The sequence below is a fragment of the Artibeus jamaicensis genome, unplaced genomic scaffold (assembly GCF_021234435.1).
Source record: "Artibeus jamaicensis isolate MK-2021 breed Jamaican fruit bat unplaced genomic scaffold, CSHL_Jam_final contig_729, whole genome shotgun sequence".
Lineage (NCBI taxonomy): Eukaryota > Metazoa > Chordata > Mammalia > Chiroptera > Phyllostomidae > Artibeus > Artibeus jamaicensis.
The window spans coordinates 1,183,102-1,327,280 of NW_026521939.1; the positions used below are offsets into that span (position 1 = coordinate 1,183,102).

The 144,179-nt window shown below is 40.4% G+C and overlaps 2 pseudogenes; both read right to left on the bottom strand.

Annotated features, from left to right (window-relative positions):
* Positions 1–16,338: 16,338 nt before the first annotated feature.
* LOC119055041 (40S ribosomal protein S8-like) lies at positions 16,339–16,954 on the bottom strand (annotated as a pseudogene).
* A 3,798-nt stretch (positions 16,955–20,752) lies between these two features.
* Positions 20,753–102,368, bottom strand: LOC128628413 (60S ribosomal protein L17-like; annotated as a pseudogene).
* Positions 102,369–144,179: the final 41,811 nt, after the last annotated feature.

Consider the following 144,179-nt stretch of genomic DNA (forward strand, 5'->3'; position numbering starts at 1 on the left):
GACTGGCTTCTCTCACTTAGCTTAATACTTTCAAAGTTCACTCATGCTGGAGCATGCATCAGCACTTTATTTCTTTTCATTGCCAAAGAACACTTCACTTTATGGACAGAACACATTTTATTCGTATATTCATATGTTGATGGACTTTCGGATTGCTTTCACTTTTTGGCTATTATAAACATTTGTGTACAAAGTTTTGTATAGACGTATGTTTTCATTTTTCTTGGGATATGCTTGTATCTAGGAGAGAAATTGCTGAGTCATATGGTATCTCTATGTTTTACCTTTGGAGGAACTACCTGACTTTTTCAAAGCAGCTGCACCGTTTTACATTCCTACCAGCACTGTGTTTCTCTACTTTCTCACCAACAATTCCTCTCTATTACTATAGCCGCCCTAGTGGCTGTGAAGTGCTGTCTTACTGTGGTTTTGACTTGCATTTCCCTAATGGGTATTGATGTTGAGCACTTTTTCATGTGCGTATTGGCCACTGTATATCTTCATTGGAAAAATGTCTATTTCTATTCTTAGCTCATTTTTGTAATTGGATTATTTGTCTTTATTATTGCATTGTAAAGGTTCTTTATATATTCTGGATGCAAGACTCTTGTAAGATGTATGGTTTGCGAATCTTTTCCCATTCTATAGGTTGTCTTTTTACTTTATTGATGGTATCATTAGTAGCACAAAAGTTTTCAATTTTAATAAAATCTAATCTATCTATCTTTTCTTTTGTCGTGTGTGCATTTGGGGTTGTATCTAATAAGACTTTGGGAATGAACATTTACTCTTACATTTTCTTCTGAGAGTTTTAATAGTTTAGCTCATTTAGGTCAATGACTCTTTTTCAGTTAATTTTTGTATGTAGTCAAAAGTTTATCATTCTGCATGTAGAGTCTCACTTGTTACAGTGGTGTTTCTGTCTTTTGTGGCCAGTTCAGTTAATGGCAACTCCATCATCCAATTGTTCAGGCCAAAATCCATTCTTGATATTTTTATCTCTCATCCTGAGATCTTGTAGAATCTACCTTCAAAATAGCTGTAGAATCTGACTGCTTCCTATCACCTTCACTGCTGCCACCCTGGTTCTAGTAACTATCAACTTTGTCTGGATAATTGCAGAGGTCTCCTGATTGGTCTTCCTGCTTCTGCTCTTGATGTCCCTACAGCCTATTCATCACACCCATCAGCTAGAGAGAGATGCTTACAACTTTAAAGCAGGTTATATCCTTGCTGTGGTGTTCAAACCCTTCAGTGGTTTCCCCCTTACTCAGAGTAAGTCTAAAGTTCTTTCTGTGACCTATAGACCCTATAGAGAATGCCCTCTGCCTCCACCAATTTCCCTCTTTGATCTCATCTTCTGCTCTGCCTCCCTAAAACACAGTGCATTAGCCACACTGGACTCCTTGCTGTTCCTCAAACGTATCGAGCATGCTCCCACCCTGGGTCCTTTGCATTAGCTATTTCCTCTGCCTTGGAATCGCATCTTTCCCCAGATATCTTCACTTCCTTCTGGTCTTTATCCCAGAGTCATCTTATCCATGTGGGAATCTTGGTACATCTTATCTAAAATTTCACCTCACCAACTCCTCCTCTACTCTTTCTTTGCTCTGTCTTATCTCCTAAACACTTTTTGTTTTCCAACACAATATGTATTTTCCTTACTTATCTTGTTTTTTGCCTTCCAAACTCAAATACCTTTCATGGGGGCAGAAGTTATGTTTACTTCACTATTGTATCTCCAGAATCTAAAACAGTGCCTGGCACATAGCATATACTCAATGAACAAATGTTAAACGAAATAAGCATACTGATTCTGGTCTTCCCAGAATATCATTTTGTCATACTCCTAATGACCATTCCATCAACATAGTACCTAAAGGGACCACTTTTGGAAAATGTGCTCAGGGATACAACTGTTACTCGGTCTCTCCCAACTACATTACATGTCCAGATTTGCAGGCCTTCACCTACTATTTGCAAGGTCTGGGTTATGAGCACAAATGGAAACTCACATACTGTATGTTTACATATTTAAATGTAAACCTATATACATGTTCTCTCCTATCTTTGAAATGATAAAATTAAAAAAATTTAAATAAAGGCAAGGTTTTAAAAAATATATATATTTTATTGATTATGCCATTGCAGTTGTCCCATCACCCCCTCATTCCTCTACACCCTGCACACCCCTCCCCCACCATTCCCCCTCCTTTAGTTTATGTCTATGTGTCACAAGTTTAGATTCTATATTTCCCATACTATTCTTGCCCCCACCGTCTATTTTCTTCCTACCGTCTATGCTACTGATTCTCTGTAACTTCTCCCCCCTTCTCCTCCTCCCACTCCCCTGTTGCTAACCCTCCATGTGATCTCCATTTCTGTGGCTTCACTCCTGATGTAGCTGTCCTCTTAATTTACTTTTGTTTTAGGTGTGGTTGTTGATAACTGTGAGTTTGCTGTCCTTTCACTGTTCATCTTTTTTATCTTCTTTTTCTTAGGTAAGTCCCTTTAACATTTCATATAATAAGGGCTTGGTGGTGATGAACTCCTTGAATTTGATCTTATCTGAGAAGCACTTTATCTGCCCTTCCATTCTAAATGAAAGCTTTGCTGGATAGAGCAATCTTGGATGTAGGTCTTTGGATTTCATGACTTGGAATACTGTTTTCCAGCTCCTGCTTGCCTGCAAGGTCTCTTTTGAAAAGTCAACTGACAGTCTGATGGGAACTCCTTTGTAGGGAACTGTCCCCTTATTTCTTGCTGCTTCTAGGATTCTCTCCTTCATTTTAATGTTGGCTAATATAATGATGATGTGCCTTGGTGTGTTCCTTCTTGGGTCCAACTTCCTGGGGACTCTCTGAGCTTCCTGGATTTCCTAGAAATCTATTTCCTTTGCAAGATTGAGGAAGTTCTCCTTCATTATTTGTTCAAATGCTTGCCACTTGTTCTTTTTTTCCTCCTTCTGGTACCCCTATAATTCGGATGTTGAAACGTTTAAAAATGTCCTTGAGGTTCCTAAGCCTCTCCTCATTTTTTTGAATTTTTGTTTCTTCATTCTTTTCTGTTTGGTCATTTTTTTCTGCCTTCTGGGCCACTCCATTGATTTGAGTCCCAGTTTCCTTTCCATCACTATTGGTTTCCTGTGCATTCCCCTTCATTTCAATTAGTTTAGCCTTCATGTTGTTCCTCTAATTTGTGACTAAAATCAACCAGTTCTGTGAGCATCCTGATCACCAGTGTTTTGAACTGTGCATCTGATAGGTTGGCTATCTCTTGGTCACTTAGAAGTATTAACTCTGGAGCTTTGAGCTGTTCTTCTTGAGCCATAATGTTTTTGTCTGTTTGCACCTGTTACATATGAGAGGTGGAGCCTTAGATGTTCACCAGGGTGGGGCAACCCCGTCACTGCTTTGTGACGCTGTATGTGGGGGTGGGGTCAGAGAGGGGCAATGCCGCTTTCTTCTGCTCTCTCTTGGATTTCGGTCCCCTTTGCTGCTTCCCACAAGCAAACCTGGCCCCCCTGGTGCCGGCTCCTGGGTGTGTGGGCCTGTGCACCCTCTAGGACCCTGTGGGTCTCTCCAATGAACTCTCTGTGAGCCTGGGAGCTTCTCCCAGCACCTTGACCCTGAAAGTTTTTCCAATTGGTGCTTTTAGGCTTTAATTCCCATCACTGGTGCCCTGGTTTGCGTGGTCTGTCTCACCGCTCGCTTTTTGGCCTGGTTTATCTGCATGTGAATGTGTAGTCAGCTGCCCTGTGCCTTCACTGGGTCCGTCTGTTGCCACCTCACACCTGGAATCTGCCAACCATCTCCTGCCCACCTGGGTCCATCTGGCTGCTTTTTCCTTCATGACCCTGCCCTGCCAGTCACTGACTCTGCCTCTCTTACCAGGTTGGCTGAATGGTTCATTGTCAGACTTCTGTACAGTTCAATTTTCTGTGTTTTGGTTGTGTTTTTGTTACTAAAACTTTGTTGTCTTTAAACTTGGTTGTGCAAGGAGGTACAGTGTTTCCAGCTATGCCTCCATCTTGGCCGGGAATCTAAGGCAGTGTTTATATGACTGAACGTTGGCACAATATCAAAACTACTCCATTAAGTTATTGGTTACTTTCTATATTCTGTTGGTGGACTGGCTGGCAATGTTTGAATGAGTAAGAAGAAGATACATATAGTTTATATATTATATATTTCACAAAATTTCTTTTTTTGGCCTAACTTGAGAGAAATCACTGTTTTTTTTTATTTTTAAGATTTTATTTATTTATCTTTAGAGGGAAAGGGAAGGAGAGAGGGAGAGAAACATCAATGTATGGTTGCCTTTCGTGCGTCCCCTGCTGGGAACTGGCCTGCAGGGAACCTGCCTGCAACCCTGGCATGTGCCCTGACTGGGAATTGAACCGCGATTGTCTGGTTCGCAGGCCCGTGCTCAATCCACTGAGCTACACCAGCCAGGGCGAAATCACTGTTTTTTTATAATTAAGATTTTTACTAGCTTGTATTTATTTATATTAATCATTTACTGATTAAAAATAAAGTATAATTGCATTCAAAATAGTCAACATTTGGATATGGTTTCACCAAAAAAAAATTATAGTAAAGGTAAAAATTGAAAGACTAAAAAATTTTCTTTGATATGTTTTTAAAAAAGTCATTTTTCCAAGGTATTCAAAATTATGTATTAAAATAATAGGTAAAATACAAGTTATGAGTATATGTGAATAATGTAAATATTAAAAATGTTAATAATGTTGAATTTAATTTCTGAAATTTAAATTAAATCTTTAAAAAATTTTAAAATGATAGCTCATTGATTATGCTATTACAATTGTCCTCATTTTACCTGCATTGTCCCTCTCTGATGTTGACACCAGCCCACAGTGTCCACGGCGTTATGGATGGGACATAAGACAAATTCAATGGACTACCAAGTCCTGTGGAGAAAAAGGGATGGCACAGCTACTCCTTCAAGGAGGGAGCACCTCGGAGTGGCCTGGCCACCCTCTCAAGGGGAGAGTGTGTCAACTGTTGCCTGGACAGGCTTTCACTGGGTTTCAATTTGTATAGGAATACAGGTAAAGTTTATTAATTATTATCAGGCAGTAAGGATTAAACAATAGATAGTATACAAAGAACTACAAAGGCTTTTTCTGAGTCAGGGTCTATTAGCTAAAGGGCTACAAAACTTTGGGAAACAAACTCATTTCCTGCTCGGACCCTTATCATTTAATGGAGAGCATTCTTAGCAAAGCAGGTTTCATAGGAGTTTATGCATTCTTTCTTAGGCCCAGGGAGCCCGCCCTTTCCAGCACAGGGCTACATCGCCCTCTGTCATTGTTTCAGGGTTAAGTAAGGCAGAGGAGGCAAGAGAGCCAAGGAATTTAGGAGACTTTTTGCAAACAGAATGAGAACTCAGGCTTCTTCAAAGCTGAGGGGTGAGGGTCCATCACCCCCTTTCTTCATAGCCCCCCAAGTCCTTCCCTCGGGCCTCCACATGATCATGTCTGTTTTAGGTCATTCCCCCCTTGGGAAATCTTACCTGTCATTGGCTAACTAATCAAGCACTGGGGGACAGTTATGAAAAAAGGAGCAGAAGTGGTGCTCCTGCCAGGGAGATAAGCTTTGTTTCCTTAGTGGCTTATGGTCTGAAGGTCGCTCACTCAGCCTTAGCCATGGGGGGTTTCAGCTCTTGAAACCAGGCAGAGTGGTTCCCAACACCCCTGCACCCAGCAACCCCCACTCCCTCAGGCAATCTTCCCACATTGTTCATGTCCATGGATCATGCATATATGTTCTTTGGCTACTACATTTCTTCTACTGTACTTTACATCCTCATAGCTATTCCATGACTACCTATTTGTACTTCTTAATTCCCCTCTCCTCTTCACCCATTCCCCCACATGTCCCTCCTATCTGACAACCATCTAAACACTCTCCACATCCATGATTCTGTTTCTGTTCTTCTTGTTAGCTTCATTTGTTTTTTAGATTCAATTGTTCATAGATATGTATTTATTGCCATTTTATTGTTCATATTTTGATCTTCTTTTTCTTAAATAAGTCCTTTTAACATTTTATATAATAATGGTTTGGTGATGATAAATTTCTTTAATTTTTTTCTTGACTGGGAAGCTCTTTACCTGCCTTTCAATTCTAAATGACAGCTTTGTTGACGGAGTAATCTTGACTGTAGGTCACTGATTTTCATGACTGAATGTTTCTTGCCAATACCTTCTTGTCTGCAAAGTTTTTTTTGAGAAATCAGCTGACAGCCTTATGGGAACTCCCCTGTAGGTAGCTAACTTCTATTCTCTGGCTGCTTTTAAGATTCTCCCTTTATCTGTAAACTTTGGCATTTTAATTATGATGCATCTTGGAGTGAACCTCTTTACATCCATCTTGTTTGGGACTCTGCTTCCTGGGCTTGCCTGTCTGTTTACTTCACCAAATTAGAGAAGTTTTCTTTCATTATTTTTTCAATGAAATAAATAAATTTCCAATTTCTTGTTCTTTTTCTTTTCCTTTTGGCATCTTTATGATGCAAATGTTGGACCTCTTGAAGTTGTCACAGAGACAGCTTATACTATCCTCGTTTTTTAATAGATTCTTTTTCTTCTGGTTGTTCTGATTGGTTGTTTTTTGCTTCTTTTGTTCCAAATCGTTGATCTGATTCTTGTCTTCATCTGCTCTGCTGTTGTTTCCCTGTAAATTGTTCTTTATTTCGATTAGTTTATCCTTAATTTCTGACTGGATCTTTTTTACACTGCTGAGGTTTCTGAGCATCCTTATAACCAGATGCTTAACTTCCTTCAGCATCCTTATAACCAGTGTTTTTTGAAATCTGCATCTGATAAATTGCTTATCTCAGTTTTATTTAGTTATTTTTCCAGAGTTTTGATCCATTCTTTCATTCAGGCCATGTTTCTTTGTCTCCTCATTTTGGCAGTCTCCTTGTGTTTGTTTCTATGTTATTACGTAGAGCTGTTTTGACTCCCTGTCTTGGTATGTGGCCTAATGTAGTAGGTGTCCTGTAGGGTCCAGTGGTACAGTCTCCCCTATCACCCAAGCTGGGTACTCAAGGTGCACTCTTCATGTGGGCTGAGTACTCCCTCCTCTTGTAGTTGAGCCTTGATTGCTGTCAGATAATTGAGAGGGATTTACCCAGGCCAGTCAGCTGCAAGGACTGGCACTGACCACTTAACACCACCCTCTCTCCCTGTGGAGGATCAGCTGTGTCGGGGCAGGGTGGTTGTGTTTTGATGTCATCTATAGCTGTCCACTGGGCATGCTGGCCTTGGAGTTTCCTAGGTGGTGCAGGCCAAGGTCAGTTCCCACTTGTGGTTTGCTCAGGGCCACCCTTCCTGAGCTATAAAGCAATTCGAGATGGCTGCTAGTTGTGCTGGGTTGGAAGATTCCCAGGTGAAACCAAGCTGTAAATCTAGCTGGGCTGCTGCTAGTGCCAGCCCTGGGGTTCACTGAGGCCAGCTGTTGCTTGTTTGAGAGAATTTAGAAAGTTGTGTAGCATGAGACAAGACCAGCCATACATATGGAAAAGCAGCTTGAGTGGGCCTGTAAATCGAGTAGGGCAGAGTTTCTGGGGATCTCCAAGGTGGTTTAAACAGTATTAGCCAGGTTGATGGAAACTCATTTATGGCACCCACTTGCCAGCTCTGTGGCTCTGTGTGGTGGGAGGATTTAGAAAAGGAACAGTGGCCTCTGCTTGCATTGATGCCAGACATTTCACTTTGTCCCAGTATGTTGGTGCCTTTCAAACTGCTACCCCAGTGCTGGAGCTCAGAGGGAGTGAGTCTGAGTAGGTGAATTCATGTTTGGGTTCTTTAATAGGAATTGCTTGGGGCTCCAGAAGTTTCTTCCACTGACTCAATCTCCACTGGTTTTTACAGCCAGAAGTTGTGGGGACTTATTTTCCTGGCACTGGAACCCTGGGCTGGGTGGCGTGATGTGTGGCTGGGACTCTTGGATCCCAAGATATCCCTCCCCAAATTTATCCACCACACATGGGTGTGGGACCAGATCATTCCACATCTATCTTCATCCTACCAGTCTGGTTGGATGTGGTTTCAATTCCATAGTTGTCAGACTTTTATTCAACCGATTTCTGATGATTCTGAGTGATGGTTGTTCTCTATTTCCGTTGAAATTTTGATGTGGTTGTGCAAAGAGGCAAGCCGTGTCTACCTATGCCACTATATTGACTGGAAATCCTTTTCATTAGAACTTACTGCATATTTCTATTTAAAAATTATCCAGAATTCTAATTTTCTATGTCCATTCAGTTGAAAAGATAAAAAATTAGTATTATGGATCCTATGTTATGCCCAGACTTCTGCATATACAAAATTAAGAGTAATATGAATTAGTTAATACTACAGCATTTTCTTCAGTCAAAACTTGCACCTATTGCCAATGCCATCCTGATTTCTGCAAAAGTCCAGAGCCACAAAACAGAACACAAAGCGAAGCAGGAAATAGGCCATTAGCACTGTGGGGAAATTATTCCATACTATGCAAGTATCTATTGCATTCACTTTATCCAAGAGGGAGTATTTGACAAATTAATTAATTTGTCTTTTATCTAAGTGCTCGTGCTGCTAAGATCATTTTAACATTTGACAACAGTGACAATTCTGCCTTTGGCCCTGGTGCCCCACACAAACCTTCAAGCTGTTTGGACACAGTTCACTTCTGTTCTGAGGACAGCGATCAAGATCTGGGGGAAGTATTTCTGTGGGGCATGAATAATAGGAGGTATTACTGAGGGTGGATGTTTTGGGTAATGGGTTGTGCTTTGACAGTGATACATGTCAGATCCTAAGTGACAGAAGTGCCCAGGAAAGGGTCCTTGCTGCCCAGGTCTGAGTTGGTCCTACTGATGTGCATGGATGAGAAGGGGGTTGAGGAAGAATTTCAGGGCCTAAACACCTGTGCAGCATCTTGGGCTGTATAAGACATCTTCTTTTGACACTTGTGGAAACTTCATTCCATATTTCTTATCTGGGTGATATATTCTCACTTCTGATTTCAGACCATTCTGTGAATAATCCTAAGAGTTGAGACACTTTTGGATCAAAGAGTGGTAGACTTCCATTTATTTTAAGGATGCAGATATTACTTTCTTAATAATAATTGGTTTTGGTTTTGTGGACCAAAAGCTTTGCCACAGGTAGATGTTCTCAAATATTCTTATTCCCAGATTAAAGAACTAGGCAAATGCTGTGGTTTGAATAAAAAAGTCAACAACAAACAGTTCAACCTCACATGATCAATTTTATTTGAGCAGAGAATATTTTGCAGTAGAGACTTCTTACATCAAGTAATAGCCAAATGTTAAGCAAATAAATAATTAATTATTAAAATGTAGGTGCTATTAATGTAATCCTTTACATTTCTGTAACACCAGCATTTGAAGGGGGATGTAAAACTAGTTAAAGGCATCTGATGTGCAAAACAAGAATACGACCATGTTCCATTTGTTAAAAATTTTCCAGAGGATCTATTTCTAAAATTTATAATTTGAAGTGGGTGTTATAATTCTGAAAGGTGTAAAATCCAATGTGATGTAGAAATAGCTGGTTAAGATGTGAGCAAAGCAGTGTTTCCAGGGTTTAGTGCCCTTGTAAAACCAAAATTTACCTTTAATCTAGAATCTAGATACTTTTCTTATTTATTTATGTATATTTTTATATATGTATGTATGTATTTATATTTCTAATTGTTCTATTACAGTTGTCCCAATTTTCCCCTGTTGCTCTCCCCTGCCCAGTCCACCACCCACTTTTCTTTTTGGCCAAACTGAGGACAACTTTTTTTGGTGAACACATTTTCTTTTACTTATATTTTGGAGTATAGAGAATACCTTCACTGGGTTAGAAAACTAAAGAGTAAAAAAAAATTGCAGTGAAAACTCATTCTCCCATGTCTGTCTCTACCTGCACTGTCCCTCATCCCCTATGCTATCGCAAACATCATTTTTATGTATGTCAGAGTATCTTTGCATATATCCACAAATACTAATTTTGGCTCTTATTTTACACATTTGTGAACCTTAGGGTTTTTTTTTGTTTGTTTCTCATTTACTAATATACCCTGGAGATATTACTATATCATTACATAGAGAATTTCCTCATTCTTTATTTTCAACTGCAGAGAACTCTGTTATGGATTGTGCCATTCTTAATTTAACCCATTTACCCTGGATAAACTTTGGGTCATCTCCAACTCTGTTAGGTGAAACACGCTGCAATGAATAACCTTCTGCACACATGATTTCACATATATTTTGGGTAAATGTCAAGAAGTGGAATTGCTGGGTCAGATTGTGTATGCATTTGTGATTCTGATTGATAGATATTGCCAAACTGTCCTTCGTGGGGGGTGGGTAGTCATGTGGACTCCCACTAGCAATGAATGAGAGTGTCTGTTTCCCTAAAGCTGGCTCATGTTTTGAAGAATGCTCAAGTGCAGACTATATCATTCAGCATCAACTTTGTAGGAGAGAATAGCACTACTTTAGCCCTTATTTCTCTAGCACTCTGCAACCTTTTATTCCTTGCCTCTTGCTTGCTGCAGAACTGTAGCCAAGTTATCTAAGCACTTGTCCTTCATTTCCTCAGCTATCAAATGGGACTATAAAGGTACCTACAGTCTGTGGTATGTGGGAGGGTCCCATGAGCTAATGCACACACAGCACTAAGCACAGTTCAGCATAGTAAGAGTTTAAAAAACTATCTGTGCTCTGGTTGGGTGGTTCAGTTAGTTGAAGTGTTGTCTTGTACACCAAAAGTTTGCAGTTAACACCAGTTGGGGTGCATACAGGAAGTACCAATCTGGACTTCTGGCCAAGATGGAGGCATAGGTAGATACACTGTGCCTCCCTGCACAACCAAAATAAGAACTACAATGATTTAAAAGCAAAAAAAACCAACCAGAACTGACAGAAAATTGACTGTATGGAAGTCCAACAGCAAAGAAGTTAGAGAAGAAATGTTCATCCACATTGGTAGCAGGGGCGGAGACCAGTAGGAGGGGCAGAGACAAGTAGGAGGGGCAGCCAGATGGAGAGGAGACACAGCAAAGTGGTGGCTGGAGGACCCAATGAGGCAGCAGATTGTGGAGTAGGGTGCGCAGGCTGCAGCTGGCTGACAAAGTAGTGGCTGACAGACCTGTTGAGGTGGCAGATTGTGGACTGGGTTGTCCCACATTCACATGCAGATAAACTGGGAGGAACATCTGGTAAGCAGGACTGACTGCACAACCCAAGGCCCCTAGCTCAGGAAAATAAAGCCTCAAACCACTGACTGAAAACACCTATGAGGGTTGTGGTGGTAGCATAAGAAATGCCCAGCCTCACAGGAGAGTTCTTTGGAGAGACCCACAGTGTCCTAGAATGTACACAAACCTACTCACAGGAAAATCAGTACCAGAAGGGACCAATTTTTTTGTGGGAAGTGGGGGAAGTGACTGAAATCTGGCAGAGAGCAGAGCAAGCACCATTGTTCCCTCTCAGACCCCTTCCCCACATACAGCATCACAGCACAGGGATGTGGGTTGCCCTGCCCTAGTGAACACCTAATGCTCCACCCCTCACTACATAACAGGTGGGTCAAGACAAAAAATATGGCCAAATGAAAGAACAGATCAAAGCTCCAGAAAAAATACAACTAAGTGACAAAGAGATATCCACCCTATTGGATGCACAGTTCAAAACACTGGTAATCAGGATGCTCACAGAATTGGTTGAATTTGGTCGCAAATTAGATGAAAAAATGAAGGCTATGCTAAGTGAAATAAAGGAAAAGGCACAGAGAACCAATAGTGATGGGAAGGAAACTGGGACTCAAATCAATGATTTGGAGCAGAAGGAAGAAAGAAACGTTCACCCAGAAAAGAATGAAGAAACAAGAATTCAAAAAAAATGAGGAGAGACTTAGAAACCTCCAGGACATCTTTAAATGTTCCAACATCTGAATTATATGGGTACCAGAAGGGGAAGAGGAACAGCAACAAGTTGGAAAAGCTATTTGAACAAATAATGAAGGAGAACGTCCCCAATCTGGCAAAGGAAATAGACTTTCAGGAAGTCCAGGAAGCTCAGAGAGTCCCCAAGAAGTTGGACCCATAGAGGAACACACCAAGGCACACCATAATTACATTACCCAAGATTAAAATGAAGGAGAGAATCCTAGAAGCAGCAAGAGATAAGGAGACAGTTCCCTGCAAAGGAGTTCCCATCAGACTGTCAACTGATTTCTCAAAATAGACCTTGCAGGCAAGAAGGGGCTGGAAAGAAGTATTCCAAGTCATGAAAGGCCAGGACCCACATCCAAGATTGCTCTAACCAGCAAAGCTTTTATTTAGAGTGGAAGGGCAGATAAAGTGCTTCTCAGATAAGGTCAAGTTAAAGGAGTTCGTCATCAGCAAGCCCTTAGGCTATGAAATGTTACAGGGACTTATTTAAGAAAAAGAAGATAAAAAACATGTATAGTTAAATGACATCAAACTCACAATTATTAATAACCACACCTAAAACAAAAACTAAGCAAACAACCAGCACAGGAACAGAATCACAAAAGTGGAGATCACATGGAGGGTTATCAATAGGGGAGTGGGAGGAGGAGAGAGGGGGAGAAGGTACAGAGAATAAGTAGCATAGATGGTAGGTAGAAAATAGAGGGAGGGTAAGAATAGTATAGGAAATGAAGAAGCTAAAGAACTTGTACGTATGAACCAGGACATGAACTAAAGGGGGGAAAGTGGGTGAAAGAGGGTATGCAGGGTGGAGGGGAATGAAGGGAGAAAATGGGACAACTGTAATGGCATAATCAATAAAATATATATATTTTAAAATCTCTAGGCCAGACAGTTTCCCGGGACCCTTGGCATCTGGTACACAGAGTTCAGAATTCCCCCTGGAGCAAAGGTTTTGGTGCCAAAGCACCAGGTTTCCCTTCCCTTTGTAAGGCTCACTGCAGTTTCTGTTCCTGTTCTGCCATCTTCATCACTTCCCTTTCACTCACCACCTACTGTTTCCTCTTCCCCAGCTACACTCAACAGAAGGGGCTCACTTTCATGTACCTACAACCAAGATTCCTCTCCTTCCAAGAACATGTTCAGTAATGTCATACTTTTCTGACATAGATATTAATGCACTGTGGCCTAATAGAGACAGAGATGGAACATTCTCTAAGTGGCATTACTGATGTGACCCATCAGAGAATCCTTGCTTCTAGCATTCTCTCCTTCATTTTAATCTTGGGTAATGTAATTATGGTGTGCCTTGGTGTGTTCCTCTATGGGTCCAACTTCTTGGGGACTCTCTGAGCTTCCTGGACTTCCTGAAAGTCTATTTCCTTTGCCAGATTGGGGACGTTCTCCTTCATTATTTGTTCAAATAACTTTTCCAACTTGTTGCTGTTCCTCTTCCCCTTCTGGTACCCATATAATTCAGATGTTGGAACATTTAAAGATGTCCTGGAGGTTTCTAAGTCTCTCCTCATTTTTTTTGAATTCTTGTTTCTTCATTCTTTTCTGGGTGAACGTTTCTTTCTTCCTTCTGCTCCAAATCATTGATTTGAGTCCCAGTTTCCTTCCCATCACTATTGGTTCTCTGTGCCTTTTCCTTTATTTCACTTAGCATAGCCTTCATTTTTTCATCTAATTTGCGACCAAATTCAACCAATTCTGTGAGCATCCTGATTACCAGTGTTTTGAACTGTGCATCCAATAGGGTGGATATCTCTTTGTCACTTAGTTGTATTTTTTTCTGGAGCTTTGATCTGTTCTTTCATTTGGCCATATTTTTTGTCTTGACCCACCTGTTATGTAGTGAGGGGTGGAGCATTAGGTGTTCACTTGGGCAGGGCAACCCACATCCCTGTGCTGTGATGCTGTATGTGGGGAAGGGGTCTGAGAGGGAACAATGGTGCTTGCTCTGCTCTCTGCCAGATTTCAGTCACTTCCCCCACTTCCCACAAAAAAATTGGTCCCTTCTGGTACTGATTTTCCTGTGAGTAGGTTTGTGTACATTCTAGGACACTGTGGGCCTCTCCAAAGAAATCTCCTGTGAGGCTGGGCATTTCTTATGCTACCACCACAACCCTCATAGGTGTTTTCAATCAGTGGTTTGAGGCTTTATTTTCCTGAGCTGGGGGCCCTGGGTTGTATCGTTTGTCTCACTCCTCAGTTCACTTGGTTTATCTGTGTGCGAATGTGGGATTGCCCTGTCTGCTGGCTACCTTGTGTGCTGCACCCCTCCACAATCCACCACCTTGCTGTTTTTACCTGTTGCCACCCTGTGCCCGGGGTCCACCAGCCATCACTTTTTTTCCACAACTCCTCTCTGCTCAGCAACCGGATTCTACCGCTTCTATCATCTGGATGAATGTGTCTACTTTAACTCCTTCATTGTCGGACTTCCATACAGTTCAGTTTTCTGTAAGTACTGATTGTTTTTTTGTTTCTAAGTTTTTGTTGTCCTTATTTTGGTTGTGTGAGGAGGCACCGTGTGTCTACCTACACCTCCATCTTGGCCGGAAGTCCTGGCCTGGAGTTTTTACCAGAACAGCCAAGTTTCCAGAATCCTGAGTATACCAGAGGGGTTTGGGCTACTCCCCTGGGCTAAGCAGAGTTGGCAGCACAGCTGTATGGTTGAAAGCTCTTTCTCTGGAGTCAGACAGCCCTGGGTTCGAACCCTGCCTCTGCCACTTGATAGCAGGGTGTCTTAGGGTGCATTCATATTTCTGATCCTCACTTTCCTCATCTATCATCTGAGGATAAATGCCACAGTAGAGACATTCCTTCTCTGTATGTTCACAGGATGTGAGGATTGTATGATGTGATAGTTCTAAGGCACTTAGCATCATGCCTGGCACATATTGAGCACTTGGTAAGTGTCACAAGAGGATCAAAAAGGACATCTGTTGAATAGGGATTTTACAAACTCTGCATCTCTGGGACACAGGAGGGACCCCCAGAGGGTATACATTAACAAATTTAAGTCATAACATCAGAAAAGATCCATTTGAATGAATGTACAGTTACGGAGAGAAAAATATGCCTCTTAGCAGAAATATTATTTGCAACAAAGTAAAATGAATTCATAAACATCTTTTTGCAAAAGCAGGGGAGGGAAGTTCTGAAAATATTTCCTGCAGTCTCAAGGCAGCAAATGGAAAATGAATTGTATAGTACTGATTGCTGCTAATTTAAGATGTAAAAAGCCCTGATAATTCTTTGGTATTCTCTGCTTTTTTATGTTATTCCCCAAAGGCAAAATAGACATACTTTTCAATACATTATCTTTATCCCTTTATCTCATTTTCATATTATGGATATATGTTCTTTAAACACTCCTATTGCTTCTACTTATTTTTTTCATCCCACCACTCTGTGTTAGAACTTAATTCTTGTGCTTGGGAATCAGCAACTGGGCTACTCTCCTTGCTTGACATGTCCTAATCTGTCTGTTTTGCTTGGTGAGTTTCTTTTTAGCCAGGCTTCATGTTTCTGAAGTATTTCTCAGGATCACCAGCCACTGATGGCCCTTTTTTTTTTTTTTGATTCCATAACATTTCACTTATAGTATTTTCCATATTGGGCTCTAGTTCTTTGCATATACATCCGTTTCTCCCTTTACACTGGGAAATCTTTGAGCCAAGGGTTGTAGCTTTCCTTCCCTTTCTTCATCAAACTTTGTCAAACATGTGTTAAGTGTCAGGTCCTATGACAGCGTCTGTGGATTCAGAAATGAATTAGACACATTTCTTGGTCTGCCGGGGAAATCTCAACACAGTGTGAGATTAGACAAATAACCGGGCATTGAGCTAAACTCCTTTACACACATACTCTCATTTCATTCTCTAATTGACCTAGGTGCCCTCATCATTATTCCCATTTTACATTGGAAAAGCCTGAGCCAGACAGAAAATACAATTTGCCAAAGAACCTAGGGCTAGCAAGTGGCCTGAAATTGTTGTCAAGGTGAAGGTCAGGAGACACCTCTCTCCCCAACCTGGGAGGAGGCAATGTCCAGCAATGTCAAGACTGTGAGAAGGATCTGGCCAGATAAAGGAGTGTGGGAAAGGAATTCCAGGTAGAGGGATTGGGTTGAGCAAAGAGTTGGGGGTTAGAAAGTATTACTGTTTAGGGAACTACAAGGGTCTTAGTCATCTCTGCCTCCCCAATATTTGTACAGAGCATGGCACTTATAGGTTTTAATAAATATTTGTTACAAGGATGCAGTTCTTTTTATTTTAAACACAGATTACCTTTATTAGAGGAATCTGTTTTTTTTTTTTTTTAAATGTCAATGGAGCAGGATTTATTTGCCTTCCCAGGCCTTCATTTTCCTCAGGTAGAACTCCAGCTCCTTGCCATCTGCTTGGCCACACTGGCCAGATCTTGAAGTGATGCATGCAAGAAGCTTGCCCTGCTGGAACTGCTCCTCCAGAAGACTGCTGATTTTGGCGTTCTTTTTCCTTTCATCATATTTCTTCTGAATTTTCTTCGATTGTTTTTTGTTTAAAATCTCTTCCTCTTCAGGAGTCAGCTTGGCCCCCTTCTTGCGGCCCAGGGGCAGTGCACAGTGGGACTCATACCATTGTCGGTACGGTGCGCTGTCAAATGAGCACGATGCAGTTCTTTACTAGGGTCTTGGTTCAGACCAGTTTGTTTTGGGTACATTGTAGATGACATCAATATTCCTTGTTTTGCGTGTACAATACTCTGAGCCCCAAGAAAAGTTGCCCACGTCCATCCAGCCTCAAGGCTTGGTACTTCTTGTTGCCTCCTGATCCCCAAACTGTGTGTATGTGCTGGTGGCCAATGTTAGCATTGGCTGCAGGGCGCCCCAGCTCATATTTTCGCTTCTTGTGGTGGGGCTTCCTCTTGCCCTCCGTCTTGTGGCGCTTGTGCCAGTTGTCCTGAGAAATACCCATGGCTTGGCGTCGCCAGAGATAGTGAACGTAAGGAGTCCTGGGCTGGTTTGTAAAACACAGTCCCTAAGGTTGCAGTTCTACTGCTGAAGTCCCTAGGACTGGTGGTTCTATTCTGGGTTTGGGTTCATGACATTCCTCAGGGTCACCAAGTTGTCACTTTTGCTGAGGTCCTGAGGCTTCATGGGCCACTGTCCCATCTTTGGAGAGTGTGTGCCCAAATTGTTTCCATTCACCCCCCCCCCCCCCCCCCCCCAAATACAGTGCAGAGGCTTATTCCCCTACTTCTACCCTGTAGATGTGCAGGGAGCGTGTCCACATTTGGGTCAATCAGATTGAGCAAAGCTTTAAGTATAACAATTGCTGGGTGGACAGTTGGTGGGGTCCCCTGATGAGTCCATCAATGGGCCACACAGCCTTGGGGTACTTGAAAACTACCCTTTACAGATGACAGACCATACTCAGGGAGCATGAATCTGAGGGAGGCCTCTAATGATCTGCCCACACTTCTCTTTTCTCCATATCTTTTCATTATCTCTCCTCATGGTTGTGAGGAGTATCTGTCTAGTCTAAATGGAGGTGATGTAGATAGAGAATCTCTTTTCTTCCCCTTGTTTTGCTCAAGACACTCTTTCAAGGACAGGAATTTTCTTTTTTATATAACAAGACAATAGTAAGGACTCTAGAGCCAGATTACTTGGGGTTTGGGTCCTGGCTCTGCTACTTACCAGCTTTGTGACTTTGAGCAAGACATTAGTCTATGTACCTCAATCTCTCGACCTGCAAAATGAGGTTAATAACAATATCTCATAGGGTTTTTGCAAGAATTTATAGAAATTAAAACATTTAAAGCATTTAAGTGAAATAAGTCAGAGAAAGACAAATACCATATGATTTCAGTTATATGCAGAATCTTAGAACAAAATAAATGAAACAGAAATAGACTTATAGATACAAAGAACAAACTAGGAGTTGAGGGCTGGGTGAAAAATGTGAAGGGATTAAGTAGTACAAATTTGTAGTTACAAAATGGTCACAGGGATGTAAAATACAGGATAGGGAACATAGTTAATAATATATATAGTAATAACTATGTGTGATACCAGGTGGGTACTTGAAATACGGGAGGGATCACTTTGTAAATTAAGTGATTATCTAACCACTGTGCTGTATATCTGAAACTAATATAAAATAATATTGAATGTCAACTTCAATTGAAAAGTGAAATAGTCCTCACTGGTGTGGCTCAGTGAGTTGAGCATCATTCTGTAGACTAAAAGGTTGCTGACTTGATTCCCAATCAGGGCATTTGTCTGGTTTGCGGGGCCAGATCCTTAGGAGTGTGCAATAGGCAACCGATTGATATTTCTCTCACACAATAATGTTTCTCTTCCTTTCTTTCTCCCTCCCGTTCCCTCTCTCTAAAAACAAACAAACATAAATAAAATCTCTAATAAAAGAAAAATAAAATGAAAATGTGGCTTTTGTCTAAAAAATATTTTTAAGCTCTCAGGACAGTGCCAGGCATATTGTAGGTACAATGTATATGATGATGATGATGGTGATGATGATAATGAAAATAACACAAAACTCCCTCCTCTCTTATGGTTCTTTTGTACTAGATGTTAATGGCCCAAAGCCCTGCCCAATGAAAATTAGTTCTTTTCTTTTCTTTTTTTTTTTTTTTAAAAACTAAACCAAGACTTTATTGTTTGCTTTGTTTTAGCATCACCCAGTTACAGAGAAGAGATAATTAGATGAACTTAGGAGTTATTGAAGGGAATTGAAAAGTTTGGCTAAAAGACCTTGTATTTTTTGAGCTAAATATTTTTATTTCATTTTAATTGCATATTAATGAATTTCTTTTTTTTAGATGTTCCAAGTCAAATTTTATTTTTTATTTTATTTTTTTTAATTTTTTTATTGATTATGCTGTTACAGTTGTTCTATTCCCCCCTTCATTCCCCTCCACCCTACCCCCCCATCCCCACCATTACCCCCCTTTAGTTTATGACCATGTGTCTCAAGTCCTTTAGATTCTATATTTCCCATGCTATTCTTGCCCCCTCCATCTATTTTCTATCTACTGTCTATGCTACTTATTTTCTGTACCTTCTCCCCCCATCTCCTCCTCCCACTCCCCTGTTGCTAACCCTCCTTGAGATCTTCATTTCTATGTTTCCACTCCTGATCTAGCTGTCCTTTTAGTTTGCTTTCGTTTTAGGTGTGGTTGTTAATAACTGTGAGTTTGTTGTCCTTTCACTGTTCATGTTTCTTTAACTTCTTTTTCTTAGATAAGTCCCTTTAACATTTCATATAATAAGCGCTTGGTGATGATGAACTCCTTGAATTGGATCTTATCTGAGAAGCACCTTATCTGTCCTTCCATTCTAAATGAAAGTTTTGCTGGATAGAGCAATCTTGTTTGTAGGTCTTTGGTTTTCATGACTTGGAATACCTCTTTCCAGCCCCTTCTTGCCTGTAAGGTCTCTTTTGAGAAATCAGCTGACAGTCTGATGGGGACTCTTTTGTAGGTGACTATCCCCTTAGCTCTTGCTGCTTCTAGGATTCTCTCCTTCATTTTAATCTTGGTTAATATAATTATGATGTGCCTTGGTGTGTTCCTCCTTGGGTCCAACTTTTTTGGGACTCTCTGAGCTTCCTGGATTTCCTGGAAGTCTATTTCCTTTGCCAGATTGGGGAAATTCTCCTTTATTATTTGTTCAAATAAGTTTTCCACTGGTGGCTGTGCCTTTCCCCCTTCTGGTACCCCCTAGAATTCGGATGTTGGAGCGTTTCAAGATGTCCTGGAGGTTCCTAAGACTCTCCTCATTTCTTTGAATTCTTGCTTCTTGACTCTTTTCTGTTTGGCCATTATTTGCTTTCTTCTGGTCCACTCCATTGATTTGAGTCCCAGTTTCCTTTTCATTGCTATTGGTATCCTGTGCAATTCCATTCATTTCAATTAGTTTCGCCTTCATATATTTGTCTAATTTGTCGGTATAATCAACCAGTTCTGTGAGGATCCTGATGACCAGTGTTTTAAACTGTGCGTCTGAGAGTTTTGCTATTTCTTCATCACTTAGATCTATGTGCTCTGGGGCTTTGAGAACTTGCGACATTTTTGGTCTGTTCTGGCCCTTTAAGTGTGAGAAGGGGCCCCTTGGACTCCCAGGTCGCTGGGTTATGACGCTGTATGTGGGGGTGTGGTCAGAGCAGGGAAATGGCGGCGCCCTCTACTGCCGCTTGCCGCGGGGACCGCCAGGCCCCGGTCCAACCGCCCACTCCCTCGCCTGTCCGCTCGCGCACAAATTGGTGACCACAGTCAACACGCAGCACCGCTTCCCCGCTGTCTCCTCCATGGTGGCTCCCTGCGCCTGGATTCCGTGCGTCTGGATTCCGCGCCTGAGTCCGTCTGACCGAGTCCTCCTGTGCAACCCCTCACCAGCCGCTGGTTTCGCCCCTTACCGGTCAGGCTGAAGAATTTGTTGTTAACGGACTTCCGAAAAGTTCAATTTTCCGTGTTCTGGCTGTGTTTTTTGTTGCTAATATTTAGTTGTCTCTAAACTTGGTTGTGTGAGAAGGCACGGCACACCCACCTATGCCTCCATCTTGGCGGAAGTCCCTGAATTTTTTCTACAGCTTTGGGACAACCAAGACAGAGTCACTCCTCAGATGGATGTATCTTCCACCACACTTAAACACCATCCGTTCCCATTCCACAAAGCGCCTTCGCTTGGAGCTCATGCTCCTTTTGTAAAGGTGTGACTGCCTCTCTCCAGGAGTTGATGCAGTAAAAACTCACATAATTCTGGTGGCGGCTGCGCTGTGGGGCCAGACTCCAGGAGCCAGCGCGGCGGCGGTGGCGGCAGCTGCGAGAATGTCGCAGCTCTCACTGCTTCCCGCCTCGCAGAGACTCGGAAGTTCACCCGGGCACTGAGTAAGCCGGGCACAGCGGCCGAGCTGCGGCAGAGCGTGTCTGAGGTAGTACGCGGCTCGGTGGTCCTTGCATCGGAGGTCCTCGTGCCACTCGGAAATTAGTTCTTTTCTTCACAAACAAGGTGAGCTTAGATTTTAAGTTTATAATTCATGTTTAAGCTGTCTAGCATGAAAAAAGTCACTACTTTTCATATTAAAATAGTGGGATTATTCTCATAAACATTATTTCCATTTTTTAGTTGATATGTTACCCCAAACCAGAAAAAAATAATCTAGTCCATTTACTGAAATTATCATGGGTAAACTGAATCTCAGAAAAGAAATGCCTAATGCACGGTCACACAGCTATGGGGCTGGAACTAGAATACATGTCTCTCATCCCTGTTCATGTTCCTTGTAGTGTCCTAGCACCAAGTAAAGAAATACAGCCATTCTTTGAAGCTTATCTACTTTTTTTCTATGACAGTGGTCAATACACTTTGTGTGTGTGTGTGTGTGTGTGTGTGTGTGTGTGTGTGTGTAGAGCCATATAGTAAATATTTTAGGCTTTGTGGGTCAGATGCCTGTCACAATTACCCGGCTGTGTCATTATAGTGAGAAAGCAGCTTTAGACAATATGCCAACACATGTAGGTGACTGTGATGTAACAAAACTTGATTTAAGCCCTAGCTGGTGTGACTCAGCGGGTTGAGTGCTGGCCTGTGAACCAAAAGGTCACTGGTTTGATTCCCAGTCAGGGCACATGCCTGGGTTGCAGGCCAGGTTCCCCATTTGGGGGCATGTAAAAAGCAACCATATGTTGGTGTTTCTCTCCATCTCTTTCTCCCTCCCTTCCATTCTCTAAAAATAAATAAATGAAATCTTTAAAAAAACTTTATTTAAAAAATTGTTGGGTGAAATTTTACCTGTGGGCCATGGTTTTTTCCATCCTTGTTTGTGTCATCCTCAGCTGGAGTGCTAGAGCAGTGAGAAGGGGACTATGAGGGGGCAAACAACCCACTTCTGTATATGCAGCAAGGTATTAGTGAAATGCTAAATGTGAAAAAATAGGAAGAGGAAAGAGTTATGATGTGTGAAGTAATAAGGATAATTAGACAAAAATCAGTTCTACTTTTCAACCCAGCTACGGCTGTTTCTTTTTATTTATTTATTTTTTTTAAAGAGGGAAAATAGAGGGATCCAAGATGGTGGCAGTCTAGGTGGATGTTACACTCAAGACCAAACTGGAAATATAACTAGAACATGGAACAATAAACCCGAATAGCCAACTGGAGACTAGCTGGATAGATGTCTTATAACCAAGGATTTCCAGAAGAAACCACACTGAGACTGGTAGAAGGGCAGAGGTGTAAAAAGAGCTTGCCCCTCTCTCACAGGCAGTGGGTAAGATTCCAGAGAAATATCTCAGTTGAAAAGATTCCCCCTAAGAAGTGTGGGGTCCCCACCCCACACCAAACTCCCTAACCCAGAGCACCAGAGCTGGGAAAAGGCACCCACATAGTATCTGGTTGTGAAAATCAGTAGAGATTCTGTCTGCCAGGGAAAAATGGTAGTCTGCTAGAGACATGGGTGCCCTCGTAAAGGGCCAACACACAAAATCTTGTTGGCAGCTACTCTCATCCTGGGCTCCAGTAGAAGGAGGGCAGAGTGAATTGGAGTTGTGTGAGAAGAGGCTGGGCTTTGTGGCTCTGGAGAAAGAGCTGACAGGACATCCACTGGGACCCTTGTGCTGAGTAACTCTCCCGCACTGCAGGTACCATATATCTTTGGTTGAGCACTCCACTTCTTACAGCATCAGCCTGGGGGAATGCCATAACCCTACCCTGTGGAGCTCATGACTTGCTGAGGAATCAGCTGCGTGGGCCAGGATGTACAGACCTGGGCTGACTCAGGAGGAGTGAGTGACTGAGTGATGTTACTTTGGGGTGGGGGCCATTCACCACAGTTTCCAGTGAACCTGATTAGTACTACCCACTTGGAAGATCCCCTAGCTCCACCCTTCGGGCTCCAGGTGACCCCACTCTCTCAACTCCTATTTGCCCTGCACTGCTGAATCTGAACTGATTCCAGGACAGACTGAGTCCTTGTGTGGCTTTGAGGTGAAGCCACTACCTCCTTTTCCCTCAAGCCTGACTGGCACCTCCCCATCATGGTACACCCACTATCCCCACATTCCCAACTCCTGAAAGCCCCACCCTATTGAGCTTGGGCTCTTGGCAGGACCTTGAATAGACAGGGTTTTGTGTCTTTAGGATAGGAGCCATTTTTCTTTTGTGTGCTCAACTGATGCAGAGCACACTCTTCATGTGGCTAAATCTTGGTCTATTCAGGCCTGATAAACTTTTCTGGTGACTCCCTGACAATTCCCTGAGACTCAGCTTTACCACAAAGGTCTGTGGGCACCTGGCAGGATACAGCTAGGTTTAGTTTACTCTGGGACATTTGCACTGGCACTAACTGAACCCATATCAATCTGGTGAACTCAACTTGCTTATACCTTGTGATTCACTGGGAACCCACTTCATGGAACTTGAGTACTGCCAGAGGCTCTTTCAGTGACTGAGCCTATCAGGCAGTCAGCAGGTGAAAGAAAGTGGAGGAGGATCTCAGGATGCCTTGGGGCTTTTGCTAACCTGCCTCTGGGCCTGAGCCTGGTAAAATCTGGCCTTGGTGTGAAGCTTGGTCTTTTCCACACTCATCCAAACCCAGCAGAGGTGGTTATACACTGTGGATCACTTTGTATCTCCAAATAGGTTGCCCAGGGCAAGTCACAGGCAGCATCTGACATTGGCCTGCACCAGAGTCTCTCCCAAGAGGCTCAGAACCAACATACCCAGCGACCAGACTCAGACAATATCAGAGCAAGAGCCAATAAGCTTTACAAGAAGCATATTCACAGAGTGATCTTGACCTGAACCAAACCCTGCTGGGGCAAATTCTGCTTTGTGTTGTGAGCACTTGCACTGCAGACTGCATACCATGGTCAGCCAGCCTGAGGGTTAATCCCATGTACAAACAGGCCAATAACGATCAAGATTCAATTATAACAGGAGGGCCCACATTATACACACAAGGGACGTTGCTGGAGAACCCAGTTCAGGTGAGCAAGGAGACTCTGCCATTGGTTCCCACAGGACACTTACTATATAAGGCCACCCCACAAAGACTGGGAGTCATAGAAACACAGAGAAGCAACCAAAATGGGGAGGCAACAAAATAAACCCAAAATGAAAAAACAAGAAATCTCATGAAATGGATGCAAGCAATTTACCCAGTATAGAGTTCAAAAACAATTGCTGTGAGGATGCTCAAGGAACTTAATGAGAACTTCAACAAAGAGATAACAAGTATGAAAAGGCCATAAAGAACCAGTTAGAAACTAAGAATACAATATCTGAAATGAAGAATACACTAGAAGGAATAAACAGTAGGTTGGATGAAGCAGAAAATTGAATCAGTGATTTGGAAGACAAGATAGCAGAGCAACAAAATGAAATAAGAACTTTAAAAAATGAGGGTAGTTTAAGGGACCTTTGGGACAGCGTGGCATGTAACAATATCTGCGTCATAGGGGGAGCAGAAGGAAAAGAGAGAAAACAAGAGATTAAGAACCTATTTGAAGTAATAATGAGTGAGTCCTGGCTGGTGTAGTTCAGTTGATTGGAACATTGTCCCTTACACCAAAAGGCTACAGGTTTGATTCCCAGTCAAGGTGCATGCCTGGGTTGTGGGTTTGATCCCTGCTTGGGGGAGCATATGGGAGGCAACTGGTTAATTTTTCTCTCTCAAATCATGTTGCTCTCTCTATTTCTCTCAAATCAATAAATATATTTAAAAATTAAAAATAAAGAAATAGTGACCAAAAACTTCCATAACCTGTTGAAAGAAAAAGACAAACAAATTTAGGAAGCAGAGTCTCAGACAGAAAGAACCCAGAGAGGCTCACACCAAGACATGCCACATTAAAATGGCAAAAGTTAAGGACAAAGAAAGAGTCTTAAAAGTAGCAAGAGGAAGACAGTCAATAGTTATCTACAAGGTAGCTTCTGTAAGACTATCAGCTTATTTCTCAACAGAAAAATTTCAGGCCAGAAGGGATTGGCATAAAATATTAAAAATGATGAAAAGCAAGGACCTACAACTAAGACTATTTCACCCAGCAGGGCTATCATTTAAAATTGAAGGAGAAATAAAGAACTTCTCAGATAAGAAAAAGCTCAAGGAATTTATTATCACCAAACCATTATTATAAGAAATGTTAAAGGGTCCTTTTAAAATCATTTTATTGTTGTTGGAATACAGTTATCTCCAATTATCCCACTACCACTTTTCTGTGCCCCAGTCTCCCCCACCTCCCACCCTCAACCCTACCCCCTGTCTTGGCTTTGTCCATGAGTCCTTTATACATGTTCTTTGATGACCTAAAGGTCAATGTCACTAAACATAGAGAAATGCAAATTAAAACCAGACTGAAATGTTACCTCACACCTATCAGAATGGCTATCATCATTAAATCAACAAACAACAAGTGTCAGCGAGGATTTGGAGTAAAGGGAAACCTTGAGCACTATTTGTGAGAGTGAAGATTGGTGCAGCCACCTGGAAAACAGTATGAATTAAAAATGGAACTGCCTTATGACCCAGAGATTCCACTTCTAGGAATATGTCTGCAGAAACCCAAAACAATGATTTGAAAGAATATATGCACCCCTGTGTTCATTGCAGTGTTATTTACAATAGCTAAGATTTGGAAGCAGCCTAACTGTCCATCATTAGATGAGTGGATAAAAAAGCTGTGGTACATTTAAATAATGGAATACTACTTGGTCATAAAAAGGAATAAAATCTTACCTTCTATGACAGCTAAGGTAAGTGAAATAAGCCAGTCAGAGAAAGACAAATACTGTATGATCTCATTCATATGTAGACTCTAATGAAGAAAATAATTTAACAAACGAAATAGCAATGGGAGCACAGACGTATAGAGCAGACTGACAGCTGTTAGAAGGAAGTAGGGTTGGGAGAATGGGTGAAAAAGGTGATGGGATTAAACAAAAAAAAAATAGAGATGTCAATTTTTCCACATTAACAAATGAGTTGAAGGGAGAGATTCAGTAAAGTGGTATTTGTTACCATGGCATTCCCAGCATGCCTTGCTAGAAGCTCCAAATAAAAGGACATATTTTATCTATCCATATGATGACTCCAGTAATTTTAATCTAAAGCATGAGATTTATTCCCTTAGCTCCCAGATATTAGCTTGCTTTATTAGGATATCAAGAAATAAGCAGAAAGAAGAGAAAATATATTTATAGAGGCTTTGCTTTAGTTTGAGGAAATGAGTTCACAGTTAATTAGGGGAAAACAGAGGCCACAGGCGGGGTAGTAGAGTGAAGTTTAATCATTATTAGATAAGTGTATGGTTAAGAAAATGCCCTGAAGAATTTTTTCCAGAGGTTCATAGTCGCCTTTATCTTTTGAGATTGTTTGTGATGGAGAGTATATTAATTATTCATCATTGCTTAATAACTACAGCCACAGTTAGCAGTTTAAAACAACACACACCACAGTTTTCCTGATGAGGAATTCAGGTACAGCTTAGATGTCTCCTCACTTCTGGGTCTCTTACAAGCTATAATTGAAGTGTGGGCCAGGGCTGGGCTTTCCTCTGAAGGCTCAACTGGGGAGGATCCTCTTCTAAGCCCTTGTGGTTCTTGGCAGGATTCAGTTCCCTGAGAGTTGTTGGATTGAGGGCTTCATTTCTTAGTTGGCTGTTGCCATGTGGGTGTCTCCAGTGTGATGGTTTGCTTCATCAAAGCATGCAAACCAAAAAGGCACTAGAGTGTCAGCAAGATGGAAGTCACACTCTCCTGTAACCAAATTATGGAAATGATGTCCTATCACCTTTGCCATGCTCTGTGGATTAGAAGAAAGACATCCATCTTGCCCACACCAAAAGGAGTGGATTACGCAAGGACACAGAAAGCAAGAGGTGAGGAAGATTGGGGGACATTTTAGAGTTTACCTGTTACAGGGAAGGTGTAGCAGCAATGTCAGCCTGTAATGAGAGCAAGACCTGCCATGCTGGGAAGGTCTCTGGAGCCATATTTCCTGTAATGGGTGAGCGGTAGTTAATAAGTATCCTGGGCAGAGAGGGGGACTTGTGCACATACAGCACACTAACTACAAACTCCGGTTTCTGGGAAATGTGAACTATGGGCAGACCATTTAGCCTCATTAAATCTAAGTGCTGGATAAGACAGGGCCCATATAACACTTTGGACTCTTTCAGTGGCAATCAACAGAAGAACTAACCCAGATGGTTTAAGATAAGAGGCAATTATTTGGCTTATGTAACTTACAAGTCCAAGAGAAATTCTCAGTTCAGGCTTAAAGCACCATATTTTATTTGTTTGTTTATTACTATTTTTATTAGCATTATTGAAGTATAATTATATGTGGCAAAAGCCTCCCCTTTTTAGTGTACAATTCAGTGTACTATTTAGTGTTCAATTTAGTATACAAACATGTCCAGTCAAGTAACCACCACCACAGTCAGGATATAGAACATTACCAGCCCCCCGCCCACCCCCAAACAAATTCCCTCTTATTCCTTTGCAGTCAACTTGTGTTACCCTCAGCCCCTGACAGCCACAAATTGCTTTTCAGTGCCTATTATTTTGTTTTCAGAATATCTCTTCAATGAAATCATACAGTATGTTGCCCTTTGAGTCTGGCTTCTTTCACTCAGCATAATGCTTTTGAGATGTACTCAGGTTCTTGCATATATCACAGGTTATCTCTCTTTATTACTGAGTAGTAGTCCACTGGATAGATGTACAACAGTTTGTTTATCCATGAAGCAAATGAAGGAAATTTGGATTGTAGCCATTTTTTTTGGTGATTATGAATAAAACTACTATAAGCATTTGTGCATAGGCTTTTTTAAAAACAAATATAACTTCATTTTCCCCAGTAAATAGCTAGTAGTGAAATTGCTGGATCATATAATAAATCTATGTTTAACTTTATGAGACACTACCAAGTTATTTTCCATAATGGCTGCACCATTATGCACTCTCATCAGTAGTGAATGAGAGTCCCAGTTGCTCCATATACTCACCAATACCTGGAATCATCAGCTTTTAATTTTAGCCTTTCTAATAGGTATGCACTGGTACCTTAAGGTGGCTTTATTTGCATTTTCCAAATAACTAATGATGCTGATCATATTTTCATGTGTTTATTTGCTCTCCATGTAACCTCTTTGGTGAAGTGCCTGTGCATCTACTCTGCTATTTAAAAAAAATCTATTCTTGCTTGTTTTGAGGATAAACAACATTTTTGGATGAAATTCTAATAGGTCAAGTATGAGTGAATAGAACCAACAAAAATAACTATATAATAAAGCCTATTTTTCAAAAATCTAAAATATGAAAAAGAACATAGAAGTCCAGAGGCAATAAAATAACATAACATCATATAAAATTTTATTGTGGTTTTATTATTTTTAAGTTTTCAGAGTTCTATTTTATATATTCTGGATGCCAACCTTTTACAAGAAATGTGCTCTTGATATACTTTATCTCAGTCTGTGGCTTGCATTTTTATTATTTTGACAGTTTAAAGTTTTTAATCCTTTTAAGTTTAAAATGTTAATGATCCTTTTAAGTTTAAAATGTTAATGAAGTTCAAGTTATCAATTTTTTCTTTTATGAATCATACATTTGGTGTCATGTCTAAGAAATCTTTGCTTAACTCATGATTTCCAAAAACTTCTTTTCATGTCTTTTCCTAGAAGCTTTATAGTTTTCCATCGTACTTTTAGGTCCACCATCCATTTTGTTAGTTTTTGTAAAAAGTACATGAGGTTTATTTAATTGTTTTTGGCAAATTGCTACCCAATTATTTCAGAGCCATGTTTTGAAATGTTTCTACTAAATTGACTTCATGCATTTGTAAAATGCAGTTGACCATTTAAGTATGGGTCTCTCTCTTGTCCCTTTGAACAAGGTTTGCTTCCCCAGAGTCAGCTCCATTTTTAGATAGTCTCTTTTTATGGTTACAGGATGGCTGATAGTAGCTCCCGGAACCCCATTCTTCAGCTTCATGTTCAGTGAAAGACAAACATCTTTGATCTAGTAGTCTCCACAAAAATACTGAGATGGATTGACTTTGATTAGATCAGTTTATGTCATGTGATATGCACTGATTGTTCTGGACCAAGTCACCTCCTCCAGCTGCAAGACTAGGAATGAAGTCCTACTCAGACCACCCAGAGTTAGAGTTGGGAACAGTGGGTCTTCAAAAGAACAAACTAGTACTGTTAGGATGGGGATAGTGTAGGTTGGATGACCAAACAACACCCAACAATAGCAATCAAACATCCCAACAAGTATCTGGTTTTGCTCCTGACTCAAAGATTTGATAGTGTAACTGGGACACAAACATGAAAGAAAACAAATGGTAATAGACTGTGAGAATACAGCAATTGAAATGAGTCTGAGGTACAGATGACGGAGTGATGAAATCTGTCTGGATGTTTTGGGAAAGGCTTTGCAGATAAGATCTCTGAAATGGGTTTAAAAATAGTTTTAAAATGCTTAAGTGAAATAGAACATATTTAAAGGAAAGTGCACAAGCTGTAAGTGAATGGCTCAATATATTATTACAATGTGAAGATACATTTGAATAACAAGCACCCCAAAAATATCATGTGTCTCCTTTTCTCCACAAGTAATTTATTTTTTTTCCCCGCCACCCCACACAAGTAATTTATATGCTGAGTTCCAACACCATAGATTAGTTTTTGCTTCTTAAAAATATAAATGGAATGAAGCAATGTGAGGTTCATTATGCACTAGTATGTAGCTACAGTTCATTAATTTTTACTGCTGTATAGTGTTCCATTGTACATATATACCACCACTCATTTATTTTATTTTGTTGAACGTTTGTGGTCAGTTCCAGTTTTTGACACTGAAAGCAGTGTTGCTATGAACATTTTTGTACTTGATTTTTGGTTCACATGTTATGTGGGGTATATACCTAGAAGTAAATGTCCTGGGTCATAGAACACACATATGTTTAAATTTAGTATATTCTGCTAAACAACTTTCTTTTTTAAAAATATATTTTATTAATTATGCCATTACAGTTGCTCTATTCCCCCCTTCATTTCCTTCCACCCTGCACACCCCCTCCCCCACCATTCCCTCTTTTAGTGTATGATCACCTGTATCAAGTTCTTTCGATTCTATATTTCCCATACTATTCTTGCCCTTCCCCTATCTATTTTCTACATACCGTCTATGCTACTTATTATCTGTACCTTCTCCCTCCTTCTCCTCCCACTCCCGTTGCTAACTCTCCATGTGATCTTCATTTCTGTGGTTCTGCTCCTGATCTAGCTGTCCTCTTAGTTTGTTTTTGTTTTAGGTGTGGTCCTTAATAACTGAGTTTGCTGTCCTTTCACTGTTCATCTTTTTTATCTTCCTTTTCTTAGGTAAGTCCCTTTAACATTTCATATAATAAGGGTTTGGTGATGATGAGCTTCTTGAATTTGATCTTATCTGAGAAGCACTTTATCTGCCCTTCCCATACAGCGTCACAAACCAGCGACCTGAGTGGCCCCACCCTGGTAGACAACTAAGGCTCCCCTCCTCATACGTAACAGGCACAAACAGATCAAAACATGGCTCAAGAACAACTCAGAGCCCCAGAGCCGATAAATCTAAGCCATGAAGAAATAAACAACTTTCTAAAGTGCTTATATGAATTTAAACTCCCACCTGCAGTGTATGAGAGTTTGGCTGGTATTCATTGTCAACATCAGTTGATATTGTTAGTCTTCAGTATTTTTACCCATTGTAGTGGGTATGTATGCAGTGGTATCTCATAATAATTTTATTTTGCATTTACCTAATTACTAATGTTTCTGAATGTTTTTTCATCAGTCTGTTGATCAGTTAGATATCTTTTCTTTTCTGGTTGTTTAAGTCTTTTGTCCATTTTTCTACAGGCATACCTTGCTTTGTTGTGCTTTACTCTATTGTGCTTGGCGATTACTGTTTTTTCAGCAACTTCAAAGCAAGATCCTCCACCAGGGAAAAGATTATGACTTGTTGAAGGCTCAGATAATGATTAATATTTATAATTAAAACATTTTAAAATTAAGCTATATACCTTTTTAGACATAATGGTATTGTGTACATAATAGACTATAGTGAAGTATAAACATAACTTTTATATGTACTGGGAAACCTAAAATTTAATATGACTCACTGTATTGTGATAGTCACTTTATCAAGTATTGGTCTGGAATTACACCTTCAGTATTTCTGAAGTATGCCTGTATAGGGTTACTATAATTGTTATTTTGGGCATTGATTTTTAGAAATTCTTTTATATTGGGTTGGCCAAAAAATCCCCTTAGTTTTCTTCTGCGAAATAAAAGACACATCATTTTCACCAATAACTTTATTGATTTGGATATTTTGAGTGTGTTGGCTATCTCACACAGGGTATAATGTTGATTTTTCTCAATTAATGTCTCAATTTGATTGCTATTGACTTCAACTGGTCAACCCAATTGTAGAGTATCTTCCAGTGAGAAATCTCCAGCACAATACATCTTCGGTCAGTCACAGCACCTTCATACACTGCACAAATCTCTTTTTGTGTTTTAGTTGCAATTTTACCTTTCTTGAAATAATAAAGCATAATACACTAAAAATGTTGTGTATTTTCTTCCATCTTCAATATTAGAATGGCTACACAAAAATTCACCAATTTTGACTGTTTTTTTAAAATGCATGCTGATATGACAGCTGTCATAATACAATCTAAAAATTGTTTTGAGTGAAGTTAAAGACAACTAAGTGCTACTAGAGCGATCTTATGGGAAAAACCAAATGAACTTTTTGGCCAACCCAATACTTTGGATACTTGGATATTAATTTTCTGTTATCTGTGTTGTAAATTTTCTCTTCCACTGTGAGGCTTGCTTTTTCACTCTCTCAATAGTGTCTTTTTGTTCATAGATGTTCTTATTTTAATGAAGTTCAATTAATCCACTTTACAGTTAGTGCTTTCTGTGTTCTAAGATATCTTGTCCCACCTGGAAATAATGAAGATATGCTCCTATGTTATCTTCTAGAAGCATATTTTACTTTTTACATTTGGAGCTACAAACTGTTGGGGATTTATTTTTGTGTATGGTGTGAGGCAAGTCAAGATTTATTGTTGTTCATGTGGATAGCGAATTGACTTGACATCATTTGTTGAAAAGAGCTTTCTTCAGTGTCCTTCTGTTTTATAATAAACTAAGTGTCGCTGTCCTGCCATTTTATCATAAACCAGGAGCTTTTAGATGTATGAGTCTGTTTCTGGACTCAATTATGTTCCATTTGCTTGTGTGTTTATGTGCCTGCACAACTCTCTTAATTTTGGTTATTATACTATCTTAACATGTGGTACAAAATGCCCTTCTACTTTGTGATTATCTTGGCTTCTTGACTCTTTGTATCTTCTTGTAAGTTTTAGAATCAATTTCTGAATGTCCATAAAAACAACAAATGGGAATTCAATTGGAATTGGTTAAATCTATCTATTAATTTGCAGAGAATTAATATTACTATAGTTTGGAGTCCTCCAGTCCATGTCTGTGATTTATCCCTAAATTTGTGTAAGTGTTTCAAAATTTTTATCAATGACACTTTAGATAGAGGTTCCCAACCCCTGGGACTGTGGACCAGCTGGTCCCTGGTGCCCAAAAAGTTGGAGAGTGCTGACATTAGTGTTGTTTATCTTTTTTAGATTACATCTTACATCTTTTCCTAGATTTATTTCCAGGTATTTGATTTTTAAAAATACTGTAAGCAGACCTTTTTGCTGTCTAAACATTTGCTGGCTTATAAAAATACATTTAATGATTTTATATTTATCTTGATGGACTGGGTTTTGAAAGTTCATTTTTTCTCAGAAGGTAGGTTGAAATATATACCCAGCATGCTTCCTGAGCCTCCCACAGGCACTGCACGTACTGTACAAACCCACGTGGCTGCATTCACACTGCAGTGAAGAAAGGCACCATTTACACAGAGTAGCATGCGCTCGGTGCTCCATGCATTGTACAGTCTTGACTGCCGTGTTAGAAGTGCATGAAAGGTGGCAGACATGGATACCATCACCCTTCTCTGGGTTGGAAAAATACCTCTCTTTAATGACTAAGCCTATTTCTCACTAAAAGGAAATCATTTTTCCTCCTCCAGCTTTTTGAGAAACAAAAACAGCATCACCATTGGCGGGCGCTCCTTCCCCTTGTCCAAACCCTAACTCCACATAATTAAGTGATAGCCAATTCCACTTCTCTTCCCTTGGGATCCAAGCTTAACAAAGTGTTTCCTGACTTAGAAGGGAAGAATGGGAAGCCAATATTATGAAAGATGAGGAAGTGGGAAGTGATCTGGGTGGGGTTGCTGAATCTAGGTGTACAGTTTATGCACTGCACCAAAACTTTTGGCTCTAGAAAGGAGTTTGGAGAAGAGGGCTGAAATTCTGTTCTCTGACCCAGCTGTGTGCCCAAGTGTGGTGCTACATCCACCACAGGGGGTGCTGTCTCTCAACTCTCCTCTCCAGCAAGGCACCTCTTCCCGTTTTAGCAAAAGCACCTTATAGACTAGTCCGTGCCTTGGTTTAGGCCATCTCTAAGTTGACCAAGAGAAGCAGAAGCCGATACAGCTTCTCTTGGTACAGAGTAGCAGAGTTGCCAGGATGCTGACAGAATATTTCTGGAGAATTCCATGCCCTCTTCTATCCCTTCTGTTCGCCTTTTATTGATTCTTCTCTCCTGCGTTTCTACGCCTGAGCCAGGAACCCTCCCGTTATGAAAAGCAGTCCCAGTTGCCCATACCTTTCATTTCCTTTGAATTACATTAATTGCCTGACAGCTAAAAAGTGAGCTGGTATTTTCAGATTTCAGCTGCTGGTTGGCAAGAAATATTTACCAGCTCCTGCAGATTTATAAAGATGCCATGGAGATGCCTGGAGACTAACAATCAGAAAATACGGCAGCAAAACAACACTATTTTTCAAGGTTAAATGATCAGAATGCTAAAAAGAAATTGTCCATAAAGCAAAATCGGGTTTCGGAAGGAGGCAGCCTGTACCCTGGACAAAAGAAAGGAGCTGGAGGTTTAAAATAAGATTTCACAGCTTCACAGTAATTATGAATATAATAAGGGGAGCTTTATTTTTAATTTAGTTCCAGTCTGGCAGCCTGTCTTCTCCCTCCTACCTCCTCGCCACGCCACAGTATTGCTCTTTAATGTGGTCCTAGGGCTGAGGTCACAGTGAGAGCCAGGAAAAGTCCCAGGCACAAGGCTGTCTGATGAAGAAGTATTTAGATAGATAATATTCCTCCCTCTTTGCAGGCAGATGGGACTAACTCCCACTGGCTTTATTCCCTCCTGAAAGTCAGAAACATCTTTTGCTCTGTACTAAGACAGTAGATTTTGAAAATTCCAGGACAGGAAGATTTTTTTCCCCCCAGACAGGGCCCCAGTCTTTGTCTCCTGTTCTGGATGAGCTGAGTAATAAAAGGCACTGAGGCCACCAGGCATAGAACCCCACCCCCCACCAAGCCAATGTCTGATCCAATGCTTACTTACCTTCCAAATAGGGTGATTCAAATTTGGTTTGTAAAGGCTACTGATTTTTCAAAAATGGTTTTCCATAGATGATGTTTTGGTGTTTTGGGGGCCATACACATTCATTCATTTGTTGTTTATTCATTTAACAAATATTTATTGAGGCACTATTTTTTGAGGTGCTCTTTTCAGTAGAGGTTAAATTCACTTTACACAAAATGAATCATTTTCAAGTGAACAAATGAGTGGCATTTAGTTCATTCACAATATTGTGCAACCACCATATCTACTTCCAAAACAGTTCATCCCCCAAAAGAAAAACCCATACGCCTTAAACTGTTACTTCCTCAATTCCCCTTCCCCCAACTCCTGGCAATGACCGACCTGCTTTCTGTCTCTGTGGATATAGCTATTTGGGATATTTCATACAAATGGAATGATTTTGTGTGTGGCTTCTTACACATAGCATGATGTTTTTGAGGTTCATCCACATTGTAACCTATATCAACACTTGATTATTTGTTGTGGCTGAATAATATTTCATTTTATATATATACCATAGTTTGTTTGTCTACTCATTCATTGGTGGACATTTGAATCGTTTCCATCTTTTGGGCTACTGTGGATAGTGCTACTGTGAACATTCGTGTACCATTTGTTTGAGTATCTGTTTTTAATTTTGGGAGAGGTAGAATTTCTGGGTCATTCTATGCTTAGGTCATTGAGAAATGGCCACAGCGCTTAGCATGGGGCTGCACTATTTGGCAGTCCTATTTCCAGTGTTCTTTTACATGCTTGGATACATCAATGAACAAAACTGGCTCTTACAGTCTAGCAGGGAGTGGGAGACAATAAGGCATAATATACAAGCATATATATACACACACAGTGTAGAAGGTGATCTGTTCTAGGCAGGAAAAAAAGGTAAAGCAGGGTATATGGTCTGGGAACATTGCAGGGCAGTTGATAGCGGATTACAATTTTGAGTAGGATGGTCGTTACAGGCTTCAATGAGAAAAGGAGTTTGGAATAAAGACTTGAGGAAGGGGAGGGAGTGAGTCAAGTGAATATCTGGGGGGAAGAGTGTCACAGGCAGAGGAACAGTAAGTGCAAAGGTCCTGGGGTACATGGTTTATTTGGGGAACAGCAAGGGAGCCAGTGTGGCTGGAACAGAGTGAGAAGGGCCAAGGGAGAGGTGTGAGAGAAGAAGTCAGGTAATGGGTGGCAAGGTCATGTGGATATTTTAAGACCATTTTAAGGACTTTGATTTTGAACTGAAGAAAATAAGACATGGAAAGGTTTTGACCGTAGGACTAATGTTTAAAAAGGAGGTAATGATAATAATACAGGTGAGATATGATGCTGGATTCTACCACAGTGAGAGCAGTGAGGGTGGAGGGAAGTGTCAGATTCTGGATATAGTTTGAAGATAGAGTCAATGGAATTTCTTTGTGAATTGAATGAAGGTTGTATGTAAGAGAGGCAGGAATCATGAATAACTACACAGTATAAGACAGGCTGTGGATGGAATGGAGTTTTGGGGGACAAGATTAGTTTTGGACATGCTGTGTTTGGAATTTTTCATCAACACTAGATGTCTATTAAATTCTGGTCTTTGCAGTGTGTACCAGAACTGAGGGGGAGGGGGGTTGGAATGGCTGAAATTCACCATGGAAGCTTGCTCCACTCTGATTTCAGGGAAATCTCCCTATCAGGGATCACAAAGAGATTTTTACAAGAGCCAGTAATGCCTGGTGAAAATAACCAGTGACGGAGGTGGTGGCCAGATGAAGATCATAGGTCCTGTCTAAAGGGAACTCAGTTCTAGCTGATGTTTTTTATGTGAGAACCCAGGCTTAGTGTTGTCAGATCTTGAGATTTTTCAAAGTCTCGACTCTTCTGTGAGGTCTCTAAATTAAAAAAATGAACCAGCCAATGGTTTTAGAGTACATTTTTTTTCGCCAGTTGGAGAAATTTGTATGTAGAGTGTATGTTACATAATATCCTGGAATTACTGTTTTTTTAAGGTGTGACAATGGTATTAGTGTTATATTGGAGAATATAACTCTATATTGGAGAGTTATCTTTATTATTGAGAGATTCATTCTCACAGTTATTAAGAACCACACCTAAAACAAAAACAAAGAGGACAGCTAGATCAGGAGCAGAACCATAGAAATGAAGATCACATGGAAGGTTAGCAACAGGGGAATGGGAGAAGGAGAAGGGGGGAGAAGGTACAGAAAATAAGTAGCATAGATGGTAGGTAGAAAAATAGATAGGGGGAGGGCAAGATTAGTATGGGAAATATAGAATCTAAAGAACTTGAGACACGTGGTCATAAACTAAAGGGAGGGGAAAGGATTGGGGAGGGGGTGTGCAGGGTGGAGGGAAATGAAGGGGGGAAATAGAACAACTGTAATGGCATAATTAATAAAATATATTTAAAAAGAAAGAAATTCACACTGAAGTATTCCAGAGTGAAGTATTCTGTTGTTCGCAAGTTATTTTCATATTGTTCATAAAAAGTGTGTGTGTGTAAGGGATATCTGAATATTAATTATAGTATTATTTGAACTTTTCTTTAGATTGAGAATTTAAAAAATAAGAAAAGTTGAGTAGGAAAACACAGTCCCAACAAAAATGTCTACAGGCAGGAGCTGACCTGTGGGAGCTGCCAGTTTTCAACCCCTGCTCTAATAAAATATTTTTGGTCTTATTACCTCTGCTATGGAAACAAACTTAAATTTTTTATTTATTGATGAGAGAGAGAAAGACAGACATACAGACATTGATTTGTTTTTCCACTTATTTGTGCATTCATTGGTTGGTTCTTGTACGTGCCCTGACCCGAGACTGAAATTACAACCTCAGCGTAGCCAGACAATGCTCTAACCAACTGGGCTACCTGGCCAGGGTGGAGTTTACACTGCAGTGTTACTGGTGTAAGAAGTGTTACTTCTTACACACTGGCAGTTTGAGCAGGACTGTTAGTATCCCCGAGGTAGGGGAAATTTCTTCTTCCTTGAATAGCTTTGGGCTCAGCTAGGTAGGAGGAGCTCAAATGCAAAGTGGTGGCTCCTAGAGGTATACAGACAAACCGCACTGAACCAAAAGGAGAGAAATTCAGTCACTGTGGATCCCCACAAGATGGTAGGAATGAGAGTCACACACTGGCTCATAGGAATGACACCACCTGAAAGGCTATAGTGAGCAATTCATTTGATGATACATATCAGAAACACAAGACACACACCATTCTTCATCTCCTTGGCCATTCTTCTGTTTGCATAAGTGACTCCAGAAATCCCCTGTAGATCTATGACTTGATTACTCGGAGTCTGGGATCCTCCCCGTGTGTAAATCTTTAGGGAGTTGATTTTTAGAACCCAGGACCGCGCCTAGCATATAGCAGGCCCTCAGAAGTAACTATTTAAAGAATGAACAAATGTTCATCTACTTATGTCCCATTGCTGGACAAAGGAATTTACACTTTACATCGTACCTGTTAATCATTGGGAAGGGGCTTGTGTGATGTTTCCAGCGTGAGTTTGGGAAATGCTGAGAGATTTTACTTTTGGTATTCAATCTTAGGCTCTTATTCCCACATGGGTCACAGGACTGGTTCATCTTAAGGAATATAAAAAAACAATGTTCAGATTTCAGGTTGTTCATAAATCTGCTCCCTGCATTATCATTTTTTATCTGCCTACTGCTGTTTCCCCTGGGTTCGAAGGAAGGGCTTTACCTTCGAAATGATTCACTGCTCCTGGACCACCGAGGGCTTTGAAAGCCACACAGCAGAAGTTCCACCGCACTCCCCTCCCCTTCATAACCAGGGGGAAAGCTGGGTGTTGTCTGGAGGGTTATCAGTGATTTCATAAAATTCAACCTTTGTTCCCCAGGTGTCCATTTTTCAAAATCTTGCCACTAAAGTCCCTGAAAGTCGTTGCCCCTGAGGAAACATTTATCTTTGGTTTGGCATCTGTTGCACTGTATCCCTTTTCAATTCTCCTTTCTAACGTAGGATAAATGGCTCTGTGGGGTTTGGAATGAACAGCTACATTTTGCTGTATGCCTGTGAGTGTGTGGAAACTCTGTTCCCCTTCTTCACACCCCTGGGTCAGAAGATGGGGGAATAACCAGTTCAGGCACATAGGTTTGGGTGCATGGGTTGAATTTTGTTCCCACATAAGTTCACATGTAGAAATCCTAATCCCCAGTACTTGAGAATGTGATCTTATTTGGTGATGGGGCTGCTGCAGAAGTAACTGGTTGAGATGAGGTCATGAACCAAAATGTAGGTTCAGCTGCCTGCCACAACAAAAGCCAAACTTGTGAGACAGGTGCTGGAGCAAAAGGGAAGAGGTTTATTCATCCTGCCGTGACCTGGGAGGATGGTGGACTCCTGTCTCAAAGACCATCCCCACTTCCTGCTCAAGCCCGAGGTTCTTACAGGGCCAATGAGGGAGACTCCATGGTGCTCCCTATCTACAGTAACAGTTATACTAGAGTAGGGTGGGCTCCTAATGCAACATGGCTGGTGTCCCTATAAAAACAGAGTATTTGGAGCTAGACATGCACAAAGGGATAGCACCATGTGAAGATGATGGCAGAGGTCTGTAAGTCAAAAAATGCCAACGGTTGCCATCAACCCATGAGAGGCTGGGAGAGAGGACTAGAGCAGGTTTTCCCTCACAGTCCTCAGAAGGAACCAGCCCTGCCAACACCTTGATCTCAGACTTCCAGCCTCCAGAACTGTGAGGCAATACATTTCTGTTGTTTAAGCCGCTCAACTTATGGTCCTTTGTTGCAGCAGCCTTAGGGAACTAATGCAGGTCATATAGCTATGAGATGTGTCTGAGGGTCTGTATTTGCTTGGAAGGTGATATAGTATAGTGATTAAGTACTTGGGGTTTTAGAACTGGATACCCTGAGTTTGAATTTCCAATCAGATAATCTGGGAAAATTACTTATCATCTCCAGTTTCCTCAAAATAAAATGAGGAATAATAGGGATTTAGACATGATGCTGTATTTTGCCATGTATAATGAGCACTTTTTGCCCAAATTTTGGAGGAAAAAATAAAGATGCATATTATACATGGGTAGTACTAATTATGTATCTACATAAATGTTTTTAATTCTTTTATTTATGCTTATGCATTAAAAGCATAACTCTAGAAAGCAATAATGATATCTGTATGCAAAATAATACCCTGGAATACAATAATCAGTTTTATTTCTAAATATAAATAAATAAAAAATCATATTAAAAAAACAAAATGAATGATTTTTTTTTCTAAATGTTTGGGCCAAAAATATGGCTGTGGATTATACACAGGAACACATTATACATAGCGAAATACGGTAGTACCATTGTGAAGATTAAATGAGGCAATGTATTTAAAACACTAAGGCAAATATCTGACACATAATTAGCACTTGCAGAGTAGTAATTATAATTATGGTTATTAGTAATAAATGGCAACAATTTACTGAGTCCAAAAGAGACTTCTGCTACCTAGAGTTTTAAATTTTCTCCTCGGGGAGAAAATTTACACTTAGTTGATGGTAGAAACTTCCCCTCTCTCTGATCCCTGCTTTTAAAGTTAATGGTCTAGGGCTAAATGTCACGTCTGTTTCCTTTTGAGGACTTAATATTTCTATCAAACAGCTCTTGTTATACTGGACACACAAGAAGATCCACTTGTCATTTATTATTATTTTTTATTGATCGATTTTTTTTTTCTGAGAGAGAGAAAGACATATAGTGAGAAACATTTATTTTGTTGTTCCACTTATTTATGCCTGTTTTGGTTGATTCTTTTTTTTAAAAAATTTTTTTATTGATTATGCCGTTACAGTTGTTCTATTCCCCCCTTCATTCCCCTCCACCCTACCCCCCATCCCCACCATTACCCCCCCTTTAGTTTATGACCATGTGTCTCAAGTCCTTTAGATTCTATATTTCCCATACTATTCTTGCCCCCCCTTCTATTTTCTATCTACTGTCTATGCTACTTATTTTCTGTACCTTCTACCCCCTTCTCCTCCTCCCACTCCCCTGTTGCTAACCCTCCTTGAGATCTTCATTTCTATGTTTCCACCCCTGATCTAGCTGTCCTTTTTTTTTAATGTTTTAATTTTTTAAAATTATATTTTATTGATTATGCTATTACAGTTGTCCCCATCATTGTTCATGCCCATGGGTCATGCATATCAGTTCTTTGGCCACTCCATTTCCTATACTGTACTAGGCCATGGTTACTCTGTAACTACCTATTTGTACTTCTTTTTTTTTTTAAAACTTTTTTTTTATTGATTATGCCATTACATTTGCTCTATTCCCCCCTCCATTCCCCTCCACCCTGCATACCCCCCCCACCATTTCCCCCTTTAGTTCATGTACACGTGTCTCAAATTCTTTAGATTCTGTATTTCCCCTACTATTCTTACCCTCCCCCTACCTATTTTCTATCTACTGTCTATGCTACTTATTTTCTGTACCTTCTCCCCCCTTCTCCTCCTCCCACTCCCCTGTTGCTAACCCTCCATGACATCTTCATTTCTATGGTTCTGCTCCTGATCTACCTGTCCTCTTAGTTTGCTTTTGTTTTAGGTGTGGTTCTTAATAACTGTGAGTTTGCTGTCCTTTCACTGTTCATCTTTTTTATCTTCTTTTTCTTAGATAAGTCCCTTTAACATTTCATATAATAAGGGCTTGGTGATGATGAACTCCTTGAATTTTGTCTTATCTGAGAAGCACTTTAACTGCCCTTCCATTTTAAATGAAAGCTCTGCTGGATAGAGCAATCTTGGTTGTAGGTCTTTGGTTTTCATGACTTGGAATACTTCTTTCTAGCCCCTTCTTGCCTGTAAGGTCTCTTTTCAGAAATTGGCTGACAGTCTGATGGGAACTCCTTTGTAGGTGACTGTCCCCTTATCTCTTGCTGCTTCTAGGATTCTCTCCTTCATTTTAATCTTGGCTAATGTAATGATGATGTGCCTTGGTGTGTTCCTTGTTGGGTCCAACTTCTTTGGAACTCTCTGAGCTTCCTGGATTTCCTGGAAGTCTATTTCCTTTGCCAGATTGGGGAAATTCTCCTTTATTATTTGTTCAAAGAAGTTTTCCACTGGTGGCTGTGCCTTTCCCCCTTCTGGTACCCCTATAATTCGGATGTTGGAGCGTTTCAAGATGTCCTGGCGGTTCCTAAGACTCTACTCATTTCTTTGAATTCTTGCTTCCTGACTCTTTTCTGTTTGGCCATTATTTGCTTTCTTCTGGTCCACTCCATTGATTTGAGTCCCAGTTTCCTTTTCATTGCTATTGGTGTCCTGTGCAATTCCATTCATTTCAATTAGTTTCGCCTTCATATGTTTCTCTAATTTGTGGCTATAATCAACCAGTTCTGTGAGGATCCTGATGACCAGTGTTTTAAACTGTGCATCTGAGAGTTTTGCTATTTCTTCATCTCTTAGATTTATAGGCTCTGGGGCTTTGAGATCTTCTTGAGCCATTTTTGATCTGTTTGCGCCCGTTAAGTCTGAGGAGCGGAGCCTTGGACTCCCAGGTGGCTGGGTTGTGACGCTGTATGTGGGGGCATGGTCAGAGCAGGGAAATGGCGGCGCCCTCTACTGCCGATCACCACGGGGACCCGCTGGGCCCTGGTCCAACCGCCCACTCCCTTGCCCGTCAGCTCGAGCACAAATGGGCGACCACAGTCAACACGCAGCACCGTTTCCCCGCTGTCTCCTCCGCGGTGGCTCACCTGGTGGCTCGCTCTGTCACTCACTAGGTCCAACCCTGCACCTGGATTCCACACCTGAGTCCGTCTGACCGAGTCCTCCTTGCAAACCCTCACCAGCCGCTGGTTTCGCCCCTTACCGGTCAGGCTGAAGAATTTGTTGTTAACGGACTTCCGAAAAGTTCAATTTTCCGTGTTCTGGCTGTGTTTTCTGTTGCTAATATTTAGTTGTCTTTAAACTTGGTTGTGTGAGAAGGCACGGCACATCCACCTATGCCTCCATCTTGGCGGAAGTCTGGTTGATTCTTGTATGTGCCCTGACCGGGGGTCAGACCTGCAACCTTGGCATATTGGGGTGATGTTCTAACCAACTGAGCTACTTGGCCAGGGCTCCACTTGTCATTCAAATGAGTGAAAGATGGTACTAGAAACTAGGTGAGAATCTTGGAGGGACCAGGACCATGTATTCATTCATTCACATTCAGACAACACAGATTTATTGAAAGCCAGTGGGCTTGGTGCAGGATCTGAGTCAGAGTAGGCTGTTTCTTCTCTCTCCTGTGAGTAGGGTAAGGAATAAAGCATAGTAATCATTTCACAACAGCTGCCACTTGTTGAAACATAGGCTAAGTGCTAGGCATTGCCCTAGAACCATTACTCCTTAAAATTCTATAAGGTTAGATAGTTTATCAGTCCCAATTTACAGATAAGAAAACTGAGGCCCAGAATGATTAAATAACTTGCTCAAGGCCATGTGTAGTGAATTGTAGAATAAGGATTTGAATTTGTATCTCTCACACTAAAAAGATTCAAGTTCATCCACACCACTACGCTCAGCAGTACCAGGAATCCAGAGCCCTCAGGATATATTTGAAATAGATTGTGAGGAGACCCAGTATAGAATCAAATGCTGGGATTTAACAAAACAAGACAAAAACCAAAAACCTGCCATGAATTGATGTCTGGAGCAAAATAAGCATTCTCTCAAAGTTTAAATTCAGTGGCTGAACCTGAGATTTGTTTTATTTTTGTAATAGTCTTGAAGCCATTAATCTGCCAGACATTATGGTGCATGTGCATTTTGCTAAGATGTTCTTCAGAAGCATTTTGTTATGACAAGAGTGACCCCAATGCTTTTATTTGCTTATTGTCCTTTGTTTCCTGTGATAAGCAGTTATTTCTGCCATTCTCCAGTCTGCTCAGTGCTTATTTGTCTAGAGAGAGAATGTTAGGTAGTGATGCTAAGGAAGCTATGAGGTACAAATAAATTTAAAAAATTATACTATATTTATTGGGATGACATTGATTTATAAAATGATACAGGTTTTGAGTGTACAATTCTATACTACATCATCTGTTAACCTCCCAAAGTTTAGTGCCCTTCCATCACTGTGGACTTGACCACTTTTACCCTTTTCCAGCTCTCCCCACCCCCTTTTCCTCAGGGGACCACATACCGTTGTCTGTATTTATGAATTTTTCTTTGTTTTGTTTGTTTGTTTCTTGCTTTCATTTTTAGATCTCACATATGAGTGAAATCATATGGTTCTTGACTTTTTCCTTCTGACTTAGTCACTTATCCTGATCTTCTTAAGATCTATTCATGTTGCTGCAAACAGCAGTATTTCATCTTTTCTTATGGCTGAATAGTATCCCATTGTATATATGTGCCACATCTTTATCCAATCATCTGTTGAGAACAGTTTAGTTGTTTTCATGTCTTGAACACCACAGATAAGGCTGTGGTGAACATAGGGGCATTTACATATCTTTACAAATATTTTGAAAAATTCTGGGTAGATACCCAGAAGAGAGATGGCTGGGTCATGTGGTAACTCTCTTCTTAATTTTCCAAGACACTGTTTTTCACAGTGCTGCACCAATTTGTTTCCACCAGCAGTGTATGAGGGTTCCTTTTTCTCTATAGCCTCTCCAACACACTTGTTATTACTTGTTTTGTTGATAGCAGTCATTCTAACAGGTGTGAGGAATATTTCTTTGTGGTTTTAATTTGCATTTTCCTGATAGCTAGTGAACTTCAGCATCTTTTTATATATCTGTTCTGGCCATTTGTGTGGGAGAGGTGTCTGTCTGTTCAGGTCCTCTGCCCATTTTTTTAAAGATTTTATTTGTTTATTTTTAGAGAGAGGGGAAGGGAGGGAGAAAGAGAGGGAGAGAAACATCACTATGCAGGAAAACATCAATTGGCTTCCTCTTGCACGCCCCCAGCATGGAGACTTGGCCTGCAACCCAGGCATGTGTGAACTGGTGGCTGTTTGGTTCACAGGCTGCCACTCAACCCACTGAGCCACAGCAGCCAGGATCTCTGTCCATTTTTCAGTTGGAATTTGTTGTTTTTGTTGAGTTGTATGAGTTCTTTCTATACTTTGGATATTAATCTTTTATTGGAGGTGATGTTTGCAAACATCTTCTTCCGTTTGGGTGATTGCTTTCTGTTCTGTTGGTTTCTTTTGCTGTGCAGAAACTTTTTAGTTTGATATAGTCCCATTCATTTATTTTTGCTTTCCCTTCCCTTTTCTTTGAGGTCAAATTCATACAAAATCCTCTGTTAAGACCATGGTTTATAAGGTTAGTACTTATGTTTTCTTCTATGTATTTTATTGTTTCAGGCCTTGTATTTAGGTCTTTGATCCTGTAAATAAAATTTTGATAATTGAATTCCTAAGACTGTCTTTGTGCCCCCAGGCATCTTCTATTTAAATAGTCCAATAGAAAGTGATTATTAACATTAATAATAATAATAATATTACTAATACATGCTGTTTCCTGCTTAAATTGTTATTTGTGGCAAACTTCAAGCTTCTTTCCATCTATTGGCTTTACTTAAAAGTAGAAAGTAGATTCCCATTTTGCTTTGCTCAGCTCATGCTAGGCTTGGCAGCTGAACCCTGATGATAGTCCTTGTTGGACTTTTGGAAAAATAAGAAGAGTTCCTGTTTCTGTTGGAAAGAAGAGTCTGTCTTATGAGGAAAACCTCCAGCTGGCCAGCTTTTCCATGAGAAGTTGTCTTGAAGTTCTGTTTGTGTGCTGTAAACCATTCAAGTTTTTTGTGGAACCTTTCCTGGTGTTTAGTGTCCTTCTTTCCCATGCCATCATCTGGACACATTGAGAGTCACATTTCACAGAAAAACAAACTAGCTTTTCTAACATCTTTGCTGAAAAAACTTGATAGGCTTCCCACTACCGTCAGGGTCAAATCCAGTTTTTTTTTATCATACCCTGATGTTGTGACCCTTGTTTCCCATCTAGCCTTATCCCTGTTTACTCCAACTCCCTCTTTAGTTCAATCATATTGGACATCTTTTGGTTTTGCAGACTAAGCCATATCATTTCTGGCCTTAGTGTGTCTGCAAACAGAACAACACCCTTTCCTCCTTGATTCAAGACTTGATGTAGGCACCAAGTCCTCCTAGAAGCTTTTCTGCCTTCACAGGGCAGTGTGGGGCCTGATGTTAATGTTAGGGAAATGTAAGACCACACACTGGCCTCTCCCCCAGCACTGCAGGATGGCTGTGGGTGTCCTCCATATGGGCGATGGTATGCTTCTGGCCCTTCCCTTCTTGGCTGATTGGCTTAGAACAAGGATTGACAAACTATAGCCCTTTTTTCTTTTTAATTGAGGGAAAATTCAGCATATATAAAGTTAACCATTTAATTGACTTTTTTTAAAAATTGAATTTATTGGGGTAACACTGGTTAATACTATTATACAGATTTTAGGTGTACAAGTCTATAATATGTCATCTGTAAATTGTATTGTGTGTTCACCACCTCAAGTCAAGTCTCCTTCCATCATCATTTATCTCTCCTTTATCCTCTTCTCCCACCCCTCCCCCCTTTCCCTCTGGTAATCACCATACTGTTGTCTGAGTTGTTGTTTTTTCTTAATCCCTTCACCTTTTCCACCCAGCCCCCAACCCCCTCCCCTCTGAGAGCTGTCAGTCTGTTCTCTGTATCCATGAGTTGTTCCTATTTTGTTAGTTTATTTTGTTCATTAGATTCCACATGTAAGTGTACAATTCAGTGGCATTTAGTACATTTACAAAGTTGTGCAACTGCCAGTTCTATCTAGTTCCAAAACATTTCCATCAGCCCAAAAGTAGACCTCATAGTGGCTAAGCTGCCACTCCACTCTCCTCCTCAGTCCTTGTCAGCCACCACTCTACTTTGTGTCTGGATTTGCCAATTCTGGATCTTTCGCACAAGTGGAATCATACAACATAGGACTTTTTGTCACTTCTTTCACTGAGCACAATGTTTCTGAGGTTCATCCACATCGTAGCATGAATCAATACTTTGTTCCTTTTCATGGCTGAATACTAACCCATTGTATGGATACACCACATATTATTTATCCATTCTTCAGTTACCTGACATATAAGTTGTTCTACCATTTAGCCCTTGTGAATAAGGCTGCTATGAACATTCATATGTAAGTTTTTATTCTCTTGGATATAGCAGTGGAGTTACTGGGTCATATAGTAATTCTATATTTAACTTTTTGAGGAACTCCCAAACCCACCATCTGTTTTATAAACAAAATTTTATTGGAGCATAGCCACAGCTATTCATTTACATATTTTCTATGGCTGCTTCTGTGCTCCAGTGGCAGAGTGGGTAACATTGCAACAGAGACTCTGTAACTCGGAAAGCCTCAAATATTCACTCTCTGGAACTTTACGGAACATTGCTGAGCACTCGCTCAGAACAGCTGTGTTAAGCAGTGTAGCCTATGGGTATTGGAGCCTGTTATCACCCTTGTTTAAACAAGGATGAGGTAAGTACAGAAAAATACACGTGTATTTCTTAGTCTGGAGCATAAACTCCTGGTAATCTAGGGTGTTTGAGATTGAATTGTGGTTCAGAGTAGTCTATGTTGAGACTAGGTTTTGTATAAAAAGTAGTCCCAAAAGTTGGGTAACAGAGAAGTGACACCAGCAGTACAGCTGAAGAAAGTGTCCCTCATTGTATTCCTGCTTCCCAACAATCACTTTGCATCCATCCACAAATAAAAGTTCCTTTGTGGGAGCCGAGAGACCAAGCACTCATACGCTAAGACAAGCAGGTGGAGGCTTGCTCACCTGGGCATTGGGCAATAGGCACATGGACCTTAGTCCCAGCTGTAGGCCCTGCAGTGGCCCATGAACTGGCTTCAGTCCCTTCCAGCCACAGTCTGGAAGCCCCTGGAGAACCCTGACTTAGACAGTTACCCATGGATGAGAAAGACTTGGTAAAAATCCAGGTTTCCAGTGAAGAAGTTCCAGCACAATGTGGAGGCAAAAAAAAAAAAGAGTTTGGACACATTGGAGAGGGTAAAAGGAACAGTTTGGCTTTATCCACATCACCCCTCCCCTAGGGCGGGACACCTCAGTGCCCAGTGAAACCTTCTCAGTCTATGATTTCTTTTATGGGGTAAAGTTAGAGTGTGTTAGTAAGTGCTGGGCTTTCCCAGCTGTGTGGGACATTGCCAAAGAGGCTGATTCTCTTTTGCTCCATTGTGGGGGCAACTTTGCCCGCAAAGTCCCTCAGTCCATCACGGATGAAAGTGAAACTACCAAGACAGGATCTTCTCGGGGAGGAGAGGTGGCCGATCTCTCAGAGGAGAAAAGCCAAGAGCCCCTTCCTCAATGGCTTTTATTGGATTGTAATACACAGGAATACAGGCAGTAAGGATAAACAGTAGATAATATTTCAAAAAAATCTAAGGGCTTAGTCTGAGTCAGTGTCTGTCAGGAAAGGGGGTTGCAAAAACTTTGCGAGACATACTTATTTCCTGCTCGGACCCTTATCATATGAATGAAAGCACTCTTAGCAAAGCAGGCTTCACAGGACTTTAGGAACTCTTTCTTATGCCAAATCACTCAGGATCCCACTCTAGCTGGCAAGGGGCTGCACCGCCTCCCCCATCATAGGTTTTAGGCTTAAGTGGATTAGAACCAGGAAATGCTTCTTCCAGATGGAAATGGGGACTTGGGCTATGTCAGAATAGCTGGGGGGGCGAGAGTCCATCACTCCCTCTTTGTTGCAGCACCCCCAGTCCTTCCTTGATGGCCTCCCAAGTGATCCTGTCTGGCTTAGGTTGCCCCCCCCATCTGAGGGGTCGTACCTGTCATAGACTAACTGACCAAGCATTGAGGGCAGAGGATGAAGCAGAAGCAGCGCTGCTGCCAGAGACAAGCTTTGTCTCCTCAGTGGCTTGCACTCCAGAGGTTGCTCACTCAGCCCTAGCCATTGGGGGCAGTTACAACTCCTGAAACCAGGTGGAATGGTTCCAAACACTCCATGTAGAGTACTGAATTAGTAGCTGCCTGACTTGGGGTGGGAAGAGGCTGGGAGAAAAGAAGATAGGAGTTGCTGAGAGCATTAAAAGGATGGATGTCCTACTAACGGTTGTAGACTCCATCAAGAAGCCCACCCATGAGTCTCTGAAAAAGCCTGGCCTGTTGATTCCCCCCAGTTGGCATATGAATATCCCAGTGCCTTGCTTACTTCACCCACGCCCCCAAACACCCTGTGTCAGGATCTGTGTGTGCAGTCACAGAGAGTGGACTCTTGGTGGCAAGAGTAAGCTTTGGTAGAGAGCTAGTGAGCAGGCACAGAAATCCAGCCAGAATCTGTAGGCCAGGGGAAGATGACAAACTTGACCTTTGGCTTTGTCCTTGGCAAAGGGAAAGGGAGGCTGTGAATACTTGGCCTGGTGCTTTGTAAGATCAAGAGAAGGCACACAATCTTAGGAACTTCAGCAAGAGAAAGCAAGAAGGGTGGAACAGGTGTATGCATAGAAGGTCTGATAAAGACTCAGAATCTCTAGCAGGGATGAAAGAAGGTTTTTTTCTCCTGAGTCAGTCAATAAAGACTGGAGGAGGTGACTGCTACTGCAAGTGTGAAGATAGCAATGCAATACTTCAAGGAACAGGAAAAATCAGGGAAACATGACACCCCAAAGGATCACAATAATCTTCTAGTAACCAGCACCAAAGACATGGAGATCTGCACTTCACCAATAAAAAACCCAAAAAGCTGTTTTAAGGAAGCTCAGTAGGCTAGGAGAACACAAAGAAAGGTGATTCAATAAAATCAAGAAAACAATACACAAACAAATGAGTTTAGGAGCTAGAAACTATAAAAAAGAACTGAACAAAAATTCTGGAGCTGAAGAATACAATGAATAAAGTAAAAAAAATGTAATACATAGCATCAATATAAGAATGGATGAAACAGAAGAAAGAGACTTGGAAGTACAAAGCAGGAACCTGAAGTTATCCAGTCAAGGAGGGCAAAATAAAAAAGAATGATAAAGAATAAAGAAAGTTACTGACCTATGGAATACCATCAAAAGAAGCAATTTGCAAATTATTGCAGTTTCAGAAGAAGAGATGGAAGAGTGGAAAGAAAGTTTATTTTAAAAAATAATAGCTGGGATGAGATTTGGGGAGATTTTTGGGGAGAGAATTGTACATCCGAGTTTATAAAGCTCATAGGCCATTAAACAACTAACTCATTGAGGTCTTCTCCAAGATGCATTATAATAAAATTGTCAAAAATCAGACAGTCTTTTAAAAAAATTTTTATTTAGTTATTTTTCAAGTACAGATTTTTTTTAACATTTAAAAAACTTTTTTTGAAATAATTTGAATATTAACAAAAAGTTGCAAATATGGTACAAAGAACTCCCATATATCCTTTGCCCAAATTTCCCAGATGTTAACATTTAGAAACACTTGATTTATCAAAGAAGAGTTTCTTTTTTTAATTTATTTTTATTTTTTTAATTGATTATGCTGTTACAGTTGTTCTATTCCCCCCTTCATTCCCCTCCACCCTACTCCCCCATCCCCACCATTACCCCCCTTTAGTTTATGACCATGTGTCTCAAGTCCTTTAGATTCTATATTTCCCATGCTATTCTTGCCCCCCCATCTATTTTCTATCTACTGTCTATGCTACTTATTTTCTGTACCTTCTCCCCCCATCTCCTCCTCCCACTCCCCCTGTTGCTAACCCTCCTTGAGATCTTCATTTCTATGTTTCCACTCCTGATCTAGCTGTCCTTTTAGTTTGCTTTCATTTTAGGTGTGGTTGTTAATAACTGTGAGTTTGTTGTCCTTTCACTGTTCATGTTTCTTTAACTTCTTTTTCTTAGATAAGTCCCTTTAACATTTCATATAATAAGGGCTTGGTGATGATGAACTCCTTGAATTTGATCTTATCTGAGAAGCACCTTATCTGTCCTTCCATTCTAAATGAAAGTTTTGCTGGATAGAGCAATCTTGGTTGTAGGTCTTTGGATTTCATGACTAGGAATACCTCTTTCCAGCCCCTTCTTGCCTGTAAGGTCTCTTTTGAGAAATCCACTGATAGTCTGATGGGAACTCCTTTGTAGGTGACTGTCCCCTTAGCTCTTGCTGCTTCTAGGATTCTCTCCTTCATTTTAATTTTGGCTAATATAATTATGATGTGCCTTGGTGTGTTCCTTCTTGGGTCCAACTTCTTTGGGACTCTCTGAGCTTCCTGGATTTCCTGGATGTCTATTTCCTTTGCCAGATTGGGGAAATTCTCCTTTATTATTTGTGCAAATAAGTTTTCCACTGGTGGCTGTGCCTTTCCCCCTTCTGGTACCCCTATAATTCGGATGTTGGAGCGTTTCAAGATGTCCTGAAGGTTCCTAAGACTCTCCTCATTTCTTTGAATTCTTGCTTCCTGACTCTTTTCTGTTTGGCCATTATTTGCTTTCTTCTGGTCCACTCCATTGATTTGAGTCCCAGTTTCCTTTTCATCACTATTGGTTTCCTGTGCAATTCCATTCATTTCAATTCGTTTCGCCTTCATATGTTTCTCTAATTTGTGGCTATAATCAACCAGTTCTGTGAGGATCCTGATGACCAGTGTTTTAAACTGTGCATCTGAGAGTTTTGCTATTTCTTCATCGCTTAGGTCTATGGGCTCAGGGACTTTGAGAACTTGCGACATTTTTGGTCTGTTCTGGCCCTTTAAGTGTGAGAAGCGGCCTTGGACTCCCAGGTCGCTGGGTTGTGACGCTGTATGTGGGGGCGTGGTCAGAGCGGGGAAATGGCGGCGCCCTCTACAGCCGCTTGCGACGGGGACGTCGCAACCGCCCACTCCCTCGCCTGTCCGCTCGCGCACAAATAGGCGACCATCGTCAACACGCAGCACCGCTTCCCCGCTGTCTCCTCCGAGGTCACTCGCCTGGTCACTCGCTCAGTCGCTCACTAGGTCCAACCCTGCGCCTGGATTCCGCGTCTGGATTCCGCGCCTGAGCCCGTCTGACCGAGTCCTCCGGTGCAACCCCGCTCCACCAGCCACTGGTTTCGCCCCTTACCGGTCAGGCTGAAGAATTTGTTGTTAACGGACTTCCGAAAAGTTCAATTTTCCGTGTTCTGGCTGTGATTTCTGTTGCTAATATTTAGTTGTCCCTAAACTTGGTTGTGTGAGAAGGCACAGCACATCCACCTATACCTCCTTCTTGGTGGAAGTCCAGAAGAGTTTTAGATTGTACAGCTCTCTCAGTTGTTGACACGTGTCAGCCGCGCCTCAATCTCACGTGTGAATTCCCGGGTGTTAGGCTCCAGTCCCTGGAGTCTCCGGAGTTGCCCGAGCTTTTCCTAGAAAGCTACGGATCAGACTATAGAGGGTGAGGGCCAGAGTACAGCCAATCCTCTCCAGCGCCGGTGCTCTTCCTGGAAGCCCGACCCCTCCCGGGGCCCAGGTAAACCTGCGACCTGACTCCTGCTTGCCCTTCTGCTGCGAGGAACCCCCCACGATGACAGATTTTTTTTTTGTCTATTTCTCCCATCCCAGCCTCCCCTGCCCCTTGCTCCCCACCTCCCTCCCATTTCCACCCCCCTTAATTCTCGTCCCTGTGTCCTTCCTATTTGTTCCTCCAAATCCCTCCCCCTTTTTCCCCTTAACTTCTTTCCCCTCTCCCCTCTGGTCACTGTCCCCTTGTTCTCTATTTCAGTGTCTTTGTTTTTTTTTTCTGCTTGCTTGTTTGTTTTGTTGTTTAGCTTCCTGTTAAAGGTGAGATCATATGGTACTTGTCTTTCAACACCTGGCCTATTTCACTCAGCATAATGCTTTCCAGTTCCATCCATGTTGTTGCAAAGGGTAGTAGCTCTTTCTTTCTCTCTGCTGCATAGAATTCCATTGCGTATATGTACCACAATTTTTTGATCCATTCATTTACTGATGGGCACCTAGGTTGCTTCCAACTCTTCGCTATTGTGAATTGTGCTGCTATGAACATTGTGGTGCATAGGTTCTTTGATATTGATGTTTTAGGATTCTTAGGATATAATCCCAGCAGTGGAACTGTTGGGTCAAAAGGCAGGTCAATTTTTATTTTTCTGAGAAAATTCCATACTGTTTTCCATAATGGTTGTACCAGTCTGCAATCCCACCAACAGTGAACTAAGGTCCCCTTTTCCCCACACCCTCTCCAACATTTGTTGTTTGTTGCTTTGTTTATGATAGCCACCCTGACTGGTGTAAAGTGGTATCTCATTGTGGTTTTAATTTGCATCTCTCTGATAGCTAACGATATTGAGCATCTCTTCATGTGTCTCTGTATGGTCTGTATGTTCTCCTTGGAGAAGTGTCTGTTCAAGTCCTTTTTCCATTTTTTAATTGGGTTGGGTGTCTTCTTAGAGTGGAGTCGTGTAAGTTCTTTGTATATTTCAGAGATTAAACCTTTGTCTGAGGTATCATTGGCAAATATGTTTTCTCATACAGTTGGTTGTCTTGCTAATTTAATACTGTTTTCTTTAGCCACACAGAAGCTTTTTATTTTGATGAGATCCCATTTGTTTATTCTTTCCTTTATATTCCTTACTCTAGGGGACATATCGGTAAAAATGTTGCTGCGTGAAATATCTGAGATTTTCTTGCCGATGTTCTCCTCTAGGACTTTAATGGTGTCACGGCTTATATTTAAGTCTTTTATCCACCTTGAATTTATTTTGGTATAAGGTGTAAATTGGTTCTCAAGTTTCATTTTTTTGCACATAGCTGTCCAGTTCTCCCAACACCATTTGTCGAAGAGGCTATCTTTACTCCATTTTATGTTACTCCCCCCTTTGTCAAATATTAATCGACTGTAGAGAGTTGGGTTGATTTCTGGGCTCTCTGTTCTGTTCCATTGGTCTATGTGCCTGTTTTTATGCCAGTACCAGGCTGTTTTGATTACAGTGGCCTTGTAATACAGTTTGATATCAGGTATTGTGATCCCTCCTACTTTGTTCTTCTTTCTCAAAAGTGCAGCTGCTATTTGGGGTCATTTATGGTTCCATATAAATTTTCGAAGTGTTTGTTCTATGTCTGTGAAATATGCCATTGGTACTTTAATAGGTATTGCATTGAATGTGTATATTGCTTTGGGTAGTATGGACATTTTGATGATGTTAATTCTTCCAATCCATGAACAAGGTATATGTTTCCATTTGTTTGTGTCTTCCCTGATTTCTTTCTTTGGTGCTGTGTAGTTTTCTGCATACAGGTCTTTTACCTCCTTGGTTAGGTTTATTCCCAGATATTTTATTTTTCTTTTTGCTATATCGAATGGGATTTTTCCTTGATTTCTGCTTCTGCTGATTCATTGTTTGTATACAAAAATGCCTTTGATTTCTGGATATTACCTTTGTATCCTGCTGTTTTGCCAAATTCATTAATTAGATTGAGCAGTTTTTTTGTTAGAGTATATAGGATTTTCCATGTACACTATCATGTCATCTGCAAACAGTGACAGTTTTGTTTCTTTCTTTCCTATTTGGATGCTTTTTATTTCCTATTCTTGCCTAATCTTGGTGGCCAAAACTTCCAAAACTATATTGAATAGAAGTGGTGAAAGTGGACATCTTTGTCTTGTTCCTGATCTTAGTGGAAAAGCTTTTAATTTTTGCCCATTGAGTATGATATTGGCTGTAGGTCTCTCATATATGGCCTTTATTATATTGAGGAATGCTCCCTCTATTCCCACTTGGCTGACTGTTTTTATCATAAATGGGTGTTGTACCTTATCAAAAGCTTTTTCTGCATCTATTGATATGATCATGTGATTTTTGTCTTTGCTTTTGTTTATGTGATGTATTACATTTACTGATTTTCAAATGTTGAACCATCCTTGCATCTCTGGGATGAATCCCACTTGGTCATGGTGTAAAACCCCTCTTTTTCAATAGGCCAGTGCTACTTCTGACTTTTGATGGAGAGCTTGGTCCTTTGATTAATCTCTGGCATGGGCCGGTTAGATGGTCCTTGAAGGCTTCCTAGATGATTGGAGGGATTGTGGCCACAAACATCCCATGTACCATCATCTCTGATTTTCACAGAGACCTCCCTGTGACCAAGCATTGTGAGCCAAGAGCTTGAGTGTCCAATGAAGGTTGCTAGGACCTAAGCTTCTCTTTGAAAGGAATGGGCTATGCAATTCCGTTGGCTTGAAAACACATTTAGTCACCACTTCACAGCCAACCCCTCATTTGGTAAGAAAGACTACAAATGTGATGCAGTTATATGAATGTGTGTAGGCTTCTTAGCAAGCATGTGGTTGGCAGGCTCTACAGAGCTATGCATACAATGTACTTACAGCATTTGTCAATTCACTTATTCATTTATTCATCACTCATTCCTTATTTTGCACTGTGCCTGGTAATGGACAGGCAGTCAAAGTTCTCATTCTCATGGAGAATACATTCCACAGAGGAGGACGGGGCAAAGTGGTGCATAAAGAAAGACAAAAGGAGGCAAATGAGTAGAGGAATAAGCTAATCTCAGATAGTGAGAGTGCTATGAGGACTGTGACAGTGCAGTGGGATGGAGAGAGACTGAGATGTTTGCGTATATTGAGTGATGAGTTGAGGTGCCTCAGAGAATTCTGGGGAAGTTCTGTAAAAGAATGTTTCAGGTGGAGGGAACATTCCAGTAGTGGACAGAAGACAGCCTTACAGAAAGTGATAATTAGGTGGTTTCACACATGTGCTGAGACTTACAAAGATGAAACAAGGCAGAATGCAAGTATGAGAAAAAAACCATGAAATTTCAAGTCTGTGAGCTCATAAAGGTGGTCAGCTCTGTATAAGTTATAAGTTGTTAGAAGACCCTGCCCTGTCTGTCTTTTCTAGAATATTTGAAGAGGATGGTCTAAGAGAAGAGTTAGCTAAAGAGAAGATTAAAAAAAAATGCCCTAAAAATTTTATTAGGGGACATTCCAAACACATGTGAAAGTTGTGAGAACAGTGCGATGAATTCTCAGGTGCCCCTCACCCATCATTGACAATGATCAACTCATGACCAGTTTTGTTTCATTTATGTCCCTACCCATTCCCCCATCTGCATTACTTTGAAGCCAATTACAGCCACTAGTACTTCATCCATTTTTATGACAATATGCATCGCTAAAAGATAAAGGTCTTCTAAACATAACCACAATACCATCAGTACACCCAGCACATTAACAATAATTCCTCAGAGCGCCAAGTATCCAATCATGGTTCAGATTTCCTACAACCTCTACAGGCTCTGTCTAATACATGTTTCTGAGCCTCTTTGAATCAGATCCAACTAAAGTCCTACACATTGTATTTAGTTGGTATATCTCTTTTTTTTTAAATAGATCACATTTAATGGAAATGTGTCATGGCAAAATGATCCCTTACTTACAGAGAGTACAGATTTGTAAAGTTGTAAATTTGATTTCATTTTTCCAATAAAGGATGCTGTAATCTGTGTTTTTCTCTGCTGTAGACATTTTAAATACAACCTTTTCAAAACTAATTAATTTCTATAGATCTTTTTCCCCTGCTGCATTTTGTCTCTATGATAATGACTCCATCCTTCCGCCAAATTTTTCTAAGTGTGAAACTATGTAATAGTTGATGTATAGGCTTCCCTTTCAGTTCTTTCATTACTGGAGAAAATGGGTTATTTATCTTGGAGGTTTGATTCTCAAAATGTGGTTCATGGGTCAGGAGTATCAAGTATCAACTAGGAGCTCATTAGAAATTCAGAGTCCCAGGCCCCACCCTGGACCTAATGGCCTGGAATTGGCATTTTAGCAAGGTCTTTAGGTATTTAATGTGCATGTTGAAGTTTGAGAAGCATTGCTGTAGAGTTTTCCACAGCCTAGACCTTGATGATTGCATCTCTGTGGTATCATTTTACGTGTTTTTCTGATTTTATATTTTTGATAAATTGGTAGTTGGATGTGTAAGCTTCATCAGATTTCAGTCCTTTTTTTTTCGGTAAAGATTTCTTCACATGTGTCCATGTGTCTGTCAATCAGGAGGTACCTGATGTCTGGTTATCTCACATTTTAAGTAATGTTAGCTGCTGTATGATGAATGTCTGGATCCATGAATTCATTGGGTGAAGAGGTTGATTTAATTTTTTTCAATTTCTATAACACCAATAATATATAGCATCAATTATATGCTAGGCACTGTTTTAAAGGCTTTATATAAATTAACTCATTTATTAATCTTTATAAAACACTGTGAAATGGTGTATTAGTTTCCTATTGCTGCTGTAACAAATTGGCACAGACTTCATGGCTTTAAGCAACACAGATTTATTACCTTGGAGTTCTGGACACAAGAAGTCCAAATGGGTTTTGCATGGCTAACATCAAATTGTTAACAGGGCTGTATTCTTTTTGGAGCCTCTGGGGAAACATTGACTTTTCTAAATTCTAGAGACCACTTGCATTGCTCTGCTTGTGGCACCTTCTTCCATATTCAAAGCCAACAATGTTTCATCTTCAGATCTCTCTCTGACTCTCTTTTTCCTTCCTCTGCCATATGTAAGAGCTCTAGTGGTTATAGTGGGTCTACTGGATAATCCAGAATAATCTCCCTATTTTAGGGTCAGCTGACTAGCAACCTTAACTTCACCTGTCATCTTGATCCCTCTTTGCTATAGAACCTAACATATTCAAAGGATGAAGGAATTAGACTGTGGACATCTTTGAAAAGCCACTGTTCTGCCTGTCACAGTCAGGGTCTGTAGTTCCTGTTTTACAGATGAGGAAACTGAGGTACACCTAGGTGAAGTAACTTACCAAAGTTGCACAGATCCTAATGGTCGGAGCTTGGATACAAACATGGAGAGTTCGGCTCCAGAGTCCATGTTTCAAACCTCACAGACATACAGTCACTCTAATTATTTTTTTAACTCTAAATTTTCTATGAGACCTTGATCTTGCTAACCAGTTTATGTTCCAGGAACACTGAACCAGATAGTTACCAGAAAATTCCTCCTCACAGCTGTTAACTTGTGAATTCACTGGTCTCTGAAATGGTGAATTGGTATTTGATTTTCAAAAGGTGGCAAAAGTGGGGTTGTTCTTTATTTGGTTTTTCTTTTTTTCAAAATTATATTTTATTGATTATGCCATTACAGTTGTCCCAATTTTCCACCTATGACCTCCACCACCCATCACCCCCCACTCCATAAGGCAATCTCCTCACCATTGTTCATGTCTATCAGTCATGTGTATAAGTTCTTTGGCTACTCCATCTCCTACACTGTACTTTATATCCTCACGGCTATTCTGTAACTACCTATTTGTACTTCTTAATCCCCTCACTTCTTCACACATTCACCCAACCCAGGTCCCATCTGGCAACCATCAAAACACTGTATGTATCCATGATTCTATCTCTGTTCTTCTTGTTTGCTTAGTTTGACTATTAGATTCAATTGTTGATGGACAGGTATTTATTTATATTTATTGTTCATAGTTTTGATCATCTCCTTCCTTTTAAATAGATCCCTTTAACAGTTTATATAATAATGGTTTGCTGCTGATGAAATCTTTTAGGGTTTTTTCTTTTTGTCTGGAAAGCTCTTTATCTGCCTTTCCATTCTAAATATTAGCTTCACTGGGTAGAGCCATCTTGACTGTAGGTACCTGCTTTTTATGACTTTGAATATTTCTTGTCAATCCCTTATAGCCTGCAAGGCTTCTTTTGAGAAATCTGCTATCAGTATTACAGGAATTCCTCTGTAGGTAACTAACTGCTTTTCTTTTGCTGCCTTTAAGATTCTCTCATTATCTTTAACCTTTGGCATTTTAATTGTGATGTACCTTGGAGTGGTCCTGTTTATGTCTAACTTGTTTGGGATTCTCTGTGCTTCATTGACTTGCATGTCTATTTTTTTCACCAAATTAAGAAAGTTTTCTTCCACTATTTTTCAAACAGATTTCCAATTTCTTGCTCTTTCTCTTCTTTTGGCACACCCATGATGCAAATATTGGGATACTTGAAGTTGTCTCCCAGGCTGCTTACATAAACCTTGCTTTTTTAAAATTCTTTTTTCTTTTGTTGTTCTGATTAGTTGTTTTTTGCTCCCCTACATTACAATTTACTGATTTGATTCTTGGCTTCATCTACTCTCCTGCTGATTCTCCATAAATTGTTCTTTATTTTAATTAGTGTGTCCTTCATATCTGATTGGATTTGTTTTATGCCATTGAAGTCCTCACTAAGTTCCTCAAGCATCCTTATAGCCAGAGTTTTGAACTCTGCATCTGATAGATTGCTTATCTCCATTTTGTTTAGGTCTTTTTCTGGAGTTTGATCTGTTCTCTCATTTGTGCCATATTTCTTTCTCTCCTCATTTTGACAGCCACCCTATGTTTATTTCTATGTATTAAATAGAGCTGCTGTGACTCCCTGTCTTGGTACTGTGGTCCAATGTAGTAGGTGTCCTGTGGGGTCCAGTGGCACAGCCTCTGCTATCACCCAAGCTGGGTACTCGAGGTGTGCCCTTCATCTGCACTCAGTACACTTGCCTCTTGTAGTTGAGTCTTGGTTGCTGTTGGCAGATGAATAGGAGGGATTTACCCAGACCAGTTAGCTGCAAGGACAGGCTGTGTCCACTGACCATGAACCTCCACCCTCCATGGAGGATCAGCTGTGCAGGGGCAGGTGGTGGTGCTCTGATGTGGTCTGTAGCTGCCAGCTGGATGCACAGATTCTGGGGTTTCCTAGGTGGTGTATGTGGCCGATAGCCTTTGCGTCCCTGTTCCTGGGTGCCAGATATGATGGACCCTGGCCAGCAGAGTCCGCCTGTTGTGGCTGATGGTGAGAATGAATGCACAGGTGACAGCAATCCTTTGGGGAAAAAGAGAAACAGCACAACTAATCTCACAAGAGGAGAGTGCCTATGGATGCCTTGGCCACTCCCTCAAGAGGGGAGCGTGCCGACCCTTGCCTAGACAGGCTTTTATTGTTTTCCTGGGGTCTTACATCAGAGAAAGATTTATTAAGTATTATTTAGAATATTACTGTCTACATTCTAGATACAATCAAGGACATGAAAATAACATGCAGAGGGGAATGACGATGAACTGATGAGCTCTGTCCTTGGGAAAACTTGTACAGGCTTTGGATATTACCTTGAAGATAGACAATACACAAAATACAACAAAATAAACAAACAATACAACAAAATATTTGTTGTTTTAGACCAGGGTGATGGAGTTTTAGCAAGAACAAGCCATAACAATCTGTATGCATTTTCTAGGCCTGATTCCCACGGGAAAACTCAGTTTGAATGTCTGACTCCTGCCCACCACTTTGCTTCTGTAGGTTTTCCATACAGAGCTGAGTCACATTTACCACACCAAAACAAACCAGTCCCCTACAGTGTAGGCCAAGGTCAGCTCCCATATATGTTTTTCCTGGGACAACCCTGCATGAGCTGTAGGGAAATCTGAGATGACTGCTACTTGTCTGGGCTAAGAGGATCCAAGGCAAAGCCAAGCTGTGAATCTAGGCTGGCTGCTGCTAGTGTTGGGCCTGGGGCCACTTCACTAGAAGTACGAAGGCTATGGGCTCACTGAGACTGGCTGTTGTTTGTTTGAGAGGATTTATGAAGTTGTGAAGCATGAGCCAAGACCAGTCATTCATATGGAAAAGTCACTATTACCAGGTTGGGTGCCACTGTACGTTGGATGTGATAAAATCTCAGGGGATCTTCAAGGGAGGGCAAACAGTGTTAGCCAGGTTTATGGAGTCTCAGATATGGCACCTGCCTGCTGCCTCTGTAGTTCAATGGGGGTAGGGTTCAGATAAGGGACAATGGTCTCTGTTCACCTTTCTCTCTGAGAGAAAGGTACCCCCAGTACTTGCCTTGATGTTCTTGCCCAGTTCTTGCCTTCATTCCTCCTCATGTGTCACTGGTACCTTTTAAGCTGTTACCTCAGTGTGGGAGCTCAGGGAAGTGACTCTAAATAAGCCAATGTGTGGGTTCTCTAAGATGAACTGCTTGGTACTCCAGGAGTTTCTTTCACTGACTCAGTCCCCACTGGTTTTTGCAGCCAGAAGTTATGGCGATTTACCCTCCTGGCTCTGGAATCCTGGGGCTGTGGCTCCTCACTCCCAAGATATCCCTCCTAAATTTCTATTCACCACACAAGATGTGGGATTAGCCCATTCTGCATCTCCATCCCTCTTACCAGTCTCAATGGATGTAGTTTCTTTAATTCCGTAGTTGTCAGACTTCATTCAACTTGATTTCTGCCAGTTCTGAGTGATAGTTGTTCCATAGTTTAGTTGTAATTTTGATGTGGTTCTGCAAGGAGGTGAGTTGTACATACCTATGCTGCCATCTTGACCAGAAGTGGTCTGTTTCTCTTTAGACACCATTAGTTGTCAGCTACAATGGGGAAACTGAGTCAATACATCAGTGGGTCCTGACCATTTGTGTGTGTGTGTGTGTGTGTGTGTGTGTGAAGTTACCTACAGACACCTTTGGTATCTGGTAAATTTGATAGACTTCTTTCTATACAATGCAGAAACTATGCCCTGGCCAGGTGGCTCAGTTGGTTGGAGCATCTTCCCCTGTACCAACAGGTGGCAGGTTTGATCCCCAGACAGTGCACATACCTGAGTTGTGGGGAGCATGAAGGAGGCAATTGATTAATATTTCTCTCTCACATCAATGTTTTTTTTCACACACACACTTTCTCTCAAATCAGTAATTAACAAAATACCCTGTGGTAATGTTTAAAAGAATTAAAAAAATAAAAAGTACAGAAAAATATGCACAGAAAATAAAGTGCACAGAATTATAAGGAAAGCAATTATATTAATATATGGTTATCAAAACAAAAAACCACCAGATTTGTATTATAGCAATGTGTTTTTTATTAAGAAATTTAACAACAAGATTTAGTGTTGTGTCTAATAACTATGTAATTTCAATTAGTGATGCATGTAGACAATGTATTGAGATGTCTGCAATGATTGTAATGAGATATGCAAATATCTGTGACTTATATTGGTGATATAGTCATAGATCCTGCAAATACTATGGGATTTGCTGCCTCCATTTATAATGCAAGTGAATGCTAAATTTCAGAGAAAATGGGGATGAAATATTTCCCACTCAAGTTCATGGAGTCTTTGAAGTCAATCCACATTCCAGGTTAGGAACCCTGGTCTAGTACCTCATTGGTACTGTTTATTTTAATTTGATAGAGTTCAACCAATATCAGTCAAGACTCTACTGTGGGCAAGGAAGGTGGTAGGTACTTGGGATGGAGCACTGAGAAAACAGGTGTGATCTCACATTGAATGTACACATGGGTTTGGATATTATGGTCTATGATAATCAGACAGATTTCTTTAAAGCTTTGGTTCCCTCTCCCAGTGCATGTGTGTTCTAACCATTCAATGTGACTGAAAGCTCTTGGAAATCAGGAGTTATTCTTAGACGTACTTCTTGCTGGGCCTTAGATGTTAGGCAGTGAAGAAATAGGAGGTTCAAAGACCAGTATTTCTCAAAGTGTGGCATGGGCCTTGCTGGCGATACACAAAATGATATTTGGTGGTACATGGAAAAAACATTTTCTTATTCATAGACATTTATTTCAGTGCAGATAAGAAAATGTATATAACTACCCACCTCAACAGATGATTAAGATTATTATTGCTTAATGTGAGGATTTTTTTCTTTTGAAAATTGAGGGTTTTTTTGTATGTGGTTTTTAAAAATATATTTTATTGATTATGCCATTACAGTTGTTCTATTTCCCCCTTCATTCCCCTCCACGCTGCACACCCCTCCCCCACCATTCCCCCCCTTTAGTTCATGAACACATGTCTCAAGTTCTTTAGATTCTATATTTCCCTTACTATTCTTGCCCTCCCCCTATCTATTTTCTACCTACCATCTATGCTACTTATCTCCCCCCTTCTCCTTCTCCCACTCCCCTGTTGATAACCCTCCATGTGATCTTCATTTCTATGGTTCTGCTCCTGATCTAGCTGTCCTCTTAGTTTGCTTTTGTTTTAGGCGTGGTTGTTAATAACTGTGAGTTTGCTGTCCTTTCACTGTTCATCTTTTTTATCTTCTTTTTCTTAGGTAAGTCCCTTTAACATTTCATATAATAAGGGCTTGGTGATGATGAACTCCTTGAATTTGATCTTATCTGAGAAGCATTTTATCTGCCCTTCCATTCTAAATGAAAGCTTTGCTGGATATATCAATTCGGATGTGGGTCTTTGGATTTCATGACTTGAAATACTTCTTTCCAGCCCCTTCTTGTCTGTAAGGTCTCTTCTGAGAAATCAGCTGACAGTGTGATGGGAACTCCTTTGTAGGTGACTGTCCCCTTATCTCTTGCTGCTTCTAGGATTCTCTCCTTCATTTTAATGTTGGGTGATGTAATTCTGATGTGCCTTGGTGTGTTTCTTCTTGGGTCCAATTTCTTTGGGACTCTCTGTGCTTCTTGGATTTCCTGGAAGTCTATATTTCCTTTGCCAGATTGGGGAAATTTTCTTTTATTATTTGTTCAAATAAGTTTTCCACTTGTTGCTCTTTCTCTTTCCCTTCTGGGATCCCTATAATTCAAATGCTGGAACGTTTAAAGATGTCCTGGAGGTTCCTAAGCCTCTCCTCATTTTTTTTGCATTCTTGTTTCTTCATATTTTTCTGTTTGGTCATTTTTTTCTTCCTTCTGGTCCGCTCCTTTGATTTGAGTATCAGTTTCCTTTCCATTACTATTGGCTTCCTGTGCATTTCCCTTCATTTCGATTAGTTTAGCCTTCATATATTCCTCTAAGTTGTGACTAAAATCAACCAGTTCTGTGAGCATCCTGATCACCAGTGTTTCGAACTGTGCATCTGAAAGTTTGGCTATTTCTTCATCACTTAGAGTTATGGGCTCTGGGGCTTTGAGCTGTTCTTGAGCCATAATGTTTTGCTGTGTTCGCACCTGTTAGGTATGAGGAGCAGAGCCTTAGATGTTCACCAGGGTGGGGCCACCCAGGTTGCTGTTTTGTGACACTGTATGTGGGGGTGGGGTCAGAGAAGGACAATAGCAGTCCCCTCTGCTGCCTCCCGCTTCTGGGGCCTGTTCGGTCTGTCTCAGTCTCACTGCTGGCTCCTTCGCCAGTTATCTGGGCGTGAATGTGTGACTGCAGTCAGCCCTCAGTGGGTCCACCGGCTGCTACTCCATACCTGGGATCTGCCCACTTGCCTTCATGCTTGGGTCATGCACCTGGGTTTGTCCAGTGGATCTTTCCTGCCCGTCCCGCTCTGCTGCTGGCTCTGCCCCTCTTACTGGTTTGGCTGAATGGTTCGTTATTGTCAGACTTGCATATAGTTTAATTTTCTGGGGTCTGGCTGCATTTTTGTTGCTAAAACTTTGTTGTTTTTAAACTTGGTTGTGAGAGAAGGCAGAGTGTTTCCACCTACGCCTCCATCTTGGCAGAAGTCCTCTCTTGCATGTCTGAAAATTGAGATTTGATGCAAACACTAAAGTGACCTTCTTCATCTCTTGTGAGTGCACGGGTCAGTAGTATTAAGTATTTTTATATTATTGTGTAATGGGTCTTGGGAACTTTTTCATCTTGCAAAACTGAAATTCTATACCCATTAAATACTAATTTCCCCTCTTCCCCTCCTTGGCAACCACCTTATTATCTTCTGTTTCTATGATTTTGACTACTAGATATTTCATATGAGTGGAATAGTACAGTTTTTGTCTTTTTGTGATTGATTTATATCATATAGCATAATGTCTCAAGGTTCAACTATATGGTAGTATATAATGCAGGTTTTTCTTTTTTTAAGTCTTCACAATATTCTCTTGTATGTATATATCACTTTTTTTTACCCAGTTTATCTGTTGATGGACATTTGCATTTTCTATCTCTTGGCTATTGTGAATAATGTTGCAATGAACATGGGTGTGCAAATATCTATTTTAGACCGCAATTTGCATTCTTTAAGTATATATCCAGAAGTGGGATTGCTGGATCATTTAGTAATTCTACTTCTAATTATTTGAAGAAGTTTCATACTGTTCTTCATAATGGCTGCATTCCTACCAATAATGCACGAGGTTTCCAATTTTTCTGCACTGTTGCCAGCACTTGTTACTTTTTGTTCTTTTGACAGTGCTCACTCTGATGGGTGTGAGGTGATACAGGAGGAAAACAGTTAAAGCTAATGTTAAGTAAATAGTAACAGAGGTGCAACATAGATATGGTAAAAAATGAAGGTGCACCCAAAGCATAAAGTTTGGGAAGCTCTTTCTTTTGTTTTTTTTTTTAAATCCTCACCCAAGGATATATTTATGGATTTTAGAGAGAGGGGAAAGGAGTGGGGGGAGAGAGAGAGAAAGAGAAATATCGATCAGTTGCCTCTTATATGTGCCCTGTCTGGGGATTGAACCCGCAGCCTAGGTATGTGTCCTGGTCTGGAATTGAAACTGCAACATTTTGGTGTACAGAACAATGATCTAAGCAACTGAACTACCTGGCAAGGACTGGAAAACTCTTAATCAGACAAACTCTAAAGCTGCTCAAAGTACGGTCCATGGGTAGTACTGGTCTGAGAATGTTTGTTACTTGTTTGTGATCTATTGTATAGAAATTGGGAGTGTAGATGTAAGAACTTTTCACAGCAATTTGACATTGAGACAACAGGCAAGTGGATGATCATTATTCCAGTAATTCATTTATATTGCATGTTAGGAAAGTATTGGCTCACAGTGAATTACAAAACAGAAGAAAATGAAAACAAAACTGGCCCTAAACCACCAATAGTTTGAGAGACTCTGCTCTCTTGTACCTTTCAGCTTTGACATTTGAACTACTTAACATATTTTGATGCAGATTGTAGTCTGTAAAATGGGGATGAAAGATGGACAATGTAGTCTGAAGCACTATCAGCGGTAGCTGGCCTGGTGCCAGTAGCTAGGGTGTAGTATTCCCTTCTTAAGCAATTTCACAGGCCAACCATGTGGGGAGACTTCATGCTGACTGTGATGAAACAAGACAAAAATAAGCACCCTGTAATCATGTCTGAACACAAAAGTAAGAGCACCACACAATCCACAGAAAAGATCAAGCATTTGTCTTTCTGACTGGCATGAATGGCTGCTGCTTCTTATCAGTGACAGCTTTAGCCCTACTCTGTTCTTGCTTCTTTGATAAAAATGGTTAAAGTACCAAGTTATAGAATTTCCACTGCTTCCTGACAGCACTTAATCCAGAGTGAACCAAAATCCTATCACAAGCCCCTCCAAGCGCCTTCTGGCTGAGACACACCACAGTCCCCTATGGTGTGTGGTCTCTGTTGTTGCAACACATCACTAAACTCAACTTTGTTCAACTGCAGGTTGTTCCTGGTGATTTTGGCTGGTGGATATAGACAAGGATAATAATAATAATAATAATAGGTAGCTATGAGAGTAGGTGAGTTAATGCATGCAAAGCACTTTGAACAGGACTTGGTTCCAAGCAAGACTTATATAAATGCTACCGTCACTTCTTCTCCTCCTGTCCCTGTGTCTCTCTCATAGTGATTGGTACTGTGTCTTGCCATGGAAGGGGCCCACACTATATTCATGGGTTGGTTTGAGGTGAATGGTATATTATTTATTTATTGCTTTGTAACAAATCACCCCAAAATGGCATCTTAAAACAACAAGCACTGATTATCTCACAGCTTCTGTGCGTCAGGGATCCGGTTGTAGCTTAGCTGGGGGCTCTGGCTCAGAGCCTCCCAGGAGGTTGCTGCCAAGCTGTTGGTCAGGGCTGCTGCTCTGTCAAGGCTCCACGAGGGGAGGGAGGGTCTGCATCCAAGCTCACCTGCATCCCAGGCGAGGTCCTCTACATGACATTTCCACTGGCTGCCTGAATGTCCTCACAATACGGCAACTGGCATCCACAGAGTGACTGATTCAAGAGAGAGTGAGAGAGTGCACACATAGACTATTTATTACACAGACCAACTCTGGTACTGTGGGAGGGAGAGATACTGCACAGGAGTGGGCATCTAGACATACCTCTCTTTAATGTGCTTCACTCTATTGCACTCCACAGATGTTGCATTTTTTTTTACAAACTAAAGGCAATACCTTCCACCAGTAAGAGATTATGACTCGCTTTATTGCAATTCTCACTATATTGTGGTGGTCTGGAAATGAACCCACATATCTCTCAGATATTCCTGTGCCATGAGGTGGAGTTAGTTGGGGTCAACTTCAAAGTTGGCTATCACCCATGGCCTCATTGTTCTTCCAAATGCCCTGCAGCTTTTACCTCTTGGTTTCTACTTTATTCAGTCCAAGAAGACATCTCCATTCTCTCTGAATGGAGCTTAAGAGACAAATAAACAAGAAATGGGTGTGAGTAATACTGGGGCAGGGCAGGGCCTACGGGTGTTTGAAAAGCAGAAGGTTTCATGCTGTCTGTTGACTTTTGTCAAGGCTCCCAGTGCCATGCTTCTGGAAGACTGGGCTGTCAGCTGCACTCCCAGAGAGGGAGGAAGTGCGCTCTTTCTCTCCCCCTCCCTGCAGCAAGAGGCTTGCATCTCTGACTGACAGTGACAGATTATCTTATCAAAACATGGGCCCCAGATCACACTGTGATTGGCTGAGCAGAACCATCAAAAGACTGAGAATTCTTCTCTGAGAGAAATGATTATAAGGCATTTTAAGAACAGCAAGCTGAATGCTACTCACAGCTGGCAGTTCTTGTTAATGACAAGTAATAATTGCCTCAGGTGCACCGGAAGGCGGGGGAGCTTGGTGAGTTTATTTTGAGAGGATGCTCTGTGCACAAGGCTGGGCTATGGACAAAAAAGATGAATGGGAGCAACCCGGCTGGAGGGTGTCTCAGGCTGACCCAGTTTGGTGTTGGGGAAGCATCTTGGGGTGGCCCTGATAGTATGTTTCCTTCTTGTCCCCCTGAGAACACCGTCTGCCATCCAAAGGACAGGTGGGGTGACTTGCAACTGTGGGAGGGCTCAGATGCTCTGCATTTGGCCTCAGCCCCTGTGAGGGTGATGGGCCCACCATACAAAGTATTTAAACGTTCAGGGGTGCCCTGGAGCCCTGGAGCTCCTATAACCTTCATTTGGGCCCTTGCTTCCCAAAGCATGGTCCATGGGCTAGAGCATCAGCATTCTTGGGAGCTTGTGAGAAATGCAGAGTATCAGGTCCTATCCAGGACCTATTGAATCAGAATTTGCATTTAGACAAGATGATTCATGAGCACATTGAAGTTCAAGAGCCCTGCTCTAAAGTCATGGCCTCTCAGCGCTCTGCTCCTAGATGGAGGTTCTCAAGCCTGACAGCACCTTTGAATCACCTGAGAGCTTTCAGAAATCCTTCTTCCCTGGATGTCCCCCCAAACTAATAAAGTCAGAATATCTGGGGCTGGACACAGGCACCAGGATGCTTTACAGCTGCCAGGTGATTCAAGTGGAAGCACAGCCATGGACTCGGTGTTTCCTTCCGAGCCCAGGAGCATAACTGGACCAGTGTGCTTCCTGGTCCAGGAGAGGGCAGAGAGGGTGAGGACTGGGTCTCTCTTCTCCTGTGGGAGCCACACTGTGGCTGGGTCTCCCTCCTTTCCTCTCTGTGGGACCCTCCTGCATCTGAAAATAGCCACCTGTCCTAGGTATTTAATTCTTGCTTAGTTGTGTGTGCTTCCTCTTCTCAGAGAAAAAAGGCAGGCATGTGGAGGAGTGGTGAGGAGTTTTACCTTCAAGCAGAAGAAACCTACTTTGATAAAAGAATGAATTGGAAGAAAGGACAAAAATAAGAACAACCAGACAACTGGCACCATCCCAATAGTCTTTTACTGAGGGTTTACTGTGTATCTGGCACTGTCCTAAACACTTTAGGTGTACCAACTCTTTTGATCCTCAAACTCTATAAATCAGCATTATTATCATTACTATTATTATTTTTCTAAGTTTATTGATGAGGAAACTGAGCCCCAGTGGGGTTGTATAATTTGCCTCTAGTTACACACATGGAGACAAACCCAGGTTTTAAACTTGCTCCAGTTCTGCAGTGTTTAAAAATGCTCAACCTCCCTGCTTCACACTTGTCGAGGCAGTACAAAAATGCCTCCCACATCGGCAAGTGCACGTGTGGTGTCATGTCTAACGTCAACCAAATACATCATCAATGCCAATTTGAATCTCTGACTTCAATCTCTGACTTCGACTGGGTGTCACATAACATGATTCAGTTCTGACACTATCTACATGGAGTTAGCAAAGACCCCACAGAATAGTGCCTCCACTTAAACCAAAAATGGGGTCCACAGGCCCGACCAACTGCAAATTAGAGGGTTCCCACAACACCCTCTTCAGGTTTAGTAATTTGCTAGAAGGACTCAAAGAATTCAGGAAAGTGCTATCCTCATTCTTACAACATATTATAAAAGATACAGATGAACAGCTAGATGAAGAGGTACATAGGGCAAGGGCTAAGGTTCCTGAGTACGGGTGTCTCTGTCCCTGTGGAATTGGAATATGCCACCTTTCTGTTACATGGGTGTGTTCACAAGCTTGGAAACCCCCAAACTCTATGGTCTAAGTTTTTTTTTAAAAGCAAGATCCTATTCCTTCAGCACAGTTGATTGAATTATTGGCCTTTGGTAATTTAACTCCACCTCTATCCCTTGTCCCTTTCATTAGCAAAAATTCAGGGATGCTTCTATGGGCTTGTGATGAACAACAAAAGACATTCCTATCACTCAGAGAATTCCAAGGTTTTAGGAGCTCTGTACCAGGAATCAGAGACAAATATGAAATAGATGTTTTCTGTGGTACCACAGCATGAAAAGTAGTGATAGGACACATCTGGGAAAGTCAGGGGTCCTAAGTAGTAGGGGCCGTTGTCCCTCATCACAATGCTGGAAGGAGAGAACCCAAAGTGTTTTCAGTCTTCTCCTTTCTGCTTGAGTTCTGATTTTAGGACGGAACACAGGTCCCTTCTATCATTCTCTTTCAGTTCACTGCTGTTTCTTTCTGTTCACCACTGGCCTTAATGGGAGACAAGGGAATGGGAGCTCCAAAGCAGCAGCAAAAGGGAATACCTCAGGGTGATGGAACTGTTCTGTGTGTCAGTTATGGTGCTGCTCGCCCACAGAATGCATAGCACCAAGAGTGAATTTTACTGCATGAAACTAAAGACATTCTTAAAAACCTCAGAAAAGTAAATGAGCACCATTCTCAGAAGAAGATGCTGGGCAGTCAACAGCCAACAAGTGTTGGCTACATAGTGGGTCTCCTTTCTATACATGGGTTTGTGTGTATTTGGGGGATATTCAACAAGAACACTGGGTTTCTAATGCACTGGGTTTGCATTATTTCCATTTAATTTTTACTAGGTTTATGGTTGTTCTATTAGGGTGTCTCAGGTCATGAAGACAGACACACATCCCAGGAGGACTGTCGTGGGTGGGGGATCTACTAGATCATTTCTGCAGCTGAAAGGAGCAAGGACTCTGTCCCACTATGGGATTGGTTACATTAGAGTGACATGGTGTGATGAAGAGTCTGTGAACTTTTGAGGCTGATCAAGCTGGGTATAAAACCAGGCTTCTGCACACGCCAGCTGTCTGATGTTGGGCAAGACGTTATCCCCCCAGTAACAGCAATATCTGCCCAGCCTGCCTTGTAGAGCTGTTGCAAGGGAATAAGATTATGATGTGTAACTGCTTAGCATGGAGCTTGACACATTACAGTGGGTGACAAGCAAAGGCTAGCTATCTCATTATTATGTCAGCCAAGTGTTTTATTTTATATGCTTTTTAAAGATAAGCTTTAAAGGTAAAGATACGTTTTTTAAAGATATGGTTGCAGTGATGTCAGGAGGGGGTAAGAATGGGAGGTATGATGATTTCAGGATTGTAAGGAAGGAATTCTTAGAAGAGGTTGGTGATGATGTCAGCAATATCTGTAGGACCCTTACAAGGTTTTCGTGTGTTTTTTCACTCAGCCGTGTTCTTCCTTGGCCAGCAATAAACCTGGGAGACAGTAATCCCTAGAGGTAAGATGAGGGCAATGCAGGGAATTTACAAAAAGGGTTGAATATTACAGGGAAAACTGCCAACTCTGCCTTAAAAAAACCAACCAGCCAACCATGTGATCTCAGGTAAATGATTCCTTCCCAGCTTCAACTTCCCCATCTGTGAAATGAGAGAATGGGCCCCTTTTCTCTCTGAGCCAAGAAATAATTGAATAACATATAGGCATTTCCTAATCATCAAAAGAAGAGCTTTTTATTCCTGGTGTATGTGCATTGGAGAACTCACAAACAAACTGCAGTAACAAATTGTGTGATATGCTATGAAGAAAAAGAACTGTGACAACTCCAGAGCAAACCTGGATTAGACATGGAAGCCAGGGAAATAGCATCTGAGCTGTTGTGAAAGAGTAGCCAGAGGTGAGAACATTCCAGCAGAGGGAGCAGCGTCTGCAAAGGCTGTGTGGCAGGATGGAGAAGTGTCCCGTTTAAAGAACTAAGAAAGATCTGGTCTGGCTGGAGGATAGTGAGGGAGGGAGAGCAGGTACTGGGCCATCTTGTATCTGTTTTTATGGGGCCTATGAAAGATTGTGCATTTTGTCCCAAGAATGAAGGGTTTTAAGCAGGGAAGCAGCATCAGCAGTTTTGCAGAAGCTCACGCTGGCTGCAGTGTGGGAAATGAATCAGAATTCTCCTTTTTGGAAAGGTTGCATTGTAACCCTCCACTCTGCAAGTCTTCCTTCCCACTTATGGCCATTTTTATTTGTTGGACTGAGAAGAGAAAGGACAGCCTGGTGGCAGGAGAGGGCAGGAAGCAGTTCCAACTAGAATGGCAGGGTATTTAAGCACTGAATGAACAGGTGTAATTAAAAGAAAAGAAGGTGGAAAGACCTGGCTTGGTTCCTCTTGCCAGTAATGATTATACCACACAATCTCACTTTAAGACCAACTTGGTATAGAAGGTATATTGGTCCCCAGTTTGAATTCTCAGCCCAGGGGCAGTTCAAAAATGTGAGAAGAAAATACCCTCTCTGGGAGATAAAATTCTAGTGGACTTTTTATGTTATGTCTCTGGCCCCTTGATGTAAATTGGCTTTATTCAGGTGTCAGATGAAACCCCAATGCAACCATTAATTTGTAGTGGTCTTGGCTGATGGGCAAAGGTATTATTTTGTAGCTCAAAACCTCAACAATAATGTCCTTCCTCCTCCAAAGTGATAATTAAACCCGGTTAGATGTGACTCTTGCCAAGCAGGTTGTGCTCAATACTGTCGAGTTGTGCTGGGCAAGAATCCTGAACTAGAGATGATGGTTATAAAATTTTGTAGGATGAAAGTCCTGTTTTGTGCATAGAGAAAATATACAGAGAGAGCAAAATTGTGTTCTAGTTTGAGTCATGCATCCAACAATATATTTATGTTTTAAAATAATTTTTAATTTTTATTGCAGTTGAAATATAATATTATATCAGTTTCAGGTATACAACACAGTGATTAGACATTTATATAACTTACAAAGTGATCACCCTGATAAGTCTATACTTATCATGTGACACCATACATAGTTACTAAAATATTATTGACTGTATTCCCTGTGCTGTATGTACTTTGCATCTCTGTGATCACCAGTGCGTGCTTCTCAATCACTTCCCTTTTTACCTAACCCCCAACCCCATTTCATTTGACAAGTATTAAAATATTTTCTGTACCTATGAATTTATTTCTGTTTTGTTTCTTTCTTTATTTTTATTTTTAAATTCCTCACCCTAGGATATGTTTATTGATTTCAGAGAGAAAGGAAGGGAGAGAGAGAGAGAGAGAAACATCAGTGTGAGAGAGAAACATCAATTAGTTGCCTCCCACATGTGCCCTGACCTGGGATTGAACCTACAATCTAGGTATGTGCGTTCACCAGGGATCAAACCGACAACATTTTGGCATATGGGATGATGCTCCAACCAACTGAGCCACTGGGACAGAGCTGTTTATTTTGTTTTTAGATTGTACATATAAGTAAAATCATATGGCATTTGTCTTTCTCTAACTTATTTTACTTAATACAATACCTATCTAGGTCCATTCATGTTGCGGCAGATACCAAGATTTCATTCTTTTTTGTGGCTGAGTCAAATTTCATTGTATACATGTACCATCTCTTCTTTGCTCATTCACCTATTAATAGACACTTAGATTGCTTCTATATCTTGGCTATTGTAAATAATGCTTCAATGAATATGTTTTTCGAATTAGTGTTTTGGGTTTCTTCAGATAAACACCCAGAAATGAAATCGCTAGGTTCTTTATCTATTGTTATATAGCTTTTGTTTTAAAGTCTATTTTCTTCTGGTATAAGGATTGTTACCTGTCTTTTTTTTTGGTATCTGTTTTCATGAAATATTTTTCTCCACCTCTTTACTTTCAGTCTTTGTGTGCCTTTTGATCTGAAGTGAGTCTCTTGTAGACAGCATGTGTGAGGGTCTTGTTTTGTTATTCATTCAGCCACCATATGTCTTTTGATGGAAACATTTAACCCCCTTACATTTAAAGTAATTGTTGATAGATATGCAATTATTATTCATATTTTAAATATAATTTTCTTCTTAAAGAAGACCTATTAATATTTCATTTAATACTGATCTGGTGGTGATGAACTCCTTTAGCTTTTTCTTGTCAAAACTCTTTCTCAAAACTCTTTACTGTCCTTCGATTCTAAGAGGTAGCTTTGCTAGGTTAAGTGATCTTGGTTGTAGGTTCTTGCTTTTATCATTTTGAATATTTTTGTACCTGCAAAGTTTTTGTGAAGAAATCAGCTGGCAAACTTATGGGAGCTCCCTTGTAGATAATTAATTGTTTTTCTTTTGCTGTTTTTAAGATTTTACTTAAAAATTTTTTTGGCATTTTAATTATGATGTGTCTTGGTGTACCAGTTTGGGTTCTTGTTTGGGATTCTATGCATTTCTTGGACTTTTCTTCACTAGGTTAGTAAAGCTTTTCTGTCATTATTTCTTCAAATATGTTCCAATTCCTTGCTCTTTCTCTTCTTCTTTTGGTATCTCTATGATGCAAATGTTGGAATGCTTGAAGTTGTCCCAGAGTCTCCTTAAATTACCCTTGTTTTTTTTTGTATTCTTTTTTCCATTCTCATTGTGTGTTTTCTGCTATGTTATTTTCCAAATCACTGATTTGATCCTCTACTTCATCTACTCTACTATTGATTCCCTGTGATATATTCTTTATTTTGATTATTTTATTGTTAATTTCTGACTGGTTCTATTTTATGTCTTCTCTTTGCTGAAGTTCTCTTTGACCATCCTTATAACCAGTGTTTTGAACTCTGCATCTGGTAGATTGCTTGGTTCCACTGTGTTTAGTTCCTTTTCTGGAGTTCTGACCTGTTCTTTCACTGGGACATGTTTCTTTGTCTCCTCATTTTGGCTTTCTCCCTGTGTTTGTTTCCATTTATTAGGGAGAGCTGTTATGTCTCCTGGTTGTACATAGTAGGTGTCCTGTGGGGCCCAGTGGAGCAGTCTCCCTGGTCACCTGAACAGGCGCTCCACGTGTATCTCTTGTGAAGGTTGTATGTGCCCTCTTATTGTAGTTGAGACTTGATTGCTGTTGGCACATCAGTTGGAGAGAATGACTGTCAGGCTGATTGGTTGTGAGGACTGGCCATGACTGAAGTGCAGGAGCTGCTGTGCAGGGGCTGACCCTGTGGAACTGAATTTGCTTCAGTGAGGCTCTGGTGCCTGCTGAGTCTGCCCTTTCAGTGTGTCATTTTTGGAGGTGGTTGAGTGATGCTCTGGTGTGGTCTCATGCTGGCTACTGGGTGTGTTTTTTCTGGGGCCTCTTTGGAGGTTCAGGCCAAGGTTAGCCACTACCTATGCCCTGCCTGAGGTTACTTGATGTGAACTACAAAGTGATCTGCAGATGGTTGTTACTTTTGCTGGGCTTAAAGGTGCCTGAGAGGGGCTAATCTGTACACTGAGTTTGGCTACCACTAGTGCCAGCTTAGGGCTGTTTAGCAAGAGACACAGGGCATGCCAAGGTCAGATGCTACTTGTCTGTGGTTTGTGAACCTTTGACAGATTTTAGGAAAGTCACAGCATGAGCCAAGACAGGTTGTTTGTATGGAAAGGTCACTGGAATCAGCTTGGGTGGGTGTGCAATTTATTTGGGTTGGGGTCTCAGGGAATCACAGGATCTGGGGGAGTTGGGGTGGGGTGAAGGAAAACAGTGTTAGCCAGGTTAATGGAGACTCAGATATGGTGCTTGTTTGCACCTGCATGGGGAGGGCTGAGAAGAGGAATGGCCTCTGTCAGTACTTTTGTCTGGGAGAAAGCTACCCCTCCAGTCGTTGCCCTGAAATCGACAATTCAATTCCTCCCCATATGTCCCTGGTGACTTTTGAGCTGAAGCCCATGCATGGGCCCTTTAAGAGGAATGCCTGGGACTCCAGAAGTCTTCTGTCTCACTCAGCCACAAAATCTATTGGTTTTTACAGCCAGAAGTTATGGGACTTCTCTTCCTGGCACTGGAATTCTGGGCTGGGAGACCTGCTGTGGGGCTGGAACTCTTTGCTTCTCAGGGGTGACCTCTACAGTTGAGATATACCTTCTGATTCTTAACTACCACACTTGACTGTGGGACCAGCTCTGTTCCTTATCTCCTTCAATGATGACTGTTCTATAAATTAGTTGTAATTTTGATGTGGTCATGGACTAAAGTGAGCACAGTGTACTCTGCTATCTTGACCAAAAGCCCCAGCAAATTTCTATTGACCACTGTCCTGGACACTATTTGTTTCCCCCCTGGATCCCATTAAGGACCCCAATGCACCCATCCCCCAGGTATTTTGAGTGTTGCCTGCTCCTCCTTCTCCAGGGAGTTGTGGTCGCTAATGGTGCTTGGAAATACCTAGGAGGTTACACTTTGCACTCTCTCAGAAGGCAGCCCACTGCCAACAGAGAGGGTATCCAAAAGGCTGACCTCTTGACACAGGTTGGATAACTGTGATGTCTTTCATGTTCCAGAGCTCTCCCCAGAATCAGAATGAGGCCAGACTTCTGATGAATTCATATCTTTGTCCACCTCTTCTGCTCTCCTATCTCACTTTCCTCACTTCCTCTCTCCTTGAGCACCTCCTAAATAAATCAGGGCACCAGAATCTTTGGTCAAGGCTTTGTTTCTTGGGAACCTGATCTGGGCCAAGCATCTACTGTGTCCTGGAGTGAGATATTAAACAAGATGGGCCAAGTCTGTACCCCAGTGCTGGTCAGTACTTTCTAAAGTATCTAATTTTCCATACCTTATCTTGTAATTTGACAAGTCACTTAAGATTTGCCAGCTCCAAATTTCTTACCTGTCAGATAGTGGTAAGAGCACTTGCCTTGTCTGAAAGAACAGAACAACAGCAGCAGAAGGTTGGTTTTAGTCCCTCCAGGGCCCATCACCTGCACCTCCCCATAAACACTTCAACAACAGAGCCCCAACTTCTACTTCCAGCTGGTTGCTGCTCTTATATACTGTAGAAATTCTGGATTCTCTATTGGGTCTATAGAATTGTAGATGGATGGAATGCTGGATTTCATTTTGCTCACCATGATAATATGATTAACAACACTATCATTCAAGCACCACAGATCTAGCCCTTAACTATGTACCAGATTCTGGGATAAGCACTTTCTCGCCTCCTTTTTGTAGAGAGGGAAATGAAGGCATTGAAATTCCAAGAAATACTGAATATGAGAGCAATTTGAAAACGACGTAAAACATATATAAGGTTAAAATGTTAAGAGAAAAGTCTTTGGTTGAACAGGTTAAATCACAGCACTAATTTTTCCCAAGGAAATTGCTGAAAGAAATTTTTAGTTTGAATGCTTTTCTATAGTGTGTTCCTTTGTTCACTTGTCTGTGGACAACTCTCTTAACCCATTGTTCAAAGACATGGCTATGGTGTTTGAACCTTTACAGCAAATACTTACAGATGATTTCCCTCAGGATAGAAAAAAGGAGTCAGGAAAGAAAAAAAAAGCCACGACCATCTTTTATTATAAAAGGAGTCTTAACAGTAAAATTTTTCTTGTGGATCTGTCCTATTGCTCTGGTTTCAGTAAAGGGAAAAAACTGTCAATAGTTGATAATTTCTTTGGCCATTAAACTTCAAAAGAACTTCAGTATAAGGAATTATGCAAGTGTATACAATCAGAGTCCCTGATTATGATCTGTGGTTTATTTAGTCTTGTTACAGGATGGGAGTGTGTTAGTTTGGCTTAGTGATTATCCATGCTGGTTCTGTAATCCAAGACACTTGAGATTTTTGTCTCTACAAATTACTGTGTGATGCACAAGTCATAAACCTTCTCTGAGATCAGTTTCTTCATCTCTAAACAGAAAATAACAATAACTGTCACACACAATTGCTATGAAGATTGAGGTAATACACAGAAAACACTAAACACAATAGCTCTAATGTAGTAAGTGCTCAGTGAAAGGTGGCTTCCAATATTCATATCATCTTCTTCTGAAAAGGGTTTGATGCTTGTTAAAACTGCAAAGTCACCCTGACTGGTGTAGCTCAGTGGGTTGTGCATCATCCCACAAACTGAAAGGTCACTGGTTCGATTCCCTATCAGGGCTCATGCCTGGGTTGCGGGCCAGGTTCCTGGTTGGAGCATGTGAGAAGCCACTGATCGATCTTTCTCTCGCACATCAATGTTTCTCTCCCTCTCTTTCTCCCTCCCTTCCCCTCTCTCTCAAATGAATAAATAAAATCTTTTAACCACCCCCCTCCACTGTTAACTCATCCTTAAAATGGCCATACCATGGGCTTGACACCACTGTGGGTGAATTACCTGTTTCTTAAATTGTCATTTCTGTTGCCTGGTCTCTATGGCATAGTGATGGAATTCTTCACTGTAGGCCTTAAGTTCCCCCTTTCAATGGGTACGGAGGAAGGCTTACTTTTGCTAAAAAGATGAATCTGATTTCTGGAAGAAGTGTCATTTAGCTCAGAAGCCACCTGTCAGAGCCCAGTAAATCTTGTGTAGCTAGAGTGAGGTCAAAACAAAGGAAGTGACTTCACACATCGGTGGGAGATGTGTGGGATTTTTACTCAAGCCAGTGGTATAGGCTGAAATAGTAAATATAAATAAAACTATGTAGGTGATCTCAAAAGTGATAGATTTTTAAAAAAGATTATCTGTAAATTAGGGATTTGAATGGGGAGACATGATCACATTCTTTTGAAGTTAGTCCCACAGTTGCTTTTTAACAAAGCATCCTTTGTTCCTCTGGGAGGGATCCCAGCTCCTATAATAAAACCAGCCCTTCTGTGATGACGGAAGTGTTCTATACTCCCTGCCCAGCTGGTAGCCACATGGCCACATGCGACTACTGGGCACTTTGAATGTGGCTAGTACAACTGGGAATTTAAATTTAAATGGCTGCATATGGCCAGTGACTATTATATTGGACAACACAGCTTGAGATCTCTAGTCTACTCTCCTGCAGCTTTTCTGATGTTTGAGATTTGGACACTATGGCTACTCAGTCAGTCTAAAGATATTTTTTTTTAAAGAGTAGGATTAGACATAGTTAAAGTAATGACAATATCTGCTGTTTTTATATAATACTTTACAGTTCACAGGGTACTTTCAAATATATGATCTTATTTGGCAGTCATCATGGTAATCCTGATATGTGGGTGCAAATGTATAATTATTTTTTATCACTGTCTTTTCAGAGCTTTTTTGGAGGCAAGTAACAAACCCATCAAAGTAGCTGAAGAACCAAAGGGGATTTATTGTAACAAAACATGGCTATGCACTGGGACTCATCGGCAGAAAGTGCCACTGCAGCTCAGACTGGGCAGGCAGGAGCCCAGGCATTTCCCATTTCCCCAAGCCTTTCCGCATTTCCCTTTCTCAGGGGTGACACGTTTACCATCTCTGCTTCTCCATCGGCATACCTACTTGATTCTCTGTGGGCAACATTTTGGGTACATGTGGCTAAAGATGCTTAATGGAGCCATGGCTCCAGATTGCTCTGATTTAAGGGCCAACAGAGATGCCTAGTGCTTCTGAGTTTCTGTTCCCAAATCCTGGGAATTGGCTCACTTTTCTACCTGGCTAGGAGTTGGGCTTACCTTAGTTCTGGAAAATTTTCCTCAGAGTAGAGGGCCTGTGAAGTAGAAGTCCTTTTTTTTTGACAGAAAAGGAAACTGAGGCTTAGTGAGGCAGAGTGTTATTCCTTCTCTGAATTCCAGGCTTGCATAGATGACTGCCTACTTGGCACCTCTGCTTGGATATCTTACAGGTGCCTCACACTAAGGTGTTTAGAAAGGAGCTCTTCTTTCTCCCTTTCAAACCCATTCATCTTTCATTCTTCTCCATCTAAGCAAATGGCACCACCATCCACACATCTTATGGAAACAGAATTCTAGGGTTCATACTGATTTCTCACCATTCAACTGATCACTAAGACCCACCATTTAGACTTGAAATTCCCCCATTTCTCTTCATCCTTACCATTCCTCTCCTGGTATAAATTACTGGATTAATTTTCTGTTATTGCATAACAAATTACCCCCAAACTGGCTAGCTTAAAATGAAACAGAAACAAACAAGCAAGCAAAATATAACTAGAGACATTAAAATTAAGAACAATTGGACAGTAACCAGAGGGGAGGTGGGGCAATAGGGATTATGGGGCAAAGGGGAGAAGGGTTTTCAGGAACAACTATAAAGGGCTGGGATGGGAATAAATAAAGGACACATGGACAAAACCAAGCAGGGGTGTAATCAGGGGAGGGAGGTGAGGATGGCTGGGGTCGGGGGGAGAGGTGGAGGGTAAATGTAGATAACTATTATTGAACAACAATAAAATAATTTTAAAAAATTAAAAAAAATAAAACAGTTTCTGTGGGTGAAGAGCCAGGGTACTGGATCCTCCGGCTCCTCAAGGTCTCTCACAGGTGCAGTCCAGGTGTCCATAGGACCTCAGACATCTCAGGGAGGATCCACTTCCAAACTCATGTGACCGTTGGCAAGATTGTTGGCAACTGAAGAGTTGTTGGGCTGAGGGCCTCAGTTCCTAGCTAGCTGTTGGCTGCAGGCTGCGCTCAGTTCCTTGCTAGATGGGTCTCTCCATAAGGCAGTTGAGGGTGTGGATCTTGTTTCACCAAAGCAAGAACCTGAAGGAAGAGAGAAAGAGAATAGTGTTGAACCGTAGATCAGCCCCATCCACGGATTCAGAAACGCCAGTAACTTCCCAGTTTTACATAGGCCAATTGAAGTTGGGTTTAGGTCGCTTGCAACCAAGTACCTCCCAAATGGTTCCCTGTTTATTAAGAGTAAAACCGAACACGTTCACACTGGTATACAGGAACATACATGACTTGGCCCCTTTAAGTCAACCTCCTCATCTCCAATCCCTCTCGCTATCAACCCCTCTGTTCTGCCACTCTAATCCCCTTGCTGTCCTTCCAACATGCTGGTCCCTACTTCACGCAGTTTAAATCTTAAATCAGACTTTTTGGGTGGGGCCTAGGCACTGGTATTTTTAAGTAGCTATTCAGTGATTCTCATGTGGAGTCTGGGCTGAGAATCACACCTTCAGATTAATAAAGAAAGGCATCAAATATTAGGGCAGCTATCTTAAAGAATTAAATAAAGTCTCTATATAGTTTTGTCTCTTGTCAGCATAGAGTTTAGTTTCTTTCTAATTTTATTTATAACTAGGAAAACACTTTTTTATTTTTTGTATTTTATTGACATTTTTTATTGTTAGCACTTTCCTATATAATCAAAAAAATTATTTTAAGAGTCCCTGGGATTGTTAACTGATTATAACCTTGAGATTTAAAAGTGTGTTATAAAAAAACTATATTTGTTTGAGTGTTTATTGTAGGAAAGTCCTCTCTGTCCTCCTAAGGTCATAGACTTAATTTGTTATAGGAGGTTGGTTTTGTGCTCCAAACTTGTGATCATTAAGTAATTTGTAACTCTACCAGCCAAGATACCCAGTCTTCTCTTATTTGGTATTCAAATTAATTCAAAAGAACAAAAATGTTATTTTGCAAAGACTAAGTGACTCTAATGGATTATCTTTGAAATATGATGTAAAATCTCGATTTTCTATGAATTGATAATTTTAAAGAAATTCCCCTATTCATTGCACACATGCCAGGAATAATCTCAAGCTTGACTTTTGATAACATTTTAATTCCTGGTTCAAGTTTCTTATGAGGCCAAGTTCTTTTTAGTAACTGGGGTTTCTGTGAAATGATCCTGATTCCCTGAATAAAATCCTCATTGGTTTATGCTGCTTGAATGGGTTTCTGCTACAACTTCTGACAGAGGCCACCATTAATCCTGACTGCAGCCCTGTAAAGTGAATCTTCTTATTCCCATTTTACAGATGGGTAATCAAGGAATTGGCCCAAGTCCACGAGATTAGAAATTAGTAATACTTGGATGACAACCTGGATCTTACTGACTCCAATGCTTATGCGTTTACAGTTGCACAGAAGCTCTAATAAGGCATATTGCTTTTTAAAAAATTCTAATGTAATTAGACCCATAACATTCACCATTTAAGACTGTGCAATTCAGTGGGTTTAGTGTATTTTCAAGATTTTTCAACTCTCACCACTATGTAATTCTGGTATATTTGCATCACCTCAAAAAGATACTCTTTACTCATGCAGCAGTCACTCCCCATTTTCCCCGTCTCCATCCTTTTGGCAACAACTCACCTACTTTCTGTCTCTATGGCTTTAGCCATTCTGAATGTTGCATATTAGTGAAATCATACATTGTGTGGCCATTTGTGTCTGGCTTCTTACACTGAACATAAAGATTTCCAGGTTCATCCATACTGTATCATGCATCAGTACTTCATTCCTTATTGTGGCCAAATAATATTCCATTGTATGGCTATACCTCATTTTGGTGATCCATTCATAAGTTGATGGAAACTTAAATTGTTTCTACCTTTGGGCTATTATTAAGCACATTGTCTTTTGATTAAAATTCTGTCATAGAAGTCCTATTTTTTAATTTAGATGGAAGGGCAATTCCTATATTATACACTGTAAAAAATTACTCTATGGGAGCTCATCCGATTACTATTTCCATGTAAAAGGAATCACACCAATATTTAGTGGCATAAACAACAGTTTCATGATTTTCATGGATCCCACGGGTCAGGAATTCAGACTAGTCAGATAGGATGGCATATTTTGTTTAATAATATCTGGGGACTCAGCAGGAAAAACTTAAAAGTTGAAGGTGATATGATGACTAGGAGTTGGAATCATCCAGAGACATCTTTTATGTTTCATTCTGACTGTTACCTGGGACCTCAGCAAGTTACTTATCTGAAACTCCTCCATGTGGCACCTCTGCATGGACTAGTTGGGCTTTCTCACAATATGGTGGCTGGGCCCAAGAATGAATGAGCCTTTTAAGAGAGCAAGGAAGAGGTGCATATAATCTTTATGCTCTATCTCTGGATGTCAAACAGCAACTTTTCTACTATAGTCTATTGATTGAGACAGCTGCTGAGGTCCAAGAGAGAGGGATCATAAACTTCATCACTCAACACAAAGAATATCAAGGTCACAATTATAAGAACACATGGTATAGGAGGCTATTGTGGCCATCTTTGGGAAAAACAACCTACAAGAGGGATTTCGCACTGTGCTGGGCCCGTGACAGACAGCCAGTAAATCCTTATTAAATCAAATGAAATTCATGTTCACCAACAAATTATACCTAGGCCTCTCCTTCTGATTTGTTCTTTAATCTACCTCCTTCCTCAGAAATGACTCTTCTGGGTATTATTCTGAAGCTTTGCTTTCTTAACTGTAGTTTAGAACCACTTTACAATTCCCTAACTGTGTGGTCTTGGGCAAGTAATTTTGCTTCTCTGAACCTCAGTTGTCTCATAAAATAGGGGAACATGTTTGTTCCCACTCCATGAAATTATTTTGGGAATTCAATGGGATAAAGTGTAAAGAGTACTTACAACAGAGCATGGCTGGAGGTTAGGGTTCAATAAATGATAGTTATTTTTATTGTTGTTGTGATTATCCAAATGGAATCCCCAATTTTTAGGGTCAAATTTTATTTGAAAAGTAATGACAGAAATCAGAACTCCATTTTTTAAAAAAGTTTCAATTTCCTTCTGCTTCTCTTATTAATATTTCCTGCCCTGCAGATAACTTCCTGTCCATTTGCAGAGAACTCAGGCATGTCATGGTAGATGCTATTGGCTTAAAATAATAAATAATAAGTTTCTAACCTGAGGGAAGTTTCCATAGCCCCAAAATCAGAACTTCCATCCTTGTCCAGCTTTGGAGTTATCCTCAGTTAGAACCCCTAGCCTCCCTGCTGTCTTGCTTGTCATGGTAATTATTCCATCATCATTAATTCAGTGAGGCCTATTAACCTGCATCAGATAGTGTATGTATTGACAATGCCTACTACCTGCTCCTCTAGAAAAGAATGCTTTCATACTTCAAGACCGCAGTCTCTTTTTTGAGGTCCAGTATTGTTTGTTTGAGAGTGTTTAATATATAATAGAATTTTTGGTAATGATGTCCACATAGCTTGCCAAGGACCAGGCAGTTTGCTAGCCTGGTGAAGTCCCACACTAGAAGGGTCAGTAAGATGCTCCATTCTCCTGCTTTGGGGAACCTTCTTCTCTCCTCTCTCTCCCTATCATTCTTTGCCTCCAGGGGCTGAGCACATGTGCTCTGGAATCAGACTACCTATTTGAATCCTGGCCCTGCCTGGTGACTGTGGGGAGGCAGTTTAGTTTCCCTGACCTTGGTTTCCTTGTCTATAAAATGCTGGTAATTATAGGACCCATTTGTTGTGGTGATTAAATGTCTTAATAGGTGTGAAACACTTAGACCACTGTCTTGCTCACAGTAGGCACATAATAACTGTTATTGTCATTGTTATTATTATTATTCCTTTCTTTTTTCTTCCCTCCTTTTTTAGTTGGCTTGGGTGGCTGTAAGAAGAAAGTACAGAGTGGGTGACTTCAAAAACAAATGTTTACTTCTCAAAGTTCTGGAGACTAGAAATCCAAGATCAGGGTGCCGGCATGGTTGGGTTCTTGAGAGGGCCCACTTCAGGTTGCAGATGGTTGTTTTCTCCTTGTGTCCTCACGTGGTGGAAAGAGAGCTAGCTAGCTCTCTGGGGTCCTTTTTGTAAGGGTACTAATCCTATTCATGAGGGGCCTACCTTCTTGACCTAATCACCTCCCTAGTGGTTCACCTCCTGATACCATCTCATGAGGGTTAAGACTTCAACATATGAATAAAAAAAAGATTACTATTTATTTATTTTTGGAGCGAGGGGAAGAGAGGAAGAAAGAGAGGAAGAGAAACATTGATGTGAGAAAGAAACATCAATCAGTTGCCCCCCAGGCATGTGCCCTGACTTCCAGGAATGAACTGGCAACCCTCAATTTTGCAGAATGATGCTCAACCAGCTGAGTCACAGTTAGGGCTCAACATATGAATGTTGAGGGGACACCAACATTCAGTTCAAAGTACCTCCCTTCCAAAGGAAGAAAGCTTGTTATAAGCATGTCTTATGTGGCAGATGCTCAGCTTTGTGCATGGTTACCACTGGTGAACTCTTATGGAACCTTGTGGCACCTTGGGGCATTTCCAGTAATGGACACCAATTGTGATAAATGTCACAGGGTACCACAAATAGGTATAAAGATAGCTCACTTTCCATTGAGGAAGTGGGGCTTGTCAGGGAAGACTTCTTGGAGGAAGTGATATCTGACCAGAGTTCTTAAAGACAAACAAGATATTTCCAGGAGGAGGAGTGTGTGTGTGTAAGTTAAGAGCAGAGAACCTCTGACTGTGGGAATATTGTGTAGAAAGCTCTGAAGTAGAAAGCCTCCGTTTTTTTGAACAGGTAATACTTTCTCATAGTTTGAACTTCAAAACATACAAAAGGAGAAATAATGACAGGTCTCTGGCTTTTCCACTTACTATCTCCCCTGCCCTTGAGGCAACAAGTGAACCACTCCAGAAATATGAATATTTGAGTTAAGTATGGATACATACACATGCATATATTCTCTCCCTTTTTTATTAACAAAGAAGATGCCCACTTTTCTGTCGTTTGCTTTTCCTTCTTTCTTTTAAGTATAGATCACAGCGACCTTTCCATATCAGTACACAGTGAACTTTCTTAATCTTTCTTCTGCATCTACAGAATATACTATATAGTAGATTATAGTTCATTTAAGCCCTCTTCAACTGATGGATGTTTGGGCTGTTTCCACTCTTTTGCTATTATAAACAAGCTGCAATCAATAATTCAATACCTATATAATTTGCTGATGTGCAAATATATCTGTGGGATAAATTCCTAAACATGGAATAGTTGAGCCAAATGATATACTTTTTTGTAGAAACTGTCAAAATATTCTCCATAGAGACTGTACCAATTTACACTCCATCCCGGCAATGTCTGAGAGTGTCTATTTCCCTACAGTTACATCAACCATAGTGGATTATTAGATTCTTTTTAATTTTGCCAGTGATAGGTGAAAATTGATATCTCAGCATGGTTTTAATTTGCATTTCTCTTACTATGAATAATAGAAAAGTTTTACATTTGTTTGAGAATCACTTGTATTGCTTTGCTTACAAATTATCTTTTCCTCATTTTTCTATCGGTATGCTCTTTTCCTTACTGATTTTATACATTAAGAGAAATTAGCCCTTTCCTCTGATAAGCTTCACAAACATTATTTGTTGGTTTATCATTTGTGTTTTGACTTTGCTTATGGTGGTTTTGGGTCCAATGAATTTTATTTTAGCTTTAATGTAATCAAATATATATATTTTTATGGCTCCTGGATTTGTGAGATATTAAAGGAAAACCTCCCTAATTCCAAGATCATAAGAAAACTTCATTCTTTAAAAAATAGCTTCAAGAAAGATGGTTCCAGATGCTGTTTTTATTATATTTCCCTGGGCTTACCACTCATTATTGTATAAATTCTTTCCTTATATATAAATGAAACTCTTGATGCTGTGGCTTAAGCACATACAGGTAATATTTTCCCCCTCATCAGCACATGCCTTCTGAGCACCTACTATGTGCCACTGTGGAACTGGGCAGCACTGGGCTACAACAGTTCAGGTGCCTATGATCCCCTGTCAAGGTGCATATAGGAGGTAGCCAATCAATGTTCTCTTTCTCCTTTCCTCTCTCTAAAGCAATGAAAAACGTCCTTGGGTGAGGAAAAATTATTTTAAATAGAGGAAATTTTTTACAGGAATTGGCTCGTGATTATGGAGGTTGAGAAGTCTCACAACCTGCTCCCTTCAAACTGGAGAACTGGATAAGACAGTGGTGTAGCTGAGCTTGAGTCTGAACGCCTGAGAATCAGGGGGCAGATCTTGTAAGTTCTGGTCTGAGTCCAAATGCCCAAGAACCAGGAGCATTGTCGTTCGAAGGCAAGAGAAGGTCGGTGTCTCAGCTCAAGCAGAGAGACTGAATTCACCTTTCCTCCACCTTTTTCTTAAATTCAGGCCCCCAGTAGGTGGATGATGCCTTCCTTCATTGATGAGGACCGTCTTTCTCCATGTGGTCAATTGATTCAAAGGCTAATCTCTTCCAGAAACACCCTCACAGACACACCCAGATCTAATGTTACACAAGCTACCTGGGCATCCCTTAGCCCAGTCAGGTTGATACATAAAACTAACCAGCACATATTCGTACACACATTATTTAAATTAAAATAAGGTCATTATGACCTGATTTTCAAATACATCCTGGATTTCTTTGTATGTCACTAACTGTAAATCTACACTGTACCATTGAAAGGCTATGGCAATGATTAACATGGGGCAGAGTTTGTTGAAGGACTTCTGAGTGATGAACAGTTAGAGTATTTCCTGTTTCACCATCATAAGCAGTGCGGCAGGGGACATCTTCTATATCTTTGCCTTTGCCGTCTTGTCCTGGACATGGAAGTGCTGGGTTGTATTGTTAACTGCTTTCCAGAAGGAAGACTGTGCTGATCCACACCCTGACCAGCAGTGTAACAGTGAGAGAGAGGAGGAGAGGGGGAGAGAGGGTGTGCATGCCATGGAGAAAAGTGAAAGCTGTTTTGGGAATTTTAAAGCTTGGGGGCAAACTATGGCTCTAGAGCCGGATCTGGTCACTGACTGTTTTTATAAATAAAGTTTTATTGGAACACAACCACACCCATTCATTACATGTCAGTCTGTGGCTGCTTTTGCCCAACAATGGCGGAGCTGAGCAACTGCAAACAGAGACCATATAGCTCACCAAACCTGGCATATTTACTAACTCACCTTTTCAAATAAAAAATTGGCTGACTCCTGCTGTGTTTCATTATGGAAGTCATCTTACTTTTTGGGTGTCCTTTTCACTTGACCAAGGTTGTAGAAAGTGTTTCTGAGGGGGCATGTGGAAGGAATAGCAAATGTCTTGTCCCCAAACCTATAGGCTTTGAAGCAATGCAGATTGAATTTCAATCCATGATTTAATGGTTCTAAAATCCTGGTCAAAATTTTAATTTCTCAGAGATGCTGTTTGCTCATGTTAAAATGGGAATCAGAACACTGATCTAACAGAGTGGCATATGTAAGGCACACAGCCCAGTGCTTGGCTCCTGGTGCGTGTAAAACCAACATTAGTTCACTTTCCCCTTCCTGCAGACTTTTGCTTCTAGGAAGCAGAAACAAAGAAATTGGCAGGGAAGAGGGACTGGGTTGGTAATGGCTGTTTTCTGCTCTTACTCCTCATTTTCTACCCCAAAGTTCGGGCAGTTCAATCCTTTTGTCCTGAGTAACTCCCAGCCACCTAAAGCCTAACCCCTCCAAGTCATAGCAATCATGACAAAGGCTCAGCAGTGACTCTCTTTCCCTGCTGCTTTTAAACTTTTTAGGGAGACAGGATTTCTGCTACTTACTTGGGCTGAACAACCTTCACAACTATTTTAAAATTTAAGGAGTGCCTTAGACTTTTGGGAAGCAAGGAGTAGTGGGTCTGTAGCTGTAGTTCACATTAAGAAGTGGTATTTAGTTAAGGCACATGGGAGGCCTACCTGCGATGGTATCAGAGTATGCAGGTTTCCCCCCCTCTGCACTAATGACATTTTAAACCTGATTATGCTTTGCTGTGAGCACTGTAGGATGTCCAGCTGTATTTCTGGTGTGGGAGATAAAAGAATGGCCCTACCAAATATGTCTTTGTCCAAATTCCTATAATCTGTGAGTATGTTGCTTTACATGGCAAACAAAACTCTCACAGATATGATTTAAATTAAGGATTTTGAGATGGGGAGATTATCCTGGAATATCCAGATGGGCCCGATATAATCACAAGGTTTTTATAAGAGAAAAGGCAATATGATGATGGAAATAGAGAGGGAAGAGAAGATGCTATGGTTACTGGCTTTGAAGGTAGGGGAAGGTGCCATGAGCCGTGGAATGCAGGAGGCAGCTGGAAGCTGGAAAATGCAAAGAAACAGATTCTTCCCTACAGTCTCCAGAAGGAATGCAGCCCTGGGGATTCATGTTAGTCTTCTGATGTCCTTAATTGTGAGATAATAAATTTGTGTTGATTTCAACCTTTATGTTTGTAGTAATTTGTTACAGCCACAATAGGAAATGAATGCTCTAGTATCAACCCAATAGATGCCAGTAATACTCCATCCCAAGTGGTGGCAACATTATTGCCAAGTGTCTCCTGGGAGGAAAAGTGCCCCTGTTTGAAAGCCACTATGTTGGGGAGATTCCAACAGCAGCTATAAAAGTCACAGAGGAAAGAAATCAGTGCCTTGGGTATGGCTGGCCCATAAGTCAGCTAGGTGTGGCTTTGGGTAGGCACATGGTCAGCCAGATGGGGGAAGCTGGGAGAGTAGACTACCCATCACGTTCACTGTTGCTTCTTTCTGCTCCCTTACCCCAGGGGGATTCACGCCTGGATACTCTGAGAGCATGGCTGGGCTGACTGAGAATCCTTACTGAATGTGACAGCTTGCCCTGCTGGGTCCCTGCCTCTTAGCACAAGGATGACAGCTGCTGTCTGTGGCAGCCATTCCCTGTGGGTCCGACTCCTTTGCCTGACTTACCAATTCCCTTCATGCTGGGCAGGAAGGACTTCCTTTCATTCGAGTCACAGTAGCAAAGTCTTGGCTGGTTCTAAGCAACAGAAATGGACTCTTGGCTAATAAAAGGAAGCTCAGCCACTTACTTTTAAGATAGAAGAGGATATTGTGGAATGAAGGAGTTTGTTAGAAAGGGAAATACCAGCATTGCTCTGGGGAGCTCACCAGTAGATGAAATTCATGGTCTGCCTCTTCAGTTTTACCATCAATGTGTCTCACTTCCCAGTCTCAGTTTCCAAGCTTCAAATTCCTGAAGGAGAGAATCTTATTGATTTGGTCTAATAGCTCAAGCAGCTGAGTCCATGGAAGGACTCGACTGAGGTCACGCAGCCCTAGTAGCAGAGCTGGGCCACCTCCCCTGACTTTCGGTCCTGTTCCTTTCCCATAACATAATAACTATGGGGAGACTGAATTGTGCAGGTGGAGAGCTAGCCAATAGCTAATGCATCAAAGAAAGTCCTTTGGAAGGCTGGTGAAATGACACCTACATGGCGGGCAAACACTGGCTGTTTTTTCCAGATGTTTTTTTTAATATATATTTTTATTTTATTGATTATGCCATTACATTTGTTCTATTCCCCCCTTCATTCCCCTCCACCGTGCACACTCCTCCCCCACTATTCCCCCCCTTTAGTTCATGAACACATGTCTCAAGTTCTTTAGATTCTATATTTCCCATACTATTCTTGCCCTCCTCCCTATTTTCTATCTACTGTCTATGCTACTTATTTTCTGTACTTTCTCCCCCCTTCTCCTTCTCCCACTCCCCTGGTGATAACCCTCCTTGAGATCTTCATTTCTATGGTTCTGCTCCTGATCTAGCTGTCCTTTTAATTTGCTTTTGTTTTAGGTGTGGTTGTTAATAACTGAGTTTGCTGTTCTTTCACTGTTCATCTTTTTTATCTTCTTTTTCTTAGATAAGTCCCTTTAACATTTCATAGAATAAGGGCTTGGTGATGATGAACTCCTTGAATTTGATCTTATCTGAGAAGCACCTTATCTGTCCTTCCATTCTAAATGAAAGCTTTGCTGGATAGATCAATCTTGGTTGTAGGTCTTTGGTTTTCATGACTTGAAATACTTCTTTCCAGCCCCTTCTTGCCTGTAAGGTCTCTTTTGAGAAATCAGCTGACAGTCTGATGGGAACTCCTTTGTAGGTGACTGTCCCCTTATCTCTTGCTGCTTCTAGGATTCTCTCCTTCATTTTAATCTTGGCTAATATAATGATGATGTGCCTTGGTGTGTTCCTTCTTGGGTCCAACTTCTTTGGGACTCTCTGAGCTTCCTGGATTTCCTGGAAGTCTATTTCCTTTGCCAGATTGGGGAAGTTCTCTTTTATTATTTGTTCAAATAAGGTTTCCACTCATGACTGTTCTTCTTCCCCTCTGGTACCTCTATAATTTGGATGTTGGAATGTTTAAAGATGTCCTGGAGGTTCCTAAGCCTCTCCTCATTTTTTTGAATTCTTGTTTCTTTATATTTTTCTGTTTGGTGATTTTTTCCTTCCTTTTGGTCTACTCCCTTGATTTAAGTCCCAGTTTCCTTTCCATTACTATTGGTTTCCTGTGCATTTCCCTTTGTTTCAATTAGTTTAGCCTTCATATGTTCCTCTAATTTGTGACTAAAATCAACCAGTTCTGTGAGCATCCTGATGACCAGTGTTTTGAACTGTGCATCTGAAAGTTTGGCTATTTCTTCATCGCTTAGATTTATTGGCTCTGGGGCTCTGAATTGTTCTTGAGCCATGTTTTGATCTGTTTGTGCCTGTTACATACGAGGAGAGGTGCCTTAGGTGTTCACCAGGGTGGGGCCACCCAGGTCGCTGGTTTGTGATGCTGTATGTGGGGGTGGGGTCAGAGAGGGAGCAATGGTGGTCCTCTCTGCTTGCTCGGTCCGCCTCACCGCTCACCCCTGCCTGTTTATCTGAGCGCAAATGTGCGAGTATCTGAGCGCAAATGTGTGAGCCTGCTGCCCTGCACTGGGGCCTGTGTGGTCTGCCTCAATGCATTTCTTTTCACTGGTTTATCTCCGCGAAAATGTGCGACCGACTGTAGACAGTCAGCCGCGTTGTGCCATCCCTGGGTCGCCCATAGCTACCCTACACCTGGGATCCGAGCCCTCGGCTGCCTGCGTGCCGCCGGGGTTTGGGGGATCTTTTTTGCTCGACCTGCTCTGCTGCTGGCTTTGCCCCTCTCACCAGTTTAGCTGAGTGGTTTGTTGTTTTCGGACTCCGTATTGTTCGATTTTCTGTGGTTTGGTTACGTTTATTGTTGTTAAAACTTCATTGTTTTTAGATTTGGTTGTGCGAGGAAGCAAAGGGTTTCCACCTACGCCTCCATCTTGGCGGAAGTCCCTCAATCCAGATGTTTTTGGATATCTACAAGAGACATGTTTCATTGACATGAAAATTACTTATAATAGGTTTTGGGGGAAATTATTGTGAATCACAGTAGAGTGAAGTTGTAAAAATTATTCCACCAATTGCAGCCATTTTTGATTTCCCACATAAGCTCTCATGGAGTTTGGGCAGTTTTCACAGCTGAGTTTTCAGGTTCTGATGTCCTTTCCTGGGCCTGCTTTGGACCACAACTGAGTTCTCCTCTTCTCTCTAGGCCTCTGTTCAAATGAACACCACCAGCAAAACAGATTTAATTTAGTTTTAGTTCAATGATCAATACATAGTTATTCTATAAAGATTAAAAAACACAGATATGCCAGGTAAAAAATTTTTAAAAATCACCCATAAGCTCACCATCCCTAAAAACCTGTTATCATTTTCCTCTATCCTGTGCCCTTTCAGATTCTTCTTGTAATTTTATATTGTGTAGAAAAAATGGTATTGTATATGTCTTTTCTTTTGTTACTGACTTCATTTAATTATCAAAATATCTTTATTGACCTTAAATATATGTTAATTTTACAACTTCTTCTCTTTTTGGCGGGATGGGGATCAATTTTTCTTTTCCTTTTGCTTCTTTCTTTTTGTCCTTAAATATATGTTAATTTTACTTTTTAATAGCTTTAAAGTATTTCATTTCATGGTTATCCCATGACTGATTAACTTTCTTCTTATTCAGAGGATTTTTTTGTTTGTTTCTGTGTTGTTGAAAAGTTTGTGATGTTTACATGACTACAGAATAAATCAAACCATGACTTAGGTTTTATAATTTCATAAATTATCATGTTTTTTGTTGATTTCATTTTGGATAATTAACACTTTTTTTGCCCTTCCTGATCGAAGGATATTTTGTTATGACATTGCTCTGTGATGTTGGGGAAGGAATATTGAATATTTTGGGGTTACATGCATTGGAGCTGCCATTCAGCCTTTTCTGGAAGGTTTGGCCTATAAAGAAAGCAGATCCATGTAAGCACACATGCATTTCCAGAGGCTGACTCACCACATTGGACCACCCGTGGAGTGAAAAACAAGTCCTCTCACTCCAACCGAATCACAGGCCTTTGTCCTCGGCTAACTTTCTGTAATCCACAGAAGACTTTGTAAGGGGTTCGAGTTTTTTTCATTCATGTGAAAAAATTTTATTGAGCACCTACTATATGCTAAGCAGAGAGCTAGACAGTGAATACATATATACATAATCCCAGGACATCTCAGTAGCAAAGTGCTCATTGTTATTTTTTCTCCAGGTAGTCAGATCTAATTTATTTTGCTGTGAGCCTTGGGCTTTAGCAGACAGACCCTTGGGCACTCATGCTAGCTGCATGACATCAGCCGTGACTTTATGCTCTTTGTGCCTATTTTCATATTTACATTAACAAAATTCAATGGGGCCATCTGTGTAGAATACAGAGCATGCACTAAGTGGTTCAATATGCAATGACCATTGTTGTTGTCAACATTGTAATCATCATATTCTACAGAAAGGCTTACACCGTCAGGTGGAGGAAAATGTGTGGCCTGGCTATTTATTTATCCAAGGCAGCTGATGAAGAAAGGAGAACTAATTAGCCTTTAAAATGAACAGGACTACAGGAGGAGGCCATTGGCTGACTCTCTGGGGTTAAGTCAGCCACCATTTTCGAATGAAGGTGGTGCAGTTAGAGTGGGAAAGGACCCCGAGGCTTGTTGATAATTAGTCTAGTTTTAATGAGTTATCAGGTGTTAATAACAGCTCAAGTGCAATATACTTTTTCACAACCTTCAGAGGATGTTCAGAGTGTTTGCTGGGTTGTTGCTTCTCAGGGATTTATGTGGTGCTGTGGAAAACCTCTGTACACACACACACACGCCTTTTATCTGCAGCAAAAAACTGCCTTACTCCCCTGGAGAAATTGATCTGAGGAGGGCCAGACAGGATGCTTCTGTCTCCACTGATCCCAGGAGAGGAAGCTTTCATGATGCCGCAGCTCGACCATGCCCAAGACGAGTAATATGGGTATTACTTGCTTTGAGGCAGATGCTGGCTTTTCCTAATGGGAAGTGACATGTCTTTGCCAATGAGAGACATTTGTTCTTGTCCCAAATAATCCTGAGAAATAACAGTTTAGAAGGCAGGGGGACCCCAGCTGGAAATAATGTAAATTTTGACTAATAGAGTACAGGCTAAATCCATTTTAGGACATCCATACAACAGAATATAGTGTAGCAATTAAAAAGAATAAAGCATTGCATTTGCAATGCAAAATGGGAAAAAAACTGCAGAATAGTAACTTGGGTCTGATTTGATGTATGGAAAGAAGAAGGAAGGAAGGAAGGAAGGAAGGGAGGGAGGATTTTTTGCTGCAGGTAGAAGGGTATGTGTGTACAGAGGCTTTACACAATGCCATGTGTAAAGACCACTCCAAATCTTTCCCCACAATTTGTTTGGAGAGCAGCTGCCCAGCGCTGCATTAATCACACTCTGTGGTTTGATATACATCATCACTGACCTATCCACTGCCCTCATGTTTGTTTATTTATAATAGGATGGGCACCTGTGAACCGATCACCAAATTCACCAACTAAAATGCACTAGTAACTTACATTTTCTGCATCTGCTTTGCCTGTCATAGGTAAAGCACTATTTTGAATCTAAGTGTGTTTTATTCTATTTCATTTTAAAATTCTGTTACTTGTCTGTGTATTCTCTCAATAATATTAACAAGAGACTAATTTCTCTTATACTTGGGACATCTCTTCATCATTATCTCACTACAAAGTTTTACAACATGGCAACTACTAACATTACACTCTCCTCCCCCAATAATATTCCTTCAACTCTCTGCATCTTGGCTAATTCTTTTCTTCTTCCCCAGGCCATACACCATAACTTACTCATCCACACAGTAGGCTGTAGTCCCCAGACTTTGGAGATGGAGTCCTTTGACCACTTTTTAAAAAAATTTTTTTAAGAACAGTTCCACTGGAGTTTTAGTGGTTATCAGATGTAGTAGACACCTTTGGTCACCTAAGCTATGGACCATGTTCCTCTTCTTTCTTCCTCACAAAACTTAGATTTTGTTCAGGTAGCCACTCTTCACCCAACTCTATGAATGAATCCCGATGTTTAAACTAATCGGCATTTGGCAATTGCCTAATGACTGCAGTGGATTCTGAGCTGGGTAAAGTGTCCTGATTTTGCTTAATGAGACTGGAGAGAGACACCTTGTGACTGGAAATGAACTCTCCATGGCTTTAGACCTGCATTTGAATTTTAGCTGTGTTTCTCCTTGGCAGTGAAATCCTGGCCATGTGACTTCTCTGTGCCTGTTTTCTCATTTCTAAAATGGAAACAGTCATAAAAAAGAATGATGTGGATAGACACAGAGAGTATTTTGCTAAGTGAAATAAGTCAGACTGAGAAAGGCAAATACCATATGATTTCACTTATATGTGGAATCTAAAAAAACAAAATAAACAAACAAAGCAGAAACAGACCCATAGGTACAGAGTACAAATTGATGATTGCCAGGTGGGAGTGGAAAGGGGGAATGGAAAAGGTGAAGGGGTTAAAAATTGGTAGTTACAGAATAGTCACAGGGATATAAAGTACAGCAGAGGGAATATTATCAACGATATTGTGATAACTCTGTATGGTGCCAGGGGGTCGGGTCACTTGGGAAGTTATGTAAATGTCTAACCACTATGCTGCATACCTGAAACTAACATAATGTTGTTTGTCAATTGCCATTGAAAAATTAAAAAATTAACAAAACAGAACAAAAATGGTGACAACAATACTTACATCAGAGGATTGTGTGAGATCGTCTATAAATAACACAGTGCCTGGCATAATATACTCCATCTATTATTATTATTTTTGCTTAAATCTTTTTCCTTAGGGTGTGAAAACACATTTTATTTTTAATTTATTGCTTTATTCTTATTTGTAGATTCTCAGATGTCTTTTCCTAAAGTCCAGGAACTCTTCAATGACAAAGACTGTGTCCATCAACAGTCTCCTCCCTGGGTGACCTTGGAGGTAGATAATTCTATGACAGGATCTGGCACAGCTCCTCTTTCACTCTGCATGGTGTAAAAAGGCAGGACGGTGCAGAGTCCAGGAACATGGCCAGTGCAGCCAGAGAAACTGGTTTCAAACTCTAGCTCTTGCACTTAGTAATGAAATGAGCTTGGGCAAATTATGAGCACCACCAGACCCATTTGTAGGATGGGAATAATAATGGCTCCAGCCTGGTGAAGAAAGGTTAGTTGAGATGATTAAGGTATACAGGATGCTTATTGCTGTGCTGGCACACCGTAATAATCCATCAAACACAAGCTCTTATTATTCTTGTAGGAGTTGACGGAGGATGCTGTAGCATGAGGCCACTCCTCCAGCTTTTAAAGTCCAGGGGTTTGTCTCAGACATTTGGAAGCACCTGCAGGTTTTTGCCCTCCTGCTGCGCTTTGAACAGCAGTGACCTGTTTGGATCAGAGGAATCTCCCTTCCCCCTTGTTCGTCCTACCCTGGGGACTTTTTTTTGGCACATTATGGACTCCTGTTCATGGATCCTTTGTTAGACATGGACCAAGAATTTAAAAAAATATTGAGTTTATTGGGGTGACATTGACTAATACAATTATATAGGCTTCAGGTGTACAATTCTATAATGCATCATCTGTGTGCTCTATGGTATGTTCACCACCTAAAGTCAAGTTTCCTTCCAACACCATTTATCCCCCCTTTACTACCTTCTAGCTCCCCACCTGCCTCCCGCTTAGGGAATCACCATACTATTTCTATGAGTTTTTTTCCCTCTCTTTAATCTCTTTACTTTTTTCATCAACTCCCCAGTGCCCTCCCCTCTAACAGCTGTCAGTCTGTGTTCTGTATCTATGAGTCTGTTTCTATTGTGTTCATTAGATTCCACATATAAGTGAAATCATATGGTATTTGTTGGATTTTTTTCCCCTTAATGGTCCTGTTCTGTGCTGTCACCCTGGTGCCCTCCCTCCTCTCAAGTCCTCAGCAGCTGGCAGGAAATGTTTATAGAAGAAGCTTTTCTTTCTCTTTTTAATAGCCTGCTAGGCTGCAAACTCCCAAGTGAGAACCTTGTTAACCAGAAGGACTCTAGGCGACTGATTTATATTCCAGTCATATGAAGAGGAAAAAATTGCAAGGGGAGAAATAAAATGCCAGCGTACCCATGGACTGGTTCCCACATCCTGTTGGATGATGAGTGTGTATATTTATTTATGCTCTGAATGTGAAAGGATTCCTTCCAGATTTTAGTATTTGACTTATCTCTAGATCACATGGATTCTTTGTACTTGTGGGTTTGCTGAAAGCAAGAGTAACCATTCTACGCTCCTGTCATTTAAACAGGAGATGCACTACTTTCAAATAATAAAGACACTGTTTCAACAGAGATGTTAGTACCTTGGTAAAGATGATGTCTAAGCTCATGGTAGCTTCAAAGGATGGCTAGGGGCTCAGCTTCTATCATCCTGCACAGTTATTAATGGGCCAGCATCTCACCATGGGTAGTTACCCAAGAGCCATGAAACACACAGGTAAAAAGCTTTGATGGTCCAAATTCTAGCTCGATGGTTCAAGGAAGGCTTTCAGGGGAAGGAAGTGTATTTGGAACTAGGCTCAGAAACTGGTCTCATGGAGAATGAAAGTTGTCCCTAAATATCCATTCCCCTTTATTTCCATTGGACTAGAATTCCTAATTTTTATCTGGGTCCTCCCCTTATCCACACCTGGGAAAGACTACAGGTTTTTTTGTAGTATTTGCAAAAATGGCCAAATTTACTCCCCTCTCTGTATATATATTTCTTTACAATGTGACTTTGTAGCTCCTCCCATTTAGTGATGGAGTTTATTTCCTTACCTTTGAATCCAGGCCAGACTTGTGCCTTGCTTTGGCCCCAAAACAATATGACATCGTGCCAATTCTGAGCTTAGTCCACCAGAGACCTTGCACGCTTCCTTCCACTCATCCTCTTGGAATCCTGCCAACCACCATGGGAACAAGCCAGAGCTAGCCTTTTGGAGGACAGGAGTCCATCTGGAGCAGAGAAACAATGTCCCAGCTGAACATCCTGGACCAGCCAGCACCCAGGTAACCAGGCAGCTGACTGCATGTACATTGAGTAGGTTCAGCCAAGACCACAGAAACAGACCAGCTAACCCCAGCTCAAACTGCTAACCCACAGAATCACGTGCTTAATAAACACATTGTTTTTTTTAAAAAAATATTTTATTGTTCTGTTACAGTGGTCCCAATTTTCCCCCTTTGCCCTCCTCTGTTCAGCCCACTATCCACTCCCATAGTCAGTCTCCACACTGCTGTCCATGTCCATGGGTCATTCACACATGTTTTTTAACAATTATTTTATTGTTGTTCAAATACAGTTGTCTACATTTACCCCCCACCAATACCCTACCTGACCCCAGACATCCCCACCTCCCTCCCCTGATTCCACCCACCTTGGTTTTGTCCATGTGTCTTTTATAGTTGTTCCTGAAAACACTTTCCCCCTTTCCCCCCATTACCCCCTCCCACCTCCCTTCTGGTTACTGTCAGATTGTTCTTAATTTCAATGTTTCTGGTTATATTTTGCTTGTTTGTTTGTTTTGTTGATTAAGTTCTAGTTAGAGGTGAGATCATATGGTATTTGTCTTTCACTGCCTAGCTAAGTGACATACATGTTCTTTGACTAGTTTCTTCCTCTTCTTTCCACCATTATCCTGCTCCCCTGTCCCCTCTCTCCTCTGGTCACTGTCAGTTTCTTCTTTATTTCCATGTCTCTAGTTTTATTTTGCTCATTATTTTGCTTGTTTTTGTTCATTAGGTTCCTCTTACAGGTGAGATCATATGCCATTTGTCTTTCACCACCTGGCTTATTAATACTCTCCCATTTCATCAATGCTGTAGTGAGAGGTAGGAGTTCCTTCTTTCTTTCTGCTGCATAGTATTCCATTAAATTCCAAAGTTTTTTATCCACTAATTTACTTATGGGCACTTAAGCTGTTTCCAGCACTTGGCTATTGCAAAATGATGCTGCTGTGAACATTTGGGTGCATAGGTTCTTTCGAATGGTTGTTTTAGGCTTCTTAGGTTATAATTCCAGCTGTGGACTCACTGGGTCAATAGGCAGTTCCATTTTTAGTTTTTTTTGAGGAAATTCCATACAGTTTTCTTCAGTGGCTGCACCAGTTTGTATTTCCACCAACAGTATACTAGGGTCCCCTTTTCTCCACAACCTTGCCAACACTTGTTGTTTGTTGATTTATTTATGATGGCCATTCTGACTGGTGTGGAGTGGTATCTCATTGTGGTCTTAATTTGCATCACTCTGATGGCTAGTGGTGCTGAGCATCCTTTCATATGTCTATGGCCCCTCTGTATGTCTTCCTTGGAGAAGTGTCTGTTCAGATCTTTTGCCCATTTTTTAAATTGGATTGTTTGTCTTCCTGGTGTTTAAGTATGAGTTCTTTATATATTTTGGAGATTAAACCCTTGTCCAAAGTATCATTGACAAAAATGTTTTCCCATATGGTTGGATCCCTTTTCCTTTTTATATTTTCTTTTTCCATGCAGAAGATTTTTACTTTGATGTAGACCCATTTGTTTATTTTTTCCTTTGTTTCCTTGGCCCTAGGAGATACATCAGTGAAAATATTGCTGCCTGGGATATCTGAAATTTTACTGCCTGTATTTTCCTCTAGGACTTTTATGGTGCCAGGATTTATATTTAAGTCTTTTATCCACCTTGGGTTTATTCTGTGTATGGTGTAAGTTTGTGGTCTAGTTTCACTTTTTTGCATGAACCTGTCTAGATCTCCCAATACCATTGGTAGAAAGGCTATTTTTACTCCATTTTATGCTCCTGCCACCTTTGTTGAATATTAATGGACCATAGAGACATGAGTTTATTTCTGGGCTCTCTATTCTGTTCCATTGATCTATGTGTCTGTTCTTGTGCCAGTACTAGACTGTTTTGGTTATAGTAGGCTTGTAGTATAGATTGATATCAGGTATTGAGATCCCTCCTACTTTGTTCTTCTTACTCAAGGTTCCTGAGGCCATTTGAGGTCATTTTTAGTTCCATATAAATTTTTGAAATATTTTTTCTAGATCTTTAAAATATACCATTGGTATTCTAATAGGGATTGAGTTGAATATATAGATTGTTTTGGGTAGTATGTATGTTTTAATGATATTGATTCTTCCAATCCATGACATAGAATATGTCTCCATTAATTTGTATCTTTCTTAATTTCTTTCTTCAGTGTTTTGTAGTTCTCTGAGTACAGGTCTTTTACCTCCTTGTTTAAGTTTATTCCTAGGTTCTTTATTTTTTTTTGTTGCTATAGTAAATGGGATGTTTTTCCTAGTTTCTGTTTCTGATATTTTATTGTTGGTGTACAAAATGCCTTTGATTTTTCAATATTGACTTTGTATCCTGCTGTTTTGCCAAATTTACTTATTGGGTCAAGTAGTTTTTTGTTTTTTTTTTTTAAAAAGATTTTATATATTTCTTTTTAGACAGGGGGGAAAGGAGGGAGAGAGGAAGAGAAGCATCAGTGTGTGGTTGCTTCTTGAGCACTCCCACTGGGGACCTGGCCCACAACCCAGGCATATGGCCTGACTTGGAATTGAACTGGTGACTCTTTGGTTCATGGGCTGGCACTCAATCCACTGAGCCACACCAGCCAGGGCGAGGTCAAGTAGTTTTTTGACGGAGACTATAGAGTTTTCTGTGTACATTATTATGTCATCTACAAATGATGACAGTTTTACTTCCTCCTTACCAATTTATATGCCTTTTATTTCTTTTTCTTATCTGATCACTGTGGTTAGAACTTCCAGTACTATTTAGAATAAAAGTGGTGAAAGCAGACACTCTCGTTTTGTTTCTGATTTTAAGGGGAAGGCTTTTAGTTTTTGCCTATTGAGTAAGATGTTTGCTGTAGTTTTCTCAGACATAGCCTTTATTATTTTGAGGTATGCTCCCTCTATTCCCACTTGGCTGAGTGTTTTATCATAAATGGGTGCTGTGCTTTATCAAATGCTTTTTCAGCATCTATTGATATGATCATGTGATTGTTGTCTTTCATTTTGTTTATATGGTGTATTATGTTTGTTGGTTTGCAAATATTGTACCATCCTTGCATCCGTGGGATGAATCTCAGTTGATCACAGCGTATGATCTTTTTAATGTATTATTAGATGCAGTTTGTCAATATTTTGTTGAGGATTTTAGTGTCTATGTTCATCCGCGATATTGGCCTGAAGTTTTCTTTCTTTGTTGTGTCTTTACCTGGTTTTGAAATTAGGATAATCTTGGCCTCCTAAAAAGAGTCTGATAATCTTCCCACTTCTTGAATTTTTGTGGAATAGTTTGAGAAGAATAGGAGTTAGCTCTTCTCTAAATGTTTGGTAAAATTCATTTGTGAAACTGTCTGGTCCAGGGCTTTTGTGCGCCAGGAGTTTTTGATTACTTCTTCAATTTCACTATCTGCTATTGGTTTATTTAGGATTTCTGCTTCATCTTGATTCAATTCTGGAAGGTTATATGTTTGTAAAAATTTGTCCAGTCAACCCAGGTTGTCCAATTTCTTGGTATATACTCATTCATAATAATTTCTTAAAATCCTTTGTATTTCTGTGGTATGGATTGTACTTCTCTTTTATTTCTGATTTTATTTATTTGGGTCCTATCTCTCTTTTTTTCTTGATGAGTCTGGTTAAAGGCTTGTCAATTTTGTTTACCTTTTTAAAGAACCCACTCCTGGATTTATTAATCCTTTGATTTTTTTTTTTTTAGTCTCTATGTCATTTGATTCTACTCTGATCCTGATTATTTCCTTCCTTTTACTTGCTATGTGCTTTTTGTTGTTGTTGTTGTTCCTCTAATTCTGGTAGTAAACACATTGTTTTAAGCTACTATGTTATGAGGTGGTGGTTTGTGACATAGTAAAACTAATACAGTTTTTCATGCAGCTAGGTGTGTCCATGTGACTAAGTTTTGTTGAATGAAATGTAAACAAAAATGGTGTTTGTGATTCTTGGTGAATTTCCTTACAGGGAGGAAGCATGCTTTTTCTTCCATTTTTCTTCCTACAGACTAGAGTGAGAATGTAATAGCTGCCATTTTGGACCATGGAGTACATATAGAAAGGAAGGAACTCATGGCAGAACAATAAGCTAGTTTCTCAGAAAGTATAGATTATCTTTCCAATCCTATACTTTTTAAATTTTTTATTGGCATTCATTTTATGCTGAATTTATTCCTGGGCCATAAGTTTTTGTGTTTTCAGTTTTTTCTGAGATACTGTCTTTATTTTTCTTCTATGCAACCTCCTCTTTTATTTTAGGAAAAATCTGATCTTTTTCAGTAGAATCATCTCAATGTGTCAGAGAGAGCTCATGTATGGAGTAACCTGCCCATGAACTCTGTAAGTTCTGCACTGTGTATTGGGAGCTTTGTTCACCTGGATGTGCTCAATGACCAGAGGATCCACATCTAAACCCTTAAGTTCAGCATTACTCTCTGCATTTTTAAGCATGTGCAGCAAAAACTCAGCACTCCTTTTGGGCTACTAGCCCTGTGTTCAGATCCACTGTTTGGCCTGGGCTGTACATCTACCAACTCCACCATTGCAATGACAGAATGGCACACATTGCATCTTCTTTTTTCAAATCCCCAACTGAAGTTATGTTTTTATTAATATTTAGAGAGAGAAGAAGGGTAGGGGAGATAAAGAGAGAGAGAGAAAGAGAGAGGAACATCAATGTGACATTGATTGGTTGTCTTCCATATATGCCTCAACTGGGGGTTGAACCAGAAACCTAGATATGTGCCCTGACCGAGTATCAAACAATGTTTTGGTACACAGGATGATGCTCCAACCAACTCAGTCACTTGGCCAGGCAGCATATATTGCTTCTGTAAAATGACATCCTTCAGATGCTTGGTGGCTTTTTGAATAATTATACCCTCGATGGCCTGGGCAGCTTCATGAATACTCTTAAAATGAACATGCAGATTTGAACTTCTTGATTTGTAAGATTTTATGGGGTTTTCTGGGGCAAATGAATAGCAAACCACTTTCAGAGGTCACCTCTGTCTGCTTTCGGAGAGCCCAATCTTATTCTGATTACCTTTAAGTTTACTCATTATGCTAACTGAAATAAGCCAGGCAGTGAGGTACAAATACCATATGATCTCACCTTTAACTGGAACATAATCAACAAAAGAAAAAAGCAAACAAAATATAACCAGAGACATTGAATTAAGAACAATCTAACAATAGCCAGAGGGGAAGGGGGAGGGCCCAGTAGGGGGATGGGTTTTCAGGAACTACTAGAAAGGATACAGGGACAAAGCCAAGGGGGAGAGGGTGGAAGCAAGGGAGGGAGGTGAGTTTGGCTGGGGTCAAGTGGAGTGGTGGGGGGAAAATGCAGACAACTGTAATTGAACAACAATAAAGTAACAAAAAACTAAATTTACTCAGGAAAAGAGATTAATAAACTTTTATCTTCTTTAAGCCACTGTTGTTTTATGTTGCAGATTATTCATAGATGAACCTAATACGAATGGTCAGATTTTAGACAAACGAGGATGGCAGAGAAGGGCATTCATATCAGAGGGAACTTGTCAGATGGAACATCATGGATAATGTTGCAAAAAAAGGGAGAAGTGTGGGTAGTTGGTGGGAAGCAATGAAAAATTCTATGGTATTGCCTAAGGGGGAACAATGGGTGTTAGACCTGGAAACAGTATGTGGCCAGCTTTTGAAAGGCCTTTCAGGGCAGATAAGAAATGGGAAGGGCATGGTGAAACAGATGTCTGAGTACTTAGCAGTCAGAGTAAGAAAGTCATATGTTAATTTTTTCTGGTTATTTTTTTCTTTTTTAAAAAATATTTTTCAATTATTGATTTATTTACTCTAGTGAGTTAATATTCTAATGAGAGAGACAAGATAAAATAGGATAATTATGGATTGTGATTAAGGATCTAAAGTAAGTAAAGTATATGATATGATAGAGATGAATTGTTAGGTAGAGCTGGCTACTTAGATAAGGTGGTCAGAGAATGATTTTTTTTGAGTTCTTCAATTCTTTGCTGGGCACTGTGCAGAAGTCTAGGGGCACAGGGATGAATAACACACAGTTCTTGTTATTGAAGAGATCACAGTCTAATGTGGGGTGAGGTTACCAGAACAATTTCCTAGAGGAGCTGGGAGAGAGCCAAAGGAAGTCATTTAGTCTTCCCATCTGTAGCAGTGAGATATAGATGCAATTAGATTGCATAATGTACACCCCCCAAAAAATCTTTGCTCATACAAGAACAATTTTTTTCCCACTCAAAAGTCTACGTATAGTTTGTGGTTCTTTTGGGCTCTGTTGGGTTTGACTTGATTCTGGGCTGTAGGTTGGTCTTGATCTGCTCTTTACAGCTCCTCATTCTGGGACCAATGGCTACCCAGGTTTTGATCTTTTCATGATAGATAGCAGAAGTGCAAAGCACAAGTTAAACTACAGAGGTACCCTTGCAGGTTCTGCTGACATCATATCCACTAACACTACTGGCCATGGCAAGTCACATGGCCATGACTGACAGCAAGGAGTCGGTAAGAACACGCTACGCACAGTGGGAAGATTGCAAAGGCACAGGATGTGTCATTCTGTTAAGGGAGGGAGGAAGTGAAGGGCTGGGGATAATAACTCAATCTACCACACTATCCAGGAAACACTGCCATTCTCCATTTCTTTTCAGAGCTCTCATGTATGTCTGAATAGTTTTACAGAAATATTTTACATTTCTTATTAGATTTTATGCAAGGCATCATGTTCTTTTTGTGTAAAATTTTACCTAAAAAATTACATATGTACATGTGGTAAAAAAATTTCAAATAGTACTAAAAGATATAACAGTAAGGCTGGACCCTGTTTCTTCCTACAGAGGTAAATACTGTTTTTTTTCTTTTTTACCCCAGAAGCATTGTGTGTATGCACAACCAAATATTTGCATACATTAAAAAAAACCCCTCAAAGGTCTAATAGTTGTTTTATCCCTCATCTGCTGATGAACATTTGGGCTGCCTCCATATGTTGGCGATTGTAAATAATGCTGCAATGAACATAGGAGTGCCTATGTTCTTTGTTTGGGTTCCTTCAGCTATATGGGACATTTATACAATGGAATACTACTTGGCCATAAAAAAGAAAAAGATGTTACCCTTTGTGACAGTATGGATGGACATTAAGAAGTGAAATAAACCAGTCAGAGAAAGACAAATACCATATGATTTCACTCATATATAGAATCTAATGAACAAACTGAACAAAATAGAGACAGACTCATAGATAGAAAGCAAAGTGACAGCTAAGGTGGGTGGAGATTAGGGGGTGGAGGGATTGAGTAAAAGGAAGAGGGACTCATGGACGTGGACCACAGTGTGGTGTTTGTAGTAGGGAGAGGGGTATAAAGGGACTATATTGTAATGGAAAAAATACAATAAATTTTTTTTTTAAATCCCAAAGGGTCATCCTATTATCTCTGTTCCTCTGTATTTCCCTGCTCCTTGCCTGGCTATTTAACAATGTATCTTAGAGGTAGTCTCATTTTGGTTCATCTAGACGCACTTCATTCTGTTTAATGGCAGTATTATTTTTCACTGCGAGGCTCTGCCATTATCTATTTAATTGGAGCAATACCGAAAGACATTTACGTTGTTTCCAATCTTTTGCTACTGTAACTACCGCTGCATTTAATATCCTGGAACATCTATCTTTATGCACATGTTTGAGTATATCAGTAGGTTTATTCTCTAAACAGACATTGCTGTATCTAGGGATATGCATTCTAAATTTTGATGGATATTGACCCTCTGTTTCCAAAAAAAAAACCAAACCAAACCAAAACACACCCCCTATAAAAAAACCCAAGTTTCTTCCAGCAAGTCTACAGGTTTTTGTCTGTTCCTCTTGTCCTTTTTCTTCTGAATCTTGTTCCATGGTATTCTTTGGGGCTGAAACAGTAAAGTATCTCAAGACTATTCCTATAGGATCTCTGTGGAACCTTTAATAACACCCTTGGAATCTTGGCACATGAAGATTTGAAAACAGGCAGAACTTAGCTGCTGTTGTAACCTGAGTCATCCCTTTGATAAGAGTGCCAGAGGAGCATCAAATGTTATTTTTGCAACATACTTACTGAAGAAATCCATGCTGTAAGTGGGATGATTTATATTACTGGAGATCTCAGTAAAGAATGTGCACAAAGCACTATAATTTGATCTGCTTTCCTTGTAGCACCTAAATATTTAGGGCAAAATAGAGAATAGTTCTGATTTACAATCTCTATAAAAATTTTAAACAACCTAATAGGACATTTGATCATGAAATTGCCTGAAATAATGTTGGCACTAGTCAGTCATATATCTTCAAAATGGCCTGCAAGTTCAGTGCAAACCCCCAAACATGGATTATTTGTTTCTCTGCTAATAACAGTCTTATTAATAAAAGAATGATTTTCTTTACTGATCCTTGGCAGCTGTGTCTGGTGCCTCTGTTCAGTAAAAGTAGAGATAACTGTCAGTGAAAAGAAAATGTGCTGAGGTTCCCTGGAAAAATGGTGAAAACAACCATTTCATTAAATCATATCAAACTGTGTTTCCTGTGCTTTTTTCATTTTGCAAGTCACCATCATATCTGCTAATTTTTGTATGCCTTGCCTCAATTTGTCAAAAAATAACTCAAAGGCTGGGTGTTCTTAAAGTTAAATGCTGTGTGATAAATCAGGGTAATAAATTTCATGTAATTAGCTGCCATAATGGCATTTCTGAGTCTGTTTCTCTTTTTTATCTGTGCTGAAATCATCTCAGATTGGTTAACTTCTGAATACATTCTCAGTTGTTTTATGGAAAAAGACCAGTAGAAAAGTATAGTGGATATCTGGAGTTTTTACCTGTCCACAGATTCATGACTCATTTTTGAGTAGTAACACCCCATTTTCCTTTGAGGACTAGTGTCCCAGATGGGCTTGACCTATTCCTAGTGCAGTGGTGGGAATGGGACCCAGACTTGGCCAATTAAAACATCACTGCTCAAGTTGGGCCAATCAGAGCCAGTGAGCATCCTGGGACTTTACTACAACTATTGGGAAAGGGAACTTTTTTGATTGGAATTCATGAAGAAACAAGATATAATACTTCTTTTGGTTATCTTTACTCTCCAAAAGAAGAACAATGTTGAAGAAAGACAAAACAAAGAAAATCAGCCAAGAAATGGAGGAGGACATTCCTTATGATATCACTTGAATACTTGAATTCAGTCATGCCTGAAGTCTTACCCATCAGTTAGGTAAGCTAATAAATTTTATTTTTTTCCCTTAAACAGTTTGAATTGGATTTTTGCCACTTGTTTTCTAACTTCCAGTAGAGACTCATGTAGGAGAGTATGTTCATCACCAGTGTTACCCACGTCTATGGTAATAACTTGACATCAGCCCTCCTCCACCCTGTTGTCAGGGGTCACCGTTGTGTAATGGACTGTCTTCAGGCTGGAGCGGTGTGCCAGTCTTAGCTCATTAGAAGGTCTGGGTACAGCACATTGTCTATCTTCCCAAGAATTCTGTTGCTAGAATTACTCATTTGTCCCATGTCCATACTCTGAGGATGTGGTATTTACCTGTGATATGTCCTGTCTTCCCCCCCCCCCCAGTAGTTCAGGAATTCCTTACAAATGCAGGTGTGCTCTCTGCCTTTGAGAGAGCTCAGAATGAGATTTCCAGGCAGCCAGTTACTGGCATCTTCTTCCAGCTTTGCATCTCTGAGATCTTGGGTCCATTTCTAGCTCTTTTCCTTGTCTTGTCAAATTAGAAAATGACCTTATTTGTGGAAAAAGAGTTGAGAGTGCCAGAGATATGGACTAACATTCCCAGTGTCAGGTAATGAGGTTGTGGGAGAAGTAAGGTTTCAACCCAGGCAACTGAATGACTTTGAATCCAGTTTCCTTACCTCTTATGCCAGCACTTACTATATTATATGCATAGAGTAGGTTCTCAAAAACTGTTTACTGAATGAAGGGATCTTTACAACAACTTTGTAAGGTGAGTACTTTCTTTCCATTTTACACATAAGCACATTTAGGCTTAAGATGGCTAGAGACCTTATCCAAGGCCAGAAAGCAGCATTTATAAAATGTAATCCTATAATCCTGAAATTTCCTCCTTCACTAGAGAATTGAGAAAGCTACTATATAAACTAAAGGGTTTTTTTTTTTTTGTATTTTCATACATTCTAATATGGATAGGTTAACGAAGGCTATATTAGGCTGGGTTACAATGCAGAAAATCATGTAGCCATTTTTATGAAAAAAAAAAAAAAAAAAAAAAAAAGCTGCATGTATGTTACTGAATCTGTACTCAAGTTCCCTATAACAGTGAGTAGGCAGAACACTGCTTAATGGTGCTGGACAAAGCACAAGTGAAAATGACTCTAGTGGGACATTCTTTTATGGAAACGGAAATGATTATTTTAAGAATATAAATTATAATTTTTCACTTCTTAGTCTCCTGTCTCTTCAGTCCTGATTTATATCATGGACACACTTGATATGGAATTCTGGTACTTCACCCAGTGTAGCAGGTACTGGGAAGGAAGCAAACAAGCTCAGTGTGTGGAGTGGGGCAGTGGGGTAGGTGTTTAGCAGCAGAAGTTGGATTCTGTCAGACAGTAAAAAGGTCTCTGGAGGACACCTCAATACATTTCCCAGGGTGTTTAAGAACAGAAGAGCTGAGCCCAGGGTCTAAGGTAGCCCTCTCTATTTGAAAGCACTGACATTCTGCTAAGCTAATGATAAGTTTTCTCTTCAACTTTTTTCCTAGCACCAAGACTCGGCAAATTGCAAGGGTAGAAAGAACAAGAAGCAATTTCCAAGTCTTCAGGGTCCCCAGGGTGGCTTTTGAATTAAGATGAAATTTGGAATAGTCATTGTACTTTTGGAATAGTCATTGTCAGATTCATACATTTTTTGAAAGTTAAGAGAAAATACCAGCTTAAATGGTGCTAAAATTTTCAAGGGCACCTTTGGGGAGAGACTGAACTACTATTATCACTCTGATGTACCCTTGGATGCATCTAGGTTATGTCATTAGTTGAAAATCCCAGCCATGGAGCTAAGAATGTACATATGTAATTTACCCACTCACTCACTCACTCACCCCCCCATCCATCCACCCATCCATCCATTCATCCATCCATCCTCACATCCACCTATTCATCCACTCATCTAACCATCCATTTCATCCACCCACTCAATATTTATCAGGCTTAGACAATGTACCAGGCATTCTCTATGACCACCAATACTTGGTTCTCAGGAAGCACCAAGACTGCGTTTTCTGCTCCAATATAATTATCGAAGGTAAATTTGCTCTTGAAGCTTTTGTTAAGGTGAAGCAAAATGTTGTATTGAGTTTATATAGATTTTGACTCTTATGTAACTGTACACTTGGCATCGAAAATCTTATGCAACTTATTTGGGAAAAAACAGTCTAATGGTACAGGTTGCTGCATCATGCAAAAAAGATGGGCTGCAAAAACCAGTTTTTGTTTGGGCTTTGTTTTTCATTATAAGCTGTGAAATTGTTGAGCACAAGTTGTTGTTTTGCTTTGTCAGGTGTTGCTAGTCAGCTAAAAATAAACCTGTGTAAGTGAACATCTCAGATTCTAAGAAAACTCAGGTGTAAGTGCAATAATTTTAATATACTTGCACTTTGTTATGCTCTACCACATTGAATTTTAGTAGTTTTTCTTTGAACACAGGTGGTCATGTGATGCTAGGAGGGGATGATCTGGAGAGGCACAGCCCTGTTTCACATCTCTTTCCTACTATTTACTTCCTCTGTGGTCTTGGGAAAGTTCCCTACTGTCTCTGAGCCTTAGTTTTCAAAACAAAAATGGGACAAACAACAATACTTACCTTTTAATGCTTTTGTGAGTATTAAATGAGATTATCACACAAAGCAGTTTCCCCACCATTTTGATCAGCGAAGTTGGTCCATCAGGAGCACAAAGTAGTTTATTCATATTCACTGGTTAGAGTAATGCCTCACATTTTTATCTCATTTTATTATGTTTTCTCCTCCTACACCATAGGTACTCATTCTAGTAGACAAAATATGTTTTCCCAATTCTCCTTTTATATGTTAATGTAGATCTGTGTACGTAACTGATAAAATAGAGTATTTTCATATGTTTTAATTAGTTTATATTAATGATTTTAGGCCCCAAAACTTTACTTTCTTCATGCAACACTATTTTTTGACATCTCTTTATGCTGTTTTATGTAAATCTAACTCATTTAATTCTGTAGCCTAGGCATCCATGTATGCATAGACTGCCATTTGCTTATCCATTCCCCCCCAAGTCTTTGCTTTTATAAAAAATAAACAAACAAACTATGGGGGTACATCTTTACTCATGCATGTTTATGGTGTTGTGGGAAAATTTCTCTGGGGCACATATCCAGGTGTGGATTGTGGGGTAGTTGAATAGGTAACTGCACTGAGTACTGACATTGCTCCTGGGGATGGCCCCTTTGCTTACACTTCTCCCTAGCTCTTGGTATTCTTTGACTTGGTACTTTTGCCAATCTTATTGGTGTGAAGTGCTACATCATTGGTTTAATTTGCTTGTCTCTGATGATGAATGAGATTGAGTATCTCTTCATACATGTTTTAGCCATTAGTGTTTTCTATTGATTTTTTTTTCACAGATTTTACCCATTTTCCTACTTAGTTTCCTGAATTTTTCTTGTCATTTTGTTGGAGCTTCTCTAGATATCAAAACCAGCCAGGTTTTGTTTCAGACGTTGCAGATATCTACTCAGAGTCTATGAGGGTATTAAATGTACAGATAATGTTATTTTTTTTAGCAGAAACCTCACTTTTAGTGTAGTCAAACACTTTGTGTTTCTTCCTTATGACTGGCTCTTTCTAGACATTGCTTAAAAACTGCCCAATTCTAAAGTTGCAAACTTTAGAATTCCCTTCATTTTCTTTTTTTCCTTTTATTTTTTAAAAAGATTTTATTTATTTATCTTTAGAGGGAAGGGAAAGAGAGAGGGAGAGAAACATTACTGTATGGTTGCCTCTTGTCAGTCCCCTGTTGGGAACTGGCCTGCAACCCAGGCATGCGCCCTAACTGGTAATCGAACCACAATCCTTTGGTTCTCAGGCCCGTGCTCAATCCACTGAGCTACATTTGTTTCTAAGACTATACCATACTTTAAAACTTACTATGACTTAGTAATATATCTTAATATTCAGTAAAATAAATCCTTTCTCTACTTCCATTTTTTCAAAATTACCTTACATAGTTGATGTGGACTCTGGCCAGCAGTGTCTATGGTGTTGTGGATGCAATGAAGAAATTCACACAGAATACCAAAGTCCTGTGGAGAAAAAGAAACAGCATGGCCACTCTCTGAGAGAGAGAGAGAGAGAGAGAGGGCCTTGACCCTTGCCTGGACAAGCTTTTATTGATTTCTAATAGCATGTATCAAAGAAGGTTTTCATTCATTATGCTCATGTTTGCTTTAGGTGATTACAGATAACAAAGGAAAGGATGTTACTGATTTTTTATTACAGATTAACAAGGAAAAGATGTTGCAAATGCAAGGGAATGATAAGAGTAATTGGTCTAGCACAGACTTCAGGAAGTTGCTTTAAGGATATGCTGTAAACATTTTCTGCTTCAACTCAGTGTGAGGGAGTTTTAGCAAGAGCAAGCCTCAAAGCAGCCTGGGTATAATGCAGGCCTGGTTTCCCATGGGAAAGCCGATCCATTGGTTTGGCTTCCTGTGTGCTAACTCGTACCTATTGGTTTTCTGATAGGGCTGGACTACATTTGCCATTGCACGTGATTGGTTTCCTATACACAGTCACACCTTTTTAAAATTTTTTATTTCTTTTATATATTAGAATCAATTATTTTTTTTTATTTTATTGATTATGCCATTACAGTTGTTCTATTCCCCCCTTCATTCCCCTCCACCCTGTACCCCTCCAACTCCACCATTCCCCCCCTTTAGTTTATGACCACCTATCTCAACTTCTTTAGATTATATATTTCCCATACTATTCTTGCCCCCTATCTATTTTCTACCTACCATCTATGCTACTTATTCTCTGTACCTTCTCCCCCTTCTCCTCCTCCCACCCCCCTATTGCTAACCCTCCATGAGATCTTCATTTCTATGGTTCTGCTCCTGATCTACCTGTCCTTTTAGTTTGCTTTTGTTTTTAGGTGTGGTTGTTAATAACTGTGAGTTTGCTGTCCTTTCACTGTTCATATTTTTTATCTTCTTTTTCTTAGATAAGTCCCTTTAACATTTCATATAATAAGGGCTTGGTGATGATGAACTCCTTGAATTTGATCTTATCTGAGAAGCAGTTTATCTGTCCTTCCATTCTAAATGAAAGTTTTGCTGGATAGAGCAATCTTGATTGTAGGTTTTTGGATTTCATGACTTGGAATACCTCTTTCCAGCCCCTTCTTGCCTGTAAGGTCTCTTTTGAGAAATCAGCTGACAGTCTGATGGGAACTCCTTTGTAGGCGACTATCCCCTTATCTCTTGCTGCTTCTAGGAATCTCTCCTTCATTTTAATCTCAGGTAATGTAATTATGATGTGCCTTGGTGTGTTCCTCTATGGGTCCAACTTTTTTGGGACTCTCTGAGCTTCCTGGGCTTCCTGGAAGTCTACATCGTTTGCCAGGTTGGGGAAATACTCCTTTATTATTTGTTCAAATAAGTTTTCCACTGGTGGCTGTTCCTTTCCCCCTTCTGGTACCCCTATAATTCAGATGTTAGAGCGTTTAAAGATGTCCTGGAGGTTCCTAAGCCTCTCCTCATTTTTTTTTGAATTCTTGTTTCTTCATATTTTCTTGTTTAGCCATTTTTTTATTCCTTCTGGTTCACTCCCTTGATTTGAGTCCCAGTTTCCTTTCCATTACTATTGGTTTCCTGTGCATTTCCATTCATTTCAATTAGTTTAGCCTTCATATGTTCCTCTAATTTGTGACTATAATCAACCAGTTCTGTGAGCATCCTGATCACCAGTGTTTTGAACTGTGCATCTGAAAGTTTGGCTATTTCTTCATCACTTAGAGTTATGGGCTCTGGGGCTTTGAGATCTTCTTGAGCCATTTTTGGTCTGTTTGCACCCATTAAGTATGAGGAGCGGAGCCTTGGTGTTCACCAGGGCGGGGCCGCCCAGGTCTCTGGGTAGTGACGCTGTATGTGGGGGCAGGGTCAGAGCGGGAAAATGGTGGCCTCCTCTGCTGCCTCTTGCCACTGGGGCCTGCTTGGTCCCATCTCACAGCCCACTCCCTTGCTGGTCTATCTGCGCACAAATGCGCAGTCCACAGTCAACCCACCGCCCTGCGCCCTAGCTGGGTCCACTGGTAGCTCACCGAGCCACTCACTGGGTCCCCCCGTTGCAACCCCACGCCTGGGATCCATGCGCCTGAGTCCATCTGATCGAGTTTTCCTGTGCAACCCTGTTCTGCCAGCTGCTGGCTTCACCCCTTTTACCGGTCAGGCTGAAGAATTTGTTGTTATCAGACTTCCGAAAAGTTCAATTTTCTGTATTCTGGCTATGTTTTCTGTTGCTAATATTTTGTTGTCTCTAAACTTAGTTGTGTGAGAAAGCACGGTATCGCCACCTATGCCTCCATCTTGGCGGAAGTATCCCCAAATCAATTTTTTAAATTCCTCAAAAAATTCTGCTGGTATTCTGTTCAGAACTACATTTTAAACTGTGAATTAATGTTGGAGGAAAATTAATATCCTTACAAAGTTAAGCTATTCTGTTCATAAACATAGTGTTTGTCTTAATTTATACAGTTCTTTTTAATGGTATTTATAAGAGCTTTATTTTTCTTTATGAAGCTCTAATGCCTTCACTTTTTTGGGTGGGGAATGGATTCTAGATGCATTATATTTTTGGTTGCTTTCATGTTGTACATACACTGTACAATGCCTTACACACAGTGAGTACTTAATGAATGGTACTTACTGTTGTTGTAGCTATTATAAAAAGGGGAAAGATGGTAGAGGGAAGGTCTCCATCTGACTTTAGGAATCATCTTGCCATGCTGGAAATAATTTGGATATGGAGCCAGACACCTGTGTTCTGGTTCTGACTCCACCATGAGCCAAATGATCTTGAATGCATTTCTTGAATGTCTGGGCCTCTATTTCTTCAACAGCAAGACTAATGTTCATGCTGTAAGTATTCTAGGTATGGTTTGAGGATACAATGAGATCACAGGTAGTAACACACACAGTGACTGGCATATAGATGCTCTGAAAGGGATTTCTTCTTCTCCCCAGTAAAGAGGTGAAAAGTTTAATACACAGTTGCATCATTTCCCCATGAAACAATCTTATTTTCTTCATTTGAAGTAACTTCCAAACTTTGCCTTTTCCATCTAGAAGGAACAGAGTGAGGTATACACATCAAAACAAAAACAAAAACAAAAACAAAACTACCCTACCAGTATCCCCTTTTCTAAAACACCTTTGCCTTTTCGTCCTTAGAATATAAGGTCCTTGAGGACAGGAAGCACAGCAGGCACCATGGTTGACTCCATGCACCCACTTCACTGCATGTGGTTTATCCAAGCCATCAGATAAGTCCACCCCCTTGTCAGTGATTGGTTCAGGGATGGACAGGCCCATGCCAACCCAAGTATAAGAGGTGCTAAGAGGGGCTTCCCGAGACTTCTTGAAAGCAAATCTAGTCTTCCTCCTTCACCCTACTGGAGTTTAAAATGCCCATGACCCATTTCTATTGGCAGTCATGTCAGTGAAGGGAGACAGGTGGGGAATACAGCTGACACTGTGGAGTGGGGTATGGAAACAGAGTGCAAAGAAAGTCTGGGTCCCTGGAGTCAATGTGAGATGTTTCATCAACCAAACCTGAAGCCTCCTTGCCCTCTCAACTTCTTGTTATGTCATAATAAGTGATGTTTTCACTGACTTAGCTTGAATAGTGTTATGAACTGAATTGTGTCTCCTCCCCGCCCCGCCCCCCCCCCAAATTTATAGGTTAAAACCCTAACCCCCACTGTGACTGTTTTTGGAAATCAGGCCTTTAAAGAGGTAATTAAAGTTGAAGAAGATCATAACGTAGGACCATAACCCAGTAGACTGGCATCCTCATAAGAAGAGGAAGAGACACCAAGATGGCACGTGCACAGAGAAAAGACCATGTGAGGACACAGCAAGAAGGTGCCATCTGCCAGCTGAGAGCAGTCTCACCAGAAACCAACCCTGCCAGTACCTTAATCTTGGACTCCCAGCCTCCAAAGCTGAGAGAAAATAAATTTGTGTTGTTCAAGTCAGCCAGCTGTTACATTGCCATAGCAGACAAATACAAATGGCAATAGCTTTTATTTGAAGTTTAAGGCACTAGAGTTCATTCAAATCTTAAGTTTTGGGCATAAGCCTGTGAATAATCAATGCTTCAGGAGTGTATAGTAATGAACATGAATTCATTCTGTTCACTTATAGATTTATAAAATGTACTGAATTTATAGAGTGAATCACACAATTCTATGTGCTGCAGTTTGTCCGAGCTTTCCAATGGCCTTTGGTACAGGTATAGATTTACTATAATCTGCATCTTTCAGATGAGGAAACTTTGATCACAGAGGGTTTGTGATATGCTTAAATTTGAATAAATAGATAAATGGTCCTGATGTGATAAGAAACTAGGTCTTTTCACTCCTATTTTCATATACTGTCTAATATGCCCCATCGCCACTAGGCTGTGAAAAACTTGAGGGTAGGAGCTACATCTTTCATTTTTTTGTATGCATAAATCTCTAGCAGAGAGTCTATTTCTCAGTGGTTAGCAATATGTGTTAGAAGAAGAAACAAATAAATAGCATGTTGTGCCTTGAAAGCAGCTCTCACAGAAGAACAAGGGAAACATTATCCCCTTTCAAAGTATTTAAACAATGTCCAGCAGTGGCTGTGTCCCATTTCAAAGGCAACAGTTGTAGGTTTGGTTTCACGCCTGGTATGTTGTCCTGTCTAGCTCCCAGCACAAATGTAAGAAGCAATGATGACATTGCAAAGGTCATCCTGCCTAGTGAATCCTTTCAGACACAGAGGAAGAAGTCGAGAAGCACTCAGATGAAGTAGAGGTAGTTTAGACCTGTCATCCCGGGTACTCCTGGGAGCAATTTGCACTCAACACATAAATCAGGCTCAGGTCTATCTAGTTACTACAAAGCTTTTAGTGCCATTTGCTTTTCCATCAGTGTAATGAATTATGACACATGGTCATTGGGTTTATCAATAACGTGCCCCATAAATCCAGTTAGCATTTTCTTCTGGGTGCTGCACCTTGAGAAGCTGCTTAAGTACCTTGAAGGTCCTTACCAAGCTCTGGCCTTGAAACTCAAGGAGGGTCTAAGACACTTCAAACTCTTGACTGAGTATACTATCATCACTGTGATTTAAGTTCTTTGTGCCTGTCTGGGAGCTGTTCCAATGATAGATCTTACAGTATAGTTAAGGATCTCTCTCCCAGGGGGTCCTGTCATTCTTAGAAGGAGCCCTGCACTAAGGGAGTGATTATATTTGTCACTGGTGCTTCTGTTTGCTCAGTGTCACTTTCTTTGGGAAACTATCCTTTGTCTGTGTTGCAAGGCCCTGATGCAGCTGTCAGTCATGGAACTCTCTGACCCTTGGCTACAAGGATGGGTCCCTGACCTCTTCTGGTCCACCCAGGTCTCTCTACTGGGAATCTGAGTCTTGAGCCAAGACACAGAGGTGGGAGGTGATTGAAGCAAAGTCATTTACTTTGAAGGCTGTTGAGTTTCTGCTTCCTATTATGTATTTTTTCCATTTTATTTAAGTATCATTGACAAATAATACTGTAAGATAAAGTGTACTCTGTGATGCATTGATACACATGTACATTATGAAAGGAGTTCTCCCATCTGGTAATTAACATGTCTATCTGTATATTTTTTTGTATCTATATTTATACCTATATCTATATCTATATCTACTCTCCCCTTTATTTCCATGACCTTCCAAGTACCCTTTTTGATAAATATTAGTTCCTGCTTGAATATGTTAGGGTAGGTTTTTATAGTTTGTTATTTTATTTTTTATGCATTTTAAAATTGAATGTATTGGGGTGACATGGTTAATAAGACCATACAGGTTTCAAATATACAACTCCATAAACCATCATTTGCATACCCTATCATGTGCTCACCACCCAATCTAAAGTCTCTTTCTGCCACCATTTTTCCCCTCTTTGCCCTCTTCCACTTTCTCACATCCTCCTGTCCCTCTGGCAATCATCCTACAGTTGTCTGTGTCTATGTGTTTTATTATTATTTTTGTCTTAACCCCTTCACATTTTTTCACCCAGTCCCTCAACCCCTGACCCTTCTAACAGCTGTCAGTCTGTTTTTATTTTATTTTGCTTTATTTTATTTTATATGTATTTGTTGATTCTAGATAGAGATGAGAGGAGACAGAGAAACATCAAGACAAGAGAGAAACATTGAGTGGCTGCACCCTGACCAGGGATTGAAACTGCAACTTTTTGGTGTACGGGACAATGTTCCAACCAACTGAGCCACACCTAGCCAGGGCCATCAGACTGCTTAATGTGTCTGTGCTTCTGTTTCTATTTTGTTTGTTGGATTATTTTGTTCCTTCAATTCCACATGTAGATGAAATCTTGGCTATTGTAAATAATGCTGCAGTAAACATAAGGCTCCATATAATCTTTCAAATTGGTGTTTTGGGTTTCTTTTGGTAAATTTCCAGAAGTGGAATTGCTGGGTCATAAGGCAGTTCCATTTTTAATTTTTTGGAGGAAACTCCATACTGGTTTCCCCAGTGGCCGTACCAACTTGCATTCCCACCAATAGTGCATGAGGTTTGGTTTTACTCTACATTTTTGGCAACACTTGTTGTTTGTTGATTTATTAATGATAGCCATTTGACAGGATGAGGTGAATATCTTATTGTGCTTTTAATTAGCATTTCTCTGATGATTAGTGACACTGAGCATCTTTCCATATGTCTGTTGGCCATCTGTATGTCTTCTTTAAAGAAGTATCTATTTAGGTACTTTGCCCATTTTTCTCTTTTTAAGTATATTTTATTGATTATGCTATTAGAGTTGTCCCATTATTCTTCCCTTTACCCCCTTCTGCCCTGCACTGCCCCCATCCTACCAGCACCCCCCAGCCTCCCACACTTAGTTCACATCTATGGGTTGTATATATAAGTTCCTTGTTTTCTACATTTTCTGTATTTTTAACCTCCCCCTGTCTATTTTTAAAATGTTTTATTGATTATACAATTATAATTGTCCCATTTTTTCTCCCCTTTATTCCACTCTGCCCTGTACCCCACCCCCACCAGCATTCTCCCACCTTAGTTCACATACATGGGTCATATATATAAGTTCTTTGGCTTCTCCCTTTCCCATTCTATTTTTAACCTCCCTCTGTCTATTTTGTACCTACTACTTATGCTTTTTATTCTCTGTACCTTCTCCCCCATCCTCCTTCTCCCCCTCCCCACTGATACCCTCTGTGTGATCTTCATTTCTGTGAACCCGTTCCTGTTCTACTTGTTTGTTTAGTTCATTTTGTTTTTGTTTTTTCAGGTTCAATTGTTGATAGTTGTGAGTGTGTTGTCATTTTACTGTTCATAGTTTTGATCTTCTTTTTCTTAGATAAGTACCTTTAACATTTCATATAATAAGGGCTTGGTAATGATGAACTCCTTGACCTTGACCTTATCTGAGAAGCACTTTATCTGCCCTTCCATTCTCAATGAAAGCTTTGCTGGATAGAGCAATCTTGGATGTAGGTCCTTGCCTTTCATGACTTGGAATACTTCTTTCCAGCCCCTTCTTGCCTGTAAGGTCTCTTTTGAGAAATCAGCTGATAGTCTGATGGGAACTCCTTTGTAGGGAACTGTCTTTTTTTCCCTTGATGCTTTTAAGATTCTCTCCTTCTCTTTAATCTCAGGTAATGTAATTATGATGTGCCTTGGCATGTTCTTCCCTGGGTCTAACTTCTTTGAGACTCTCTGAGCTTCCTGGACTTCCTGGAAGTCTACATCATTTGCCAGATTGGGGAAGTTCTCCTTCATTATTTGTTCAAATAAGTTTTCAATTTCTCCCTCTTCTCCTTCTGGCACCCCTATGATTGGGATGTCAGAATGTTTAAAGTTGTCATGGAAGTTCCTAAGTCTCCCTTTATTTATTTTTTTGAATTCTCGTCTCTTTATTCCATTCTGATTGGATGTTTACTTCTTCCTTCTGGTCCAAATTATTGATTTGAGTCCCGGTTTCTTTCCCATCATTGTTGGTTCCCTGTACATTTTTCTTTACTTCACTTTTCATGCCTTCACTTTTCCTGTATTTTGCAAACACACTCAAAGAATTCTGTGAGCATTCTGATTACCAGCGTTTTGAAATCTACATCTGATAGGTTGGCTATCTCTTCATCACTTAGTTGAAGGCTTTTGGAGCTTTGATCTATTCTTTTTCATTTGGGCCATATTTTTTGTCTCCTCATGCCTGCCACATAGTAAGGGCAGAACTTTAGGTATTCACCAGGGTGGGGAAACCCACGTTGCTGGGTTGTGACATCATATGTGGGGGAGAGGGTCTGAGAGGGAACAATGCAATTTGTTGAGCTCTCTGCTGGCTTTCAGTCACTTCCTCCACTACCCAGAAGCAAATTTGGCTCTCGTGGTGCTGATTCCTGGGTGAGTGTCTTTGTGTATGTTCTAGGACCCTGTGGATCTCTCTGATGAACTCTCCTATGAGGCTCTACTGTAAGAGTTTGTCCCACTACCTCAACTCCCACAGGTTTTTTTCAGTCAGAGGTTTTGAGGCTTTATTTCCCTGCACTAGAAACCTGGGTTGCATGGTCTGTTTTGTTCCCCAGTTTTTCCTCCTGGTTTATCTGCATGCAAATATGGGACCTCCTGCTCCATCAGCTGCTGCCTCACCTGGTCCACCAGCTTTCACCTTGCTGGGAGTCCTGTCCACCCTGGCTGCCTGTCTCCACCCCTCCTACCAGTCTGGATGAATGTTTCTTCTTTAACTACTTGGTTGTCAGACTTTCATACAGTTTGATCCTGGCATTTCTGGTTATTTTTTTGTTCTTTAACTTGTTGTTGTCCTTTTTTTGATTGTGTGAGGAGGCACAGTGTATCAACCTACACCTTCATCTTGGCCAGAAGTCCCCCCCTCACCATCTATTTTGTACCTACCATTTATGTTTCTTATTCCCTGTATCTTTTCCCCACTCTCTGCTTCCCCCACACTACTGATAACCCTCCATGTGATCTCCATTTCTGTGATTCTGTTCCTGTTCTAGACTGCTTAGTTTGTTTTGTTTTTGTTTTTGTTTGGGTTCAGTTGTTGGTAGTTGTGTTTGTTGTTATTTTACTATTCATAGTTTTGATCTTCTTCTTTTTCTTAAATAAGTCCCTTTAACATTTCATATAATAATGGCTTGGTGATAATGAACTCCTTCAGCTTTATCTTGCCTGGGAAGTGCTTTATCTGCCCTACCATTCTAAATGATAGCTTTGCTGGCTAGAGTAATCTAGGTTGTAGGTCCTTACTTTTCAAAAACTTGAATACTTCTTGCTATTCCCTCCTAGCCTGCAAAGTTTTTGTTGAGAAATTAGCTGACAGTCTTATGGGAACTCCTGTATTAGTAGGTAACTCTCTGCTTTTCTCTTGCTGCTTTTAAGATTCTTTGTCTTTAACCTTTGGCATTTAATTATGATGTGTTGTAGTGTGTCTTGGGTCCAACTTTGTTGGAATTCTCTGTGCTTCCTGGACTTGGATCTTTATTTCCTTCACCAAATTATGGAAGTTTTCTTTCATTATTTTATCAGATAAGTTTTCAATTTCTTGCTCTTCCATTTCTCCTTCTGGCATCCCCATGATTCAGATGTTGGCATGTTTGGAGATGCCCCAGAGGCTCCTTATACTAGCCTCATTTTTTAAAATTCTTTTTTCTTCTTATTCTGGTTGAATTATTATTTCCTCCTTATGTTCCAAATCATTGAATTGAATCTCGACATCATCCCCTCTATTGTTGGTTCTCTGTAGATTTTTGGGGGGTGAGGAAATTTATTTTTTTAATATTAAAATCAACCCAAGTCTATTGTAGAGTGGAATATGTAATTTGCATAAATATTTAAGAAAAAAGCTTCGAAGAACTTTTGCACTTTTCCATTCGGATATTTGGGTTGCTTTGTACAAAATGCTTAAAAACTCCTTCATATTTTATTAGAGGATCTTGGAGTTTTGTATGTGTGTGTATGTGAACGTATTTTTAATTTTTTAAATTATTGTTCAATTACACTTGTAGATTTTTCTTTATTTTATTTAATATAAACTTTATTTATTCTTGGGTCTTTTTTATGTTGTTGCCATACTCAATGAGTTCTTTGAGCATCCTGATTACCAGTGTTTTCAACTCTTCATGAATTAGGTTGGTTATCTTTGTTTCAATTAGGTCTTTTTCTGGGGTTTTGTTCTGTTCTTTCATTTGGGCTACATTTCTTTGTCTATTCAATTTGGCAGCCTTCCTGGGTTTGGTTCTGTGTATTAGGTAAAGCTGCCCTGACTCCCTGACTTAGTAGTTTGGCCTATTATAGAAAAGGCACCTGCAAATTGTGTGGGGCAGAACCTTAGGTAATCACCAGGTCAGGGTAACCCACTTCACCACTTTGTGGCTCTCTGTGTGTCGCGGGCTCAGAGAGAGGACAGCGCTGCTGCCTGGCTTCTGGAAGTTCGCCCAGCACTGTCCTGTTTCCAGTCCCGTCATTTACTCCCCTTATTTGCCTGGTGCTCTTCCAGCTGTTGCCTTGGTGCTGAATCCTAGAGGGGGTGGGTCTCTGTGAGTTCTAGTCTGTGCAGGCCCTTCAAGTGGAGTGTCCTGAAAAAAATCTGGCAGTTTCTTCTGCCTGCCTACCCCTACTGGTTTTTATAGCCAAAAGTTATGGGGATTTATCTTATTGGCACTGAAACCATGGGCTGTGTGGTCTGGTCTAGGCTGGGTTACTTTGCTCCCAAGGTATCCCCCCTGATTTTTATCCACCACACATGAATGTGGGGCCACCCTTTTCACTGCCTCTCCGTGCCACACCATGTCTCCATGTCTCCACCCATCTCTCTCACTCCTACCCCTCTGGATGAATGCGGCTTCTTTAAATCTTTGGTTTTTGGACTTCTGTACAGGTTGATTTTCTGAGGGTCCTGGTTGTTATTTCTTCTGAGGTCTGGTTTTAATTTTTTCTGTAATTGTGTGAGAAGGCAAAGCATGTTTACATATACATCCATCTTGACTAGAAGTCTTTGTCGTTTGTCAAATATTAATTGACCTTAATGACATGGGCTTATTTCTGAGCTCCCTGTGCTGTTCCATTGATCTCTATGCCTATTTTTGTGCCAATAGCATGCTGTTTTGATTACTATGGCCTTATAGAATAGTTTGATACCAGCTAGTGTGATACCTCCAACTTTGTTCTTGTTTCTCAAGATTGCTGAGGCTATTTGGGGTCTTTTGTGGTTCCATGCAAGGTTTCAGAATATTTGTTCTAGTTCTGTGAGATATTCCATTGGTATTTTAATAGAAATTGTGTTGAATCTATAGATTGCTTTGGGTAATATGGACATTATAATGAGGTTGATTCTTCCTATCCATGATAGGTATGTGTTTTCAATTATTTGTCTCTTCCTCAATTTCTTTCTTCAGTAGCCTATAATTTTCCGATTACAGGTCTTTTAGCTCCTGGGTTAAATTTATTCCTAGGAACCTTACCTTTTATTGTAATAGTAAGTGGGATTGTTTTCTTAAATTTTTCCTGACAGTTCATTATTGGTATATGAAAATGCCACCAATTTCTGAATATTTATTTTGTATCCTGCTACTGTACTGAATTTATTTATCAGTTCCAGTATTTGTGTTGTTGTTGTTGGAGTTTTAGGGTTTTCTATATACAGTATCATGTCATCTGCATTAATGACAGTTTTACTTCCTCCTCCAATTTGAATGCCTTATATTTCTTCTTCTTGTCTGATTGCTGTGGTTATAATTTCCCGTGTTATGTTTAATGAGTGGTGAAAGCAGACATCACTGTCTTGTTCCTGTTCTTTAAATTTTTATTTGTTGATTTGGGAGAGAGAGAGAAACACTGATTTGTTGTTCCACTTAGTTATGCATTCATCAGTTGCTTCCTGTATGTGCCTCACTGAGGATCTAACTTGTAACCTTTGTATATCTGGATGGAGCTCTAAACAAGTGAACTACCTGGACAGGGCTGTTCCTGTTCTTAAGGGAAACATTTTTATTTTTGCTCATTGTTTGATATTGGCTGTGGGTTTATCATACATGGCTTTTATTATGTTAAGGTATGTTCCCTCTGTTCCCAGTTTGCTGAGAGTTTTTATTATAAATGTGTACTGGATTTTTATCAAATGCTTTTTCTGCATTTATTGATGTGATCATGTTTTTTATTCTCCATTTTATTTATGTGATGTGTCATGATTATAGATTTGGAAATATTGTACCAACCTTGTATCCCCAGAATAAATTTCACTTGATCATGGTGTATGATCTTTTCAATGTATTGCTGGATCCAGTTTGCTAATACATATATTTTTAATTTATTTATTTTAATTGTTGTTCAAGTACAGTTTTCTGTCTTTTACTCATATCCCAGCCCACCAACCCAGTGTTCCGCACCTCCCTCCCATTTCTACTCCCCTTAGATTTTGTCCATGTGTCCCTTATACTTGTTCCTGTAAATCCTTTCCCCTTTCCCCTGAAATTCCCTCCCCTCTGGTCCCGGTCAGCCTGTTCCATATTTCAGTGTCTTTGGTTATATTTTGCTTGATTATTTGTTTTGTTGTTTAGCTTCCTGTTAAAGGTGAGATCATATGGTATTTCTCTTTTACCATCTGGCTTATTTCACTCAGCATAATGCTTTCCAGTTCCATCCATGCTGTTGCAAGGGGTAGGAGCTCCTTTTTTTTTTTCCTGCTGTGTAGAATTCCATTGTAGAAATGTAGCATAGTTTTTTGATCCATTCATTTACTGATGGGTACCTAGGTTGCTTCCAACACTTGGCTATTGTAAATTGTGCTGCTATGAACATTGGGGTGCATAGGTTCTTTTGGATTAGTGTTTCAGGGTTCTTAGGATATAATCTTAGCAGTGGTATTTGCTGGGTCAAAAGGCAGATCCATTTTTAGTTTTCTTAGAAAATTCCATACTGTTTTTCATAGTGGTTGTACCAGTCTGCAAATACCACCAACAGTGCACTAGGGTTCCCTTTTCTCCACATCCTCTCCAACACTTGTTGTTTGTTGCTTTGGTTATGATGGCCATTCTGACTGGTGTAAAGTGGTATCTCATTGTGGTTTTAATTTGAATATCTCTGATAGCTAGCAATATTGATCATCTTTTCATGTGTCTCTGGATCCTCTGTATGTCCTCCTTGGAGAAGTGTCTGTTCGAGTTTTTTGCCCACTTTTTAATTGGGTTGGGTGTCTTCTTAGAGTGGAGTCATGTAAGTTCTTTGTATATTTTGGAGATTAAACCCTTGTCTGAGGTATAATTGGCAAATATGTTTTTCCATACAATTGGTTCTCTTTTCATTTTAAAACTGTTTTCTTTAGTCATGCAGAAGCTTTTTATTTTGATGAGATCCCATTTGTTTATTCTTACTCATTTGCTAACATTTTGTTGTGGATTTTAGCATCTATGTTTGTCAGAAATATTGGCTTATAATTTTCTTTTTTTGTAGTGTATTTTTGTCTTGTTTTTTTCTATTTTCTAAAATACATTTTATTGATTATGCCATTACAGTTGCCTGATTCCTTCCTTCATTCCCCTTCACCCTGCACACCCCCTCCCATCCACATTCCCCCCCTGAGATTATGTCCATGTCTCACAAGTTCTTTAAATTCTATATTTCCCATACTATTCTTGCCTTCCCCCTGTCTATTTTCTACCTACCATCTATGCTACTTATTTTCTGTACCTTCCCCCTCTTCTCCTCCTCCCACTCCCCTGTTGCTAACCCTCCATGTGATCTCCATTTCTGTGGTTCTGTTCCTGTTCTAGTTGTTTCCTTAGTTTGCTTTTGTATTAGGTGTGGTTGTTAATAACTGTGAGTTTGCTGTCCTTTCACTGTTCACATTTCTTATCTTCTTTTTCTTAGATAAGTCCCTTTAACATTTCATGTAATAAGGGCTTGGTGATGATGAACCCCTTGAACTTGACCTTATTTGAGAAGCACTTTATCTGCCCGTCCATTCTAAATGAAAGTTTTGCTGGATAGAACAATCTTGGATGTAGGTCCTTGCCTTTCATGACTTGGAATACTTTTTTCCAACCCCTTCTTGCCTGCAAGGTGTCTTTTGAGAAATCAGCTGACAGTCTGATGGGAACTCCTTTGTAGGTGACTGTTCCCTTACCTCTTGCTGCTTCTAGGAATCTCTCATTCAGTTTAATCTCAGGTAATGTAATTATGATGTGCCTTGGTGTGTTCCTCTATGGGTCCAACTTTTTTGGGACTCTCTGAGCTTTCTGGTCTTCCTGAAAGTCTATTTCCTTTGCCAGATTGGGGAAGTTCTCCTTTATTACTTGTTCAAATACATTTTCCACTTGTTGTTCTTCCTCTTCCCCTTCTGGCACCCCTATAATTTGGATGTTGGAAGGTTTAAAGATGTCCTGGAGGTTCCTAAGCCTCTCCTCATTTTTTTTGAATTCTGGTTTCTTCATTGTTTTCTATTTAGTTGTTTCTTTCTTCCTTCTGGTCCACTCCATTGATTTGAGTTTATTTCCTTACCATCACTATTGCTTCTCTGTTCATTTTGCTTCATTTCACTGAGTGTAGCCTTTATTTTTTCATGTAATTTGCAACCAAATCAGCCAGTTCTGTGAGCATCCTGATCACCAGTGTTTTGAACTGTACATCTGATAGGTTGGCTATCTCTTGGTTGCTTAAGAGAATTGACTCTGGGGCTTTGATCTATTCTTTTGTTTGAGCCATAATGTTTTGGTCTGGTTGCACCTGCTATACAATAAGGGGTGGAGCCTTAGATGTTCACCAGAGTGGGGCAACACAGTTGCTGGGTTGTGATATTGTATGTGAGAACAGGATCAGAGGAAACAGTGGCTCTTGTTCTGCTGTCTCTTGGATTTCAGTTCCTTCTGCCACTTCCCAAACGCAAGTTGGGCCCTTCTGGTGCTGGTTCTCTAGTGGGTGGGCTTCTAGGACCTAGTGGGTCTCTCCAACAAACTCTTCTGTGAGTCTCTTCTGACACCTTTTCAGTCAGTGCTTTTAGGCTTTATTTCCCATCGCTGGGGCCCTGGGTTTCATGGTTTGTCTTGTGCTCCATTTTCAACTGGTTTATCTGTGTGTGAATGTGTGACTGTGGTCAGCCAGCTGCCTTGTGCCCTCACTGGATCTGCTCATTGCCACCCCATGCCTGGCGTCTGCTGGTGTTGGGAACTGCTCTGCCTGGTTTCAGGAATTGTAACTGCCTCCCATTGCTAAGGATGAGTGAGCAACCTCTGGAATGTGAGCCACAAGGAGACGTAGCCTGTCTCTGGTAGCAAATGCTGCCTCTGCTTCCTCCCCCTCCCCACAAAGCATGGTTGATAGTCCATAACAGGTAAGGCCCCTCAGAGGGGGGGCAACCTAAGCCAGATACGATCACTTTGAAGGTCATCATAAAATGACTCGGGGGGCTGCAACAAAGAGGGAGTGATGGACGTTCACCCCCTGGCTATTCTGACATGGCCCAATCTCCATGTCCTCTGGGGGAAGTGCTTCCTGACTCTAATCCACTTAAGCCTGAAAACCTGTGATGGGGAAGATGGTGCAGCCCCTTGCCAGCTAGAGTGTAATTCAGGGTGATCTGGCAAAATAAAGAATTCCTAACAGTCCTGTGAAGCCTGCTTTGCTTAGAATGTTTTTAGTTAAATGATAAAGGCCCAAGCAGAAAATGAGTTTATTTTCCCAAAGTTCTGTAGCCTTTTAACTGATAGACCCTGACTTAGAAGAAGCCCTAATGGTTCTTTGTATACTATCTACTGTTTACTGCCTGACAATGATTAATAAGTTGTACTTGAACTCCTGTGCAAAAAAGCCAATAAAAGCCTGTCTAGGCAAGGGTCAGCATGCTCTCCCCTTGAGAGAGTTGCCAGGCCACTCTGAGGCATTCCCCCCCTTGAGGGAGTAGCCGTGCCATCCCTTTCCCTCCACAGAACTTGGTAGTCTGTGTGAATTTGTCTCACGTCTCATCCGTGACACTGTGGGCACTGCGAGCCAGTTCATGTGTCATGACAGCTGCTGCCTGCTCACCCAGGTCACCAGCCACCACTTTTTTCTGCCACAACCCCTCTCTGCTGGCCACTGACTCCACTCCTCTTACTGGTCTGGATGAATGGTTGTGAGACTTCTGTACAGTTCAATTTTCTGTTAGTTCTGGTTGTTTTTTTGTTGCTAAATTTTTGTTGTCCTTAATTTTGGTTGTGCAAGGAGGCACAGTGTGTCTACGTATACCTCCATTTTTGCCAGAAGTTGATGTAATTTCAATATGTTTGAATTTGTTAAGACTCACCTGTGTGCTAACAACTATTCTATATTTTTTTGACACTTGACCAATTATTAGCCTTTGGGGGCTAGGTTTTTTTTTTTTATTGATGTTCAAGCACAGTTGTCTCCATTTTTCTCCCTGTACTTTTCCCCATCCCAGCCCTCTCCCATGTAGTCTATCTTAATGTTTCATGCACACTTGAAGAAAAAGTATATTCTGCTGCTTTGGAATGAAATGTTGCATAAATATCAATTAAATCATTCTAGTTCTTGTGTGGCTAGTTCTTAAGGTTGTTGTTGTCTTGTTGACTTTTTTATGGAAGATCTATCCCTTGATGTCATTGGGGTGCTAAAATCCTCAACTATGACAGTATTTCTGTTGCTGTCTTCCTTAATGTCTACCAAGATTTTCTTTCTATGTTTAGGTGCTCCTATGTTGGATACATATAATTTTACAAGGGTTATATCCTCTTTTTAGATTGATCCTTTCAGTATTATGTAATGTCTATCTTTGTCTCTTGTTATAGCTTTGAAGACTATTTTGTCTGATATAAGTATTGCTACCCATTTTTTACATTTGCATAGAATATTTTTCTACCCCTTCACTCTCTGTGTGTATCTTTTGCTCTGAGGTAGGTATCTTGCAGACAGCATGTATATGGGTTATGTTTCTTATCCATTCACCTACTCTATGTATTTTGATTAGAGCATTTAATCTGTTTACCTTGAGTTATTATTGATAGGTACTTATTTATTGCCATATTATTCTTTATATCTATATTCCCCTCTGTCTTTTTTTCTTTTATTTCTTCTTAAAGGAGGCCCTTTAACAATTTTTGTAATACTAGTTTGGTGGTAATGAACTCCTTTATCTATTGCTTGCTTTTAAATGCCTCTAAGTAATACAAATGTAGATAGTTCATTTTATTATTTTTATTTTCCAAAATTAAATTACCTTTGTGGAATACTTTAATAATAATAGTGTTGATGATAAAAATAATTCCTTTGCTACAGAACAACAGGTCTGAGGGGGGCAATATTTGGCCCACCTAGGGACGCCAAAAACTGCTACAGAACAGGGGTCCTTCCCAAGGATACCAATAGAATACTTCCCAAGAATACTAATATCTATTGGGCTCTTCTGTCTGCCGCCAGTTAAAAAGACATCTCTCAATGCCAGAGATTTGTGAAAAGGAAACAAAATGTTTATTTAATGCTATTTAGGCTTAATGCCTCCACTAAAATATCAGTCTTTTAGGGTATACACCTACACCCACACAGCTCTCCCTTCTCCCATTGTCCCAACTCTGGGTACCGTAAATCAGGAAAGGAACACACATCTGTTTTTCAGGCCGCTGGCACCGTCAGCTGTATCACCGTGCAGGCAGGATCTCCAGTTAATCCAAAGTCATATGGCACCCTCTCATGGTGCACTGGCAAGAGTTCTTTGTACCCAGTTCCAGTCAAAGTCTCTCCTGCTTTTCAGGCCATGGGGCCAAAGGGGGCACCCCAAAGCCTCATGGGCCTCTTCTACCAAAGCTGCAGGGGTCCGCACTGCACCAAAAGCACGTGTCTTTCTTCTTCACCTGGCTGCAGGGATCTCCATTCTGGCAAAGCTGTGTGGTTTTCCCTTTCACCTGGGAAAGAGGGGGTCCACACTCTGCCAAAACCATGTGGCTACCCCTTTAATGGCTGCCCTGTCTGGCTTTTAAATCCTCATGCCAATCTTCCTCTGTACCCCTATTTCTGACTCCTCCCACCATCAGTTACACCTGCCAGTATTTCTGTATTATTCCAAGTTTACTGGGCTGCCATCATTAGTCTGGGCAGTTATCGCCCCATGTCCTAGAGCCAATCTTCTCCAAGCTCCCACAAAGGTGCTGTAACTTGGGGGACCTGCCCCCAGTTACATCTTGGGGAAGTGACTTCATCCCCCCAGCTCCAAGCCTGGCCACGTCCATTTAACATATCTATGAAACCAGTTAAAGATTATAGATATGTTAAATGACCATGCCATGGATTAGCTGCAAGGCTGTGGTTGTACAAAATAGCTCTCAATGGCCCTGGCTCTATTTGTCCCTTCCCCCTGGTGGGGGGGGTATGAGGACATCTTATATGTCTCTCCAATATTCCTATATACTTTGAATTCTGGACACCATTCCAAATCTTTTTTTAGCCCCCCCCCTTGGCTGCACCCTGTATCACCTTCATTATTAATATCTTCTTATTATCATAGAAAAATAGCAACAGCAGCTAATGTTATTGAAAACTTGTTCTTTGCTGGACTCAGTGTTAGGAAACAATATAGAAACCAAGAGCTTGGGCTTTTCTGGGTTCAGACCTAGGCTCCATGAGTTCCTGACTCTGTGACTTTGGGCAATTTATTTACCCTCTCTAATCTTCAGTATTCTCATCCATGGGATAATATTAGTACTTCATAGGGGTTTTATGAACCTTAAATGAGTTAATATAAAAACATGGCTGGGGTAAATATCCAATACATGTTAATCCTTTATTGTTAGATGTTCTTGCTGAAAAAAAATTAAAAATGAATCTTGCTGGGCTGTTGTAATTTTTCTAAGGCCACAGAGCTAGGACACCATGAGAGCTGGGGTTACATAAAGTCATTTTCTTGGGTGCCTAGTATAGAACCTGGTACATAGGAAATGCTCTCTAAACTCTAGTAGCTATTATTTTTTAAGCTCAGATTTAGAGGGAAGTGTGTGTAGACCATGTTCCAGAAAAAATTAAAAGCAGAAATTAGGCTCCCTGTCCTCTCTCTGCTCTTACTTTTTATGCCTTCCTTTCTCTCCAGAGTCCCTGTTGAGTCCCAGTTTCAGATAATCCCTGCTTTGTGCCAAGTGATAACTGAGCTATTAGGTGATATTTTAGATAAGTCTCTCTCAACTCATTTGCATTTCACTGGGGGAATCTCTAAGACCCTAGTGGCTCTCTCATTCAAAGCCTTTAGGGGGCATTGATCTTTCCCTCTGGAGAGACTCTGGAGGTGTCCCTTTGAAAAAGTTTCTCACCTTTGCTGAGGCCTCATTTATTAACATCTTGCCTCAGCAGGGCTAGCATGTCGAAACAATGATTTCCACTGATCATTTCTACTTCAGGTTGCAGGAGGTGTAGGATTGCCAAACTAGGAGGAAGCAAGAATGTAAAGGGCAGGTCCTTATGGAATTAGAATAGTGTGTATGTGAGTGTGTGTGCAATAAATAATTTATTTAGTCCCAGATGGTGCTGTTAATGCAATACAGTATTATATTAACACATATTATTTAATTCTGTCCTCACAGCAGTCCTGAAGTTTTGGTATCATATTCCCATTTTGTGGACCAAGAAATTGGGCCCCATAATGTAGTGGACATCTGCTGACTTTTCTTATTCAACCTTTTCCCCCTTCTTTTGCTATTAGCATGCAGCTCAAGTAGAAATGGCACTCTCTCAGCTGCTTGTTCCTGAGGACTAGCCAGTTTGAACATCCTACCCCTCTGGCCTCTGTGATTGATTCAGGGGGTGGTTGTATGAGGCCAGTGAGAGCTAGACACAGAACTTTTGTTGGAGATTCAGGTACATGCTGTTTTTTTTTTTTTCTTTTTTGGCTTGAGCGGTGCAGCCTGTAGAATGTGAGCCTAGAGCAGACAGAGACATCCTAGAGTACCTGAGAATAAAAATTACTCCAGTGAAAGAGAGGAGGAAAAGCAGAGACTGGTTTCAATTTTTGTCCTTTGAGCCTCGAATTCAGGCACACCTCAAGCCAGAACATCCCTGGACATTTTAGTTTGTGAATCAGCAAAGTCTCTTTTGTGCTTAATCCAGCTTTCTTCTGGGTTTTCTGTCACTTGTGATGGAAAGAATCCTGATGAATCCATTTCAGAGAGTTCTGTAGACCAAACGTTTGTGTCTCCCCAAAGTCCATATGTTGAAGCCCTGACTCCCCAGGTGATGGCATTTGAAGGCGGGGCCTTTGGGACATAATTAGTTTTAAATGAGGTCATAAAGATGGGACTCTTATGATTGAATTAGTGTTCTTTTAAGAAGAGAAAGATGCCAGAGTATGCGCTCATATGCTCTCTCTATCTCTCTCTCCTCTTTTGGCGATACAGTGAGAGAGCAGCTGTCTGCAAGCCAGGAGTAAACTCTCACCAGAAACTGAATGGACTAGTACCTTGATCTAGGACTTCCTGGTCTCCAGAACTATGAGAAATAAATGTTTATTGTTTAATCCAGCTAATCTGTGGTATTTTGTTATGGTAGCCTGAGCTAAGACAAAGAGAATAAATGTCTTGTATAATGTTACACAACTAGTGAGCAGAGTAGCCAGGATTTGGACTCAGGTCTCACTGATTCCCAAGTCAATGATGCCTCAGTGGAAATATGAGCTCTGATGGAAGAGAATGGAGGGAGTGGATGTTAACTTGAGGTTCAGCCTCGAGGAGAAAGGTTGGGGTCTAATTAGGCTCTGTAGTGGGACCAGGTGCGGGGAGAAACAGGTAGCCCTGAAAATGCAACTGAGTTTATTTGACTGAGTCCAGTGTTTGAACTTCACTTACCAAACTGAATTAAAATGGTGATATTTTATTGCTTACTATGTGGGAGGCACTGTGCTGATCCCTTTGCAAGCATCGTCTCATTCAGTCGTCAGGACCACTCTAGGAATTAGATATTATTATTGCCATTTGACAAGATGATGAAAATGAGTCCCAGAGTCACACACATAGTCAGATGGTGGAGCTGAGAAGGAACCTGTTATGAACAGAATTGTGTCCCCCTAAATTCGTATATTGAAGCCCTAACACAGTGTGACTTGCTCGTATTTGGAGCTAGGAAGGTAAATAAGGTTAAATGAGGTTATAAAGGTGGGGCCGTAATCTGATAGGATTGGTGTCTTTATGAGAAGAGGAGCAACACCAGAGATGACTCTGTGGCATGTGAGAACACAGCTAGCGGTGGCCGTCTGCAGCCAGGAAAAGTCTCACCAGAACCTGAATTTTCTGCCAACTTGATCTTGGACTTTGCACTTTCAGAACTTAGAAAAAAATTAATTTCTATTGTTTAAACCATCCAGGTTGTGGTTTTTTGTTATGGAAACCCAAGCTGACTAATACAAAACTGAAGCCTACTTGGGTCCAAATCTAATCTTTTTAACCCCAAAGCCAGCTACTTAACATTCAGCATTCTACCCACCCACTGGTGCCCGGAGATTTAACATATGAAAAAGAACCCTTATTGAGAGTGGCCTGAGGATAGGCTGCTCCTCAATAGTGCTAGACTTAGTCCTGGAGTTTAAAACTAGAAGGGTAATGTAAGGTTATGTCTACTTGCCACTGTGAATTCAAACCTTTCCAGCAGGTGCAAAGTAATATTTTTGACCTGCTATCCTTTCTGTTTCACGCATTAGAATCCAACATATCTTGGTCTCATCCGGAGACTACAATAAAACTCTTTGCTGGGACAGGAATAGTTTTATTTCTGTTGAAAATGCCATATTGAGAACCTCAGTAGCAACTCTTCTTGCAGGAAATAGGAAGAATAATGGAGTGATGGATTCGTTTCTTACATTCCAGTGACAGACTGATGGATAAACGCAGTGACAGATCCCAAATTTTATCTTTCTGCAAGTCTCCCCCAAAGAAAAAGATGTTGTCCTTATAGACACTCCCTGAAACCAGGATGAAACTATGGCAGAAAGCCCCACTGTCTGGGTGACATGTGTTATTAGCTACTATTGCTATTGTGTAAGAGCCAGGATTTTGGTATTCAAACTCCAACACAGAGTAATTATGGTGCCACAAGGCTTAGATCATTTCTTCCTGTGTCTCTCCTGTTTTGTTAGCTGGCTGTATTGGCAAAAAGCAAATGTCACTGAGGGATTAATAAGGTTTCAGGTTATCATGTTCTGACTATTTCCCTTTGTGGCCCAAATAAACAACATTATAAAATCAGCATATGAAACGTCTATTTCCCCCCCTCAAAAAGCCTTGTTTTTCTGCCTTGAAAGTGTTTTAACTGAGATTGCAATTTAGTTCTGGAAATTCTGGAAATCTGGTTATAATTCTGGATCCCTATTTAATTTTGTGGAGGATCTGGCACATTCTCAGTTACGGTTGTGGAGCGTGCAGGAAGTGCCTTTAGCAGTGAAGACAAGCCTGGACCATTGAGTCAGGGGTTCTTGAACCGGGCCCTACATTGCAATCATTGAGGAGCATTAAAGAAATAGGATACTCAGGTCCTAACCCAGTGATTTTGGTTTGGTTCTTCATGGGTGTGGCCTTACAGTGGAATTTAAAACATTTTTATTTAAATTCATTTGAGAGAGAGAGAGAGAAAACTGATTTGTTATTCTCTCACTTATGCACTCATTGGTTGATTCTTGTATGTGTACTGACTGCAGATCAAACCAGCAGACTTGCTATATCAGGACAATGCTCTAACCAACTGAGCTATCCAGCCAAGGCTGGGATGGGTTTTTAAGTGTCCCAGGTTATTCTACTGTGCAGCCACAGTGGAGAACCACTGTATAAACAAATTTCAGTGTTCATGGTTTCCCCTTAAACAACTGAACATATAGAATGGTATCTATGCCATATGGACACTAACTGTACCTACTGGGAGATTTTTGGAAAAATCAATGTGACCTCTCCAAGGTTTCTCAGCTTTCTTATCCATAAAATTTAGATAAAAGGAGTGCTTAACTCATAGGCTTGTGGTGAGGACTGAATGAAATATATAAGAAAAGTGTGCCCGGCAGAAGGTGAACAGTTAATAAATGTTGGCTATTATTATTACTATTATCGTTCTTACCAGTTTTCAAAATCTTTGGTATCAGATGATAGGAACTAGTTTTATTTTTAAAAGGGGGCTATTTCTTGACTCAGGTAACCAAACCTAGAAAATGGCAGGGGTGGATGTGGCCTCAGGATAATTGGGTCCAAGGACCCAACACCTTCACTTCTCTTTCGCTCTCTCTTTCATTTCTCCTTCTGCATCTCCTTTCAGCTCCAGGCTCTGGACCAGCTTTTCTGCTAGGAGATGATGTTGGTTGCTTCCAGCTCATCTGGCACACATTCTAAATATAACCAGAAAGAAGAAAAGACATTCTTATCACTAGTTTCAGTTGGAAAAAATCTTGAGGAAAGATTCTGATTGTCTAAATCTGTGTCACATGCTCATGATGAACCAGATTGCTGTGCCCAGGGAGGTGGGGCCTATTACAGGAAGGGAGGTGGGGGGTGAGGTACCGAGCAGACAAAAACAATAGCTACCGCAATGATGGAAAGTCAGCTGTAATAAAATGATTGCATTTATTCAATAAATAAAGGGTCTGGCAGAAGTAATGCCTGCTTGAGTGTGGTTGATAGGGTAATAATATTGGTGTAATAACTTACAGGGTTTTTTAACATTTCACCCAAAATGTTATATGGTATGCTTGAGTATGATATTGGTATGTTACAGACTTACATGCTTATGATTTTGTAATAGAAGATTTTGTAATAAAAAAGGAGTGTTACTTGTGCCGGACCCTGTATTTATCAAACATCTATTATGGGCCCTACAAGGTTCTAGGTACTAGTTTATGTTATAAAATTAAAAAATGGACATCACATTTAAAAACATACTGAGGTATAATTTAGGTACAAAAAATTTACCCTTTTTATTACAATATAGTTCATACAGAATAGAATTCAACCAGTTCAAAATATGTGATACTTTATTTCTTTTGGTGCTGTTGTAAATGGTAGCTATTGTAAATGGCAAGTGTTGCCCCTTTGACTGTTTTTTGTGAATTTTGACAAAAATATACAGTCATATAAACACCATAATCAAGATATAGAACATTTCAATCATCCCCAAAATTGTCACCTGTGCTTTTGTTGTCAGCCCCTCCTTCTATCCCCTGCCCCTGGCAACAACTGAGTTGTTTTCTGTCACTACAGTTTTGCCTTTTCCAGAACGTCATTTGAGTGGAATCATATAGCATGTGGCGTTCTTCCATTTAGCATTTGAGATGTATATAGTTGTTAAATGTGTCAATAGTTTCTTCCTTTTTACTGCTGAGTCCATTCTATAGGTATATATAGCACCTGCCAGAGGATATTTAGGTTGTTTCCAAGATGGGTGACTATGAAAGTGTTCCCAGAATTTTTGGTATGCACACAGGATTTTTGGTAAACTTTTATTTCATTTGGTAAATACCCACAAGTTGGGTTGCTGAATCATGTAAGTACGTACTGAACTTTGTAAGAAATTTCCCAAATGCTTTCCAGAGTGGACATACCACTTTGTACCCCCTCTGCAATGTATGACTGTACCTGTTGCTTCACATCCTTGCTAACATATGATACTGTCCGTTTAAAAAACCCAAACCTTTCTACTAGGTGCATAGTGGTTTCTCATGTGGGTTTAGTTAATGATAAAGATGCCGTAGCTTTTTTGGGGGGGTGCTAATTTTCCATTCCCATATTTTTTTTTGGTGGAGTATCTGTTAAAATCATTTACCTTTAAAAAAAAAATTGAGTGGCTTGTTTCTTATTATTGAGTTTTAAGTATTCTTTATATATTTTGATATAAATTCAGATATAAGATATGTATTTTGCATATGTTCTTCCCAGGCTGTGCCTTGCCTTTTCAATTCTCTTAACAGTGTCCAATGAAGAGAAAATTAAAATTTTGGTCAAGTAAAATTTATCAATTTTTTCACTCATGGATTATGCTTTGGGTATCATAAGTAAAATATCTTTCCCTGAGGACTTCCAGTCAAAATGATGGCATAGGTAAAAATGGCTCATCTCCTAACACAACCACAACAAAATTACAGCCACTGCTTTCAAACTTTTGTCAGCAATGTTGTTGTAGTTTTTGGTGTGCATGTTTTGTACTTTTGTTAAATTTATTCCTGTCTTACTCTTTTTGATATTACTGTGAATGGAATTGCCTTAATTTTATTTTCAGTTTGTTCATTACTAGTGTATAGAATACAATTTACTTTTTTATATTGTCTTCTGTTTCTTCTTGAGTGAACTTTGGTAGCTTGTGTTCAAGAAATTTGTCCAGTTCACGTAAGCAGTTGAATATGTTGACATAAAATTGTTCATAACATTCCCTATTTATCATCTTAGCATCCACAGTATCTATTGTGTGGTCACCTTTTTAATTCTTGGTGTTGATACGTTATATCTTTTTTCTCTTTGTTTCCCCTTGATCAGTTGGGCTAAGGGTTAACTAAGTTTGTTGATTTTTTTAAAAGACCAACTTTTGATTTTATGATTTTCTCCTATTACTTTTCTGTTTTTAATTTTTATTGATTTTCACTTATCTTAGTATTTCCTTCCTTTTCTTTGTTTTGGGTTTAATTTCTTTTTTCTTGTTTTTATTTCTAGTTTCTCAAGGTATAAGCTTAGGCCATAATTGGAGGTCTTTCTTTAAAAAACTATTTTATTGATAATGCCATTACAGTTGTACCATTCCCCCTTTCACTCCCCTCCACTCTGCACACCCCTCCCCCCACATTTCCCCCTTTAGTTCTTGTCCATGTGTCATAAGTTCTTCAGCTTCTACATTTCCCATACTATTCTTACCTTCCCCCTGTCTATTTTCTACCTACCATCTATGCTACTTATTCTCTGTACCTTTTTTCCTGGCTTCTCCTCCCACTCTCCTGTTGCTAACCCAGTATTTAAACTATGCCTCATAAATTTTCAATATGTCAGCTTTTCTTTTCATTAAATTAAAAATATTTCCTAATTTCCACTATACCTTCCTTTTTGGTACATAGGTTATTTAGAACTTTGTTAATTTCCAAGTATTTGGGAAAATTTCCAGATAGCTTTATGTTATTAATATTGGCTTTAATTTCATCATGGTCACAGAACAACCTTTGCTTCTTTTCAACCTGATAAAGGTTGCTTTATTGCCTAGAATATCTTGTTGAATGATCCATGTGGACTTGAAAAGAATGTGTATTCCGTTGTTGTTGAATAGAATATTCTAATCAAGCCAATTAGATCAACTTAGTTGATAGCCTTATTTATTCTTTTATCTGTCTACTCTCATATCAATTACTGAAAGAGAAATTGAAAAGTCTCCAAGTGATATTGTGGATTTGTCTGTACTCCCTTCTATTCCATCAGTTTTTGCCTCATGTTTTGAAGCTCCTTTGTTAAATACATACACATAATAAGTAGTTTTCAATAGAGTTTACATGGTACATACTTTTCTATTCTTTACTTTTAACCCATCTATGTTTTTATATTTAAAATGCATTCCTTGTAAACAACATATAGTTTGTTCTTCCTTTTTAAAATCCAATCTGTTAATCTTTATCTCATAATGCATGTGTTTAGACCATTTACATTTAATGTCGTTGTCCCTATGGTTGTATTAAAATATAATGTCTTACTAGTTGGGAGTTAATCTTGGTGTTGTGCTTTCTTTCCATGACACTAAAGTCTTCTGCACATTCCCAGAATGGTCTCTGCTGAGTGGAGGTGAACAAAGGAGAAGGGCTTATTCCATTTTGGGGGCGTGATAGTGGGGTGTCCAGCAGCAGCCAGGTGTTCACAGCTCACCACACTCTCATTTTGATTTCAAGCAATAGGGGCAGCAATATGGCAAAATGACAAGGTAGCAACTTATTCAACAAAACTCTTGGTGAGTATCATCTCATTAATGTGGTGAATATGGTTATTACACTTCCAGTGTACTGATGAGAAAACTGAAGCTTAGAGAGACTTAAAAGTCACCAGACCAAGATTCTTCAGTGGCAGAGCAAAGGTTTGAGCCCAGGTTTGTCTGGATACAGAGTGTAATATCTTAATCACTCTGTAAAAGTTTTTAAGTAAATAATTTGAAGGCATACACTATTGATCTCAATCCAAATTGTTATCAACATGTAGTTTGAAGGATGTAATGAAATTTTCAACCTGTGCAAGTCTTTCCCTTCAAGGTAAGACAATAAGAATTGGATACTATTATATTTGCCTTGATTAGAAATCCAGTAATTTGTGGGAGACAAGAAAACACAACGTCAGCCACTACTGATGAATTGGCCAAGAAATGCACTTGCTAATTTGCCCATTTCTTGGGTTTTTAGAGAAGCAGGAGACAGATGAGTGCTATAGTGGAGAAAGAAACTCTCTAAATGAGGGCAGCTACTGGTGAGGCAGAGTGATTCTGACACCTGCTAACTGGATGAGTACACCGACTCTGCCACCTCACTGCTGTACTCTGACTCTACCCAGTGGAATCCCCTTTTAACCAATCCTTCGTCAAATAATGAACTCACTGCAGAAATAAACTATGAGCAAGTACATCCATTGCTATATCTGTAACTCAGAAAAATCAGGCTTTTCCCCCCTGTTCTGTGCTGTTTCCTGTCATGCATAATATAGCAAATTAATTAGTGAATCTGGCAGCATTTTGCTAATACAATTTCTCTCCCTTGCTTGAGGTGAATTATGTTCATGCTTCAGTCACTTGAATATTACTCTTCTGTGTTTGATGGAATTATGTTATCAGGTGATGATTATATTGCGTACTATCTGATTCTAATTAAACCAGAAAATAGTGACATTGTAATAGAGGAGAATGTTTCACATTCTACACTCCTCACCCCCTTGCTGCTGCGTCCCATTTTTAAAGATTTTTTGAGCTGTGCCTGAGCTGTTTCCTGATGCTTACATAGTCTTACTCATCACCAGACACAATGCCTTCTTGGGCCTGCTTCATCTAATATGTAATTTGTTTAAATTGAGTCTTGGAAAGACAGTGTTTACACTTGCCTCTTTTATCAGAAGCTCGATGCACAATCACAATGGTGATTATTTCTGAAGATATCAAAAAAAGAAAATGTGTCATTTTGTTAAAATCATCCACATAACTTGAAAAACAATCACTTGTCTGGGAGAAGAGAAACTAAAATTTTAGTGGGGAAGGGAGAAGTCTACTACAGAGCTGAACAAGGCAAGTGCTGTAAAGTGGGGCTAAGATGATGGGCTTCAAGGGGCCTCAAGAGCTGGGTTTGAACTCAGCCTCTGCCTTTAGCTGGTAAGAACCTCTCTCTTCACCATGATAATAAGTGTTTGGTGAACCTGATATCCAGGGAGGTTTATTGGCTTGTCAAAACTCTAATGATGAAGAAGTGAAAAATGCCAGGGCTGGGACATCCACCTCTTCCACGCCACATTAAATATGGTGCCCTGATTCCACCAGGTGGGGAGTGAAGGAGGGTCCCTGAGACTCCAATTACAGTAGGTCACTGGACACCAGGGTCTCCTTCCTCACAAGGATAAAGATGTCCTTTTGAGTTAGACTATATTAACCCTCCACAAACCTTGGTGACATTGATGATGGGAAGAGGTTTGTAAAGCCTTGGACAGCTCTGAGGTGAAATAGGCACCATGCTGCAAATAAAAGGCCCTTTAATAGTTAGCTAAAAAAAATACAGCACACTACTTTCAACTTCGAAAGCCCAAGTATAAGGTACAGTCCAGTGGAGTCTGTAGGCTTTGGTCTTTTGTCTTATTCAACGGGTGGTAAAGCTGGGAGAGTGTACTCACTCCTGTTGGGATATTGCTTCCCAGACCACAGGTCTGCTAATTTTCCAGACTTTTTTCTTTTGGAGAAACAGACACCTAGTTTGCAGTAGCAAATCATATAATCCAGATTGAGCTTGGCCAGATTTCCCACTGATTGTTCTCTTCCGCAGTGAAGGCCACTTGGCCTCAACTGCCTAGTTAGAAACTATGCTTGGCCTGTACACATAGTAGAAAACCTGCCTCTACACAGCGGGGAAGATGGACCTATCAGTGCCTCTGGGAACTGGAAGGAAAGGGCTGATTCTTCAGGCTACTTGGAGGACTCAGAAAATGGAAGAGAGACTGCTATTCTTTGCAGAATTTCTGCTGTGAGATCTGGGCAAGGCCAGGTAGGAGGCCAAGATACTTAACCTGTATTTACTGAACACCTACTATATTCCAGGTCATATTCTGGTGCTGGGGTGAGAACACTCAACAAAACAGGCAAAGTGTTAGCCATGGGGGAATTGGGAATAAGCATTTATTTTTTATTTTTATTTTTAAAATATATTTTATTGATTATGCTATTACAGTTGTACCATTTTACCTCCTTTATTCCCCTCCACCCTGCACACCTCTTCCCACCTGCATTCCTCTCCGCCCCCTTCAGTTCATATCCCTGAATTGTACATATAAGTTCTTTGGCTTCTACATATCATACACTATTCTTAACCTCCCCCTGTCTATTTTCTACCTACATCTATGCTACTTGTTCCCCGTACCTTTCCCCCCTTTTCCCCTCCCTCTATCATGCTGATAACCCTCCATATGATCTCCATTACTGTGCATCTGTTCCTGTTCTAGTTGTTTGCTTATTTTGTTTTTCTTTTTAGGTTCAGTTGTTAATAACTGTGAGTTTGTTGTCATTTTACTGTTCATATTTTTTTATCTTCTTTTTCTTAGACAAGTCCCTTTAACATTTCATAAAATAAGGGCTTGGTGATGGTGAACTCCTTCAACTTGACCTAATTTGTAAAGCATTTTATCTGTCCTTTTAGTGTAAATGATAGCTTTGCTGGATAATTTTGGATGTAGGTCCTTGCCTTTCATGACTTGGAATACTTCTTTCCAGCCCCTTCTTGTCTGCAAAGTTTCTTTGGAGAAATCAGCTGTTAGTCTTATGAGAATTCCTTTGTAGGTAACTGTCTTCTTTTCTCTTGCTGCTTCGAGTATTCTCTCCTTCTCTTTAATCTTGGCTAATGTAATTAAGATGTGCCTTGGTTTGTTCCTCCTTGGGTCCAACTTCTTTGGGACTCTCTGATCTTCCTGGACTTCCTGGAAATCTGTTTTCTTTGCCAGACTGGGCAAGTTCTCTTTTAATATTTATTTCATTATAAGTTTCTAATTTCCTGCACTTCCTCTTCTCCTTCTGACACCTCTATGATTTGGATGTCAGAATGTTTAAAGTTGTCCTGGAGGTTCTTAACCCTCCCCTCATTTTTTTAAATTCTTGTTTCTTCATTCTGTCTTGCTCAAATGTTTATTTTTTTCCTTCTGGTCCAAATCATTGATTTGAGTCCCAGTTTTTTCCCATCACTGTTGCTTCCTTGTACATTTTCTTTTCTTTCACTTTTCACAGCCTTCACTTTCTTCTCTATTTCGTGACCACACTCAACCAATTCTGTGAGCATTCCAACTACGAGCGTTTTAAACTCTGCATCTGATAGGTTGTCTGTCTCATTATCACTTAGTTGTATGTTTTCTGGAGCTTTGATATGTTCTTTGATTTGGGCCATATTTTTTGTCTCCACACGCCTGTTACTTAGTAAGGGGCAGAGTCTTAGTTATTCACCAGGGTGAGGTAACCCAGGTCACTGCATTGTGGTGCTGTATATGGGGGAGGGGTCTGAGAGGGAACAATGCCATTTGTTCAGCTCTCTGCCAGCTTTCAGTCATTTCCTCTGCTACCCACAAGCAAATTGGGCCTTTGCGGTGCTGATTCCTGGGTAGTTTTGTGTATGTTCTAGGGTCCTGTGGGTCTCTCCAATGAACTCTCCTGTGGGGCTCAGAGTTTCTTACACTACCTCAACCGCACAGGTTTTTTCAGTCAAAGGTTTTGAGGCTTTATTTCTCTGGACTGGAACCCTGGGTTGCACAGTTTCTCTTGCTCCCCAGTTGTTCCTCTTGATTTATCTGGATGCACATATGGGACTGCCCACTCTGCCAGCCCTCACCTGGCCCGGTCCTCTGATTACAACCCGTCCTGCCCCAGTCCTCCAGCTGCCAACTTGCCTCAAGTCCTCTCTGCTTGGCTGCCCATCTCTGTCCCTTCTACTTGTCTGATGATGTTTCCTCTTTAACTCCTTCACTGTTAGACTTCCATACAGTCCAATTTTCTGTCAGTTGTGGTTGGTTTTTGTTTTTAAATTTGTTGTTGTCCCTTTGGTTGTGTGGAGAGGCATAGTGTGTCTACTTATGCCTCTGTCTTGGCCAGAAGTCAGGGAATGAGCATTTAATATGGTGCAATAGAAAGAACATTGGAGTTGGGGTCCCAGCCCTGTTTTTTTTGATGACTTTATATTCTAGTGGGGAGAGATAATGTCAAGTAAAATAAAAAAGGAAAGTATGTAGTATATTGGAAGGTGATATTGGAGGAAATTAAGCAAGAGAAGGAGATAAGTGAAACAGAGAAGGGGTGTAGAAGGTAATGATTTTATTTAATTTAAAATTTAAATTTGAGTATAATTGACATAATTGTAAAAAAATTAAAGTGTACAACTTGATGATTTTACATGTAAATACATTATGAAAGGATTATCACCACTGAGTTAATTAACACATCTATCACTTCACATATTATCTCCCCCTTCTCTTGGTGAGAACATTTAAGTTCTACCTTCTTGGTATATTTTAATTATATAATACAGTGTTATCACTATAGCCATCATATTTTAAATTATACCCTCAGGCCATCTGATGTTTGAAAGACTGTACCCTTTTACCAACCTCTCTTATATGTTCCCCATCCCTGACCCTGGCAACCAGTTTTCTGCTCTGTTTCTATGAGTTAGACTTTATTTTTAAAGATTTCATATATAAGTAATACCATGCAGTTTTGTTTTTCTCTGTCTGGCTTATTTCACTTAGTATGATGCCCTCCAGGTTTATCCATGTTGTGACAAATGACAGTATTTTCTTCTTTTTGAAGGCTAAATAATATTCCATTATATGTATATACCACCTTTTCTTTTTCCTAAATGTATTTTATTGATTTTGTTATTACAGTCATTCTGGTTTTTCCCCCTTTGACCTGCTGCACCTGGTACCCTGCTTCCTCCAGCAATCCCCCCTCTTAGTTCATGTCTATGGGTCCTGTATGTAAGTTCTTTCGCTTCTCCATTTACTACCTATTTTAAACATCCCCATGTCTATTTTGTACCTACCAATTATGCTTTTCCCTCATTCTTTCCCTCATCCTCCCAGCTGATAACCCTCCAAATGATCTTCATAACTACGATTGTATTTCTGTTCTGGTTATTTGCTTGGGTTTTTCTTTTTAAGATTCAGTTGTTGATAGTTGTGAATTTATTGCCTTTTTATTGTTTGTAGATTTTATCTTTTTCTTTTTCTTAAATAAGTTTCTTTAACATTTCATGTAATAATACTTGGTGATGATGAACTCCTTTAGGTGTATCTCACCTGGGAAGCAATTTATCTATTCTTTCATTCTAAATGATAGCTTTGCTGGCTAGATTAATCTACATTGTATGTTCTTGTTTTCCATCACTTTGAATACTTCTTGCCAGTCTCTACTTGCCTGCAAAGTTTTTTGGGGGCAATAAGCTGATAGTCTTATGGGAACTCCCCTGTAGGTAAGTAACTTCTTTTCTCTTGCTGCTTTTAAGATTTTTTCTTTATCTTTAATCTTTGGCATTTTAATTATGATGTGTCTTGGTGTGGTCCTCTTTGCATCCATCTTGTTTGGAACTCTGTGCTTCCTGGACTTGTATCTCTATTTCTTTTGCCAAATTATGGAAGTTTTCTTTTGTTATTTTTTCAAGTTTTTAGTTTCTTGCTCTTCTTCTTCTCCTTCTGGCATCCTATGGTTTGAATGTTGGCATGTTTGGAAATGTCCCAGAGTCTTCTTATACTATCCTCATTTTTTTTAAAATTTTTTTCTCTGTTCTGGTTGAATGTTTACTTCTTCTTATATTCCAAGTCATTGATTTGAATCCCAGGTTCTTTCCTTCACTGTTGATTCCCTGTAGAATTTTATTTACTTCACTTAGGGTAACCTTTATTTATTCCTTTATGTTGTTGCCATACTCAGTGAGTTCTTTAAGTATCCCAATCACCATTGTTTTGAATGCTGCATCTGTTAGGTTGGTTATCTCCATTTTGTTTAGTTCTTTTTCTGGGGTTTTGTTCTGTTCTTTCATTTGGGCCATATTTCTTTCTCTCCTCAATTTGGCAGCCTCCCTGTGTTTGTTGCTGTGTATTAAGTAGATCTGCTTTGACTCCCTGTCTTAGTAGCATGGCCTATTGTAGAAAAAGCACCTGTGAATTGTGTGGGGTGGAGCTTTAGGTAATCACCAGGTTAGTGCAACCTGCTTCACTGCTTGTGGCTCTGTGTATGGACAGGGCTTGGAGAGAGGACAGTGCTGCTGTCTGGTTTCTGAAGGTTTGCCCAGCACTTGCCATGTTTCCAGTCACTTCACCCAGTTCTAGTATACAACTGGCACTCTTCCAGCTGTTGCCCTGGT